At 42.8% G+C, this 114158-nt stretch overlaps 8 protein-coding genes and 1 long non-coding RNA gene across 23 annotated transcripts in view; 3 read left to right on the forward strand and 6 right to left on the reverse strand.

The window, feature by feature from the left end:
- The window catches only part of si:ch73-234b20.5 (uncharacterized protein LOC449923 homolog), a 26371-nt gene extending 25796 nt beyond the window's left edge, over positions 1–575 (forward strand). For 2 of the 3 annotated variants that reach the window (XM_062553415.1, XM_062553418.1), the window contains one exon: positions 1–304. This exon is cut by the window's left edge and continues 212 nt beyond it. The gene's annotated coding sequence lies outside the window, so the exon portion shown is untranslated. The other variant, XM_062553417.1, reaches the window with a different exon arrangement.
- Positions 444–5114, reverse strand: hnrnpd (heterogeneous nuclear ribonucleoprotein D). 8 transcript variants are annotated; one of them, XR_009941250.1, is made up of 9 exons: positions 4457–5114; positions 3693–3861; positions 3448–3609; positions 3135–3266; positions 2863–2962; positions 2539–2694; positions 2224–2319; positions 1745–1847; positions 444–905 (listed from the first exon to the last, which is right to left on the reverse strand). XR_009941250.1 is itself a non-coding variant. In XM_062553411.1 (8 exons), exons 1-7 carry the CDS (start codon positions 4618–4620, stop codon positions 2252–2254), a joined length of 951 nt encoding a protein of 316 aa, XP_062409395.1. In that variant the 5' UTR covers positions 4621–5114; the 3' UTR covers positions 444–1847; positions 2224–2251. The 8 variants fall into 8 exon arrangements, 4 of the variants coding, with proteins under 4 accessions (XP_062409395.1, XP_062409396.1, XP_062409398.1 ...); XR_009941252.1 differs by having other exon boundaries at positions 2438–2694; positions 4457–5113; XR_009941251.1 differs by having other exon boundaries at positions 444–1847; positions 2503–2694; positions 4457–5113.
- A 4154-nt stretch (positions 5115–9268) lies between these two features.
- Positions 9269–17042, reverse strand: si:ch211-243g18.2 (uncharacterized protein LOC559906 homolog). Its single transcript, XM_062553410.1, has 9 exons — positions 16725–17042; positions 15328–15710; positions 14278–14360; positions 13967–14123; positions 12644–12808; positions 11885–12010; positions 10655–10872; positions 10415–10443; positions 9269–9754 (listed from the first exon to the last, which is right to left on the reverse strand). The coding sequence occupies exons 2-9, from the start codon at positions 15700–15702 to the stop codon at positions 9639–9641; spliced, it is 1269 nt and encodes a 422-aa protein (XP_062409394.1). The 5' UTR covers positions 15703–15710; positions 16725–17042; the 3' UTR covers positions 9269–9638.
- Positions 17043–46178: 29136 nt separating this feature from the next.
- Positions 46179–49341, reverse strand: ndufa8 (NADH:ubiquinone oxidoreductase subunit A8). The gene is made up of 4 exons (XM_062554771.1): positions 49179–49341; positions 47911–48074; positions 46793–46958; positions 46179–46486 (listed from the first exon to the last, which is right to left on the reverse strand). Exons 1-4 carry the CDS (start codon positions 49227–49229, stop codon positions 46349–46351), a joined length of 519 nt encoding a protein of 172 aa, XP_062410755.1. The 5' UTR covers positions 49230–49341; the 3' UTR covers positions 46179–46348.
- Positions 49342–49587: 246 nt separating this feature from the next.
- Positions 49588–60642, forward strand: morn5 (MORN repeat containing 5). The gene is made up of 5 exons (XM_062554772.1): positions 49588–49673; positions 50115–50262; positions 50625–50736; positions 53434–53565; positions 59660–60642. Exons 1-5 carry the CDS (start codon positions 49591–49593, stop codon positions 59746–59748), a joined length of 564 nt encoding a protein of 187 aa, XP_062410756.1. The 5' UTR covers positions 49588–49590; the 3' UTR covers positions 59749–60642.
- A 1479-nt stretch (positions 60643–62121) lies between these two features.
- lhx6a (LIM homeobox 6a) lies at positions 62122–76647 on the reverse strand. Of its 4 annotated transcripts, none has more exons than XM_062554953.1 (9): positions 76605–76647; positions 75175–75246; positions 74628–74813; positions 73442–73563; positions 66370–66590; positions 65117–65217; positions 64366–64461; positions 63808–63982; positions 62122–63294 (listed from the first exon to the last, which is right to left on the reverse strand). In XM_062554953.1, exons 2-9 carry the CDS (start codon positions 75175–75177, stop codon positions 63215–63217), a joined length of 984 nt encoding a protein of 327 aa, XP_062410937.1. In that variant the 5' UTR covers positions 75178–75246; positions 76605–76647; the 3' UTR covers positions 62122–63214. The 4 variants fall into 4 exon arrangements, with proteins under 4 accessions (XP_062410937.1, XP_062410936.1, XP_062410935.1 ...); XM_062554952.1 differs by lacking the exon at positions 76605–76647 and adding an exon at positions 76056–76598 and having other exon boundaries at positions 66370–66587; XM_062554951.1 differs by lacking the exon at positions 76605–76647 and adding an exon at positions 76056–76598.
- A 1708-nt stretch (positions 76648–78355) lies between these two features.
- Positions 78356–94900, reverse strand: rbm18 (RNA binding motif protein 18). 2 transcript variants are annotated; one of them, XM_062555266.1, is made up of 6 exons: positions 94687–94900; positions 93882–93995; positions 87055–87181; positions 84942–85022; positions 82717–82805; positions 78356–79506 (listed from the first exon to the last, which is right to left on the reverse strand). In XM_062555266.1, exons 2-6 carry the CDS (start codon positions 93986–93988, stop codon positions 79344–79346), a joined length of 567 nt encoding a protein of 188 aa, XP_062411250.1. In that variant the 5' UTR covers positions 93989–93995; positions 94687–94900; the 3' UTR covers positions 78356–79343. The 2 variants fall into 2 exon arrangements, with proteins under 2 accessions (XP_062411250.1, XP_062411249.1); XM_062555265.1 differs by having other exon boundaries at positions 84936–85022.
- Positions 94490–107942, forward strand: mrrf (mitochondrial ribosome recycling factor). Of its 2 annotated transcripts, none has more exons than XM_062555264.1 (7): positions 94490–94570; positions 97470–97652; positions 97961–98113; positions 101074–101192; positions 104619–104710; positions 106486–106645; positions 107242–107942. In XM_062555264.1, exons 2-7 carry the CDS (start codon positions 97472–97474, stop codon positions 107317–107319), a joined length of 783 nt encoding a protein of 260 aa, XP_062411248.1. In that variant the 5' UTR covers positions 94490–94570; positions 97470–97471; the 3' UTR covers positions 107320–107942. The 2 variants fall into 2 exon arrangements, with proteins under 2 accessions (XP_062411248.1, XP_062411247.1); XM_062555263.1 differs by lacking the exon at positions 94490–94570 and adding an exon at positions 94907–95009.
- Positions 107463–113484, reverse strand: LOC134101534 (uncharacterized). The gene is made up of 4 exons (XR_009941393.1): positions 113337–113484; positions 113050–113154; positions 110595–110737; positions 107463–107598 (listed from the first exon to the last, which is right to left on the reverse strand). It is a non-coding gene; the product is annotated as an uncharacterized LOC134101534 (long non-coding RNA).
- Between the last annotated feature and the right edge of the window lie 674 nt (positions 113485–114158).

Genomic DNA, 114158 nt, shown 5'->3' on the forward strand with positions numbered 1-114158 from the left:
TAGAAATGTTTATTGAATATGTTTCATATCCTACTTCAATATTTTCAACTTGAATTTATTATACGTGGAAATGACTATAGAAATATGGCCCATGATGTGGCACTTAAGCATTTCTCAGGTATCATTCAATTGTTTTTAAATTGTAATTGTAATTGTTTAATTCTAATATAAACACCAACTCACTCCTATACGTCAATGTCAAAGCCAAAATTAATGGACAAAATCTAAATTAATAAATGACAATTAGTATGTGCAAATCAGTTCAATCAGTTTCCCATACTTGAATTGTTTATTTGTTGAGAAATGTAGAGGTGTGAAAAATGTTGAGAGTATAGGGGAATTCTGTCAAGTGGGCTGTGTGAACAACATGTACAGTTAAAAGCACTACAGTACATACCAAATCGTGTACCAGTGGAGCTAAATGCAATATAGAATGGAGATCGTTGAGTAATAACTGAAGTTTATTGTCTTTTGTTTCAAGATGTACATTATCCCATGATTTGCTTCTACTTGTGACAAACATCTGAAATGGAAAGAGTTTAACTGCACTAAAAGCTTTGGATAAATAAAAAACGGCTTGCCACAAATAATAAAAAACAGAATGTATTCATCATGATTGAGAGCAAAATTACAAACACAATATTTTAGTACATGATCTACTTAAGATTTGGAGACATCAAGAGGTTAATGTTAAAGGTAAGATAGTCTGCGATGTTATCGCAACAAAATGTAACAAAAAAACATGGTTTGTAACTTCTAGATCACAAGATAAACTGCTTAAGAGTTGAATGTTGGTGTTTCTAACAACTTTTCCTGCCATTTTTCATTAGTCCATGATTACACAACTCTGGACACATTGTCTCACTTCATCTCCTTTTGCTCTCCTGCCGTACCTTGTACTGGACCTGGAAAAGACAAAGCCAAAATGTTAGATATTCCTCTGAGAGCAAAGCAGCCAGTCCCTCAAATTATGTCAAAGGAATTCCATTGTTTACGATTCCATTATGGAGAAAAAATAAAGAAATATCAATGTACAATACTTTACAGTTAACAATTACATGGAATATGGAACAACAAGTAAGTCCATAAGCTATAAATCCTGAGGTGCAACAAATCGTAGAAGTAAGACAAAGCCCAAATACAAGAAAGGCAAGCCTTCAATTGGTCAAAAAATACACATTAAAAACATCATTACATGCAAATTTTCTGTCAACATTTGGTACTTTGGATTTATCAAAAGGTTAAAAAAAGAGAATTTTGTTAGATGAAATTGTTTAAAGAGAAGCTTTTCCACCGCTGTCAGTACAACACCACACAGTACAGATAAGAAAAAATAAAGCACTTCGTCGACACAGCGGCATCCAAGTATATACCAGGTTTTAGCTCATGGACTACTGGCTATTACAGCTACCAGAGCTATAAATAAGGAAAGGCAAGCATTACAGGTAAGATTAGGAATGCAATAATATTACAGAATGACATTGAAAAGTCCAGAGAAAGCCGTATCCTTTGAAAAGTAAGTAGTTATTCTTTCAGTATGATGTCGTATTTAACGATTACTTGAAGTGCCTGTAAAAAATGGCATTAAAATTACATAAATGTATTGTATCAAATCAAAATGGATTAAAAAAATTGAAAGAGGAAAAAAATAAGAAATGAAAGAGGATAAAGCTGGACGTATCCGCTTTATTATGTTTGTTTTGTTTTGTTCACTATTGGTATACAGGATGTTGGAAGACCATACCAAATGGGAAGCATTCGAGAGCGTACGCCTCTCGTACCCTGTCCGCATTGAGCGGGCCTGAGAGAATCGGGAAGTCAGCTCATGGCCTGCAAGGAAGTCCCCGCTGGCAGGTACAAACAAGGTATATGTCAGAGTTAGGAGACAACATTCTTCGTTCTTTTTCCCTTCTTTTTTTTCCTTTGCAAATCCTTTACTTCTGGTACCCACTTAGCAGTACTGTACCTGTTAACTTTTACAGTTACAACATGGCGAAGAAAAAAAGGAAAAAGACAGCAAGGCCGTCTGTTATGTTACTGCCCCCAAAAGATTGCCGTCTCTATGTTACCACTACTGTAAAGCACTCCAGGGTGCTGTAAAAAACTTTCAAGAAGGAAAAAATTAAGCAAGTAAATTACAAAGGTAAATATAGGCATATGCAACTCAACTTTAAAATTCTACTGAGGGAGAAGAAGTTTTTGATGAAATAGTTGTTAACATACCTCTGCACACTCTGTAGCGTTCATGCATTTAGTATGGCTTGTAGCTGTTCTGGTGACCTCCACGCCTAGGAGATTTACCATAGCCACCCTGTTGATCTGCGGTAAAAGTACAAATGGCACAAATAAAATGAACTGGCTACAACCTTCACTGAAACACAAACTTCAGTAAAAGTATGAATTCTCAAAGAGACAACAAAATGGCCGAAATACTGACAGCATACAGTAGCTCTGAATAACTTCAACTGTGTGTGGGAAGAAAAATAGAGGACAACTTCTCACGGGTCTGTATACGCTTCTGCAAATGGTATTACATACTGCTGTAGTCACCATATCCATAATAGTTGTTGTAACCAGAGTAATCGTAGCCCCCATATCCTCCATAGCCTTGATTGTTGTAGCCATAGTTTCCATAGTTGCCATAGCCCTGGTTCCAATAATTGCCATATCCTTGATTCCAATTTTGATTTGGGCCTGTAAAGTAACAGTTTTACAAATAATTTGCAAAATACAGAATGTTTTCAGCACTTCCTGTTAGGACAGTAAGTTAAGTATAGTAAGGGAAGTTCAAAAGGTCAAAAGCATACATTACCACTACAATACCATTCTTCAACAGAAGAAACAACTCTATAATGGACTCACCTCCGCCTCTTCCTCGAGACCGGACTGAATAACCTCCTCTGCCTCCCCACTGTTGCTGCTGTTGGTACTGCTCTTTCGACATGGCTACCTTTATTTCACACTAATAGGGGAACAAGTCGGGTAAAATTCACAATGTTCTAGCCAGGGGAGGGCAAAAGCTTGCATAGGAAATGTTACAAGAGATTGAAGGCTTACAACTCAACAGGTCAGATATGAACTTGAAAAACAGTTTACTTGATCAATCACAACATGAATCAATTTGAGCCATTTACCTTACTCAAACCTATATTATGGAATTTCTTTTCCATTATTTTCTTCACTGGTTCTTCTTCTTTGAAAGTAACAAAACAGAAGCCTCTCCTTTTGTTTGTCTTATTTTCCATTGGCAATTCAATAGATTCCACCTGACAAAGGCAAAACCAATTTGTTTCATTATTGTGTGTGTCAAATACAAATAAACAACTGGATTACCAACTAACTTCAAATACACAAAACACTAAGCATCCACTGGTTCCACTCAACAGAACTAAGAAGTTCCACTTAGTTTCAGACTTTATTGCCTATCTACAAGTAAGGGGCATTTACCTCACCAAATCCATCAAAGTATTCCTTTATCTTCTCCTCAGGAGTGTCTGGTGATAGTCCGCCAACAAATATCTTCTTTACAGGCTCTTTGCTTTTCATAGCCTTTGCCTTTTTGGGGTCGATCACTTTTCCATTTAATTTGTGCTCCTTTTGAGTAATTACCTAAAAATGAAAAATAAACTATATTACAGTCTTTGCAAGCAACAACATACTTCTTATGATTCGTCATAATGTAAAACACATACCTTTTCAACACCCTCAGCTTCTTTAAATAATACAAAGCCAAACCCCCTGGACCGGCCTGTCATGGGATCCAGCTTCAAAGTGCAATCAACGACCTCCCCAAACTTGCTGAAGTAGTCTTTCAAATCTTTCTTGGTGGTGTCCCAACTTAGTCCACCGACAAACATCTTCCTGCAGGTGAGCATGCAAAGAGTACAATTGGTCCCATTAACAACAGACGTGCATTCACAAGTCATCCCTTTGCAATATACCTTGAATGTGGTTCCTTATGGAAATCGCTGTGCAAGATCTACGAAATGTGTATGCAATATATGCAATTTGATTAACATTCTATATTTTTGTGAAAATCAATACAACCAAAGATGTTAGTATTATTGACGTATTCCCAAATATTCCTGATGATCACGATTGCTGACCCTCTGTACATTCCCCACGACGCCATATCTAACACATAAATTAAACCAAAAATGTGATGGCCATTGACAATTCCGTTAGCTCATCTACCTCATTTTGACAGGTGTATTACTTCCTGTTAAAAGGCACTGCGTTGTTAGCTCTCTGTCGTCACCTCTTATGAGGCACGTTTATGTTACGGTACGACTACCTGCACTTGCAGTGTAGGATACAAAATACAGGTCATCGTAATTATATTTAAGTAAGTATAGTAAGTAAAACTATTTCCACAAACATATTACCAGGCAGCAAAGCGTTGAACCTACGTTAGCTATTATGGCTAACTAGCAGGATATTTTGTTATTTTACTGACCCTTCATCTTCCTCGTTTTTGCTGGCATCAATCTTTGATCCTTCTGATTCTGCAGAACTACCCTGTGGTTCTCCACCTGTTAACACTTGATCGTCATTGTTCGCTTCGCTGTCTTCTTCCATATTCATCGAGGAATCCTCGGTTAAAAACTGTTCCTCAGACATTCTTGATGCCAGCTGGTTAATGTTGCTGTAGTCGAGTGCAAGCTAACGTTAAGGTTTACTGAGATAATGCTAGCTAGCTAGCACCCTGAGCTGTAACTACTGGACAGTTAACTATACGTACTGAAACTATTTTGCGTGTATCCCGAGGAAACGATTACAATTCAGTGACTGATCTTATACTGTTCATCTATTTTAATATTTATAACGGATAGTCATAAGGCTACTATCTTGCCTTGCAGTGTTGCTAGCCACTACGAAACTAATGGCGCTGCTTTCAAAATGGTGGACGGAAGTATACCAATCATAGCTGAATAATTATCAAAAAAATCATTGGATAAGAAATGCTACGCCATAGCCTCGGGCAAATTGTAGGCTTCCTTTTAGGTTAAAAGCATGCACATTTATATCCCTCAAGATAACTCATTGTGTTCTGTTGTTGGTAACAACTAAGCTGTTCAGTCCTCGTCTTCTCTGATAGATTTTTGTGCGCAGCGTAGGCTCCCAATAGCCATAACAATCTTTTCAGAGATCAGAGATAGGGCCTACAGGTGCACAATCCATTTAGGTCAGACAGTTCATACAGCATTACTTTGTTCCAGTTTAACGATTATTGTGATGACCAATCACTTTACAGTGTCAGTCTTGGCTCTTGGCAGAAATTGTGATGTTCAGACTAACCAGCATGTGGAGCCATATCGCTTAGCCTATAATAGCCAGATCATCCACAGCAAAAGTGATACACATCAGATAATGACTTTAGGGTAGCCTATACGGGCTCTTCACACCAAGGAGGAAGACAATAAATGTTTTGTTGCCAGATCTACACTAATCCCAGGTCTCATCCTCTGGTTGACCCCCATGGGTCTCTAGATGACTAGATTCACTCTGTTCATTTCCTCTGACTATAGTACTCAGAACCCTCCATGAACCAGCTGAAAGATCACAGTTTGCATGCCCACAGGCAGGGGCATTGCTAGAAAATTTGGAATTTGGGCTCTACGACAGACAATAACTGGGCCCCCTGATAACCCCCCAACCCCACCACCCCCCCTGGCCACAGATGTTCACGGCACGCCAGTCACCTGGCGCTGCATATTCTGCATCTACCGGCTCAAGACAGCTCACATCACAGGCTCGGTGCAGAGTTCCATGCCCATTTAGTGTACTGTAAGGTAACGATCAGCCTGGACATGCTTTGCCGCTTATAAAATAGCACTATGTTTTCATAAAAAATGGGAGCTTTTTCGCTTGGAGTTTAACTTTTTTCAGTGTGAGGCACTTAGGGCGAATCTGCAAAAACTTGAGGCACTCTGGGCATAAGCAGCACACAATAGACTGGTAATACGAAACAACATAGAAAAGACGCCCCTCACTGCAAAAACGTGTTCTGTCTGGTCTGGTATGACCCCTATCTCCTTTAAAAAGTGGACTTTCAAACCAACCAGCATGTGGAGCCATACAGCTTATGAATAAGCTGAATAGTCAAAAGCTGAAATCTTTGTCCTGTCTGATCGTTCCCAAAGTGTGCCGTCTCTCAGGGCTGGTATACCCTGTCTCTGTTTAAGGAGTGGACTTTCCCTTAACTTTCCCTTCTAATTTTCTTTCCTGTTCTCTGCCCCCTCTGCACGCTGTCTCTATGACCTTCACATACAGAGATAACAGTTTCTCATACACACTCATATTGCCTGGGTAGACAATATTTGTTCCTTATGACTCAGTGTGCTATGTGCTTGTTTTGCTTACGTACAGAATCAAGCACGGGCACCCGCAGTGGTGACCGTGAAGTCACAGAGACGTGATAACTCTGAGAGAAGAGAGTCCAATTTTAGCTTAACATTGTATGAATTATGAACTTGACTTGGGCCTTATTTTTTCTGTCAAAATACAACCATTGAATTATGTTCAAATTAAATATTTTGGTACTCACTCAACTCGAATGATTGCATCACCGTTTAATTAAAAAAAAAGTATTTTAGTTCTTACATCTATAATATAATGTCACTAATTGTCACTTATGGTACTACGGAGTCATGCCACTGGTGTAATTAGTGTATTTAGACAAGCAACACCAGTGACTGCGAGCCCACTGCTGTAACATCAATGACTGTAACTGACTTACCCAGTGACAGAAACCCAGCAACTGTAACCTGAGTGACAATATGGAGAAAAAACAATACCGCTGCATGGTCTGGGCACCTGTGATTTATTTTCAATTTCCAAGGGTCTAGCCACCAGCACTAAAATTAAACTTAAGTTGTCACATTAAACTACAACTGAAGTGTTTCAGAAGTACTGCAAGCACATTTTTAAACGCATTTGTTTATTCATTTTCAAAAGAAATACACATCTGTATCTTGACACCATTAGTGCAGCCATTCATTAAGTAGAAGTGTTTCAATGAGGCTCCTGTTGGTCATTACAAAACTTATTGAACCACAAAGAATTACTTTTTTGTCTTTTCAGCACCAAGGATAGACTTGGTTGACCAGATGTGTTGTTTTTGTCCATCTTGACCATCACATCCCATTAGACAGAGAGCCAGTCGAACATGTAAAGCAACTTTCTTACTTCACTAATAGCAGTCAATAACTGTCTGTCATCTCAGAAGTCTTTACAGACAGCACTCACAGACAGGTAGTCGCCACACTAGACACACTAACACTCAAGGACCGGAACTATCCCTTTTAGAACCTGGTATTGCGTTATTATTTTGTCTGCAGTAACCCCAGTACTGTGTAATATTCTCTATTACAGGGCTTTTGAGGAGATAAAAAAATAGGTTGCCTCTTCCTGCCAAAGTCATGCAACCCCCTAATCTAGCTATCCCATTGTCAGGGTGGGATTATGGGTGTGTCACACAGAGAAGGACTTACTACATCTGAACAACTGATGCTTTAGGTGTCCGTGTCAACAAAGTGGCAGGAGTGGAGCTTGAAAGAGAGAGAGAGAAAAGAGACTCTTTCAGTGACCTTATAGATGTAATCAATAGCTTAAAATAGTCCACTGAAACACAGTCAGCGGTCTTCTTGTTTTCGGCTGGTCTTGCAAAAAACATTTTGTTGCTGGTTCAGATAGTGGCCAGAGTAACCATTGTCTCGTGTGGTGGTCCTCAGGGCTGGAATAACAGGTCTAGCCATGCCTGAACTGGGAGCATATGTGGGTGTAGTAAATCAGAGACACAGACATGCACACATTGTTTGCATCTGAAAGAGGAGAAGTATGTCAGTCTCCATCACCACAATAACGGCGCAGGAGCTTGTTGAAGTAATTATCGTATAGGGGGCCTCTGCACTGGTGGTATACCTTTTCACTGAAACTCTGTGCAAGTTACTATATGCACTCTAAATGAGTCCGTTCATGGTCTCCAGTTTCACCGAGACTCACAAAGTGTAGTAGTATTTCAGTTTCAGCTGAGGCATGTGCATTTTGAGTAGATTAGATTCGATTCAACTTAAGTACAGAGAAAATGAAATGCAGTTTGCATCTAACCAGGAGCTAAAAAGCAGAAATGTGCAATGTGCTATACAGGCAGTTGGTTCATAAACAGTATAAGATAGTGTAGTGTAGTGTAGACAATGGTATACAGTTAAAAAAGTGAAATGGTTTATAGAATGGTTTATAGTCGGGGGGTGGGGGGTGGGGGGGCACCAGGATGCAGAGCTAGAGTTCAATAAGGTGACAGCCGCAGGGAAGAAGCTTCCTTTGAACCTGCTGGTTCGGAAGCAGAGAGACCTGTAATGCCTCCTGGAGGGGAGTGGGGTGAACAGTCTGTGGTTGGGGCGATAGCAGTGTTTGATGATGCTGTACGCCTTACACAAGCATCACTTGCCCTGGATGGTGTCGATGGAGGGGAGTGAGGAACTGGTGATGCGTTGGGCAGTTTTCACCACCCTCTGAAGTGCTTTACATTTGGAGGCAGAGCAGTTAGCCATACCATACTGTGACCCAGTTGGTGAGGATGCTGTCAATGGTGTAGTGGTAGAAGTTCGCCAGGATCTGAGGAGACAGGTGGACCTTCTTCAGTGTGTGTGTGTGGATCTGAGGAGACAGGTGGACCTTCTTCAGTGTCCTCAGGATGAAGAAACACTGCTGAGCCTTTCTGATCAGGGTTAAGGTGTTGAGGGTCCAAGAGAGGTCCTCAGAGATGTGGACACCCAGAAACTTGAAGCTGTGACAAGCCACCTCAGTCCCGTTGATGAAAATGGGGGTATGTGCGCTAGCTTTTGACCTCCTGAAGTCTACAATGAGCTCTTTGGTCTGAATATAAAAGGTAAATCGAGTTAAAATAGTTGGTTCAATAAGTTTAATTACAAAATGTAGACTATGTCGAGCATTCTTTATTCACATAGGATGATATGTGACTTAAGTTTGTGGAAATGAGTTTACTGGCATCAGCTTAACATGTAGCTTTCACCTACAATTCTTCACAACTTCCTCCAGAATCAGAATCAGTTTAATTGGCCAGGTTTGCGTTAACAAACAAGGAATAATGGTTAATAATAGGTTCATATTTCACTGTAAAATAAATATTCAGGTCATGTGGTGAGCTGCTCCAGCACCTGAAGTGGTATTCCCCTTTATTAAGGAGTACAATCATTAACTCGTCATCCAAGATGCAACAGAAATTAATGGACAAAACACATTTGTGTATAGTTTCTTTATTTAGTACAACAATAACAAATTGGGAGTGATATTGCAAGTACACTAAAAGCTTCCAAGACACAAATAAATACCTTAAGGTTATAAAACAAATCAATCACTGTGGGAAATAATGGACTGATTTATCTAACGTCTTAAAACCTACCTAGGACTATATTCTATGTCTACGATATATGATGCTACAGAACAGATATTAGCAAAGTTATAGACTACTGAAGTGTGTGTGTATGTGTATGTGTGTTTGTGTTTGTGTGTGCACGTACGCGTGTGGGCATGCATATGTGTCCAGTCTTGCAATTGGTCCCTATTATCTAAGGTGCAAGGGGGCAAAATCTTAGGTATGAGTAGTTGCTTTCTTCTCACTTCTTGGTTTCCTCGATCTGTTCAACTTCACTTGATTCATCGACCACTTTACCATTGATCATGGTCTGGGTGACCACCTTTACTATCTTCCTGGTTCTAACATCAGGCTCTTCTGTAAAGAGAAGGAGAGAGAGAAAGAGGGTAAAGTAGGGAGGAGGGTATTAGACAGAAGGGGACGGGAGACGGGGGGATGATGAATGACCCAGTTCATGGCAAAATTAAATGGCACTCAGTGCCCAAAATGTTAAAGAGTGGCCAAACATTTCTCTTTTAAAAATGTTTATAACTACAGGTTTTGTAGCTGTAGGAACTAACTTACAGTAAGAAACATTGGGCAATTAACATTTATTTATTGAGCTGAAAAAAGAAAAAATATTAAATGATTTCCAGATGTCATCAAAATCTCAGCCCTTTATCCTTGTGGGTTTATTTAACAATGGCAAGAGAAAGTCACTGCAAGAACCTTAGGAATCTTTGAGGGTTTCTGTTTACGAGGTTGTTATGGAAATAGTTCAAGCAGTGGAAGGTGGAGTTTAGGTGTGAGAAAGAGCTGCCAGATTAGGTGTGAACTCTCATAATGTTCTGACATCATATTGATAAGAGGGCATTTTCTGGTCAAGGGTGACCGCACAGTCAGAAAAATATAGTATGAGTGAGTCAGAGCACTTGAGGTAATGTTTTATGCTGTTTTGGATAGATCTCTCTCTCTCTCTCTCTCTCTCTCTCTCTCTGTGTGTGTGTGTGTGTGTGTGTGTGTGCGCCTGCCTCTTACTTTTTGGTGGAGGAGGGACCTCTTTCATCCTGCAAAAACAGACAAAAAATTCTATTGACTCATTGCTCTATTGATTATGCATTCTCAAATTTAGTTCAAAAGAAGTTCCCTCTAATCTCTCATTGCATCTATGAGATCAACATCAGAGCCTTTTCACTTAAAACATTTCATCTACAAGACTGGTATAAGCTGTCATCAAATGCCCATCAATTCTGAAGCGGAGCAAAATGCTCCACTCACCCTTCCTCTCCCTCGAGCAGCCTCCTGTAGGTGGCAATCTCCATCTCCAGGTTCTGCTTGATGCGCAACAACTGCTCGTAGTCGGTCTTGTTGCGCTGCATGTCCAGGCGCAGCTGTGACAGGTCTTCCTCCAGCTGTGTCAGTGTGGCCTGCAGACGGTCCATCTCCAGCGCATACTTCTGATTGGTCTCCCCCAGGTTACCCTCCAGAGTCGACACCTACACAGGCAGACGGCAAGAGACGGCAAGAGAGTGACATTCAACTCTGTGACCCATGCATTGCACACAGAGGAGCTGATATAGCATCCAAGGGTAGAGTTGCCATCTAATTGCAATACAACTCATGTGTACAGTGTGTGTTTCTGCCCTGGAGCAGCAGGGTTATGTAAAGTATCGTGGCCTTCCTGGTTCATTAGTGCTGCTTGTAATATTGTACCATGTGTGACATAGGAGCATCAGTGCTTGGAGTTACTAGAGTGGCAGGGTTTGCCACATGAGCACTGCTCCCCACCGTCGGCTGTCCCTTTCCCTGGGTCACACTCTCTCCATCAGCCACACTCTGTCTCTCTCTCTCTCTCTCTCTCTCTCTCTCTCTCTCTCTCTCTCTCTCTCTCACTCCCTCACACACTTGCTCTCTGTCTCACGCACACACATGCACACACACACACACACACACACATGCACAAACAAACAAGCAAAGCATAGCATGAATCCTTTCATTCCTCATCATCTTAAGCCAACTGTTTTGACTCGACAGTATAGTCTTCATTCCTGGCAAAGTTAGCCGTGGTCTACCACTGACACCACAACAAAACTGACCTATGTGTGACTGAACAGTGAGCTTTGAGTACACAGAAAGAATGTGTCTGCACTAAACAAAGATTATCAACTGTTTTGAGCCCCAGAGTGCAACCCCAGCTCCAGACTGCAGACACTTTGTTTTGCGTATCAACTGTCTAGATAATAATGGCAGGAATGCCCTCATACTCCATAAGTTCTCTGCTCAAAAGTGTTTTCTTGAATTTATCTACTCTGTTTTCTATTTGAAGAATGGTGGTTGGATTGGATACATTCATGAACAAGATCAGCGGATGCCAGTCTGGGTGACCTCACATTACCTCTCAGGGGACCCAATCTATGTTTCTATGCTGGCGCTGTTGCCAAGAGGAAGTGGTTTCCGTGTCATTTCCCTGCGGTGATGGGAGGATGGAAATGAAATGGATCGATATACCTGTTTGTGGAGGCTCTCCAGCTCCACCTCCAGGGTCTGCAGGAAGCGCTGTCTCTCGCTGAGCTCGTTCTGGGTGCTGCGCAGCGCCTCGTTGCTCTGCTTCACCTCCGTTTGAACTGTGTCCAGCTGAAATACACCAGAAAACACAGCGCGTCAATGTCACAGAACCCTATATAGGGTGACCACACGTCCCCGGTTTCAGGGGACAGTCCCGATTTTTGGTTGCCTGTCCCCGGGAAAATAAAGAAAAACTACCTATGTCCCCGTTTTTTGACAATAAAACTTCTATGTATTTCAATCAGAATGATGGTCTAACTGAAATGTCCCTGTTTTTTCCACATTTTTGAGATTATGTCCCCGGTTTTGGTCTCAGACATCTGGTCACCTTACAGAACCCATATCTGTCAGGTACAGTAAGAGAGGCGGGGACCTACATGACTGAATCATTTGATATGATGGGCCAATATGTACATAATGGAGACAACCATCAAACTTTACACAGCCCCATATTTAAGGAGTGTCCTTCAAATTCATTTAAGTAGGCTATAGTTGAAGGTCCTTCATTAGACCACTGAGGTCATTAAAGTCTCCCTTAAAAGGATTTTTTTTTATCAAAGCAAAGACGGAAATGCATGCACTTTACAGTTTTCCCAATGACATGTATATAGAAAATCACTACAAAGTGCTGATTTTCTTGTGAAACCTCATGTTCAGATCAAAACAAAGAGATCCAGGAGTCCTGGATCCTGGAATCCTGACCTTTTTGCGGTACCATAGCTCTGCCTGCTCCTTGTTCTTCCGGACGATGCCCTCATACTGGGACCTCAGATCTGACAGGACAGCACCCAACTCCGGCCCACGCGCTGCATCCACTTCCACGTTCACCTCCTCTAATGCAATGCGAGACCTCCATGTATCCATTTCCTAAATACCCGAACACACACAAACACGCATGCACACATACGCACACACACACACACACACACACACACACACACACACACACACACACATACACACACACACACACACACACACGTATGCACGTGCGCACACACACATACACACACACACACACACACACACGTATGCACGTGCGCACACACACATACACACACACACACAGAAAGACACACACAGTGAGACAGAACGCTTCTAATGGACAGCTCTAGATACAATACGACCACTGTTCACCCTGAAGGAAAGATGATACTGGTCAAAAGCCTCGCAGAGGTGCTGTCATGTCATCTAAGCAGATAAATGCATTTTGCTCATATTCTCTACATTTCACAGTGTGGTGGCATCCCCGGCCCGTGTGTGTGTTTATAGGGTCAAATCTATGGACATACAACCTGACAACCGAACACCACAAAGAAACAGAGGGTTGCTGGAGGTCCTTTTAATTATTCACCTCTCATATTCTAAATTCTTAATGAATGGTGTCTCCTATTCCCCATTGTGACAGAGCCATGCGTGCTGTGCACACACACACGTGGCATAGGTCTGGCACCGCACCCAACTTTCCAAACAGGCCTCCATGTGCACATTCGCCTATTACAGCTCACAGGAATACACAGTGTCTTGCATGATAACACACTTTGTAAAGGGCTTATCGGTCTGTTTCATAAATGGATCCATACACCACCTGGTCGCAGAAAATTGCACCCACCCACCACTACAGCTGCTAATAGGTTCGTGAATAGTGGCACGTAGAGTATAATTCCAAAGAATTTCTTATTCTGAACAAAATGTAGACATTTAACTCACTCAACTTCCTATACTTATCTATAGCCTATAATAGATGATCTTCAATTTTTAATTTCCAGTCTGAGATTATTGCTGTTTGCACTAGGTAAACATCTTTGAATTGCCCCATGAAGGGATCATTTGTTTGTTTTGCTATATAGTTTAACTAATCAAATCATTGTCTGATATAATTGCTGAATTATGCAGTATATAGTTTCAGATATTCTACATCAAGTGGATGTTATAAACCTGATATGGTGTTTTTCTCATAAGTTATGGCCAGTGATGATACAGACCTGCTGAGAACACAGTCCACCCAGCAAGAAGATCTCTCACCTCCTCATGATTCTTTTTCAGGAAGTAGAGTTCCTCCTTTAGACTGTCCAGGTCACCCCGCAAACTGGCATTGATCTGGTCATGGTCAGACTTGGCCTTCTTCAGGGCTATGCAGTCCCTCTCCACAGACTGGGTCATGGCACTTTCGGCCTCCCATCTGGAAACACACACACAAACACACACACACACACACACACACACACAATTATCATATCCTAGTATATTTAGGCACATTTCTTCATGGAACAGGCCTTTATGTGTATGTAATGCATATACTGTATAGTAGGATAGTACTCAAGGTAAACACTCACTTGATCCTAAAGTCATCAGCAGCCAGCTTGGCATTGTCAATCTCCAACATGAGTCGAGCATTTTCCAGTGTCTTCTTCCTCAACTGAAATACACAGGGCACAGTATGATGTAATGTTAGTGGGCTTTGTATGTGTATGTGTGCGTGTGTGTGTGTGTGTGTGTGTGTGTGTGTGTGTGTGTGCGTGTGTGTGCTGGCGTGCGTGTGTGCACAGGCCTATGTATACTAGTCACGGGTGACTTCCGCATTAAGCTGCCCTTGGAAATTCTTCTGCGAATTGAGTTCGCTGTTCTGGACCCATTAAAGAGTAACCGTTCAATTTAAGGAGAAACTAATGTTTAACCCACACTCTGGAGAGACATCAGGGTGTGTGGTTTAGTTAGAAAGCTTCCACACAATAAGCCACTCATGTCGTCTGTGATGTCTAGAGTTAGTCAACACAGAGACGCTGCCCGTGGATACCTTTGAAGGGCCAAACGTTTAATACCAGAGGATTGCTCAGGCATGTGCTACCAGACATGTTGTTTTAGTGACAGAAGATTAACGCATGTGCATGTGTAATTATATTAATTCCACAGGATTCATGTGGATTAACATTATCCCTAGTGTTGTCTATATCATTGCATGGCAAGTGGCAAGTGGCACGGTCAGTTAACTCAGAGGCATTCCAATAAAGGCTGTCCTTTATGTTGCGGGCCTAATTCACCTGGGCTGCCATATAGGACACTGAAGAAGAAGCAGCGGTAGAAGAGTATAAGTACAAATACATCTTGTAGTAGGGCGACCAGACGTCCCCGTATTCAGGAGACAGTCCCTGGCTGCCTGTCCCCGCCAAAATACAGAAAAACTACCTATGTCCCTGTTTTTGTATTTCAAACAGATTGATAGTCAACCTGAAAATGTCCCCGGTTTTGGTTTTGGACATCTGGTCACCTTATCTTGTAGGCCTACAAGTACAACTTTAATCCCGAGCATAAGTGGAGGGTGTGTCCAGGATGATTGGGATGGGATACTGATAATGGTGTGTGGTGAGACTGGGTTACAACATTACCTCCTGTTCCAGGGCGTGGGCCTGAGCCATCATGCTGTCAATGTCGTGGCCCTTGGGCACGCGCTCGATCATCATCTTCTTGATCTTCAGCTCCAGGTCGGCGTTGGAGCGCTCCAGCGTGCGCACCTTGTCCAGGTAGTTGGCCAGCCGGTTGTTGAGGCTCTGCATGGCCTCCTTCTCGTTGGTGCTGTTGCCCAGGCCGTTGTGCGACAGCACGTTGAGGTCGTGGCTGACCGAGGCCGAGCGCGTCAGCGGACTGGAGAAGGAGACGGCGGACGCCACCGAGCGCTTGCGCCCGCTGTCCCGCAGCGACAGGCTGGAGAAGGAGGGCTGGCGGCCCATGGAGAAGCTCCGCACAGAGTAGCTGGAAGCCATGAAGCCGTCTGTAGGCGTGGGGAGGGAGGGAGACAGGGAGATCATAGATTGTTATAGTTTTACCACAAGGGTCATGTTACATCCAGCAGCTCTGGGAGGAGGCTTCTGTTGTTGTATGTAATCTAAACTGATGCTATCCCCCATTTGATTGAATGGCTATTACATCAGTGTAGCGATGCAGCTCCAGGAAGATCTCCAAAAATGACAGCATACGTTTTCGTGAGGAGAATTCCAAATGTAATATTTCATATTTTATAGAGGAATTTGAAATAAATAAACAGTCAACTTTGTTCAGTGACTGTATCATATTTCAGAGAAATAAACACTGCCTCTCTTTGTTGATATTTAGTTTTGTGAAAGCCATCTTTTCACCAGGTTGCCTGTAACTGTACACCTGCTGTGCATCCGACACCTTGACTATGCTTTGTTGGTAAAACTGGAGAGCCACTGTGTAGCCCGCTTCCCACGAAACTGGCCATGGAGTCACAGCCTACTGGGGCTCGGTGGCTACTGAGAGACTTGACAGAGTTTGTACACGTAGGTGTCTGAAGTGAGATATGTAAATGTTTGAGAAAGATAATCTGTCTAGGGATGCAGCAACAGTGCACAATTGTAGCACGGGGAACAAAAAGTAATTTGAACATATGTAATTGAGAATAGATGACCTAATTCTTTCTCTAATTCCTTCTGGAATTATGAACATAATGTCCCTGCAAAAGAAAGACTGCAAAAAGATGTTCATTTGCATCAAAATGTATCATTTCACATCAGCTTTCATATTAAGCATGAAAGATGGCATACAAATGCTCAATGTAATATGAAGGACAATTAGATGCAAGTAGTCTCACACAAATAATAAAATGCATATCTTAAAGAGAATAAAAAATATAAACAACTTGTTTAAACATCATCTTTTTCATTATTCGGCAATCCATATAATCTATGAATACAATTATTTACATAGCGATATGTTAATTCTTTATCGAATTCATTAGGCAAGTGAGAGAAAGACTATTCCTTACCAGTATGTATGTTTCCCTTGGCACTGTGGGAGACCGCTTGGCTTGGCTGGAAGTGTTAGGTTGATACTGGTTCAGTGTCTATATACTGGCACTCGGGGGGGAGGGGTTAGCTCACCTGTAGCGCCTGGGAGAGGGTGGAGAGCCTGAGAAAGTGGACTCCGTTTTCGTCCACTACAGGAAGGCAATGTGAGACGTTGGCACAGGGAATGAAATATTCAACAATCTGCTGAAAGAAAACAAGCCAGAGGAGCCTTGTGTGCTGCTATATACAGCAATTTCAGTACAAAAAAAAAACTGTTTAAACATGGTCTGTCTCTGTTTACACTGAACAGGTCTCATGTCAGTGTGATTCTGCTTCCCTCTGTCTGTCTAACCTTCCTTAAATAGCCCCTATTACTCCCAGTCACTTATTCACCTACACACCCTCTCTCTCACTCACTCTCTCTCTTGCACACAGACACACACACACACACACACAAGCAAACAAACAGAGAGAGAGAGAGAGAGTATGCATGAGTCATCTACATGACATTTACCTTTATGATTGTGCTGAACATCATGTTAGCTCTATGTACATTGATGCACTTTATGGCTCAGCAAACATTGCTACAAATCATCCCATCGACCCCCGCACAGGTGTTGAGGCAAGAGGAGTCCAGACCTACAGAGACGCCCTGGAAAGCACCTGTAACTAAAACACAGAGGTGAGCTGGTCCAATGCCTGATGGAGGTATTATGTGCAAGTTATGTAGCACAGAGGCTACCTGACCTTTAGCCTGCTTTAATTTAAATTCTCTCCCTCTGCCTCAATGCTCACAAGAGGCTCTCTATGGGAGACTCCCGGTGGGAGCTCTGTGTGTCCACTGCCATTGCCCTGTTATCTTGTGTGAGTAGACGGCAGATAAACTCCCCTTTTTTTGCAAGTGACGCCAGACGCTTTGACGGGTGTATTATTCCCACTCAAATTGGACATCATTATGTCCGCAAGGTATGATGGGAGAGAGCCATTAGCCCGGAGTCGTCTCTCCTGTTTCCCTTGTCAGGACCGTGGGACACTCAGGGACACAGCTGAGATGTGTTCTGCCAATGTGTGACTTTGGATATAACAAGACGTCTTCAGAAGTGGATGAACTTTCCTCAGATTGTGGTTTAAGGCAATGAATCACTCGAGGGTTTATTGATTGTCGTGTGTGCATGTTTAGAGTGAGAGAGAGACATGGAGAAAGAGAGAGAGATGCTCTGGAACGCATCCCATGTCTCCATCTGTGATGGAAGTTGTGTGACAAGGACAGATCTGTGTTGCTCAGGCTGTCCAGCCAGTTTGTGAGTTGTCAGTGTGTCAGTTCGTGCTCCAGGTAGCAATCTACCTGAGAGGACTCTCCTGTTTCCCCCTCCAGACCTTAATTAAGAGCTGATTGAAAGGCCTTGTCCTACATAAACGAGACGCTTTCAAGAATGCATGTCCTGTCCATCTGCAATGCCAATGCCTTAGTTTGCCAACGGTAGCTGTTTTCCTTCCCTAGAAAGCTGTTCACATAGGCAAATGAGTGTGATCTGTATCCTGTTGTCAGTGGACTATACACCCTATTTGCACAGACAGGGGTGTCTCCTTGTGCTATATTTGAGTGGCTTTTCTTGTGTGTGTTGTTAATGCTACAACAAATGGCACTTGACATGTAGGATATTACTTAATTGTAAGACGGCATCAATATTCAAATGCAAAGGTGCATCAGTGTGCTAAAATTCATTTTACATTTCTTTATGATTACATGACAATTAGTATGTATTGTTGGAGTTTATGTTAAAATGGAAAAGCTCATTTCCATTGTGCAGAAAATACGGGTAATTTCACATGATACTGTATGTGGGGGGTGTCTGTCTACATGAGTAAGACATGTTAGTGATTGTATGTGTATATAATATATTCAGGTTTTTGCTGCAAATGCACCAATTTCTAAATGCTTGTGTGACTTGTTTTGTAAAGTAAGAAAAAAACATTTGGCAACATGGAATTCATATTGCATATTCTCATAGGCTGGAGTGGATGGCATTTGAAGGACAATTTTGGTTGTTACGTTTAGGGTTTCCCAGAAGCATGTTTCAGATGTTCAGATTGATTCTGGGCATGGTGTTATAGGAGATTTTTTGTGTTTTTTTTTTTACCTTTACTTCGCCCACTATGTATGTTAACATTCACTAAACCTTTTTCACATTGCATTTATGTCACAAAATGGCCTCTTTGCATAGTGTACTTTTGTTAATATGAGTTGTGGAAGTGGTTTATATTTCAAATGAAACACCAATAAAAATGACTGAAAGGTGCATTTTGTGTCAAGAAATGTTATTTTTACCATTCTTTTTTCCAGTTGTCAAGGTGCTCCCAAGTCTAGCCATTAATAATAACATATAATGTTGGAATATTATTAAATATTTTGGGGTACACAGGCCTGGCATGAAAACTGCCAGATTGTGAAACTACCTGTGTGTGCTTCAATTTGCATCCTTATCTTATTTATGCAAATATACAGAAACTAGAAAGTCAAGGGCTTAGTCTCACATGGAACCTTTTTCACAGGAACAAAATACACAAATGCATGATGTTTACTAAGAAAATACATTTACAGAGTATGAAAAAGGAAATGGGAAATATTTGCATATTATACCCCATGCATTTCTGTCTGATATGTCTCTCTCCTTACATCTCATTTTGCCTTTACTTTACACACTGCTTCCCCTCTCCTTCTCAGCCTCAGTCTATCAATCAATTTATCTTTAAGCTCCTCTCCTCTTACTCCACAACTTCCATTTTCTTTGTCAGTCTTATGAATTAAATAAAACTAATTAATAGATGAAAAAAATGGTATTTTCTCCATGTAGATCTAGTTATTTCATTGGTATTTTCTTTCAACTCGCCACCCTCTGGGTGTTTGCTAATGATAAATAGTAGTTTTAGTTGTATTTTTTTGACTGACATGTCAACCATTCTGTCTAACAGCCCATGACATTTTAGATCCACGTCGCCACCACCTGGCTGCTAAAGAAAATAATTCCTCAGAAATCATCTAATGGCCCTTTTAAGAAAATAAACTGCATCAACTAGTTTATCTTATTTATTTAGTTAATTTATTTATTTAGTTAAGTTATTTTTTTTCACAATGCAAATCTGATATAGATGATCCAAACATGTATTGAAAATAAATGAATTATATCTGGAAGATGCGTTGTTCGAAGTGAGGTTTTATGTCGTTCTTTTGTCCTGAAGAGGGCGCTAATGCTCTATAGTAAAAAAAATCCCTCTCAATCAACTCTCGATGGACTGCAAAAGTAATTTCAACCAGGTCAGTGTGTTTCTCATACGAAGTTACATCCTATCCTTCATGGTGAAACCAGTCAATTAATTTGAAATACAACGTTATAACACTACCTCTCTTAGAGAACTCAATACTGAAGCATCAGAAAGTGTTTTAAACAGAAAGACACTTCAACACAAACAAAGAACGGCGTTGTGGCTTCAGATGGTGTAATTTAAGTATACACGACCTTTTGGTTAGCTGAGACTTGCTGTCTACATTTCACGCTCCAGTCCTCTGAATGAATGAAACCCTGGCCTTGAAATCCACCTCCCCCTCCACACCCACTACCTGACTTACAGTGTCCATGTCATCACACACACACACACACACACACACACACACACACACACACACATACACACACACACACACACACACACACACACACACACACACACACACACACACACACACACACACACACACACACACACACACACTATATGCACATGCACATGCAGGCATACCCATTTCATGTGCATAAATAAATACACATTTACATACACAGACATAGAGCACCCCCCCCCCCCCCCCCCCACACACACACACACACATACAAACACAAACATGCATGCAGAAAAAAAAACAGTGTGAGAGAGGAGACGAATTACACAGCCTTTGGAACAGCATTTTAAATTATTCCTCATATAACTTATTATCCTTATATAAATGATTCCTCACTAAACAAGCAACCAAGCCTCTCTTTCCATGGCAATAATGATGTCATTCAGCCACTGCGACATCAGGATGCCGTCCGTGACCCCACTTGACCTCTACTGATCTCTGTCACGTCTGATTACTCAGAGACTCCCCCGAAGCACCCCACCCCACCATCACCACGCCACCTTCGGAGGAGAGGAGAGAAAGGAGAAAGAAAGAGAGATAGAGCGAGAGAGAGAGAGAGAGACATACGGACGTGGCTAGGCCGGGGTGCCTTGAGTTGCAATTAACTGACATACAATTTAGTTTGGGTAAAGACAAGCAAGTTGAGTTTATGAAAATACTGTTATGTAGGGTAAAATATAGCTGCAAGCAGCAATTATGGGGCCTAGAATACTAGAGCAACATTCAACTGATTTGGTACTCTGGGGACAACGTTACCCTAGAGATGGCTTTGGGCTTCCAATCTGACATGTATACACAGAGATAGAAGCAGATAGACCTGATAGAGCACTATTTTCACATTGGTCAAAGACTGGAGAATTGATTTGGACTTACTGTGTCAAACCTCTTACTCAACGCAGAATAGGAAACTGATTACTGTTTTGACTGCACACTTCAAATCAGCAACTCACTGCAAACCTGATCTCACCAGATTGGTAACATTTGAAGGAGGAAGTGAAATACTTCTTCCATACTGCTTTTCTATGCATCTTTGCCCTGTAACCAAGAAGAGAGACCATGTTACCCACATAATGTTATCATCATTACAGCAAACGGGTGGAATTGGTTTCTACAAATGAAACATATGGTGCAATATGACTGACTTTTATTCCTGTTGCACATGATCATTGACATGTTTTTGACAATGACATCAACAGACATGATCACCAATAAATGATAGATGATCATTGACAATAGGTCAAATGACATCACATTTCTGTGGGATATGTGCTATGATTTTGTTGTCATGCATAAAATCCATACAGTGGCCAACACTAAAAACATATCAGTGTCGTCAGAGAATGAGCCACACCTCTGCACCCATGTCAGTGTTAGCATGATAAATCTTTAGCGCAACTGAAGCTTTCTGGAAAATGCCAGGGAGCTTATGAACCAGATGAAGAGCATTTTAAAGGCAAACTCTGATCATGAGAGTTATATCTTCATTCAGGGAAATGTAACCTTTACTTCTTATGCTATTCTTTTACAGTTGATGTATATGAAGTCTATGAATGATTTTGAAATATATTTCGGGACATGTCTCAAAATCTGGACAATTATTTTAAGTATTAAATGACTACACTACACAGGATGTGGTACAAGAAAGAATGTTCAGTCTTGGCCAAACATAAAGGGAAAAAGAAATTATGCTTTGACAGAACGGTTCATTCCTGTACTCCATAGCAGATCCAATTCAATGTGGTTGTGTTCATGAAAGAAAAGGAAATAAGAAAAGACAAAGAGAAGGTGGGGAAGGAGGGAGTTAGAGTAGGGTGGCAGGTGAAAACCATAGTACAGGTACCTAACAGTATCAGCTCCCTCACAGCTTACCTACCAATTTGCACGACCAATTGAGGAGTGAAAATATTCATAAGCCTAATATGGCTTGATTAGGACACACTTAATATTTTTATAGCCAGGCAGGAATCTGTAATCATAAAACAGGGGCAGGGTGGAAACATATTTACTGTGTGTGTGTGTGTGTGTGTGTGTGTGTGTGTGTGTGTGTGTGTGTGTGAGCGTGTGTGTGTGTGTGTGTGAGCGTGTGTGTGTGTGTGTGTGTGTGTGAGCGTGTGTGTGTGTTTGTGTGTGTGAGCGTGTGTGTGTGTGTGAGCGTGTGTGTGTGTGTGTGCGTGTGTGTGTGAGAGAGAGAGAGAAACAAAGAGATAAAAAGGCAGAGACAATCAAAGCAAACAAGATAAAACAATAGAGAGAGCGAGAGGTATCAAGACCGAAAATCTTCAGACACAGTGGTCTGCACTGTAAAATTGGTTATTTGTTTGTTGCCATTCTCCTTGAGTCATTGCTTCCTCTTCCAGCAGCTGTACCGTGGGCAGGCTGCCCTTCCGCCGGGGGGCAGAGGGAGACAGATGCTGAAAGGGTGTTTACTGTTTGCCTTCCAAAAAATGCACAAAGTGACCACTTAGCGAAATTAGCTCGCCGATATCTATAGCAGATCTTGTCTTGTTGCAGGAACTGGAGGCAACAGCCTCACAAGGTCTGGTCTGGGGGAGCTCGGTGCAGCGGGCCTCCGTTGCCTTTGAATTCCTGCCAGCGGATCTGGCCAAAGAGGGCGGTCCGGGTCCGCAGCCTGACTTCATAGCGCAATCGAATCGATGATAAAGATCACTGGTGCTGAAATTACAAACAGATATGAGCAGATGTGTATGAGACCGGAGGTCAGCACCTGCAACGTGCCCCCCCCCCCCCCCCCCCCCCCCATTCAACCCCCCCCACAGCCACCCACTCCACCCTCCTTTGCCTTTCAATGGGAGAGTGTTCCTTTTAGTAACAGCACAGGTTGTTTTGTTGTTGTTTTTTTCCTACCAGTTTAGACAAGAAGCCGTTCCACACAAAGGTGTGCTGTGCCTTTTGCCTTTCCAGGACAGAGATTGCTATCAGTGCAACATAGTGTAAATTTTTTCCCCCTATGTAAAGTCTGCTTGTCAATGGCAAAAAGCTCTACCACCACCACCACCACCACCACTACTACTACTACTACTACTACTGCTAATAATAATACAAATTATGATAATACTAATAGTGATAATAATAATAGCAACAAAAATATATCCATCGTCAGGATGACAGTGTGACAAAAGATTTCATCTGTTTCTATTAAGATCAGTCTGAAGAAGAAACATATTCAGTTGATTATGAATGCACCTCTTTAGTCTCCAGCTGCTAGATTTTCTTAGCATTCTCTCTCCAGGAAATCTCAATTTAGTTGCTGAAGAATGAATCACTCACTCATAAGAGTAGAGAGCAGAGCTCATGGTTATGCTACACTCCAAAGAAAGGCAGAATGCAACAAAGACAACAAAATGAAAGTAAAGAAAATTACACAAAGAAATAAAAAAAGATTAACATTTAGGAAAAAGCATTCTGCCAAACAGAACCTCATTATTAATACATGGCATATTATTAATTGTTATTATTTATTAACTGTCAGAATAATTCCAATATCATAAAGGGGAAGATTAAAAAGAAAAAACTAAAACGTACATGACCACATCTACCACAATGTTTGCATACAACATATGGTTTATTATTCATTACTACACATTGCATTTCCTAAACTGCAAATACACATTTCTCATTCCTCTGTTAATGACAATCACAAGCATGACAAGGAATAAGAGGTTCAGCTCCAATGTGTTAAAAAGGAAGTGGATGTAAGTCTCTTTTGATTTTGTATTTTATATTGGGCGGCATGTGATTTGATGAAATATTAATTACTTAAATGACAAGAAATGTATGATGGGCACCATGACAAAATTGTTCAGTTTTTATGTTTCAATATTCCTCACGCCCTTCAGTCCTACAGAATGGCATTCAACAAATATTGAAGATGAAAAAAAACTAGGCTACAGCTGATAAATGGTCTCCTTCATTGTCATTATCAAACAAGGACTGATGTGTATAGCCTATCTTAGAATGCATAGTCTAGGCTATGAACAAACAAATCATATACAATTATATAGCCTACATTTATTTGACAATATACAGAACATATAGAAATAGGTTAAATAAGACAACATAAGAATTTTAATATTGTAGAGAATGAATTCACTAAATTTCCCCTCATTATTCAATTGCCACTGGTACAAATAATGAGTGGTCTGTTAATAGGTCTGAATTAAATTAAGGTAATAACAACCTATAAACAAAGCAAAACAACAGCGACTGACAAAAGAGAAAGGAGGAAAGAAAGTAATTTTTATCATTATTTGTTTCTGCGCCATGCACGTTTGCATAGCCTATCCATTGAGTTGTTTTCATTTATATTGAAAATCTAATTGTTCTGTTAAACAGTGACTTTAGGCCACATTGTCAACAAAGGATGGAGAACAATTCATTAAAACATTTTACATGTCAGTAAATGGGTAGCATTTCACATTTGAGGCTTTACATGAATTGGCTTGTTATAGCCTACATAAGCTTAATGGAAAAAAAAAGAAACAGGAAGCACAAACACAAAGGCTATTTTTCTTTTCATATTTCCAAGGAGGAAATACCACCTTAGACTTAAGAGAAACGAGAGGACTTCTAAAAAGTCTTCTTGGTGTAAACAGGAGCTCGAAGTTGTTGATCAATATGCAAAGCTGCGTGATGAATATGCATGAAGGGCCCCGGTAATTGCACGTCAGCGTGGCAGCATGGCAATTTACGGCTCGGGATCCTGCAATCAGCACTCTATTCATTAACACGGTAGCCATTTCATCTCCAGCCACTTGAGTCTGCCAATCTCCCCCGCAGACACATGACATTACAAAAGCGAAATGAAAAAGTTTCAATAACCAGTCAGACCCGCGCGTGGTGTAACAACTCTAAACACTATATTTATGCAGCTTTGTGCCATGAATGGCTGTTAACGCATTGTGAAAGAGAGGGGAGAGAAACTTAATGAAACAACATAATCTCATGCATTTATATCACCTTTTCCCTGGGCGTCGGTCTGAGGCGTGAACGCTCGCTTGTTAGCTGCCGTTTGTCTGGTGAGAACAACAATTACCTTATGGCACAATTGCGATAGGCAAAATGTCAACGCGGAAAGGCAGCGCTCATGCAGATGCGCTGTTTGTGGTCGGCGGTCGTTCCTCTACATCGTCTAGGAGGGAGCTCAAGGGCTAACATTTGATAGTGGTCATGATTTAAAAAGGAAAAAAAAAAAAGATAGGCTACAATGCAGCAACACTGCGCCCAGGAGTTGGGAAAAGGAGGCCTATTGAATATTGGGACAGGTATTTTCTGCTGTATGTGCTTGTTTATTCGTCAAAATAACTTAAGTTATACGTAATTTTGTACAGACAGTTCCCTTTAGATTAACACTTTCCAAAACGTCAACATTGGTCTGGCATTCACGTAGCCTACCTTCTCTATTGTGTTGCCCCTTTGTTCGTCTTCCAGCCCACTTCAGAAATGTTCCATAATACTCACAGTCAATATATAGCGTTACTATTCTAATCTTTATCTGGACTTGGCAGGAGATGGCCTATGATGACCTCAGTGAAGGTTTTTCTTCTTCTCAGATTTACAATGACCCTGAAGGCCAAACTGCGTTGTTGTGAAAAGGTGGCTTTCCTACCTAGGCTACTTAACAGAATAACAGTAACACATCCAACATAAATATACATCTTTGGGTCTGCTGGCCAAAACTACATTTCACCTCTTTTGTCATCTCTCCTTGATTTGAAAAGAATCTGACAAATCTGATTTTTGAAATTGCAGTAGATTTCTGAGGACCATAAAATCAAGCTGGTGACTTAAGCATTTTTGACGGTCTTATGTCAAACAAGGTCTTATACGCAATAGATTATGATGATTGGTTATCATGCAATTACAGTGTATGTTCCAAGTTTGGAAATGGGAGAGTACCAGAGTACACTGTGTAAGTTGGGAAAATGTGCAGCACCCTGTCATTTCACCTGGCTTGATACAAAACAGTCATTCTGCATTAATGTGAATTGATTTGTTTTGGTGTTGTTCCACCATAATTGCAGTGTAAACATAATATTAGGGTGGTACACTTAGCAGTGAAGCAGTGCGATTCCCTCTCTGCTCCAGTCTCAAAATGTGTGTTTGCTCTCTCTTGTCCCTCTATTTACTCCTCGCCAATAAGGGTGGCCCAGGGGAGCCAGGAGAAGTGTGTGTATACATAGTGTCTGTGTGTGTCTGTGTGCGTGTGTGCGTGCGTGTGGGTGTGTGTGTGTGTGTGTGTGAGTGAGCGTGCACATGTGCGCACCCGCCCACATATGTGTGTGTGTGTGTGTTAGCAAGCACGTGTGCACACCCACATGTGTTTGTGTTTGTGTGTGTGTGTGTGTGTGTGTGTGTGTGTGTGTGTGCGTGTGTGTATGGTGTCAGGGGGGCTGACACCACTTGTTGAGCACTGGCTGGATTTTGGTAAGGAATCCCTGCGCTCAGACACACCCACTGCAGTATGGCGCAGCCAGACCTGGCGTCAGATGAGCCTTTGTGTGGAGTGAACTTTGGCATCTGGCGACTGCCCAGCCCCCAATCCAATTAGAAGTGTGGCTTTCTGAAGCCGCACGTCACTTTCTTCTTGGGTGACATTTGTGGTCTTCTTCTTATGTCATTTTTGTGTTGTCTTCTGTCGGGAACTCTCCCCCCCCCCCCCGCATCTCCGCCCCCCCCCCCCCCCCCCCCTCCATCTCCGCCCACACTCACATCTACTTTCTTCCTCTCCCTTTTCCAACTCTCCCTTTCTCCTCCAGCTCTCTCTTGCTTCCCTCTCTTGTCCTCTCTGCCATCACTCCACCCCCCCCCCCCCCACCCCCCTCCAACTCTTTCTCTGTAAGGGGGCTATAGACTTGGATTTGCCAGCTCTGCAGGAAGGGAGTTCCCAACAGAAGGAAAAAGTTGTGCGAAGACCAAAAAAAAAAAAAAGACAGAGGCTGCCACACCGCAGCGTTGTGCCGAGGACACCGCCGTGACCACCGTGAATCCTCCATTGTTCCTTCTGACACCGGCCAGCGGTTTCCTATGCAATAAATCTGCCCCTACAGCCCCTGAACATTCCACTGTTGCCCCCCGTTCACACTTCCAAGCACCTCTAACCCCCCCACACGCCACCTATTGTCTCTCAGAGGAAGCCTACACATGGAGGAAGAGGCCGTGACGCGTCTTCAGGCTTTGACATGAGGCGAGGGCACGAAAGACATGAGAGAAGAGAAAAAGCACACACACACACACACACACACACACACACACACCTATACAGACATACACATGCACGTACACACTCACACACACACACCTACACACACACACACAAACACACACCTATACACACACACACACAAACACACACCTATACACACACACACACACACACATACACACACACCTATACAGACATACACATGCACGCACACACACACACACACACCTACACAGACACACACACACACACACTCACACACCTATACAGACATACACATGCATGCACACACACACACACACACACACAGTCACACACATACACACACACACACACACACACACACACACACACACACACACACACACACAGTCACACACACACACACACACACACACACACACACACACACACACACACACACACACACACACACACACACACACACACACACAGCTCATCTCATTCAGTCATCAGCAGGAAAGACAGGACTTGAGACGTGATGGCACATAAGAGGGGTTCCGCAGGCTGGAGGAGGAAGCGTGATGGATGCCATGCGACCAGATTACTACTTGCCCACCTATGATCAAGTTGTTCTCTCCAGTGCTGAGAAGTGCGAAGTGCGGGTGGGGAGTGCGTTGGTGGGTTTGGTGTGTGTGTGTGTGTGTGTGTGTGTGTGTGTGTGTGTGTGTGTGTGTGTGTGTGTGTGTGTGTGTGTGTGTGTGTGTGTGTGTGTGTGCGTGTGTGTATGTGCGTGTGTGTGTGTGTGTGTGTGTGTGTATAAACACATCTCCCGCTGGGTGTCTCTCTGAGTTGTGCTTCATGTATGAATAAACAGGCCTCGGTCGTGGTATCCATATCATCGCCAAACTCCCCCCTTTCACTCCTGCACGCAAACAGAGGGGGAAAACCACCACTTACACACACACAGGCTCATACACACTAACACTTAGAAGCATTCTCACATGCCCCAAAATATGTACACACACACATAGACACAAACAAACACACACACAAACATACACATAAATATACATACACACACACACACATAGACACAAACAAACACACACACAAACATACACATAAATATACATACACACACACACATACACACAGGCTCATACACACTAACACTTAGACGCATTCTCGTATACCCAAAAATATGTACACACACTCACATACACACATAGACACAAACAAACACACACATAAACATACACACACACACACACACACACACACACACACACACACACACGCTCACAGGGCCATGAAAAGGGCCAGCCTTGACACGATCCATTCATCACCCTTCTGCAGAGCTGGCTGGGGAGGCCTTCAGTCACCCCTCAGAATCCTGCTCTTGTTCCAGCGTCACTGTGTTGTAGCCGGGCCACTGAGCACAAAAACAAACAGCGTGCGAGCTGGCCACGCAGGCCTACAGTAGCAGCTCTGAGAGTGATTAATGGCTTCATGCTAAGATACGGTGCGACTAACACACCCCAAAACTCTTAAAAACAAAAACGGAAAAAGTATGCAAGGACGCCGAAGGGTTGTTATGTTTAGCATTTTTGGCTTCTTTTATTAACGATGGATGTTTATATTTACATTGACTCTTGAATGTATTGGAAAATAAAATACTGATGCAATACAATATTAGAATGGCAAACATTGCAGCACTTAGATATAATAATTGAAGAACGCAATATCCAGTATAATCTATCTATCAGAGTCCTCATATGATCACAGTCATTTAAGTATTATGAAATACTTCAATGTATACAATCATGTCCATCAAATGCAAGACAGTCTCACCTAGTTTTTGTTGATATGGGTGACTAGCACATGCTCTTTCTGTTATCAAACTGGCAACTCCCCTGTCCACACCAAAAGAAGGTGCAAGAAAAACAGAGAAAGAAAAAAAGAAGAAAAAGAGAAGTGGGTGGTGGAGAGGGAAAGAGGGTGGTGCTGGTGGTGCTGCTGCTGCCCACTCCCTCCACGCACCGAAAGTGGGAATTTATAACATTCATCTCTCCGTGAAACAACAACAAACGGCACGGAGGTGTGAACAGCTCGCCAGCACCGACACACTGCCTGCTCCTGAAAGGCAGGCTGTCGTCCGCGGCAACCCCACCACCACCACCACCACCACCACGGCCCTTTTCCCTGCGCTGCTGGCTGACACGTAGCTGTCAGTTCCACAGGCGTGGTGGGTGGCAGTGGAAAGGGATCATTTAATTTGACAGCAGCTATTTCACTAATCCAAAACAACAGCTGTAAGGTAAAAATGAGCCATGGTCAGGGCTTGAATATGGAGGGGGGGCGGGGTGGAGGGTGAGGTGGAGTGTGTGTCTGTATGTGTGTGTGCGTGTGTGTGTTTGGGGGTGGGGGTGGAGGGGTGGCGTGGGGTTACACACCAGAGAAAAAAAATTAAATCCGTATGTAACTTTAGCCCAATGGGACAGGAACCTAACACTGCTAAATAAAAAATGTTGAGAGGGGGAAAAAAAATAGTAGTGTAAAAAGGAAGAGGAGAGGGAAGCTGCTGCAAGCCTCTTGGACTGAACTAAAGCTTTGCGTGTTCTTGTGTGTGCCTGTGTATGTGTGTGTGTGTGTGTGTATGTGTGTTTGTGTTCTTGTGTGTGCTTGTGTGTGTGTTTGTTTGTCTGTATGTGCGTGTGTGTGTGTGTGTGTGTTCTTGTGTGTGTGTGTAGGTGTGTTCGTGTGCATGTGTGTGCATGTATGTGTGTGTGTGTGTGTGTGTGTGTGTGTGTGTGTGCACATGTGTGTGTGTGTGTGTGTGTGTGTCAGCGACTGGGCTGCTGCCCCCCGGTCCCGGCTGCCAGAGGGACGTGCAGCGCAGAGCTGAGCTGAGCTCAGGGTCAGGAGCCGTGCGGAAATGAGAGCTGAATTCTGGGCGAAGGCTGATAGGGTCTCGGTGGAGCCGCGGAGGTCTGTGGCGGCAGCAGCAGCGGTGTTGGGAGGGCGGGGTGGGGGGGGATGGGGTCACGTACATTAGCATCTACACGGCTGACTGTCACGGGGCAGGTGAAAATAATTACAGGAACCAGCGGAGGAGCTCATTACACATCTGGTGGAGTTTTCTCCCTCCCTTTCTCCTTCCTCGTTTCTGTACGGGGAGAGCCAACGCAGGGTGGTCCTCTTCTCTCCCAAAAACAAGACATCCCTGTTAGCACTCGGGGCCCTCTGTCCATCAACCGCCCAACAAAAGCATCTGTCAGTGAGTTTAGGGTGATGATGATGATGATGATGCACTGAGCTTGACAGAAAAGTGGAGGAAACAATTTAGTACGTCTTTGAATGCAGAATCCAGTGTCCGCAACATGGCGTTCAATTGACACCAGGGATCATCGGCCATCAGTTAAATTTTAAATGACTGAAAACTCTTTTTATGTGATAAAAATAGTTTTTTTTACATAGGCTAATTATTTTTGACACCCATCAGGTAATCATGGACTAGACGTTAGAGGAAGTGGATGCATGGCTGAAAAAGGGATGTAAACGCAAATGCTTTAGGGAGTTGAATGCTTTCCTTTACAGGTACATGTGTTATGTCAAAATATGCATCCCCTGCCAAACAATGACATTTTATATATCATTTCCTAAAAATGTGTCGGATGGCAGGTCTGGTTAAGGTGGATTCAGTGACTCAGGCCTGCATTCTGCAGTTTGGCCCACATGTTTCAATCCAAAATCATAATTTGGTCCATCCCTGGGGTAGATGGAGGTCTTTGTGGCAGGTTCCCCAACAAATACTTTTAAACAATAAGGGATGTGTTCTCGTGAGACTTGCGAGACTTGACGTAATTTGTCTGCCAAATATGAAGGAAGCCACTTGGCTGACTCTATGTTTAAGGAGATATATACACTCTTTGTTCTTCGAAGCTCCGTTTTCATTTGATCGATTTCATGGTTCGGTAATAAAATTATTCCTGTATTTCTATCATTTTGTCAGGCTATGAGTGATTCATGCGGTGCAGACATCCATATGGAAATCTATGCATGGCATATGGAAGAGGCCAATGCAATAAATTGTTGTCGTGTGTGTTTCTCCCCAAAATCGATTAAAAACAACCTTGCGTGACCTTGGCAAAGCAACAAAGTTCAAAGCTGCAGAGCATTCGTTGAATTGGGGTGTACACAGATATTCACCGCATGAGGCTACAGAGGAGAATAACTCCACATTGTGGCTTTCCAATGAAAGATATTCTACGCACCGCTGACGGTTTGACATTCTCGCCCATGACGTTATTGTGACTCATTATGTTGCGAGCACACTGAATCGAAGCACCTGTAGTCAGTCACGTCCCTTCAGTTGAGCTGCATGAGTTGCGCTGATATCAAAATAGAAGGGCATGGGAAAAGAAAAAAGAAAACAGAAAAGAAAGGGCATGAACAAAAGTGTCAATGGTGAGTGACCTCAGCATCCAGCTATGACTCCTCAGGAGACTGGCTCTCATGGAAAGCTCATATCCCACCTAGCCACATCTCTCTCGGCTCTTTCAGTCAGTCAATTCTGAGTGATTTCGTTACATTCTCAGCGCACAACCACAGACCAAGTCTGAATTTTTTACTTGGCTGTGAAGGCTGGCCTTTCTCAGGTTGAGGCCAAGGGAAGCATGCCCGGAAAGTTCTCCAGTTGTCTGGGTCTTTTCATCGTGGTATTCAAACTTCTGCTTTGTGTTCCTTCTGGTCTGCTGGACGTTTGGAGAAACTCAAGCCGTAAACTGTGCCGCAGATATGGTCTTTGTCCATATTAGGGAAGAAAGCAATAGCAAATACTGTCGTTTTATGAAATTTTCAGGGATATGTGCTATGTTTGGGAGACAAGTTGTCTAATTGATTGATGGCTGAAAAGACAGCCAGACTAGTTGTGCCCACATAGGCTTGGCGCTCAGGTTTCAGGAAATGTAGGTCATCACGTGAGGCCTTTGAAGATGCTGCCATTCAAATCTGATTGCAGGGGCTTGGTTACCACGGCAACCCACACAAAGTATAGAGCCCGCATCTCGGACATAAGTAGCAACAGATGCTGCACTGACCCCAGTCGCTTCCTGGAAATACAAATTTGTCAAAATACAAAAATAAAGCAGTTAGGGTTAATGTGGAGGGTCTCTCTCTCTCTTTCACTTCTGGAACATGCACACATCTCTGTGCTACGGCTTGACATGCACAAAACATTCTGATCAAGCAGTGTGGTGCAAAGGATAACGCTAACGTTAGAGACCCAAATGACAATAAGCAATGCAGTAAAACAGGAAAGCATGGTTGAACTGTTTTCCTATTAATGTGAAAAATAGCACGTAGAACGTACATAAGGCACATTTCATAAAGCGCAGTAGAGATGATGGATATATCATTTTGGGGATTTGGCCTAAGCACAGCCTACAGCACATTAATGAAATTCCACCTGTAATTTTATTCAAAAGCCAAAAACTCTTTTTTGGAATCTACTCAGGACCGCCGTAATGAACTGTGTTCATCATGAATCATGTGTCTGTTATAGTAATTGGCAAGAAAGAAAAAAAAAACACCCTACATTCCTTGATCCCACATCCTTAGTTCAAGAACTGTAAGAAAGAAAACAGCAGGCCTGTATTAAGACAACAGCGTGCGCTGGTGAAAACGGCGTAGCAGAAGGTAAACTCAGGCAAACTGAAGGCATCCGGTCAACATCTCAATCACTCTTACGTCTATCAAGATCAGACTCCCTCTGCCTCTGATAGGGGTGCAATTTTCCTAAGCCTTTACGACGGAACAGCTAGAGCTGCATGAGAGCCCGCGTCCAGGTGGCTGGTGTCCAAGGCGCGTTTGTGATAGTGATAATGCCTCCGCTTATGATGAGAGTGGCGGGGATAATTCCGTAATGCCTCTACTACCTCCGTCTCCGCCTGTCTGAGGCTGCGGCAGCGTCCAGCGGAAGCAATCACGGTATCAGAGGAACCGCAATGATATCACCTCCAGAAACGAGAGGAAACACGCACCAGAACTCCCCCCTCACATGCCATCAATTATTTCACACAAAAACTTGCACGCCGCGCGGCGTGGACTATTTTCTCTGGCCATTAGCTGTGCAAGTAGGGATCAGCGGGGTAATGGCGGCACCCAAAGTAAACACATTTGTGTAATAGGTCAATGGCAGGAAAGGAGGCTGGTGGATGTCACTTTCGGGGAGAGTCGCGCCTCTGGGGTGTGTGGGGGGGGGGGCGTGTGGCGGATCGGGGAGACTTCAAAGTGCCTCTGTTTTGGCCGCCCAGGGCAGAAGGTCTCCTCAGTAAGCTGCCCGACCTCTGACTCCTTCCACCAGACGAAACCGCACCGCGGCAGCTCGAGCCAGGCCAGGACACCGAAGGAGCAGGGCCTTCTCTTTTTTGTCGACTTCCGATGCATGGGACTTGCTTTTCGCGTTTGGCTCCTCAGGGCTCGGTGGCACAGATGGGGGAGCCGGTGGTGTCTGTGGTCTGTCCCTATCGTGTGACATGTCCCCCCCGGGCTCCTGAAGGGTCTCCGTCTGGCCGGGGCCCTGATCCTGATCGCGTCCCATCGTTCGTTCTGTTTATTCTTCATACAGAGCAGCCAGCCCCCCAAGCCCCGAGGAGGCCTGTTTCTCAGGCGAGAGCCAATTCTCCACTGAGTTAATATCAAAATAGTTTAAAAAGGGAATTGTCTGATAGTTCCCAGCAAGTGGAGCAGAGAAATGCTTCCAGATTCCCCAGCTATGAAAGTGTAAACAAAACGATGTTGGGGGCTGGGAGTGGGAAAGAAATGACAGAATGTCAACCTGCTACATTTATGTACCGTATAGCCTAGATAGGGAATATAACAGCATAAAGGACCAAACCTATTTAGTCAATGAAAACATTTGTTACCGAGCTCCTTTTCATTTAGAGTCAATTATTTCAAATGAGTTGTAAGTTATGCAAGCAAATGTCCAATGTGAATGAGCCAAGCTGACTGGCTCACTACCTCTAAGCTTCAGATACGGCAGTCATTAAAAGCATTTTGTATGAGGTCTACGATGCTAGGTTACATACATGAATTGTATTGCCACTGTGAATTTCATAATAGTTCATGTGTTATGTCTGCTGCATGTTCTTTATAACAAGGAGTCATAAAGTCTTAAAAACTGTAAGTAGACAGGCTCTTTAAGCCTATTTGATCCAAGTGTGTGTTAACCCTCCTGAGAAGAAACAAGATTGATCAATGTATGCTTTTTCCATCAGTTTCTGGGATCAACTAAGTTTAAATACAAAATAATGTCTGTGCCTTTTTCGGTTCAAGTCTGGATGTTTTAACACATCCATCCAAACTGAAATGTTTATTACAGTGTAATTCTAATCAATGACTTGTTTATGATCTGGATAAAATGGATTTTCAAGGCTGGCACCCCAGAAAGGCTTTGTGTTAAAAACTTGGCTCAGGAGAGGCATTACCACAAAGTGGAGTGATGGCTGTGAGCTGTAGGCCTACACAGCGGCAGAGCAGGGATGAGTCTAGTTAGGATGCATACAGTAGGACATCATCTTGTTAGAATGCAGGCAAAAAATGGCAAATACACAATTACAGATACAGCAAAACACTATAAACATTTATATGAGATATTTACTTTCTTGAAATGAGAACTGAGCACTTACTTTGAGGTTCTAATGCCCGCACACAGCCTTGATTTGAGGAAACATTCATGTACAAGGTGTATCCCTTCGTACATAAACAAAACAATTCCAAATACTTGGGCCTGGCCGTGAATATTCTGAGCCTCTGAGCAAATAATAAGAACGGGTGAACTCATGGAATTGGTATTTGGAATACCAATTCTATGAGTGAAAATGTTTTTACCTCATAGTTAGATGCATAGTTAGAATACAATTGTAAGTTCATTGGAATATATGGACGGTTCTAGCTTGCCAATGTATCACTGTGGGTCTGTCTACTGCAGCAGAGGGTGCGATGGACACAATGCAAAGTGTCCACAGCCACATGATCGTGACCGGAGCACAAGATGAAGGTCAGAGGTCAAAGTGCGAAGGGCAAGGGTCGAGGATAAGCTTTAGGAACTTTCCACCACTTCTGTCCCCCCACTTATTTATTTTTTCGTCTGTGTTGTTTTCTCAGTATTGCAATGCATCACTTGACATTACCCAAGCAAGTTTGAGCTGCAGAGCATCAGCTGAAAGCAATTTGGTGCCGAGCGCAGCTGCCAGGCGGATAAGACTTTCCTTCTTTCGTTTACTTTGAAATGCAGCTTTTTTTTTCGAACGTCCAAAATACACAAGGCAGCCAAATTGCTGACATGTGTGTGAGGGGCAGTGAAATCCTGCATTCTTTCATGCCCTACTATGCAAAACTCCCTATTGTTTATTTAAAGAACACAGAACACTTTAGCACTATTAAGAAACATGTCATATAGTAAACTAAAGGTTTCCTCCCAGGAAAAATCCCTGTCCGTTTGTTTTTCTTTGCAAAAAAGTTATTTTAGTTTCGACTCCGAAAAACTCGCCGCGTTTCACAATTAAAGCGGTGGCATCGTAATTGGGTTGTGTACGGTGGGACACTAACAGGCAAGGCAAACGTGGAAGTACTGTGATTATTTGTGTTCCGAGTCCTGGACAGCGAGGCTGGACTTCATCTCCCAGCGTCACGTCAGGGTGTCGTGCACAGCACAACACAGCCGCTCGAGTCTGACAAGGTGCAGCTTTGTGTGCAACACCCTGCTACTGTCTGCACCACTTGGAAATGAAAACGAGTCAACTAATACACAAAAAATCACGCCGAGGCAGGTGGTGGTGGGTTATAGTGTCGGCCAGTCCGACGCGTTTCCCACATTAGGTGGTAATGATGGCAGTTAACTGGGTTAACAGCTACACTATTAGGTGTTAACCTTCCAGTAGTCTTAAGGTGACCTCTAAAATGACATGCTGTCAGTACTTGTTGAACAAAAAGCTTGGTGCAAATATTCTGTCATTTTGGGGATATGCACTATGTTGTGATGAGGAATATGTCGTATACAGTTTAGTCCTGTAAAAATGTGACTGAAAATGTGATAATGACTTATGTATTGTATTCTTTATACAGCTCTCTTTGTTCTCTCCTTCTCAGGAAACCCCTAGTTGAAGCTTAGCTTGTGTAAGTAGTCGTTTTGTTTAGATGAAGTAGATAAGTATAGAAGTCGTAATTTGCTGGCCCAACACATTGAAATTTCCTTACAGTTGTTTTTGTATTGTGCTGATTTTACATTCTTTTCTTTAGTTGTCACTGCCCAGAGGCTGGAAAAACTAGCTACAAAAGAAGTCGCCGACCAGTAAACATGGATAAATATACGGTTCCACTGAATGGCTTCAGTACAAAGACGAACAAGAAGAAGCCGGGAGTGTCTGATCTCAAAGGCCTTCTTTTGCACTCAAATGACCGCGATCCGTTTGATTAAAAATAATTCCCATTCTTCACATAATGGAGTCCTGACTTCCGCATATCCTACTGTATGTGCAGTTTCCTAAATGATAAGTGATGTCATGAGGAAGTGAATTCTGCTGGGGAACACCTGAAGATGTTGAGGCATTTCCACACAATGTTGGAGAGGACAGTTCCTTTTGCATTCTTGCCAGAGGAGTGTTTCATTGTGCTCCAGCACCGACTGACTAAGATTCTGACTTCCCTCTTTCACAGATTTCCTTCAGCAGCTGTGCAAGCAGTATGTTCATGTAGTAAACAGGATTTCGATCACCCCACATTATTCCGTTGTACCTTGAGAAACCTTGCTTTTACACACTTACAGCGCACGTCTCCATGGATGACTCATTCGACTGGTCGAACTCAATCACATTGTCATTTACAGAGCATGCATATAGATAGTTATAGACACTAGGCTGGTCTCTCGGACATGGGTTCAGCCTAGACCTATACTTAAAGAAAACTTCAATGAAACTCTGCACTTAACAAGAGCTTTTAATCTAGGACTAATCTTAATGTCCACATACGGGAGACTGGTCCAGTCTGACTTACTGCTGCATTGCGGGCGTTTGTGTTGTGACTTCAGAAGACATCCACAGACAACAGGATCACATCACTCAGACGACCTCTCTATTAGAGCGAACTCGGTGATCACTCAGGGGAGAGCGCTGTTATTACCTAAGGGGCCTGAGGTCTGAGGTGTGTGGCCAGAGATGAGGAGAAAGAAAACACCACATGGGAAGAAAAAAAAGAGGGGAATCCTGAAGTGCTGTGATATGTGGAAGGCAGCCAGGGTTAAGGGGTGGGGGCTTGTAAGTGGGCGGGCGGGGGATGTAGGGTGTGTGTGTGTGTGTGTGTGTGTGAGGGGGGGGGGGGTGCTGGATGAGGTGGCCTGCGGTGACTGATAGCCCACCAAGGTCCAAGAAAGCCAAGTCGTGAGGGAAGTCTAACCTACCTTGACATGTGTAGGAAACCCAAACCCCAGTGTGGGAGGGAAACGCGCTCGATACGTACCACCAAAAGAGCTTGCCTGCTCCGCTCTGTTCTGCTCGCCGTCCCTTTTAACAAAATCTGTTTAGATGAGCACACCGGGGAAGAATGTCCACATACTGCGCCTTGCTCTCCATGCTGCTTCGAAACCAGGCCTAACTTGAGGGGGGCCCCCCATCCCAACCCTACCCCCCAACCAAAAAAACCACATGCATAAATGCATTTAAGACGCAGAGCCAAAAATGCATGGGAATTGAGGCTGCAACTGCCACCAGGAACTACCAGCCTGAAGATCTGACATAAGCTTTTATATATGTGTGTATGTGTGTGTGTGTGTGTGTGTGTGTGTGTGTGTGCGTTAGAGAGAGTGTGCATGTGTGCCTGTGTGAGTGTGTGTAAAACAGTGTGTGTTTGTGTGTGTGTGTGTGTGTGTGAGAGAGAGTGTGCATGTGTGTCTGTGTGAGTGTGTGTGAAACAGTGTGTATGTGTGTGTGTGTGTGTGTATGTGTGTGTGAGAGAGAGAGAGTGTGCATGTGTGTCTGTGTGAGTGTGTGTAAAACAGTGTGTGTGTGTGTGTGTGTGTGTGTGTGAGAGAGAGAGAGAGAGAGTGGGCATGTGTGTCTGTGTGAGTGTGTGTTAAACTGTGTGTGTGTGTGTGTGTGTGTGTGTGTGTGTGCGTGTTTCCCTGGGAACAACAACAAAGTTCATCAGGCTGCTTGAGGAAATTAGCTTTGAGACATGCACGAATCTTAGAACATGGAAAAAACATGAAAGAAAATGAGTCCAGGAACATTAGAAAAGCGTTAGAGTTGGATCGGGAAAAAAAACAGATTGTGAGAGTGGCTTATTGTAACATGGAGTTGAGGGAGAAGAGGAAGAAGATAGATAGGTAAGAGCTTGCGCCCAACATCTTGACTCAGAGTTGGCCGAGAATAGTAAAGGCGAACGCTTGGATAATTCTCCTCCATTGAGTGAAAAACGATGAATCAGGCCTGAAGTTTCAACAAACAATGCCGTACATGACACAGCTTCGCAGACAGCGGGAATGAGAGACGGGGGAGCTGGGACAAGTGGGGGGGGAAAAAAAGAGAAAAGGATTTCGGGCTCGCACGAACACCGCCGCCGAACGCTGTAAATAGTCTTGAAGGCTGTATCTCAGCAGGAGTAATGAGGGGCTGGTCTCAGGCCAACACAAACACACAGAGGGCCTGGCCCGGGGAGGATCTGCACGGCCTGGTCCTCCTTCCTCCTTTTCAAATGCAGACCCCTGTTCTCCTTCCCTCCCCTCCCCTGTTCTCCTTCCCTCCCCCCCCCCCCCCCCCCACACACACACACTCCTCTCTCGCTCTCTTTTTCCCCGCACTTCCCCGCCTCAGCATCTGTCAACAGCTGGGCTTATCACTCACCCAGACCTCCCGCTAATGACACGTCCATCACCACAGGCCCATGTTTGTCCTGTCTGTTTATTTATTTATTTCCTGTGTCCACTGGATGCAATTAAATACCATAACTTGCTCACCAGTGTTGACGAAACCTTCACGTACGCCGAACTCTTTGGAGCCACCGCCTTAGCGAGGCGGCGGCGGCGGCGGCGACCCTTGAACATTTTTTTTTTTTGTAAGTCAAAGCGTGGTTGGCTCGATGGCGAGTCTGGGCTTTTGACGTGGAGTCGAGTCAGAAGGCCTTGCGTTGGCAGACTGTAGTGTAGCCAGTTGCATGCTGCAGCAATTAGATAAATCGAAACACAAACATCGGGAGCAACTGTAATCTCCATGAGCCTTGCCAAAGGACAAGGGCCTATGCCCATTTTTATCGAAAGGTTGCCAAGGATGAAGAAGTAAAGCAAAAAGCTCTCTAATGTTGATGGTTTTATTCCACCTAATCAAATTAAATTCACTTCCCACCGCAACAGAGCCATTTCAGAAACATCTGACTGGCAGCATGTTTCTGTTTGGGTCATCTGAGAATTTATTCTCAAAAGTCCAAGCTCTGTTTAGGGTAAAGAATACTTAGAGCAATGTGTGTGAGGTAATCTATCAGTGTAGACAGGCAGTGGCAAGTATCCATTGAATAGCCACAATTTATCACTATTATGAAGGTCACTTTCAGCATTGTGTGAACTTGTTGGCAATTATGGTGAAACTACTCCCATGAAATTTGAAGTAGTCACTATATTTGTGTTGAATAGTCAATCGAGCAATGCAAGAACTGAATGGAACTGTCTGTCTTGCGACCTTTCAAGGGAGGTGTGTAACTAGAGTGCATTTAACATAATCCACAAAATAAAGAACATTAGGAAGTTGTTTCAGTAGGCCCCTAGCAACATCATGAATTGAAATCACCAATGTAACAACAGCACTTTTGAGTTGCCCATCAAGTTATTTGTACAGACTGGAACAGGGTATTAAAAAATATTCAATACTTACCAAGAAGTTATCCTTCTTTATTTCTATGACCAGGCTAATGCTAAGTGTTGTTAAGTGGCTGTTTTGGTATGCCCAGCTACACGGATGCTTGACATGAGCAAGGAGCAAGTGACAGGTAGTCTAGTCAACTGGAGGCCTACGCAGTTGCTGAGGGCAGATGTTTCTGCTCTGCGTTCTACAGTCAAATAAACTCCACATCAGATGTAAGCAATTACAAAAAAGACATCATGGAACAACACTAACCAACCAGTGATGGACGGGAGGAAACACATCTGTGAGGCACACGTTGCTTCTGCCCGCACAGAATAAACTTCATCCCCACCACTACAAAGATTTTTTTTGAAGAAAATTATGTTCTGTAAGCCTACATTGTTCATCTCAGACTGTGACATTATGGTTGATAACTCATTTGATGGTGTGTACATCTATAGCATCGTTTCCCAACTGTGGTGTCGGGACCCTATGTGGGGTCGCCTGAAATGGGGTAGGCTGAGATATTGGCATATCTTATACCAGTACATTACATAAAACATATGAAAACCCCCAGGATATCAAAGTTAAAGGGATATTCCGCCATTTTTGGAAATACGCTCATTTTCCACCTCCCCTCGAGCAAAACAATCGATATTTACCTTGTTCCCGTTCATCCAGCCATTCTGTGAGTCTGGCGATACAACTTTTAGCTTCAGCCTAGCATAGATCATTGAATCGGATTAGACCATTAGCTTCTCGCCTGCTAGCTTCATGTTTAAAAGTGACTAAGATTTCTGGTAATTTTCCCATTTAAAACGTGTCTCCTCTCAAGTTAGAAAGTGCAATAAGACCAACTGAAAATGAAACCTGGCGTTTTTCTAGGCTGATTTGACATGGAACTACACTCTCATCTGGCGTAATAATCAAGGCAACTTGCAAACGTACCATAGGCGCAGTGATATCGTACGCAGCATCTGAAAATAGTCCCCATAGACAACAAGCAGTAGTAGTGCCAGTAGCTGCAAGTTGCCTTGATTATTACGCCAGATGAGAGTGTAGTTCCATGTCAAATCAGCCTAGGAAAATGCTAGGTTTCATTTTCAGTTGGTCTTATTGCACTTTCTAACTTGAGAGGAGACACGTTTTAAATGGGAAAATTACCAGAAATCTTAGTCACTTTTAAACATGAAGCTAGCAGGCGAGAAGCTAATGGTCTAATCCGATTCAATGATCTATGCTAGGCTGAAGCTAAAAGTTGTATCGCCAGACTCTCAGAATGGCTGGATGAACGGGAACAAGGTAAATATCGATTGTTTTGCTCGAGGGAAGGTGGAAAATGAGCGTATTTCCAAAAATGGCGGAATATCCCTTTAAGTAGGCTCACTAATCGGATCCTTCATAACAATCTAGCTAAAGATAAACTTAGACAATAAGCATGAGCTCATGGGTAATAATGATTGACGTTCCAAACAAAGTAGCAAAACAACCAGGGGAGTTAGTCATACACACATACACACAAATTGGCTTGTTAAGGACATTTGGGGAAAATACCGCTCCGAGATGAGATGTGCTCTCTCTCTCTCTCAATCTCTCTCAATCTCTCTCTCTCTCTCACGAAATGTTGTGAATGATTGGGGTTGCCAACATTTTGTGACATCAAAATAGGATCAACTGCCAAAAAAAGGTTGGGAACCCCTGATCTATCCACAGCGACAACTGCCTCAGACAAGATTCAGAAAACGACCTAAGTAGGCCTGTGTTTTGGCCTACAAGCTCAGTGGAGGTCTAAATTTGGCCTATTTTGCGTGACTAACCAGGGATCCCCACTGGTCTGGCCACTATCTGACTGCATCTCTCCTCCGGATCTTGTTCTTTCTCTGCCATACAATGAAGACCACACTGTAGCACTTACAGCACGCATACAATACCAGGTGTTATTTTCTGTTTTGTTATTAAGGAGCAGGGGGATGAGATAAGGCCATCTGGGGTGCGCAGGAGCGAGTGCCGTCTTGCCTCCCGTCTCTCTCGGCATACGCTCAAAAGAAAACAGTCTGTTGCTAAATGTTAGCTTAAGCGCACCCTTAGTCGGGGAGTGGCGTGAACAGAAGAAAGCCTCCCATGAAGCGTGCCGTCAAGAATGCAAACAGCGATTCTTGTAGTAGCCGTCAGCTGTCAAATACTCAGAATTCCTGTGTCAGCGGAGCGTGCTATACAGAGCGGTATTAAGAGGCATGCTGACTGGAGGTCTGTGGGGTGCAACATCATAACATGGAATTGATGGAGATGTCATTCATGACTCCTGGTGAAACATCTATTGAAAACCAAAGAAATTATTTATCCCAGCAGTACCATGCCTCCACAGCCATTGAAAGACATGTCTGAGCTGAGCTGGCTGAGTTGAAAAGTCCATGGGAGGGCAAAACTCTTTTGGAGAAGAAAGTCAGTCTGTGGAGTTCAACCCGATCAGTCAAGGCAGAACCGCAGTAGGCCTAGGCGAGGTGTTAAAGGACCTACTCCATACGGCACCGCAGCTGGTCAGATGTAAAATAACTTCCATGATGGCACAGAATGGTGTTGATGGGGCACTTGAAACAGTTAATTCAAGCAGATTTCTGCTTTTATAACACCATCTAGATGTGTTATAACACAAAATCCATAAAAGGTAGATGATTTTGAGTGTTGAGCAATAACAGTAGGCCTACAACAGGACAAATCATGACTTACATATATATACTGTATATATATAACAACTCTACTTCCAGAAGATGGATGGTTCATGCAAAATGTAGGCCTTGTCAATTTGATATATCAAGACTTCAAAGACACGTCTTGAGATGTACAAGTTAAACTTAAGATGAAAGCACCACTCCAAACAGGAGATAACAGCAATGTGGACAACAAACAACCAAAGCCAAAACACTCCAGCTCCCACATGCTGGTACTATGATCCACTACTGAGTTCTATGACCAGGTTTCTTCACCAAAGAAGACACGGAGGCAAATGTATTAAATAAAATACACCATAGGCCCTAAAGAAAAAAATGTGCAGGTTCATGTCACAGTTCCTGCTGTGAAGCACCCTGCCATTTTGGGTGGTAAAGTGTTTTTCAGAAGCACTTGGCCCCTGATGACAGAGAGATAAAACGTGAGCTGGCTAACAACAGTGTTTATGCCCATCACGTCCCTCAAATATTTATTTTATCCTGTCAAAGTCTTGGGGAACAATGGGGAATATTGACAGTGTAAGGAGCGTGTATTAGTCGGTTTGTTTAAGTGTTTTAGCACCGCACACTCCCTGGCGGGCTGTTGCTTTGTGAAAGTCCTGTATTGTATTTCTTTCCGCTGCCAGACTGGGCTTCCTGAGCTGGGGCAGAGTCAACTGATGGTGACCCCCCCCGCTCGCCTCCCCTTTCCTGAGTTGGGGGTCTCAGCCAAGCCTGCCACGAGCCCCCCGGCCCTGCCTTGAGCTTGGGGCCCACCCCTCTTATACCCCTGCCTCAACTCACCACTCATCCATGCCCCCCCCTACTCACGTCTCCCTCCCAGTCCTGGTTACCAACGCACCCCCCCGTGCCCCGCTCAGCTGCCAGGTCAGAGCCACCGCTGTCAGACACTTCCTGCGCGAGCCAGCGTAGCAGACCACACCTCAGGGAATCCTGAGGGGATTTTTTTCTTTCTGTGTTTCTTTTTTTTCCTCCCCTCTTTTTCTTTTTTTCCCCTCCTCCCTCTCTCTCTCTCTCGGTTGGACAGAAATTGGCTTGCTGACAACACGGGTGGTTTTTACTCCTAGGAAAACAAGCCTGGAGACTCTGCAGGCACACAGGTACCACGTTTTCTTTCTCTTTTTTTTTTTGGAAGGACGGGAAACCACCATGTACACGCTAATGGCTATAAGTGAATGACAAATGAGCGGGGTGAATTTTGGCCTGCGTGAACTAAGACATCTAGTTTTTTGCGTAGTTATACAAATAATCTGTAAGACCACACGATCCTGTGACCATCTATCCAAAACACGGTCAGGTAATCATTTGGTGATAGAACTTATTTACATGAATGAAAAAAAACCCTATACAACTATACATTTTGTTGCAATTTCAGCGTGATGCGAAATATGACACACATGCAGAAAACGTTTGATTCTGATCCCTTTTTAGTGAGGCTAGGAGATTGTAAATTCAGTCCGTATAGAACATCCTCTGCACACTGCCTTGACTTGACTGGCCTCACATTTCCTTTTGGTCTAAATCTGATCTCATTTTCCCTGTGTCTGACTCAATCTGGGCCTCCAGCATTACATGTGATGCCAGCAGAGCGTATCTTTCAACCTATTAGTTACTAACGTCATCAGAGGGCCTAAATACGTAGGGGGACGCACTCATTCCACTACCTTTGCTGGAAAGCCTGGACGTCATTTGGACACAGGCCTGACGGGTAACCGGCGGTTTTCCTGACTGATGGTAATCATATTGTTTTGAGGAGGCCAACCAGAGATAGCAGACAGATGTTACACATTTCACAAAAAATAGTAGACCATCAACACTTCTGACTGATTACAAAAACAACACATGGTCAACTGCCTTTGATCTTTTTTAAGAAGGCTATTATTGAGATTTACTTTAATAAGTGTAAATGATTTATTAGAAAATAGTCATACTGACACTTTTTCCCTCAAAAGTGCCCATTTGTAAACAGATAGAACTGTATTCCATCTATGTGGCATAAATCTGATATTTTGCCCTGAGAAGCTCAGTGTGGAGCAGTAAGTAGTGTTTGATCTGATGCGCTCAACAGGCTTCAGTGCGGTAACTCCGTGCTGCTGGCACAAGCCTGGTCCTCTACACTCCTACCCCCCCCCCTTCTTTTACCACTCTTGCCAAGGAAACGTCACAAAAAATTCACCAAGGGGCCTCTCAGGCTGAAAGCTGACATCAGCTCGCCCTGGCACTTCAAAGGAAAAGGGTTTTTATGTGAAACGACACTCAAACTAGTATGAGGCAAGACCCACTTCAGGGCTCAGTCTGCCCACACACACAGAGAAAAAAAAAACTTAATTTGATTAAATTTCGCTAAGGGGAAACTCCTAGAATTGCTTTGCATCTCAAGACAGGAGGCAGAATTCCAGATGATTTTTCCCCCTTTACTAAAACGATGTCTTACATACCGCAACAACGTAATTATTTGCAGAGGCGTTTCACTACCGTCTTTGACAGAAACGCAGGCCGTCTACAACAGACTCGTTTATTTACTTTATACGTCTGTTAAAACAGGCCACGGGTCTGCTTCTGCCAGTGGGACCAGTTGACCTGAGCTGGTGGTCTGGATCTTAGCACTCACTGGACAGGAACTGAGAGGGCAAGGCTTTGAAAGAGAGTTCGGTTGCACACAGACTGTCCACCCTTCAGGGTCTGCAGCGGGAAGTGAAAGGGTTTGCGTGAGGGAAATTGGTCGAGACTCTTGGGGAGTGACCCCCTGACCCCCATAAGGACCCTGACAAAATGCAGCATGTTGTTTGGTTTGCATCTTCCCCAGGATGAAAAGCAAACAGTTGCTTGCACATGGCAAGCACTTATAAACAAAGACAAAGGGATATTTTAATTATATATCTACAATTTTTGAATTTGAGTAAACATGTCACCTGTACATGTCACCTCTAAAAAAACACATAATGCACACACGGTTTAAATTAATATCTTTTTTTATTTAACACTTTAAATTTAATCACTCTTTACAAGTCTACACATAGGGAGGGGGGGCACTCCACCTCGCACGCGCTGTCCATTGTGGTCTGATGGGGTGTGAGCTGGATTTTAACTGTAGGTATGGCAGGGTACCGTGATGGTTCATTCTTCACCAGTTCCAGAAAAACATTCGGCTGCCATACTTGGCTGGCACCAGTGGACCCTCAATAGGTGCGTTGGGCTCAGGCCTTTCCCGGGAGCAGTATGGGTTCTCAGGGATGGGTCGGCTAGTGGTTACTTTTGTGACCTGAACAGAGAAAAAGTATGTTTAGATGAAAGGTAAAAATGTTTACTCTTTTCTTAGAATTGACATATAACGGAGAGACACGTTGACACATAACCCGTCTGTATTACTGTATGTCTGTATTACTGTATTGTTGCTGCAAGAGACACCTTTGACCGGAACCACATTCCTTGTCTATGACAACACATTTGGCCAATAAAACCCAATTCTGATTCTGATGATAGGTTGAACTTGTAAACTGAAGGGAGTAGACACATCATGTTTGACAATGTTTATAGAAAAATAGGAGAGTAGCTCTGGATAGATCACCTTTGAGAGTTCCCCGAGGTCTGGTCTCTGCCAACCAAGTTTCTCCAGCACACAATTGTCAAACTCCGCCTGCTGTTTGCGGCAGCGGCGGAGTTCATGGAGGTTGGAGTAGTCCAAGCAAGTCCAGTAGTCAGTGAAGACCTCTGGACAGTTTCCCTTTATCTGCCTAGGGTGACAATGATAAAGAGGATCATTAAAATGAGGAACAGTGTGTTGATAAACATGTGTAAGTCTGAGAAAAACAGACTAGCATTTTCAAGCTATTAACAGAAACGATGCAAGACGTTACTTTGTATAGAAATACTATTTAAAGTCTTTTCTGTTTTCAGGTAGGCAATAAACATCTCAAGAGCCACATGCCATTCTGAGACTTCTCAAATGTGTGACTAAAAATATGTTCTTGCACAGCCACTTGGTGTGTTTAGGTTGTGGTAAAGGGTATTTATCTGTTCTGGCCTCCTAAATGGTAACCCTTCGTAATTCATGGCTTAAACACAGGCTCTGCCCAGGGATTTTGTTAAATGACAGACAGCAATCGGCAGCAGAGGCGTTACAATGGACCATTAGGGCAGAGTCGCACTGGTTAAACACCACTGTGGCCTACGAGGCTAAAATAAATCTGATGACAATCTCCCACATGAAATGGATGGTTAAAATGATTATCCCTGTACTTAATACCAACTCATGTGTGCCATATAGGAGGCAACGCAACAGACATTATATATGTAATCATCCATCTGCTCATTGTAGTAAAACTAAAGATGGTAGTTGAAGAATCTTTGGTAAAACATCAAGATGTTTCCATTTCAAAACCATTTTCAATTTTTTTCTGTGAAGATATACATGACTGACCCTCTTTCAAGTGGATGCATTCATTAAGAATTACACTGCTTCTGATACATTTCTGTTGCATGTGGATGACTCAGTATGTGTGTTATGCAGTTAAAAACATTATAAAGCAAAGCCCTAACAGTCCCACTGTACAAATGTAAAAGATTATATCAAAATATCATGCATATGATTGCTATGGTAAGCATAGCCAGAAAGTCATAGGCTGCATAAGCACAGATTTATAACCTGAATTCTAGTTCTCTGGCACGGCAGAGTATTGTATGTACCTGAAGAATTGAATGGCACACTCGTTGACCTTCCTTCCTTCATCCAGACACTTCCTGGGATCTTTCTCCTCCCACCGACACAACATGAACTCTTTGTTGGGTTTGTCACACTGGGACCCATAATGATGGGCGGCTGCCTTCAGCACTGCCGAGGACACATTTACCTGTTCCAGGACGGAAGACGAGGTATACAATGAGTTCTGTGAGATTATATGGGGAATGTCACCTCAGATGACATACACCGAAGGCTCTCCCAGGCAAGAACTAGAGGGTGCCATTTCACCAGTACATTCAAATAAATAACAGGCTTTTATTAGGTCTCCTTACAAAAGAAGCAGTGGTCTGGTCAAATTAATCTAACACTGCATATGGCAGAAGGAGGAAAAACGAAAAATCTTCTCTTCCAAAAAAGAGTGATATTAGTCATAATAAGCAACCTCTCCTTTGCACAAGGCAAAACGCCCTAGCTTATGAAAAACTAACATACAATAACATACATGCACGGTAACATAAAATACAATTACTAGTGAATAATGATTAACCATATAAACTTTTCAGGAGTTTACAAGACGATCCAACAATAGACCCTAACTCTATGGGATACAACTGTATTATCAGCAAAATAGAAGTTACCAATAAGGCTCGTTTGGTGACATTTCGGTATTGTGATAAACTGAAGATAGATTTCACATAATTAGGAACACAGCTAACTCCACACACGCAGCAAAAGATGACAGTTCGTAAACTGACATTTTAACATTAATGCTATGCGTGATCAGCCAACAGCTAGTCGCAACCTGCAAGGTGCCTGTCAACGCAAAGCTGCCCTACTACTCTTGTAAACAACCATACAGCTTTCGAGAATAAGAGAGGGTTAAGTTATAATATTAGGTACGGTGGCTAAAGAGTAAATCAGAAAGCTAATAGTCCCAAATGACTATCAAACATGACATACTGCAAGCTAACGTTAATGTTAGCTCATCTAGAATTTGTTTTTAAGTCGTTTAGTTTCATGTTGCATGTCACGTCTTCAATGGGTCGTTACCCCTTAAATCAAGCAACGACGTAAACCCGTTCGGCTGTACACATCTACTTCTTCAACTATTTAGGCGACTTACCAAGCACACAATCAAGTTTATTCACAGCCACTTCTAGCTACCAGATGCTGAGAAAGCTACCTATGTTAGGTAGCTAAGATAGCAAGCTAACCAACAGCCGGTTTGCTAGTAATTACTGTAACTATGATTATTCAAGTAAATTGAACTCACTTCTTCGACATTTAGGTCCTGCAATGACGGAAGATCAGCTGGACCGGGCATGGCACGATTTTTGACGCACCACAGACAGACAGATTGATCAAACAGCCAAGGCTGATGGCAAACTCAAGGTCCCGTCGTCTGAAAACGGACGCGGCTACAGGGAAGGTCAATGGTATACGCATGCGTTAGCTTTCAGTCGCTCTTAATTGACGTCATAGGTTGCGACAATTACATTATTTATAAAGTAAACTAACGTGTTCTTCTTAACCCTCATGTCAGTACACGATCCGACACATTACTTTTACTATATTAAAAAGCCCGTATGCTGTATATATAGTGAAATGTGAAACACTCATCTGTACACGTTTAGTATGAGCATAACATGCTTTTGCCCTCTTAAAGAGATTAAAGAGACGTTTCCATGGAAACTGGTGGGCATCAACAACTCAGGCAAAGTATGGAGTTGACAGGTAGCAGTTACAGTGGAGCTTACAAGAATGGCAGGTGTGTTTAAAACTTGTGTTCTCACTTCACATGGCGTGTATCCAAGTTACGTAAACAACGTGCTTTTTTAAAGATTTAAAGTTTCTGTTAAATACACTTTACTCAATCCATGGCGGGCAGCCAGCTGGCGAAAACACTGTTAGCAGACCTTAGCTAGGCTACCTGGGATAACAATGGATGGTTTTGTCAAGCTTAACACTAACTGACCATCCCCGAGGATGCATTGTGTACTTTATTGGAAATTGTCTTATGTGCTTATTATATGCATTATATTGAGTTCCAGCTATTGTAACTTGGCCAGGTGGGTTAATGAAGGCTATTTGCAGTCATAAGCTTGAAATGTGCAGACCAGGGATAACTTTCCCAGAATATATTTGGTGTCTGATTATGAACACTTGGTGGCTCTCAGACTTCAATGACTGTTTCCTTTTTCCTTTTCAGGATGGAGGGAGAAGGAGAGTATACTTTCCCCACTGAAACAAGATATGTTGGACAGATGAAAGATGGAATGTTCCATGGCAAAGGTGTGCTCTATTTTCCAAATGGAAGTAAATATGAGGGAACATGGGACAATGGACTGTCCAAGGAGGTATGTAGGCTACATAATTTGTTCATAATTGTGTGGATAAAATGTATTGACTTTTATTGCCTATATCGTTGGCAATATGTACAATACAGGCATGTTTACAAACATGGCAATACAGCACTTTGGTCAACTGTGGTTGTTTTTTAAATGTGCTATATAAATAAATTGACATTGACATTGACATATGTGATTCGACTAACTTCATGCAGTATGAAGATGTCATATAGTTAGCCTACCATATATAGCCACCTGTGATCATCCCAAATACTGTTTTAATTCAATGCAAAATAGTCTGTAATTTCCTGTTTATTTTAAATGCCATTTCTTTGAAAACATCATAAATGACAGTCATATTTTGCCATCAGGGAAAATATACTTTCTCGGACGGATTGGAGTATGAGGAGGATGACTGGGACTACTGTGATGGCTATGACAGACGCTTCTATACTGAGAGGTGCAATGGACTGAAACCTGCAGGTATGCTGCCATTAAGAAAAAGCCCTCTGCATCAGTGTATCTTTATAAAACAAGTGCCATGGATATTCACCATGTTAAAACCAAAGCCCATAATCCAATGTGTTTTATGATTTATTTGTGAAAATTTCAATGTAGAAAACATGTGTACAGTAATTTCCCGCATATAAGCCGCATTGTGTATAAGCCGCAGGACAGTGTTTTATGCAAGTTGAAAGAAACAAAACCATATTAAGACCATATTAACTGCCCCCCTGTATTAACCTCATAGGAGAAGACATTTTGCAAAATCAATGTATAGGCTGCGGCTAATAGTCGGGAAATTACGGGTAGGCTACATTAATAAAATAAAATGACCTTAACATTCCATGTAGCCTATTATATAATTAGGTATCGAGAAAGGTAAGTTTACAGTGATATAGTTTATGAAATACAATATTTACTTTGTAAAATCTCTAGGACCTTCTTAATGATGGGAAAATAATACTTTAAAATGCATTCTAGGACTTTAGTTTAAAAATGACAACTCTTCTTCGATGTAGCGCTTCATGTAAACACAGACTTTGAACACAGAATGCCAAAATCAAGTGTGGTTTCACATTGTTGCCGGTGCAGATTAGTAGATTTGAACTTGACTATGTCATTGTTAGTGATAAAAAGTGAATGGTGTAATGTAAGTGTAGGTTTTCTCAGATGCATGTCACTGAAACAGGGACTCACTTTTACATTGTCATTTGTCAGGCCAATTATTTGCGTGCTTATGATTAATACATTATGTCATTACCACCATCTGGATGGTGCATCTAGTGCATTATCAGTGCAGGACTGTTTTATGAAAACCTTTTTGAGTTGGGTGGTGCAATTAGGTCCAGAAGTAGGTCTACAGTATCTGCCAGGTTTTCCTAATCTAATCTAATATGTCCTAATCAAGCTGTATTTTGCACTTGTCCTTTTTATTACACCACACATATAGATCAACAAGGTATGACGACGGTGGTATGAGTCTGTGAGTGTATGTGTGTATGTTTGTGTTTATGTTTGTCTCTGTGTGTGTTTGTCTTACATTATCTACGATGTTTATCCACTCCGTTGCTTGTGTTTTTGCTGTAAATGAGTTCACTCTATTTGGACTCAAGTCATCTTCCCACCGAGCTGAAGTTTGCATAGATTTCAAACTATGTCAGCTTGAGAGGATGCCAGACACAGTGCTCATGTGCCTTTTCCTCGTGGACATGATACGTCTTAAGTCATAGGTTATGTAACTTTCCAAGTTGAAAACTAAATAATCATTTAACTTTTGACAATCATAAAAATAGGGGTTGGTGGAAAAATGTATCATACTGAATGCATAGCCTATTCTGGGCTCAGAAAGTCTTGGAATCCTGAGGTTGCCCTGTAGTGTTTTTGTTTAGTCTGTATCAGCAATAAATCTCAAAGTGACATGTTTTACACCGCTAATAAGCAGCTTCTCAAACTGTTACACCAGATGTTTCTTCTGCTTTTATCCACATCCCGCAGATTTATAGTAGCATAGCGACTCTGCTGGAGACCAGTCTAAAAAGTGCAGAAATGCAAAAGCATTGATATGCCAAAATTGTTAAAAAAAAAAAAAAAAAATGAAAAGATGCACATCCATGCTTAGTACAGGTGCAGGAGAGAAGAACAGGTAGACCAGAATATGGTGCTTAGACTTTGCTTGCTGTATGTAATGTGTCATGTCACGTCTTTCTGTGTCTATAGTGAAAGAGCAAGTCATTATGAGTAAGTCATTGCATCCCTCCCTCCACACTACCGGGCCAGCTGATTGGCTGGAATTGTTTATGGCTCAGTCCGAGCCTCTGCTGTATGTGTTTCCCGTTTACAGAGCCAGAAACTGGCTACGAATACAAGAGCTTTTTTGGGCATGCACACACACTCAGCGGAAAGCTAGAGAACTGTGTGAGGAGCGATTTGCTTGGTTGGACAGAAAGTGTGTTAGAATTGTTGATTGTGCGTAGCGTAGTGCGTTGTGTGTAAATAGCTTTGAAGGAGAGAGAACGGAAAAGCATGATGGGAAAAGATGACGGGATGTTACTTTTTTACAAGTCAATATTCTCTCAGCTAGTTAATTCAATGAATTTGATTTCTAGTCTCACTTCAATCACACCCTTTTCAATTTATTTTCAAGTCAGCCAACAAGAATAGTTCTGTTAAATAGTGATTTGTATGTTGTTGCGGAATGCAGAGAGGCTCTATATGCCAGGCTTACATATTGGCATGATTAAACTCTGAAACAGTGCTATTATCCTGGGGTATTTATACTTCTGTGTATAATTAGAGCGAGCAATCACCTCGCTAACAGGGCTCCACATGTGAAAACGTGACCTTTTGAGATTGCACTTTATATGATCATAACATGCAACCAAGAACTAATTGCTGCAAAGGGCTGCGTATTTTATGGGACCTATCATTTAATTTAATAACCTGAAAAAATACTAATCTAAGTATGTGTTGAGGCATTGAGAACTTGATTATATTTTTCAGAATGTTGGCAATATTTGAATAATGGAGATGGAGAGTTCTTCATTCATTAAAATCATGTGGGGTCAAATACTTTGAAGATATTCAACAGTGTATTATGTTACTGTATTGTATTATGTTTACTAGATATTTTTGCTTTGGCTTTGTGGTCCTGACTTCTGATGTGAACGCCTTTTACAGGAGAGTCCCAACTGACCAACCTGGTGCCCCCACAAGTGATCCCTGATGGCTGCTATGACTGTGGAGATGGTTTCTATGATCCCAAAAACAGAGTTGTGACAGACTATCACCATTATTTCCTCAGGAATGCAGGTGAGACAGAGCACACAAATAGTCCATTTTTTAGATCCGGCTGTTGTTAGGTATCAACATTTTTCTCATGCCCACATTGTTGTCTGCATGCAAGAAACATTGTTGTGTGCAGACAAAATGTTTAGGTGCAAATCAGAAATTATATATATATATATATATATATATATATATATATACAAAATTGCCCATGTCCCATTAGGGGCCCCCTTTACTAACACTAACACTAGTGCTTAAATAGATTTCTACGAAGTTGTGAATTGTTGCTTTTAGGTACTTTAGGTTTATTTTATTCTAGTGCTATAGCCTAGTTGTTGTTTTATGTCAAGGTAGACCCATTTTCATTTATTAAAAAAAAAAACATTACCGACTATTCTTGATATATAGTTCTAGCCAGAGTAATGGCTGCAGAGCACTGGAATTGGAACTTAAAAATAAAATTTCTGATCAAAACAAGCCAAAATTGAAAACATTTAGTTTTTTATCCGTGCAGTGAAGTGCCCATTTGACTGGTGTTTGGGGCTTGTCATTATGAAGGTCAAATTCATTGCTTCTGAAAGTAATGCTCTGTCTAAATTTGGAGCACATCTCTGGGTTTTTTGTGTGGAAAATTTAAGAGCGAAGAAAAGACGTTGCGGCCTAAATGCATCGTCGTAATACTTATACAGATAGCACTTAATTGGAGATTATGTCGAGACTTATGATGATACGATAACATTTTTGTAGGTCCTTTTTGCAGGCTTTTGCAGGCTTTCTCTCACACAGTCAACCAAGCCTCTCGGGCTGTAGCCATTTTAATTCTGATTATGAGGGAAAATACGAAACATATTTTCCTCCTATCCCCTGCATGCCGCAGTGTCTTTGATTTGAAGTGAATCGATTATGTCAGCCCTTCAGATGGGAATTTGGCTCTCAAAGCCAGCATTTCTTACGAGCACAAAATCAGACAAAATTGTACATGAAGAAAGGCTTGTGGTTGCAGCCTATGGTCTCTGTGTAGGGCTGGGTGCGAGGCAGCGCTCTCTCTTCTCTCTCTGTGTGTGTGTGTGTGTGTGTGTGTATGTGAGAGTATGTACGCACAGTATGCTCGTGGGGGTGTGGTTATTCATGCTCAGTTCATAAACCTCATGTTTTAACATGGTTTTGAAGACAAATGTTATCGTTACGCATTTTGTTTGAACGCACCACAAAGATACACAAAGGAAAGGAAAACATTCTCCAGTACTTGCAGAACGTCAAGTCAGTGTGTTTTTGAGTGAAATACACACACACACACACACACACACACACACACACACACACACACACACACACAAACACACACACACACACACATACACACACAGGCACACATACACACCCACACCCACACACACACACACACACACACACACACACAACCACTTGCCTCATGTCCAGGTGCACACATTTGGGTGGTATACTTCCCCCCCCCCCCTCATTCATACTCACTGGCAAGAGCCTGTGACTTTCCAGTGATTCAAAGCTCATAGTTTAGTAAACCCTGTCCAGAAGAACTACGTGCAACATGATACACATTACTAACTCCTCCAGTCATCGTAGTTCGATCCAAAGCGTGCAAATCTTATTCACATGTATGGATAGACAATAACTTGGGACGACATGCACATCCTCCACAGCTGCCCAAAAGGGCTTTTAGTGCAGCAGGTTTTCATTTGCTCGATGTTTTTGAATGTTGTATAGAAAAAGAAAAACAGTGTCAGAATGGACCAACTGTTTGCAAAACACTTGTGAAAAATAGCAGGAAAACAAAATGTGATTTTTACATCTTTAGTAGCTTCCTCAAGCGCAGGCCAGTGGTATGGCATAATGACACAAATTAGATATGAATCCCTTTCAATAGACTTTTGAAACAGCAATTAAAACATCTTGTGCAAGCAAATAAATGCAAGAAGGCATGTAAACCGCTGTTACAAAAACTTAGCGTAGTATGTTGCATATTAATGTTAAAATGAACAAATACTGCACTGTGTGGCAGTATGCACCACTGCCACAGAAAATACTTGTCCAGTCTTAAAACATTTACAATGACAGCTTAATGGTGAATTTAAACAATGAATCAGGATCTAGTGCCATCTGGTATAAAGTCACTAAGTGTCAGGTACAGTAAGTATAAAATTAGTGTGAATTAGACTTTTTTTTGCGGTTGAAATATTTCCTCTTTGTCTCAAGAGTGGCTTGAATGTTCCACCCAAGGGTTTGGGGTACTCTTTCATAGTGTTATCTGAAGTGAACTCAACACTGAGATGGGAGTTTAAGAGCTTGACTGACAGAGTAATGGCAAAATAAAGATCCTGTCCGTCCGCTGTTTTCCACCCTTCTGTTGGGCCACTATTGTTGCACAGGAAGCACTCGCTCTGAGTGTCAGTGGAGTGCATTTGTTTGAGCACGTGCCTGTGTTTGTGTGACCGTGCTTTGGGGAGATAGCGTCCTGAACAGTACCCATTATAGGATGGTTGCTCAAGCTGTTTAGCTTTTTAAAGTGATACACTCAACAATAACACATTTACTGTGTTAAGGTATGACCATAAAGGACAGCCAACCTGGAGCACTCGTCACGGCGAAGCAGACATCTTTGGTTTCCAGAGGACACAGTTCATCACGTAGGGCTGCATTGTGTCCCGAGAACTCTTGGCATGCCTCGTCGGGATTTATTTTTATCACTCGCGAGGTGAAGGTACATTTGTCAGAGTGGGTGTGAAGACAGAATTTATTGCCAATGGCATCTGTCCAGGACGGAGAAGTGCACAAGGGTAACAGACACTCGCTGGACAGTGGAGAGGAACTGGGACCCCCTGTGGGAGCACCTTTTCTGGGAGGGGAGGAAGAGTGTGGCCCGTAACTGCGAGGACCGAGAGGAGGGGGGGTGGATCAGGGTTGAAGGGGAAGAGAGGCAGGGATGGCCGAGGGGAGAGGGCCCAGGGAGCTGCCTCAGGGAGCGGGCAGGAAGAGCCGAGGAAATGCCCAGGCCCCGGGCCAGGAGCGAAATGCATGGCTAACTGAAAATAAAACGGGGCGAGGGGAGGACGATGGCCGCAGCCTGCCAAAGCGGGCTCTTTTTAGGGCCGCCAGAGCCGCGCAGGGTCACCTGACTAGACGCGCGGTTGAAGGGGTCGAAAGGAGAGGAGAGGTCAGGTATGGTCAGGAAGCTTGGCTGGCCATGAGGGGCCCATCACAAGGGGACAATCATGAAACAAAAACACTTATCTTACCTCTCAGGGTGACGCACAACACGTAGCATTTTTTTGTACCTGTGGTTTTTTTTTTTTTAAATCTGTGAATCTTAAAACTTATTTTTTTAACATGAAAAGCTGTTGTATTCAGTGAATTTAAACACAAAAGCCAAACTATTTTGATTAACTGATTTAACACTCTATAGGATTGCAGTTTTCTGGTCTTAATTTGGTTAGTGAAAGAGCATCCATGCTGCCTGTGGAGTACTAAGCACTCGTCACAGCTCTTGTTGACTGCCAAGGGTCATCGACAGGGCCACAGAGATGTCATGATCAGTCAGAGCAGTCTCGATCAGCTTCTCCATTTCTTACTAATTAACTCCATCCTCCTGCATCAAGCTATGAGTGCACTTCAGTTTTACACACTCTTCGATATATGTTCAGTTCAATTCATTTTGAAGATATATTATTCTCCAACTTAATAATTTATGTGAGTAGAGCTGTTGTACTGTGTAACTACAGTATATGGCTGTCTTGTTGATATGAATATTGGCTATAGTAATAATAATCATCTGAAGTCCACTTATCACTCATTTTACAATCAGTCTAGCTATTTTGAGACTTCTTCTGTATCTGAATTTGATTATGCGATCAATTATTCTACAGTTTAATACAGCCTAAATAATCAGAAGCACAGGAGCGGGGTCTCTCCAAGAGGCCAGTGAGAATTGAAGCTGTCGTTAACTGAGAACAGTCGTCGCCAAGCCCGTGTCATTATCCTGGATGTAGCCTCTGTAATAACCCCTGGGAGGGGGCTCGGCAGATTACTAATTCCAGGGACTTCAGAAGGCGTCTTGCATGGCAGAGAAACCACAGTGAGCCAAGGTGGCTGTGATCGACAGTGATTTTGTCCCTGCTCTTCCACACCTCCCACAGATTCACCATTTTTTATTTATTTATTGATTATTTATTTATTGAAAATTGTGTCCAGGAGAAGAGCGGATGTAACCTGATTGATAGAGGATGTGTTTCACACAGAAAGCGAATCACACACATTCAGATTCAGACCCACTGCTGAGGGGAATATGTAAATGTAACATTTCAAGAATTTCAGTGTTTAAATGGGTGGTGGTGGTGGTGGTGGTGGCGGTGGTGATTGGAGAGTTGCATAAAAAAAATGCCGACCAGCTCTGTGACTCAGTGCCTTGCTCAAAGTCATAACTACTGTCTGTTTTGCTCTGTCTGCCAGGCCTGCCATTGGTCAGAGGCCCTGTAGCCATATTGTTTGTTGTGGTTTCCTGTTTCTGGAATAATTGTGCCTTTGAAACTCGCAAAGGTTCCCATTCAAAATATCCCTTTGCCAAGGAAAGCAGCCTTATCTTGAGTCGCTGCCACTCCATTGTGAGATGAACTGAAGCCTGACAGAGATGGTATCAGTGATCTTAACAGAGACCTGCTCTGAAAGGTGTGTGTGTGTGTGTGTGTGTGTGTGTGTGGGGGGGGGGTGTAAATATGTCTATGCCTTGTTCATGGGTTGTATCTACATATCTGCTTGTTGAACTTACTGTAAGTTCTTTGTGATGTCATTAAAAAGCAGCAGTCCGCGTTGGTATGATCTCTGAGCCATTATCGCAGGCCCAGTTCTGTTTGGAAGGAAACACTTTTCCTTTTGAGTGTATTTTAGGGATTAAGATAAACACATTTAACAAGGTGCCATTACCGTTTCCCCTCATTCTCCCGTCGCTATAGAGCAAAGAACGCAGTTCGATACAGTAGGCCTAATACTCGTCAATAAAAATATAGAAAAATTCTGTGTATTTAACGCTTGCCTGACTTTGTTACGAGTGTGTTTTATTGTACGTTGTGGGACATGGGCCTATAATTTGTTATTCGCCTCTATGGTTATTCTAATGGCTGCAGCAACGCGTAGAAAAATATACAGGCGAAGCATTAAACGTCCAGAAGCCACAAATTGCATGTGAACCATAGAGCCACCTGTGCTTTTTAGTCAGGATTGCGTTAAGACTATGAATTTAGCAGATCCATGAGGAGCGACGATCAGTCTTGAGAGGGCAATTTACAGAAAATATGAAAATGCGAATTTATCCTAATTACCATGCGTGGCTTAAGGAAATGGCAATTGTCGTTAGACCCGCACCAGTGGCGATTGGTTGCGCGGTATTAATTGGTTTCAAATTGTGATGAAATGTTCCTCTCGAGAGTTGACCCCCTTTGTGGCGAGGAAGGGAGGTGTGATGCAGACAGAGAAAAAGGTGGGGATGACGTGTCGTTAGCATGCAGCTGCCACCATGCAAGCCCTGGTCTGAAGATTTTTTCAATTGCTGCATGCGTGAGCCAGGTAGAAGTGGCGAGAGGCGAGTAGAGAGGCCGTTTAGGGCCATTGCGTGCAATTACCGACAATCAGAGTGGAGTAGACGACCTGTTCCCTACAATGGGCACAGTTCGCCTTGTTCCCAGGGGTGAGCGCTCAAGTGCGTGCAGCTGCGTTATCCGATTCAGCACCATCAGAAAAGCCACCTCGCGTTCCGCAATTAACAGATCCCATTTTAAAACGCAGCGTATTACCCACTGTTGTTGGTCTCGGAGAGTTTTTTTTTTTTAATCATTCACGAAGTCGTTTTTCTTCTTGCCCCAAATTGCTTTTTAAACATATTTGCATTTCTCATTTGACAGTTTTTAAATGTCTAAATCTGATCAACTGGTGTAATGAGGAGATTTGTTCCCCGCCATTTCCCCCAGGGAAACGCTCTCTCGCGCGCGCTCTCTCTCTTTCACTGTCTGTGTCTTAAGCTTCTGTGTGTGTGTTAAAATCACACATCATTTTACACACAATTTACACATCTGTAAATTCACTCTTCTTGCAGATGACGAAGAACATGAGTGGATTGTGCGCACTTGTCGGAAGAGCTGGGATGAGAACGTTGGAGCGAAGAACTACACGTCTGATCTCTAATAAACAAGGGCTCTGACACTGATAAACGGACAACAAATATTTTATCTAATAAACTAAATTATTTGTCTTTTTTTAGATAGACCCTGAATCGGATTGGAGAATTTGGGAGATTTTTCAATTTTATACGTTTATACGCGAGATAAGTGGACGATTTCGATTTTTGGAAGTATAAATATTGACACATATTTAGAAAAGATAGACAAACAATAAATTAACCATGGGACAACTTGAAGACATTTTGCTCAATGTCATATTGCAGACAAACATGTAACTGTGTTTTTACAACCCCTTTGACTTATTGACTGATTGGTTTATTTTGCACTCCGGTCTATATTTTTAGGTCATTGGTCAGTGCAGTCAATTGCAGACAGAATCTTATTGTTTTTTTTAATGTCTTGATTGAAGACAATGTTGTATGAATCAAATGGTTTCTGTCAGAGCTTTTAGCCATGCCCATGTCCATCAATAGGAAAAAAAAAAAAATGAGGGAATATTTTTATGCTGAAAATGACTGCATAGGCACTATACTACCTTGCTGTATTTGTTCATTTTCTCAGTGCGATGTGTTGCGTGTATCTGTGTTAGTGTGCATATGTGTATTTGTGCAGCACATTATATGTGTGTGTGTGTGTGTGTGTGTACAATGCCGTGTACATATGGAGAGGAGAAATTCCGTTGCAGTGAGTATTCTTTGAAACAGAATCCGGGATGGGAGATCAGGTCAGTGATGCGGCCTGACAGTGACTTCCTGTATGTGATGGCAGTGGAATCAGTGCCGGGGCCATTACTACACACACTGACCCGTAAAGCGCCTGCCAGCTCAGCCATTGGCCTGTGATTGCTTCCTGTCCTCCATCAAGCATACATACACACACTCACACACACACACACACACACACACACACACACTATTGCATACACCAGCTAAAATCTGAGACATCTGAACGTACACCTGATCACACAGACACACACTGTCCCAATACACTTGTGCGCGCACGCGCACACACACACACACACAGGGATGAGTGCAGAAATTTGGAATTTTCCACAAAATGATGTAATTTGCCTCTCTTTTCAATCTAACCTGCCCGGTGGAATTTGTATTTCTAAAGCACAACAATAGAAAAAAATCTTTGCAATTGAAAGTATTTATTGCATTTATTACACAAAACATTTTTCATACACGTCTGTATTTTGATTTCTTCCACCTTCTACAATTTTTGCAGAATTTTACAGAGTTGCCGATTTCAGAGGGGGGGAAAAAGTGCTTGAAGATTTTTGCCTGCCTGAATAAATACAAGAACGTGAGGTCTCAATTCCACTCTGGAACACGGGATGATTCTGGCAGCCGAAAAAACAAAACAAAGTTCACAGTTCAGGTTCTGACTGGACCTCTTCGGCTGGTAAAGAGTCATATTTACAGCCCCAGTCTGGGAGGAATTGTACCATATTTTCCTTTCCCCTTTTGGGCAACACAAAGAGGGGCACACTTGCAGGTATTACTGCAGACACATGGACGCACATCCTGCTCATATTGGCAAAACAAAACTAAACAAAACAAAAAAAACAAATAATAATAACACCACGAAAATCATGAGATTACATGTTAATTTTACATGTAACTGTCTTTTTACACATACTTTTGAAAAACTCTTTTGCATTAAGGGACTTTTTTCCAAGAGGGTAGGTAGCTCTTTTTCTTGCACCCCCCCCTCTCTCCGTTTCGGAATTCTGCACAGTGTCCCACCACGTGCTTCTATTTTGTTCTCGTGACAGGGCATGGCATGTTCCCCTCTCAAAATCCTGGCAAAAGCCTTAACGATGCATTATATAATATATATATAATGAAGGAAATTATGCTCTCGCTTGTCCTGCTGAAAATAGAACCTTTTCTGCAATAAATACTGAATAACGGATTCACTCACTTTGACATAACTTGTGAAATAAAGTAAGTCGCACCAATGTCCCTGACTTAAGACTGTTGTAGTAGGAGTGAAATGTCTGAATAATCATTGCTGAAGAAGTGAAATATCTGAATAATCTTTGTGGACATAACTTCACATCTACAAATCCCACAGGTACAAACTAAATAGATAATGATATTACAAAAAAGACGAGACATGGCGGTCACTGTGTTTGTGTTCTTACAGACTGAGGGTTGTGTTTTTAATAAGCTCAATATTCTTTTTATTACACTCTATTGCGGTCTCACAATACTCTTTGCGGTACTTTTCAATATGACAAGTTGCTTCTTCTTTTATCGACACCCTTGATGCCACAGGATATTTCCCAAGATAACCCAGTAAGCAATTCAATTAAAGTCTCATCAGTCAAATAGAGAAAGAGACACAAAATGGAGGAGACAAACATAAGCACACTTAACCTCTGCCATATGTAAGGAGAGAGTACTTTGTGAGGAGGTTGTCACTTGTCCATCATGATAATTTGGAACAAAAAGTATGCATCATGCAATTATGAAATACGGAAGAAAACTGTATTTATTATGTTTTGGTAGCACTACCTTCTTTTTTTTAACCAATAAATATTTTTTTCTCGTTCACAACAAAACTGAACAGACAGTGGCATAGTTTTCTATTGATAATACAGGTGAATATCAGCAGTGGATGAACTGATACTGTCAAGTGCTGAGATGATAGCCAACCATGTCAAACCCTACACACATACAGTTCTGATCAATACACAATACTTTCAAAGGTTTTCATTTATTTTCTTTTCCAACTGGCCAAAAAGAGGACACATCTTACCTTCACAGCCTGACTTCTGTCCTCAAATAAAGTTAGCGATATTCCTTTCTCTGTCTTTTGTGTGCTTTCGTTGTTTTTTTTTTTTCACAGCAACATTTGGCGTCATGAGATGCACCACTACATTCCTTTGTTTTGATTTTGGCCAAAAACAGTTCTCCACATGAAAGGTCTCAAAGTGAAATGTGTGTGTGTTAGAGAGAAATGGGTGTGAGAGTGTGTGTGTGTATGTTTGTTAGAGAGAGAGGTGGGGTGGGGGAGCTCTGGCAGCAATGAGAAGAGTCATTATGTGGTACAGTGTGTGCTTGGGAATCAGTGAGGCTCGAGGCTCGGTAAGAGTCCAGTCCCTGGGGGCTTTCGGGGAAAGAAAGTCCTCTTTGCCTGAAATGCGTAGCGTTGGGTCTCCAGATTTTTTTTCTCCAACCAAGTCTGACCAGTCACGGTCGAGTCCGCACTGCGTCAATAACAAAACGAGGGAGGACGCATAGTCCCGCCGTGGGCAGTTCAGAGGTCACAAGCACGATAGGTTTTAGGTAGCCGTGGCGGTGGGTGGTCGTAGGTGAGATGGGACACATGAAGTGGGGGTAATGAGTCCTCGTCTCCCCAGGAGTGGCAGGCTCCTCGGGGTTGGAGCAAATAAACATCTGTGGCGTGGCGTAGAGTCGCACGGCGCGATGTGGCGCCGGTCGCTTCGTCAGACAGGGTTAGCGGCTGAGGGGGAGCTGAGGAAGTGCCATGGCCTGATGGGGGATACCTTGCGACGTCAGAACCGAGAACGGGTGACCTGAGGAAGTGGTTGGGGTGGAACAAGGACACGTGTCAGAGACCCATGACAGACAAGAATGATGGACATGCATCACACACATTTCCATTATGATGTTAGTATAAAAATGTGTTATGTCTTTGACTCTCAATCCAAAATGAAATTAAGATGGAGTCAGGCTCTATTTTGCAATTAGTCAAACAAGCCAAATATATCAAATAACTAGTATTTATATTTGTAAATGACACAAAGACTGAACTCACAGGAAAACACAATGACATCTGGTGTTAGGACTGGTATTAGAATCAGATAGCTCATATATTGCTGTTTTAACATTTCATCTTAAATACTAAGCACAAAATAAGCTTACGATTAGAACCTACAGTATTAAACCTTTAATCAACAGTGCCGTTAGTCCCCCCTCTCCCCACCAACCATGTTCCATGCATCAAAAAGATCTCCACCAAAAAAAAGCCAGATAGTGCCAATTGCAATCAACAGGAGAGACTGGTGTGTGAATGCTCCTTCACTCACTCTCTATGTATCCATGCAGGGCCACCATGCGCGCTCTCTCTGGGCTTCCGAAGGGGGAGTAATGAAGCTCGTCAGGCAGGGAGGGGGGCATCCGCGCCTGGGGGTGACCCTGGGGGGGCCCACTGTGCTGAGGGGTATGCTTTTTATGTCTTGCTCTGCAGTTTTGAAACCAAACCTATAAAAATGCAACATTACCACTGTCACATGACGTGTAATGCAAACTTCCTTGGAAGAAAGTAGGATGGAAGTGCAACTTAAGTACATTGTAGATGTATTTTTTTTAAGCATAATGTGTGTGTGTGTGTGTGTATGTATATACAGTATACATTTTCCCTAAGAGATATTTAAAAGTAATATAATAAACACACTCATGTTGTTCAGATGAGAGACAAAATGAACGAGATAATGACTAATTCAATAATTAATTCAAGAAATTCAGCACATGGCATAATCAAAGCCCACATGCATGTGTGTACATGCGTATATATTACTGCTCTAGACCTATGAGAGCACAAAGCTAGTTCAGTGGATGGTTGCGCTGGGGAGGAATCCCTTTACCTGTATGACGCGCCTACTCAGCCCCGTCATGTCTGCCAGCTTCTGTAAGGTCTGAGCGTCAGGGTTGTTATCCTGTGCAAACTGAGCCTGCATCACCTGGGAGAGGAGAGGGAACATTGTGGGCCATGTTACTAAAAACAATGGTGTGGGGTGTGCTTGTGTTTTGTGTGTGTGTGTGTGTGTGTATGGCAGGGGCGTAGTTTCCTATGGTACGTAATGGAGTATAGACATGACCCTATTAAAAAATGCAAACTAGTCACTGCCAGGTCAATTCCCATAACTAGCATGCTTTTACTGGTTGATGTTTTGCGTGTTTACTGGTTCAGATCTGTACGTTGACTTATCAACTTGATAAATTTGTTGATAAATGTTAGTAACATTGTTATTACACGCATAACCTTTTAATTCCTTATAGGTATCATTTTAATGATTAACTCATTGAGTGTCATATTAACAAAACACTACATGTTCAGAAGAGCCCTACATAGTGCCTTCTGCAATAACGGCGAAGAAGTATGGCCGTTTGGAGAGGGATTAAGCATCTGCTGGAAAACCCCAACTGTCTAACACTCCCACTGGCTGCACCACCGGCACAAGAGTGTTTGATGTGAGAACAAAGGCTAAAAGGCAGGCCGTGGTGCTGGGTTTGAATTTTTATGGATGGTGCGCGTGAGAGTTTTGATAACAGATGGAGTCGACCGCAACAATCGCAGGCAGTCATTTACTGCCCCGCCGCCCATGAGTGACGCACCTGAAGTTGCTCTGCCGTGAAAGAGGTACGCGCTCTTTTGGCTGGCTTTGGTTGGCTGTCCTGCTCGGATGGTACCGCCCCCTCCAGAGTGAGTCCGCTGCCTGAGAGAAAAAGAAAAAAAAAGAGAGAGAGAGATGGTTATGGATGTTAATGCACAATCTAAACGCAGGAGTTTAAATAGCATGTACTAAGAGAGTGTCTTACATTCATCACATTCCTTACACTAGGAGCACGCAAATAGAACTACAAGTGATATGAATCACGAGAGGATAATTTCATTTCAATGCTTACTTGTATATTCATTTCACCAGAACAGAGAATGATGTAGCACTTAAAGGGCCCCAACGTACATGACAGACAAACAGAGTGCAAAGTCTGAAGTCTATTTGAAGTTCATTTATTAAGGAGGCAAAATGTATTAGCTAATTTGTTGCTAATGCTAATTCAATACCATGAGCAAGATCAGTGGGTCAGCTCAGAATAAATGCCACACAATAACTCAATTACAGTATTTGCCCGTTGCTTGAACACATTTTGCAAAAATTCGCTCACTGTGCCAAAACTCTACACACAAGTAAACATAACGCAACACTAGGAAATATACCTTTCACATCCATGTCAAATTGAAACTCTACCATCAGTACCTAAACTCTGCTATCAACAATCCTTTGTCAAACAAATGAACACACTTGCATCATTAAGCATACACTTTCAGATCAGGAGGAACATACTAGTCTACTTTATATAAAACACCTTGCTTAAATACATTTCGCCAAACTTCGCTCATTGTGCCAAAACTCTACACACAAGTACAACATGACACAACACTGGGATATATACCATTCACATCACCATTTACAATGGCTAAACTGAGGGCTTTTTGAGATTTCATTTTTGAACGAAGTGTCATATGTATGACATAGAGAGTAGTATGCAAGAGTGTCACATAAAGTAAAGAGTAAGTGTGTTGCAGAATTGCAACTTTTGTTTAAGGTATAGGTACATGTGTTTGAGATATGGCAACAAAACTTCAAATTGTGTTACTTTAGTCTAAGCGTGGGTCTAGTGTTCAGGCAACGAGCAAAAACTGGCTAAGTCAAATTAAGTTAACTGACAGACTTTCCCAGTCATTTAAACTAGGGCCAAAACGGTCTCTCACTGAGTGTTACATGTTACAATCAGTGCTGACATCCACCTGAGACCTCCAGGGGATTTGCTATTAAACAGTGTGAGAGACAGGGCAGCTCCCTCACCGGTCTCGGCGGCGCGCTTGAGGTTTTCCACCATGGTGTCGTAGTGGATCCGACAGAGCACCTTCTCCTCCACCAGGCCAAATTCTTCGCCCGTGGACAGCTGCCTCTTGCAGGAGAAGCAGGCGAAGCAGGCCAGGTGGTAGGCATTGCCCCTGGCACGCCGCACCCAGTCGCTGGCGTAGATCTGCCGACCACACCGGGCACACTTCGTACCAAACCTACTGTGAGAGAAAGAAAGAGGCCACAGGGCATCAATGCTCAACTGCGGAGGAATATCCGCAACATACAGAAGAGAATTCTCTAGGCAGTATGCAAAACAGACAAGATATGGATCATATCTTTATACACGCACAATAGACTTTAAACAAATGTACTAAAATTATCATTTACATAGCTGAAATACATTATATTATAAGTAGTGCAATTACAACACATTTCATGAACAAAGTGCAATTTCAAATAAAATGAATTGTATACTACTACAAATTTGAGAGCATAATTATCTCTGAATGAAGTTATTTTTTCCCCCGGATATGCATGGCAGGCACTGAAAGCGTTCACCCTTTTCAGATTCAAAGCAAAGCTAGTCATCAGAGAATAATGCCGAACTTTAGACATAGCATGCAATATCCCTGTTCACTGCTTTACAGAGATGCTATAAATAGCCTTAGACCACCAATGTTTTTACAGGTGGGATGTGCATAATTCAGAAATTTCTCACAAACTGTGGAGCAATAACCACATGCCATCCTGACTATTCATCATTGATACTTTTTTTAAATTTATATCACTCTCATAACGATTCTGCCTTGTGCCCATGGCATGTTTATTTCCCTGTGTGGCTGAGACTGCTTCCAAGACACACCGGTTCTCTGAAACGGATAGTTTGGGGGAACAGCTTTTAGAGTGTATTTCACCATCAATAACACATCAGAGCCTTACACTTTACTTCATGCACCTTTCACTTAGCATATGGCCAAAAACATCCACAGTCTTTCCATAAATAAATCCAGTTATCTGAAATCCACAAGATATACAGGCTACTTTGTATGGCCTCAGTCAATTGCAAAGTAAATTGCAATGACTAAAAAGCAGGCTTAACAAATTATTTGTCTGAATATAAGGACTTTAATTGCAACAGATCAACATCCTTAGAATTGACAATAATGGCGTATATTAAGAGATATTTTAGGTTAGGCAGTATGCTGTTCTTGGTAACAAATATGTGACAGGGGTCTGATCTGAGGACTCCCCAGGATGCAATCAAGTTGAATTCATCAGGACACATGGGTTTTCCTTCATGCTGTTTCACTTATGCAAATCATATGCAGAGCAGACGTAATACAATTATGAGGAATTGTATTATTTTATGATTGCAACACATTCAACGCTTTGATTTAAGTAGTCAGATAGCTTATCTATCAAGTTGCACCTCATCGAAATAGCAACTGTGAACACCATCAAACCCTAGCGTTTTCAAAAAAACAGTAGAGACAGAGAATCTCACCAAGGCGATACACCCAGTGTGCTTTGCTTTTTTTTTTACAGTAGTTTAAAATCTCTATAAAAACTGCTTACAGCACAAAAAGCATGATAATACTATACACACTTAAATATCTTAACCATTATTCTGTCTTGTGTGCAGTGTGGAGTGCACAAAATCTCCATTAAGCTCCTGCAAACCATTGCGAAGCTCTCTGTGTACTCTGCTAATCACACTCTGACAAATGTCAGTCCAAAGCGGGAATACAGCATATGAGTAATGATGCATTTCAGAAGGATTGTTTAGAGAGAAACGTTGTGGAACAGCTCCGTAATCTTTTGCCGCAGCCTGTCTGCCACAAAATCCCAACCAGAGAGAGAGAGAGAGAGTGTGTGGGGGAAAACTCGACAGAAAAGGGGGATTTTTGTTTCTTCTTAAGGCTCGACTTCAGTGCGTGTCTGATTGTGCCCCCGTGCTCGAAAACCTGGTGTTTATTCTGGATTTACTTCTGTCCCACAGCCCTGCAATACTCCTGGGGGGGGGGGGGGGGGGGATATGTGTGTGTGTGCGCACGTTTGAGAGAGAGAGAGAGAGGGAGAGAGAGAGAGAGAGAGAGAGAGCCCGAGTGGGAGAGAGGGGTGGGGGTCCTGCCCACAAAGCGTTTCTCCAGTCCTGGGGTAATTCACCTACAGTCCAGAAGAATGGCTTTCAAGAAGTACATAATTTGCAGATTAATTTTGATATGCTCTGGGAATTCTGTAATCCCATGTAAATCTGTTCTGAGAGAGAGGCTGTTTGATCCGGGTATTTGTGTGGACTGTAGCGCACTGTACCGACAGAAGCTAGATGTGTAGGCCTATACAGACCAGCTGGGCAGGTAGCCTACTACTCAGATTGTCAGATTAAGCCACCTTAGCCATTTTTGAACCACAAGTCCGTTAGGATCTGATATCCATTTCCATGTGCACTATATGAACATGTAAGAGATAAATTCCCATGTAGTATCGCAAGGACCAATATATCAAATAACCCATATAAATTCAAACTCAGCTCCTTGAGAAATACTCATATATATATATTATACTGTATATTTAATTATGGAGCTATATAATAGGACTGTTTTGAATTCAATACATAAGCCTACACATAAATACACAAGCATTAATTTCAAAGACTAACATCCAAAAAACAAACAATAACAATTAAAAGTTTTCCAAGCCTTAGCAGACCTCTTTAAATAAATCAGCAACAACCAACCTTTGCAGCTGTACGCAAAATACAGAAAATAAGAAAGAAGAAAGAAGGCACGAGACAGAGATAGATAGATAGAAATGGAGAGAGAGAGAGGCCTAGTGAAAGCGAGAAGGGAAAAGAAGGAGAAGAACTGAACAAGCGAGAGAAAACCTCATCAGTGTGCCTCGGAGGCTTGATGAAAGAGTCTGGGTTACAGTGCTCATCATTTCCATCACCAACCCCCTCCTCTCTCTCTCTCTCTCTCTCTCTCTCTCTCTCTCTCTCTCTCTCTGTGTCTCCTTCCCTCTTATTCCCTCTCTCTCTCTCTCTCTCTCTTCTCTCTCTCTTCTCTCTCTCTCCTCTCTCTCTCCTCTGCCAGTCTGAGCACCATGCAAGTCCGCTCAGGTTACCGTGTCAGCATCCCAGGGTACCTCTGATTAGCAGTGCTTTGCAACTTCCTGTGTGGCCGGCCAGACTCTAGAATCCATAACCATTCCCCGCCCCCCCCCCCCTCTTCTCTTGCCTAACAAGGTTTTAGCTACAGCACTGACTCGTTTGCTTCAGGTGCCCCCCACAACCTCCTCCAACTCGCCAAAACAGAGTAAACTTGCTTTGATTTCCTGCAATTATGGCCCATTAGGTCAACTGTCAGTCTAAAGAGAGACGGGAGATTGACAGAAATGAGACTCTTTCTGTCCAAAGACACATACAGAATTCCATCCAGTGCACACATCGGTGGGTTAAAATGTCCTCTGGACTCCAATCTGTATTGCTGTATAAGCCAGATTTTCTATAGATGCTTATACGATGTTTCATACAACGTACATTAAAAAGAGGGTATCTTCTTAATATATGCATCTTTTTAAAAAAAATCTTTTTTCCTGATATAACACAAGCAACAGTGATAGTGGCTCAACAGTTTCGTATGCATGTATATGTTAGAACTTCTAATCGTATTCAGCCTGGTGGCGTATCTCCTGTTAATGATGTGCTGAGAAACTGCTTGCCATTCCAAACAATGTGAATAAATGTCATCATTTCTTAGGCATCATGATTCCACGAATTCAAACGTCACAAATGAGTACCTCTTAGATAACCTTTTTTCTTCTTTACACTTTGCTCTCTGATCAATCAGATGTGTAGAACTCGGCCCAATGTTACCATTTACTAAACATTAAATCCAGTCGCAACAACACAGACACTGACAATCTTCTGCCTTTACTATCTGCATTGTGGCTCTACACATAAAACGTGCATAAAACGTTAAATGAGATGTGCAAGCTGAGCATACCCTTAACATTTCTATTCTAATAAAAACATTACTCCATTGAAAATCATTTTTAAATTTCATCTAGTGTGGAAAGGCTGAAAGCAATATGGACCTCAAGATGGATGGAGATACAACCCAGTTTACTGACTTTCCCCATCTGACTCGGAGACTTGTGAACCTCAGCCTCAGTCATAATGAGAGCTGTGTTAATAAACAAGTGAGTCAATGCGATAAAAGGGGCCAGGAGTTTACAACCGGGAAGATGGAGAGAAAGAGAAAGAGAGAGAAGAGAGAGAGAGAGAGAGAGAGAGAGAGAGAGAGAGAGAGAGAGAGAGAGAGAGAGAGAGAGACGCCCCCATCCCTCCATCACACCCAGCAGAGTGCCCAAGCACCACAGGAGACTCGGCACACATGCAGCTTGCAGGCCATCCGCTCCCTCAGGCTGAAGACAACCGCGCTGAGAGACGGCGCTGACAACCCAGAATAACAATCAGCCTCGAACTGCGGACGCTTAGAAACCTCAGCCGCTGGACACTGCCTGAGCCATAGACAGACACCAAACTCGCCCTCCCTTTCTCTATACATCTCTCTCTCCCTCCCTTTCTCTCTCTACATCTCTCTCTCTCTCTCCCTCTCCCTTTCTCTTTCTACATCTTTCTCTCTCTATAAATCTCGTTCTCTCTCCTGACCTCAAGAGCAACACTGTCCTCCAGGCCTTAGGACCATCTTGTCTGGCTCGTGCTCTCTCCCTCTATCACACACACACACCACTCCTAGCAGCCAGCTCTTTGAGCTCTCCCCCGCATCCTGTTTTAAGGAGTGGGCAAAGAAGAGGAGAGTGAAGGGGAGCCGAGCTGGGCCACTCGCGTCTCTCTCCCTCCCTCTCTCCCCTCTGGTCTGGCCAGGGCTCAGGTGTTGCTTTCCCTTCCACAGGCTGCCGCAAAAGAGAGCGAGAGAGAGAGAGAGAGAGAGAGAGAGAGAGAGAGAGAGAGCGAGAGAGAGCGCCCTGGCTCGCTCTCAACCTTGAAGCTATTACAGCCCCCCTTTGCCCTTGTCTACATGAATGCATTACACAGTCAATCACAGTTTTGCCTATAGTACAGTTCCCATGATGGCACGAGACCCTACATTGGTCAAAAAAAATATTACAAGAGCTACACTGTATAAAGGCAGGTTTTAGAGGTTTTCTTAAAAAGCTCAGTGTTGCTGGAAATGTATTTCAAAATACGATGGAACCAGCAATTTGACTCACAGGGCAGTACTTTTTGGTGGAGAATTAGTTAAAAAAAAAAAAAAAATGGGGAAAAATAAAAAGAGCTTGCTTGGTTCTAAAAGTTGTCGAACATGAATACAATTTGGCGCAAAAATGTGTGTTTTTGAATTCATATATGGTGTCTATCTGTAGCTGTATGCTAGCAGAGGAAGGAACTATATTCCATAATTGTAAAAACACAAATTCTGGAGTAAAAAAAATGTATATCCTCTTATAAAAGTAATAATGAAGTTGTGGTACTAAGTACAACAAACATATTGTGTTTCTATAATCGGTTTTGTCATTTTTAAATAATGAAACTATACCTTAACTTACCACATGGGTATGCTTAATGAGGAAAACAACTGTAATATCTTACAATCAATAATTATATAATATATGATAAACTGAACTGTACACAAACCCTTTCAAAAACACTTCTGTAACTATATCTCCGAGTGCCCTGAGTGATCTAATTGAAGATATTGTAAATCAAAATCAATTCAATTTGATAGCAGCTGAGCCGTCAGAGTGCATCCCACAGCCACTTGCTGGTGTTCACACTCACGCCATGTCGACTATTTCAGCTGACACTTATTCTCCAAGGCTGCTTTGATCAATCTAATAAATGGATGTCTGGGACCAATGGGTAACGAGCTGATGTTACCATCCAAACAGTCTCGCTGTCCCTTTGAGAAGCTGGCCTTTGATAACACATCTTGTGAAGCATCACTTCAGCTTATTGGCCTAACACGGAAAACAAACGTTCTCCTAAAAATCAGAGTATTGACTTTAAAGAACCAGTCACTTCACATTGACAGGGCGAATGAACAGTGAAGGCTGGCCAATTCGCGAGCGATTCTATTCAGGGGCTGTGATGAGTGCTTTGCAATCATGAGCCACTGTAGCCCCCACATCCTGAATGAGATTTCACAGCTTTGCTGTCTCGTAGCAGTCCCACTCGCCACCCTCCACAGAACATAATGCCATGTGTAGGTTTGGCAGAAGCAAAATGTTTTTCTAAGGGGTTAGGTTTTATTGGGTTTCAATCAAATGTAGGCCATTCCTTGGTTATCTTTAACAAAATAATAATTTCAAAGTCAATTTACAGTGGTAGTGACAATTATGTTTCTTTGAAGTGTTCTATTTTTTAAATCATGATTGATGTTTTTGAAAGAATAGAAGACAATAGTAAAGTCTATTTGTTTTGTCCTGTTATCATTACTATCACCACCAGAGTTTGCATAACTTGCAAACTACACCGGAAAAGATATCACTGCTGCTTGGAGATTGCTTGGTCATTTTAAATGTCTTTGAAGGCGACCCTACAGAGGTGATTAGCCTACACATAAGGGTCCTTTATCGTAATGTTGTCTGAAAAATATCACTTAAATTTGCAGTGCAAAGTAATACAAAGTAGGCCAATTTAGTTTGAACCGAATTTTCCAAAAAATATTTTGGTGTTTACAATCAATTGAGAGTAAATCGCACATACAATATTATAGCTTAATATTGTTATGTTTTCATCATTTGTTCTTTCAAATAGCCTATGAAAGTGAAGCTTATTTGATTACAGACTCAAAGTTCTTCACATTATAAATGTAATGGGCCTGTAATAGATATTGGCTAAAAAAATATTCGATATTGCACATTTGTGTATTTGACTTGGGCACAAAAGACCACGTGCTGACGTTTGATATTTATGAAAATTAAGTTGGGAAATAAGGAAACTAGTATATATAGCGTAAAACATCGGTGATTCCGGGTGACATAAAAACAAGCGTTCACAGACACTGACCCCAATAATGAAAGCAAAGTGAAAAACTTACCCTACCTGAAATAATCCATTTTACAGAAGATTTCTTTGTTTTTGATGTAGCAGCTGCTGTGTTGACGCAATGACGTCCTGCAGACGGAACATTCCAGACACCTTACATGCCAAATTAAGTTATTCACCTGAAAAGAATAAAATTGTCACACAGGTATAAATTGATCGTATAAAATAAATAAATAATTCTATATATATATAAAACAAAAACCACCATAAAAGCCTACCCAAGCTACAACGTAAGATACCTTACTTAAAAGTATAACCACCCATAATAGGGCCGATAATAATTGATAAAAATCTAAAATTGCCATTAGAGAATTGGCTATACAGAATAATAGGTTATACAGTTAACTGACAACATTTTGCGCAAAACATTTTGGGCCTATCACATTGACAACGCAACGTAGCGCAGGCTACAGCACAGTCAATGCAGCACACATGTATTTTTTAACAGGTTATTCATCAACGTATCAGTTGACTTTATACTTTAATAAGAACACCCTCGCATGTCTTGACATAAAATATGGTTACGAGTATTTCCTGGAATATAGCACCCTGTGGACTGCAATAGTCTAAACAACAAACCCGTCAGCTTATTCGTTTAAACAAAAATATATTTGTGGTGTTTGTTTCAATGAGAGGTGTTCTAACAACAGCATCTTCAAAAAATGTATCGTTGTCAAACTTCAGTTGACTTTCTCCCATTTGACATGTCAAGGACAAAGTACTGCCCTGCATTTTCCCTTCAGAAAGACTGCGCAGAGCACAATTACTTTCCAGCTTTTAAACAGTCATTAATACAAAACAATGACTTCTTGCCGGATAGGGAGTCTCGACGTGTCATATTGTTGAGATAAGGTAGATCCCACATGTCTCGTGTGAGTTAGTTTCCCTCTTAGATAAACAAATAGCAAATAGATAGCGAACTCATAATCATCACCGTTAAGTAGCACACACTTCCTGCAAAACACACCCGCTTGTTTAACTTTTCAGCACGCGACTGCACGCGAGTCAGGAACTGGTGTAAATAGCAACATCTGAATAAACGGTATACAATGCCAAATTGTCTTACTTAGTAAATTCTATATTGTTACTGTTACAGACACGGCATTGAATTTTAGCGTGCGTAAAATGACTTTTTTTAGGCGAATGGATGATGCGTCGCGCGTCCGTTCCAACCTGCACTTACCTTGAGCAGATATCTGTCTAGAATCTCCAGCCCGCAGCTTGCGCACACGTTCTTCCCCGTGGACGGCACGGAGGAGGAGGAGGAGGATATGGGCGAGCAGACGGACGGTGTTGACGGAGGACTTGGAGATGAACGTGGGTCATCTTTTTCCATATTCGATCTGTGCGATTCTCCGTCGGAATGTGACTGCAATTTAAATATTGTGGCAATTCTTTACAGGTCAAATAGCCCCTCGATAACCTTGTACATCATAAATGTGTCCCTACCCGTCTGAATCTAAATTAAGATTATATTCTACTAACAAACACCAATGATCTGAGGAGACCTTGTGGACGACAAAAGGCCAATTGCTGTGACAATTCCGACTCATTTTAGACAATACACTAATCACAGTTTGTTTCCTAAAAGGCGAGCAGACGTGAAGCCTTTCCTCAAATACATGCAGTAGAGATGAAAATACTTGTAGGCCTATTAACGACTGCATAAACTAACGTACAACCGAATCAACATTTTTAAAAGTAACAACAAAGTTTTACAAACTACCTACCATTGTGTGTCCGTGTTTTGAGTCCACACAGCGTGTTGATCTCGGTGTAGTCTGTGAGTCTGGAGAAATCACCTACAAGACAGGATTCATCGGCAAAGTGTCAACACACAGCTCCATCGCAAGAAACATTAGCCTTCCAAACCCCTCCAGCATCATGGACTAGCCTATATAAGAGCCCAAAACAATGAAAACGGATTTAAACTGTGCATTTAAAACCTCGTAACAAAAGCCCCACTTCTAATGAAGCGATTTAAATTTGGATAGATTTTTCCTCACACTTAACCCGTGCCTCTTAAAGTAATCGTATTTTCCTCGCCATCCAGGCAGCTGAAAAAAAAAACTACCTGCAATTACAAATAGCTTGAAATGCTCACCATAAGAGGGATCCGGAGTGTCAATTTCAACTGTCAATCAGAAAAGGCAACGAGCCACCCAAAGAATTGCAAATTTGATTTTTAATGGCAGTAATTAAAATCTAATTTTTCTCTGCAGACTTGGCATGTGAAGAGGGTGGACTACAAATCACAGTATTCATAATAGCGACGTTTTACACGGCTTGCAGATGATCTTTGTACACAACTACTGTGATTCTCATGACATCACTTTAAAGACGAAAAACATGACAAGCTTCCAGCTCTGGAATCAGCATGAAGACAATGCGTTAGGTTAAAGTGAAACAACATCTAAAACGATGTGCATTTCTTAGCAATACCACAGCAGATAAACAATATATGACTGTTTTAGCACACTTTCAGGTTATGATTGTAGCAATGACTAGCTTACAGCTATGAATGCCTACGCGGTTGTGTTGAAAGTGGTAACCATACTCTATCGATATTTTTTCATGAAATAGCCTACCAATATCTACACATAATTGTTACCTGTTTAGTGGGAATTCCTTCGGATAGAAATTGATTTCCCTCTGATAGAGGGGCCAAAATCTCATTTTTCCAATACATGAAAAAGGCCCAGTAAAAACGATAGTCGCTTATGGTATGGTAGTTTATCAAACGCTGAAGTCGACTCCCTTTCACGCGACGCTACTGATTTACTCACGGAAACCACCATGCGTAATCCTCCGCACGAAGCATCTTTGTTTAGCTACGCGGTTATATTGTTTGGAACTCGAATCTCTCTTTCGTACTCTGTGTCAAGCACGGCAACCTCTCGATATTTAGGCTACTCGATGTAAAAAGTGAGATACTCCGCCATAAGCACCGCTAGACTTGTATGAGCAGAAGCGAAGACGGCCAAGTGTATGCTGTTCCTCGGGGCGCCTTATTTAGAACTGTTAGTCAAATTCTTCCTTCCACTTTTTTCCCTCTTTTGGGATGGAATTGCTGACTACAGGAAGTAGATGAAATTGAGGGGCTGGCAGGTCTGCTCCCAATCTGCTCATAGGAGCGTGAGTTGGTCAGGACGTTGCCTACCTTCCCTCTGCGCAACTGTAGTGAAAGTTCAGTCGCGCGCCCCGTGAATCAGGGGGAGGGCAAACTTATTGCACGAGGCACTGGCTTATGGTTACGACTTCAACAGCTAGAGTAAGGACTTCAATATGGAGGTGCGGCACACGGTATCTTGAGATATAATACAACTTTTCAGCGTAGACTTGCCCTTAATTCACTTGCGTTATAGTCTATATGCTAAGGAGTGCAATTACTGAACCTAGTCTACGGGGAGGGAGGGGAGACTGAAAAACGACGCTATATTTGGATTAATATGAAAGTAAGGAACATTTCCTACACAGGCTTAAATAAATCTTACAAAACGCAGTGGATTTTTTTGACAAACAGAAAATAATCTTGGGAAAGATATCGTGCGGGCCTATTATGCACAACACGTTTGGAAATAAGGGAATATAACCGAGTCTTTAACAAAACAAACAAAAAACACCCAATATCTTCTATGCAGACAGTCAGCTATGTCAGTTTGCATCAACTGGAAGCTGTACAATTTTGACATTGTCTGGATTATTGAGGCTAACAAACGTCAAAAATTTGGGCCGTATTAGGCCTAAACCCATACCTTCCTGTTTGTGTTGAAATACACATATCCAAAGTCCGTAGTGGCCTAAATAAATTCACGATTATTTTCCTGCTGATTAGCTATTGCCAAATGTTTTATAATTATGTTGCAATTAATTAATATGATTATTGTTTTCCATGCAATTAGCTTATGATAGGCTGCCTCTAGTTATTGTGCGTCAAGGCTTTGCATTACCATCGGTTTGCAGTCTACGGTATATTATTCAAACTCCCATTTTTTTCTAGATAGAACAAAAAAGAAAACACTTACTCTACACCATATGTGCATTAAATATTTAGCCTAACTAACGGTGATTAAGCCTAACATTAAGGTCAATCAGTTCAGTATTTATCTTTCGATTAACACACCAACATAGGGCCATGTGAGTGTATTACCCTATGGTCAATAGCAGACCATTTTAAACTCCGTTTAATCGCTGTAAACTCATGAAATCCCTGGTAAAGCGTAGACTATAAAGGCTTTTTTTCAGCGATGTTTATGTAGCCTATTTTAATCAACATTTCCCAAATACATTTTTTTAGTTTGTTATATTTTTAGCTAGGCCATTTGATTAAATGGCTTCAATTATTGTCGCTATGCTATAGGATACACACATTAGACAAGTGTAGCAATACTTAACGGTAGACAGCCCATAAATGAGACTCATGAAAACTCATTTTGAAGCAAAAATAATATTAGAGGTCTAAGGAAGGTTACTGAAAATGGCCAAATCAAATTGGTGGTTGATTCAATGTTAAAATCACTGCAGTTTTGCAGCCGAGAGCAGTTCATGGTTGGCTATTATCCCACGGAGCTTTATGGTAGCCTATTCTAGTCCTTATGGTCAGAACAGCATTTTCTCTCATTGTATCATTTTTAGGTGGTGATCCAAAACTGAGAAGAATTACTCTTGCAGACCACACTCACACAGGTAGGCTATCGACTCGAGTATTCTATTGAGGTGGCATGTCCATGAACCTGTACTGGGTGGAGCTTCCATCAGCGTCACATTAGTAAACCACACACTACAGGACCGTGCACTGCAAAAACCTTCGATAGCGACATCCTCTGCAAATATCTTTGGGCACAAACGGCGTGCCACCTCCCGATATTCTTCTTCAATAGGAAAATAAGAAGAAAAAAGCAGTCTAAGAAAGATCGTCAAAATTTTGTTTTATTGTTATTTTAGCCTATAAGAGCATTTGCCATAACGAAAAATGTATGTTCCTATAAAAAGTGTAGGTGTCAATTTTCCAGAAAAAAAACCAAACAAAAGCAAAAAAAAAAACAAAACAAATTGTGGTATGCAAGAATTGCAGACCCTTATCGAAGAGTGGCAACGCCATCAACAATCTCCAAACGGACTAGATTGTGTTTAAGCCCTTAAATCCAGCAGGTGAGTTTTGACGGAGGAAAGGTGTTTCGATTTCAAATCCGGATAGGAGAACCAACTATGTGCCCTGTAAGTAGACTAAGTTGTCTGGAGAAATTGTGCACAGTACTTGCTTACTTTAAATTCAGCCATATCCATATTGAGCAACATAAAGTAATTCTGTCTAGTCACTAATTCACAATTCAAATGTAATCTTATTAAGGCAAACATTAAAAAAGGCTATGCACCACATCTGGAGACAAAAAGGATGTACTTGAGTGTATACATGTATGTTTAACATAATAACATTGCTTAAAAATGAGCATACATTACAAAAACACCCTTAGATAAACATAAGAGCTACAAGAGATATATGCATTTAAAATCATTTAATTCAAACCCAAACCTAACTCTTAAAATTGAAAAAAAAAAAGAACACATGTATGCTACCTCGGTTAAGAACACACATATTTACAGCAGGACAGGAATACACTGCACAGCCTCCTCTTATAAAGATCACAGGATGTAAAAGAGCTCAAGACCTTTCCGCTACTAGGCTACTTAGACTACAGTCTGAATTGAAAACATCTCAGCATTGTGGAATACAGTGGTACCGTGTCAGTGTGTGTGTGTGTGTGTGTGTGTGTGTGTGTGCGTGTGTGTGTGAGTGAGTGAAGGGGTAGTCATCCTATCAGTAGCAGGTTGGGAAGAGCTGTGTGTGTATGTGTGTGTGTGTCTGTATCTGTATGTGTGTGTGCATTTTAGAGTTGGGTCATCTCTTGAATTTGCGGTGAGGTTTGTTGTAGGGCTGGTGCCGTTTATTATTCTCTGGAGGCTTGTTATAGAGGTACGGGGAGGGTCCTGCATACTCTTCATCGGGGTTCTCGTCCATCATCTGAAGCTTGGCCTCGATGGCCCGGATCTTTGCATTCAAGCTTTAAAAGATTATATTTTGTGTGTTACAATTCATGCACAGAACTATAAATACCAGACAAAATGGCACATTTTAACAGTGAATTTCAACACAATGTTTACTTAACATTCTCAAAAAATACATATAGTAGTTTCTTAAGTTTGACTACTGCTTTCAATTACTTTCCAATATAATATAATAATAATAATAATAATAATAATAACCATAACAAATCAATCTATTTTTTTTAAATACATTTTTGAGTCACATAGTGTTGTTTGTAAGAGCTCACTTTGTGCTTTATTTTTCTTTACAGTGAAACCATGACAATAACCAGCAGCTTCACCTGAACGGCTTGTTTCTATTTCACAGTAGATGGCCTGTCTCTGCCTCAACACGAGCACCTCAAACACTGTGCTTGCTAACTGCTGACTATCTGACTGACTGCATGTAGCAATCCGCTCATATTAGTCCGATGCTGTGGTCAGTGGTTACCCACTCATATTTCCCAATAACACATGATGAAAAGCTATTCCTCCCCTGCAGTCAGATTTTATTTTACTGTATTTATTTATTTATTTATTTATTTTGTTATAGATAGATAGATAGATACTTTATTGATCCCCAAGGGGAAATTCAAGAGTTACTTGTGGTGTGTTACTTGTGAAAGATTTGGGATGTGTCATATAAGCATGGAGGATTTGAGATTCGATCCAACACGTTTGAAGCCAAATTAACTGGAGACTTTTTAATGTCATTCTATTCAATTGCAGAGTGAAGAGACCTATAGACCCAGAACCAAGAAACCAAAGGCTACCAACCCGGATAAACAAGAGACAAGAATGACCTTTGTAAATGTCAACGTTATTTAAGTGTTCACAGACTAAACAGATGGGCTTTCATGTGAGAGCAGTACTGATGAAGTAGCTAATAACATACTGTTCCTTTTTACTTCTTTTACTAAGATCACTACGTTTGGACACAGGTTCCCCAAGCTAAATATGTCAACAATATTCGGCCTCTGATGTGTGAGTTTGAATAATCAACAGAAAACCTCTTTCCTTTCTCGAGCCAGCAAAGAGTTCAATTTGTTGTATAGTGGTATTGAACCCTCCTACCTATTTCCTTTCTCGTCATCAGCAACATTTGTATTGAACCATCCCACATGAATCATATTCATTTTTCTTTTCAATTGGCACAATGCACAAAGACCAACTCTGCAATTGCTAAATACTAGGTGAGGGATAACTGGCTTGTGTCGGCCAAGCATTCATATTGGCGTCAGTTTTAACCTACTGATAAGTTGTAGCAGGTATTGTTGTCAATTGCAGTCACAGTGTTAATAAGAAGCACTTGTCAAAATCTCTATTTGAAGCTAGAAATGAATTACTCATCAAAGAAAATACCTATCAAACAGATGTGTTGAGGCAGGTTTCCAGACAACCATATTGCAAAGAGGGCGGTAGTACTGAAGATGTTCGTGAGAGGTTCATTAACTAATCAGTCTTCACTTTGGGTGGGTCTTACAATGCCAGTCTCAGCCCATTTGATATGGATATGGACTGAGGAAAATGTTGGCCTTCACACATCTTTTCAGCTAGATTATTTTACAAATGCAGATATCTACCATGACGTGTGTATGCTTATTGTGCCATGTCAATATTGAACTGACATACATTGTTAATAAAGATGGGTTTGTATAGATTTTGATTTGCAACTTGTCAGTAGGCAGCTGAATAACGTCTGAGCTTCGCCAGTTTAATATATGCCTTCACAAATTCAAATTGTAAGGATTAACATACAACTCTTGTTTACTTCACTATTAACAGGTCTGACCCAATCACGTCATTCAGCCTGTGATGGCACAAATATACCAGTCAAGTCACATGTGATTCATATTTGAACTGATTAAGAGGACCTAGGATATTAATGCCATGTCCTTCTGGACACAAGTGACAATAGAATTTTAGCAGCATTAAGTTTTAAACCCGCATTCAGTGCCCGGGTTTAAGGTCTCAAAGATTCAAAGGTGGGATTCAGCAAAAGCTTTAAAAAAATAAAAAATAAAGTGACGGAGTCACAACATTTGGGCATCAAGCGGGTATCAAACCTGTGCCAACCATATCTTGGGCAGCGCTGTTACTGCTGTTCCACCACACCTTTGCCAACAACGAATTCGCCCTCAGGTGACGTCTGCATGTACTACCACTTCTGGGCACGATATGTGCTTCATATCAATATAACAGCTCTGGATACCACCATCCCAGGAGAAAAAAAGTATATAATCATACAGTCAGACCTACTGCCAAGAAAAGATCAGAAATACTCTCCTTTTTAAGCGTAACAAAGTAAGACAATACCACTGTTCTTGGCAGGCAAACAAAAAGGCTGAATTGGATACCTTTCCAAATTTAATCTGACTAACAACCTGATGCTCTCTTGAGGAACTGTAGGATATTTACGCAGTTAACACATCTGTGGTTTATTTATAAAATGGAACGCGCAGCTATGGTAATTGGAGGGGCCTGACACCATATCCTCAACTAATTACAATTCGTTTAGGCTAAATCTTTCAGTCTCTTTAATACAGCTCTTACCAATTTCAACATAGTGTCAAATTTGTCAACCATGTCTGCCGTTACCACTCTTAAAATAGAGAGAAATAGCAGGCTAGTGCAATTGAAAAATCTAATGTGAATTCTACATCTTTTGTTTCCCCCCCCCCTAGTCCATGATTTTGAGATTATCCAATATTGGGGAAAAATAAAAGGGAACATTCTGCTTAACATAACAACTAAAGCCAAATTGAATGGGAAACTGTATGTGAATTAGTTTAATAAAGTCACTCATAACCCTGCCTGAGTGTGGAAGGGGAATACAAAGTGACGGTGGAATTAAGAGGAAAAAGAAAACAACTGTCTACTGTAGCTCAGATTGATCCTAACTGTGTAGATTATATAGATTTCTTATTAGAAATGATTTCAACTAACAGGTAAAATATGTCATGGCTCCCAGTACTCTTACACACTGAGAGCGGTGTACTGTACTCACAGGTACAGGCTCATAGCATGATAATGTTAAAGCCTGAGGCCATGCCTGGACACAAATCTCAGCGGGCGCAAGTAACATGAGCGTCCCCCCTTTTGTCGGGTCAGTGACATGAGCACTGTAAACCGCGGATGCTTGTGAAATATACAATTAGGATGGTGTAAGTGGATGGGGTGAGACAAACCTCAGGTTGGTGGACACCTCCTCTGGGACGCTACACGATGGCTCCAGGCTCGCCGGCATGTTTTTATCTCCTCTGAAGGGCTCAAACCTCTGAAAACAAAAGCCATACAGACAAAACAGACAAACAAACAAACAAACAAACAAATGAAACAAAAATAAAAAGAAACGGAGAGAAGAAGAAAGAGGGGGAAACACAAGACAGACGTGAGGCACAACCTGAAGGGGACAGTCACATGGGCACACAACTGTAAAAAAGCACTGAACTCGAACTTCCTCCCATAACTCTGAGGCTGACCAGTTAAATGGTCACAGAGACCAGGAGGGAGGAATGGAGCTTTGTGTTTCTTTTTTCTTTCTTTTTTTTTTTTTTTGTCTGGTTGGTTGTTTTTCATCCAGCCATCTTACAGACGCAGGGCCAGAATAGAGGCACTGTGGGAAAAGGCTGAACGGCACAATAAATGGAGCTCTCTTTAAAACGGCCCCCACTGACACGCTCCAGTCCTCCCAACAGGGCAATGACACCGCCAGCGAGAACTCCTGAGAACCTGTGGAGAACAGAAGAAGGAACAACTCAGTTCTGCTGCTCAGAGGTGCCTGTGTGGAGACGGCCAGGGCGCCCTCTCAACTCACACCACAAGAGATACCCCAAACAAACATGTTCATAGACAGTGACACCCCCCCCCCCAACCCCTCCCCTCCTCTCCTCTCAGAAAGGGTTTATTTTAGAGTTCAACTACAAAGGCAGCGAATCTGTTCATTTATTGTTTTAAACATAACTGGATAGCTTTTGTATGAGGAGCTGCCTGATTGCACCTCATAACCCAACATGCCATTCAATTTGTGTTTAAAATAACACCGTATGCCGCTGCAATTGTGAGACCACCTCCACATCATAGGCTTCTATCTCCCAATGTGAAGCCCCATTCAGCCCTGCAGTGACTATTCAATGTAGAGAATAGCCAAGACATGTCAGGCACGTGTCATTTCATTGTTTCCTTTCCATGGGGATCTCCTCCACTGACAGTAACACTAAACATGCACTGAAAGAGGCAGCTCAGCAGTTTGTAATGAAAGATAATGAGAGTCTAGATAGTTATCAGTGTCGTTTGACTGCTACGCATGAGTGCACCGGCAGTTAGTATTCTCAGTTTCGGATGCTTAGATTTTCTTATCAGTGCGAAGCGAAAAAGAAAGAAAAAAAACAATACACATGGGAATATATGCTCCAAAACATTTACGCGAAGGTGCACACGTTCACAACAGTGTAACGTAACACCCACAGAACTGACCACCCGCTCTTGGCTGCGGACGCTATAAGTGCTCGTTCACCGTCCGCGTGTAGGGCCTCTAAACTCGTCTGCAGCTTGTTGTTGTCAACAAGTCTGCACTGTTAACCTTGACCTGAGGCCTGGCTGTCCCTTTCCCCTCAGACAGGGGGAGAGAGGGCGCAGAGGAGAGGGCGTGATTCGGGCCCATACAGGATTTCCTCGCTCGCAAACGGCAGCTGCCTATTGTTGGGGGGCCAGGGTCGCCGCAGCCTCACCTCCCATGCAAGCACCATCCTGCAGCTACTGTCATACTCCAGCTCCCCTCCACCCGCACTCTCCCCTCCACCCCTGCCCTTACGTATACACTAGAGCTTCACACTGAGGCAGGAGGGTGGAGGGTGGAGGGTGGAGGGTGGGGGGTGGGGTGGGTTGGAGGCGGTAGGTGGAAAGAGGTTTGACTTACTGTTTAAGGGGAATTCCAAGCAAAATAAACACGGGAGGAATAAAAAAAAAAATCCCAATAATTTCAAGAGCCGCCTCCAGATTAAGAAAACAAATTGGTCCAGTAACCAATAAAAAGTGTGAGGTGATAAGTCCTTCATTTTTTTACAGAAACGGTAACAAAACAAAACTTTCAGTGGCTTTTCTTTGCATGACGACAGCAGATCACTTATAGACATTCCTCCATAAAACTAGAATAACAGATTTGCGTATTGCTTTGATGTAGAGTAGTGAACTTAAAATGGTTTACTACATAAAACCCATTAACACAAGTACAGAAGTCATACCAAAAGTCATAATATCAGTCATAAACTGTATGTGACCCGCTGTATGGATTTGCAAGGGTTCTGCACTTAAACAAGAACACACTTGCACTGGCTTGGTAATGACGCAAAAGCAAAACCCTTGGATCCAGCAATTTGATGTGTCCTTTATGTTGCGTGATATTTACCTTTACCTGTGCGTGGGCCCAACGCACTACAAGCTTCTTGGAAAGAGCCAGCTTCCCGTTGAGACACTGAATGGCACGCTCAGCCTCCTGTGGCGGAGCAAAAGGGCAAAGGTCACCTCAACACTTCAGGCCCCCACCACCATCACACAGCATTGCGTGGATTCAAAGACTCTCAGCTTTGCTTGGTATCATACGCATATGTGATATATTGCTTGGAAGCATGTGAGCATATAGATACACACACACACTAGGGATGTCACGAGAACCGATACTTGCGATACCTCTCGATTCCAAAATTAAAAAACACCGGCGATGCCCATTTTTTCGAAGCACCGTAAGCACCGACGCCAGCATAAGCATCGGTGCTGCGACTCTTCCGGAACTGATGGGGGCAATACAGTGTTTCGCACACATAGACTAATTTGAGGCGATGCACCACAGATTCAGCACCGGCCGCCACATATGGTTTCGTTACTTTTTATTTTATTTATTTATCTATTTTTCAACGCTATTGAAAAACACGCAACATTCGTTAAGCTGCATTTCCTTTCCCTGCTCTCCCTCTCTGTCACTCACGCGTCTGTCTCTCATGCATACACACACACACACAGTCCCCTCCGTGCACACAGCGTCTGTCTCCATGAAAACCAACCAATCATTCCTGGAAGCGTGGTCGTACTGATGCACCTGACGCTGCCCGGGTGGATAGTTCTTCTTCCACATCGTTTGTAGACTATGCGTGCAACTTTACCAAACAGTAGAAGTAAACTCACTCTCCTTGGCCCGCTCTCGTGCGTGGTCAATGGACACCCGCCCACGACATGCACATTTAATCCAAATAAAACATTCACAATCGTGAACGCAATGACGCACAGAAGACGACTAGCTAAATTGCTGTTTAAAATCCGGTTAGCATCATTAGCAGGCTATGCCGCAGACATTTGATTAAAACTTCCATTCAAGTTGACTGACCATCTCAATACCAATGTTTTTCAACTCCAAGACTTAAAAGGGCCTGTCCCAAGGAGAAAAAGTAGCTTACCTTGAAACTTAAACACATGTGGGGAAACTGAACAGTCCAACCAGTAGAGTAGCCTATGATAAGATTAGCCTGCTACTTTGTTTACAATATTTTGAGGCTTCAACCAGACGGCTGAATTTAAGAGGTGGAGTTGTAATATGAATAGTTGGCTATAATCTGCATAAAGTTTGCTGTTATGAAGATCAGAAATTTCAGTATATAGAATGTATAAATAGTTACAGAATGTGTGTGTGTTTCAAATAAAGACTTTGCATCTTGTAAAAAAAATCATTCACATTATATGAAAGCAGAGCGATAAAAAGGCGATGCAAGTTGTTGGTTTTTATACAGTAGGCTACAATCCATTAGAAACGTGATTGAATTAATTATGTGTAAGCCTATGTGATATGCTTGCAATTGGATACTGTATTCTGTTATGCACTGTAGAAATTATATTTCAGTATTCTGCAAATATTTAAAGAAATTCAGTACATGGGATTTTAGAAAATCCTTTTTTTAAACGATAGTATCGAATTTGGCATCGAGAATCGTGTAATTTTGCTGGTATTGGCACCGACTACTGATTTTTTGGTATCGTGACACCCCTAACACACACACACACACACACTGTTAATACAGTTTGGTGTATGTGTGTATATATGTAGTATATATGGACACACACTGTAAATAGTAAATAGGCTACGTACATACCAGTGTCACTAAACACATTCATGATATTAACAGTAACAACTCTATGCTGAGACCTCTAGAGCTTCTTCAGCAAAGTCCTGGTCAACACCGGTGAAGTCTGGTACCAGTCCTCATTTCTATTATCTTCCAAGAAATATAAAGCTGACCGCAAATAATGACCTGACCTCATCTCCTATCTGTGTTTTCTTCATCTGCAATGTCCACTTATCAAACACATTCAACATTTCTTATCAGTATAACAGATGACCTGTTGATAACAACTCAAAATCTCATCCAACGATGGAAAATTGTTGGCAAATATTGTACTGCAGAGGTAGTTGTTGGGAAATTACAGTGCTGCGGTGACAATTATTGGGAAACATGATGCAGTGTAATGTAGCGACTTGCCTCTTTTGTGTGAAAGTTGACGAAGCAGTAACCCCGAGGCTGGCCCTCCATGGGCCCCGACTTGTGGAAGAGGAAATCAAACTGCTTCACCTTGCCAAACTTCTCCAGCAGCTTCACCAGGTGGTACCTGCACAGACACAAGCGCTCCTCATTAGACAAGACAAGAGCCATGTGCTACTGTATATGTCTTACACGGGCCATTCCTTTTGCCGAGCAGAAAAGTCTTCACAAACACTCAAACCGTCGTGTTCGACATGTGAAAGCCTTGTTCGTTTCCGCGTTTCAGACGAGAGCCATCTTGAAGCCGGCGAGAGGAAGTGTTCATTTACATCTGAGACACAATGAGATCATGAGCAATCTTTCAAAATATAAATCCCGACACTGGGCACTCCCTGGAGGTCATATTGTCTGATAATATCATTATCACGGTGGTCTGTCAGCTGACGGGTAATTAGAAGGACAGGTCTCTTTACACCTTTTTAGACGCAGTAAATCTTTTATTCACACAATGCAGAGGATACAGCGCGGGGACAATGAGAAAATAAAAAAGAGGAAGCAAGAATTTCCCCCAGAGCTTAATTCAAGAAAAGAACATTTACAACTGCACGAGCACCTCCACAGTTCAAACGAGAGCCACCGGTTAGCCAATGGGAGTCGTGGGAAATCGTGTGTACGCCGCCTTTCACCCAGCAGTCAAAGCTGTGGAAACCAGAAATGGGTGGTTTTTTTTTGGAGGGTCTAAGTTCATAAACATGTCTGGGACGGCAGCGTGCCTGCATGTACGTAAAATGTTTCTCCGGCACACAGCAGGGGAGCCTGTAGCACGGCACACACTGTTCAGATCTCTTCAGCAGCTTTTGCATTTGAATTAGTATCCATGTTTCCAACGACACACACACACCATATAATTTCGCCGTGGAACACCTTCCCTCAAATGTGAACTATATAGTTTTAAGCGCTGAGGAAGGCCACTGTGGACTGTGAGTGTTCGGCGGTAATCACCGGGGCTGCAAAGGGCTTGGGTATCAGGAGAAAAGGATAGCATTTATCAGCCACCGTGCCCAGTGGAGTGCAACAGCGCCGTGGAGTAGCAGTTACACTCCATAGAAGTGGGTGTGTAAAGCTAACCTGTCATCTAGGAGAGAGTCCTGATACTGTTAGAAATATGTGACATTTTTTTTGTCTGTCTGGGTGTGGGGGATCATTACTTGCCTCAACATAAGAATATTCAACCATTCTGAACACATCACACAATCTAGCGCAAAGATGTGCACTGTGTTAGGTCTATCCTGCACGCTAAAGATTTTTTTTTTTCAACAAAGAAAACAATTCTAAGACCTGCATCCGTACTATCAGTAGGCTTTTGTCACTGAAATTAAAACACAGTAAATCTATTGTCACATCAAGAGGCAGCATGCATCTTACAAACAAGTCTGATGTATTCTGCAGCCCCCCTCCCATCTGAAAATGGCGCATTGAATTCTGATTGCAAGGACAGTCTTCCCTTTCAAATGTTAATCTAATTATTTTCCTTTTGAATCATAAACTCCCTGGCTGGTGATTGCATTTTGCATACAGCCATGCCATGATCAGTGACTCATTAAACAGCTATTCTACCAATTTTTTTTTACTTACCAAGAACTTTTTTCTTATTTAATATGCACACATAGCATGGACCTAAAATGAACACATAGGCCTACATATGCATCCTGTGAACATATCATGAGATTCCTCCACTATGGTTAGGCCCACATGACTACATGTTTTACACAAATCCTGAAACTTGTATCAGCCTTGATAATGCATTCACCAGGGTCTGCACATTCATTAAATACAGCCTCATAGCCTTCTAGGACCTTACACACGGTCACGTCTTTCATTCAACAGAGAAGATTCACGCATCTGCAGCACTTAATGGGATGAGGTCAATGGCAAAGAATGTTTCTGTTCCTCCCTTCTCACATGCACCACCTCTCGCTCGCTCTCTCGCTCCTTCCTTCGCTCGTTTCTCTCGTGCCTCGGAGAGTGGGGGAACGGCCCCGAACATGAAGCGGCAGATGGAGCTGCAGAGGCCCGTGTCCGCGGCCGGCATTCGCGAGCAACCTAGCATGCAGCCGGTGCGTAGGAAGACGGAGCCCTCTCTCTCTCCGCTCCAGCAGCCGTCCAAGCCCTGCTCCTGCTTGTCCACCACAGCTCCGCTCCAAAGACACTAATGCACTAATAACTCACGAGCCTGGAACAGGCAGGTTAAGAAACGCAGCTTTAAACTGCCATGCCATCGACTCATCTTCATAATGCCAAGAAAAATAGTGACTCCCTTGCACTGACAGCGTCTGGCAAATCACCCATCGCTTTGACATTAGAGGAGTTGAGTATAACATGCAACAGCATTAAGAGCAGATCATCCGAAGCACAGTCCCTAGTGAAACGAGTGATTTGCGTCATACTCTGAGTTTGACAAATCGTTTGCACAAGCTCACTTGCAGGAAAACCTCAAAGAAATTAATTGAGATGTGTCTGCTGTTAAGCCCCAGGGCTGACGCGACAAATGTCGAAGCATGCATTTTTTTCCAATAATAATAATGATAATAATGATGATACTAATAATAATAAGGAGTTGCAGTTTTGCTCATTTTCAGTGAAACTGCTTTCCCATTGATTGAAAACACTCCACTGTTGTTTTGTTTCCATGCACTCACACACACACACCAAGACCTCTGTATATATGTGAGGCTCATGATAAATAAATAAATGAATAAACAACCAAACCAAATAAATAAATAACCTCTACAAATCCTGTTGAACTACGGTGTCTTTCTGATTGCTGTGTGTCTTGATGTGGTAATGAGTACTGTGAAAAATATGTAGAGTTAGTGATGTTGCATTTTGAAAATGGGCAATCATCTAAAATATGTCTGGAGCATTTGCTAATGCTGCAGTGCCAAACACAGTGCAAGATCAGAGGTCTTGCCAAGGCTGTGGTAAAACCCTGAAAAAGGGCCCATCTCCCACAACGCTCTCAGTTCTCACGGCGCTCTGCTCACCGTGCCATCACATTGTATATTTGCAATCTGAGATCGAGAAGATGTGTCAGTTTTAGAAAACTAATTGGCAATGCCGAACCACAGAATTCTAAACTAACAGTAAGCAATCGGCACTTTGCTTGCTTGACACAGCAGTGCCCATGTAAAATATCTTACTACACAATCAAAACATTTTTCTAGTTTTCTAGCTTATTTGGAGAAAGGTCACAGCATTGCTAAAATATCTTTCAATGACCACATGAATGAAATGCTTGAATGAAGCATTTGGCAATACCACCCCACCCCCCCCAAACACACACACACACACACACACACACACACACGGTGTAATAAAGCTTTTTAAAGTGAATGGAATATTTCAGGGTTGCCATTGGCAATGACAACCACTGACAAATTCACATCAGGAGAGACTAAATCTTTCCAATACTTTTATGGCTACTCCTAAAATGGAAAGGGCTTGACAATAGCATGGATTCCTTTTGTTTGTTTCACAGTGACTTGTGGCCCAGACCGTGAGTGAGTGTGTGTGTGTGTACGTGTGTGTGTGTGTGTGTGTGTGTGTGTGTGTGTGTGTGTGTGTGCGTGTGTGTGCGTGTGTGTGCGTGTGTGTGCGTGCGTGTGTGTAAGAGCGAGCAGGAGAGCGAGAGAGAAGCTGCAGGGATGCCTGGCATTGCTTTATTGTTTTGCACCGGTTAGGGGTTATTTTTAATTCGGGAAAAGGTTTGACCCGCTGCTAGAACTGGGGGTTCTCAATGCAGCATTAATGCCTTCCCCTCCTCTCCCTGGAGTCCCTGCTCCTCGGGAGCAGTTCTCTCTTTCCCAGCCTCCACCCTTTCTCTGGGCCCAGGCTCTGGGGTCTTCCTGAAACTGCAGCAGATTGAGGAATTGATAGTGCCTGATACAGAGAGAGGACAACTGCTGGCTTTAAACAGACCCCACAATGCACTTCTCCAGGGGACCATAAAGACTGCTACAGGCAGGAGGAGGAGGAGGAGGAGGAGGAGGAGGAGGAGGAGGAGGAGGAGGAGGAGGAGGAAGAGGGGGTGGTCTGAAAACAAGGAAAGAAAGATCTCTTTGGCTTCATGTGAATTTATAGGCTTGTTTCACGGCCAAGAAAAGACATATCGCTCAGGTCGCACGAGTACCACTGATGCACCTGCAGATGCTCTGCAAGACAGGCTTTTCACCAGGTATCGATTCCAGGGTATCGAACTCCGATCGCCACAAACTACAACAATTCACTGGATAGTCCACGCAAGCGAGATGGCATCCAGGCGTGTACGCCAAGTCAAACGGCACGCGGCCAAGCCACAGACGCATGCAACAGTGACACACACACACACACACACACAGCACGGGTCAGCGAGGGCAGGCGTCCAAAAAATGTCTTGGGTCTTTCCTTCTAGCACTACCTTTTCCCCCGGACGTGTCCTCCCATCCCTCCTCCACCTCCAGGGCCTGTTGTGAGCAGACAATGCTGTGTTGTGGCTCCATCCCTCCCTCCCCACCCCCCCTCCAGCTTGAGCACAAACAACCTGCCGGCACATGCTAGATTCATCACCGGCCCCGAATGGCCCCCAGGGGGCCCTGGACAGGTCAACGTGTCAGCCTGTTATTACGACAGCAGCAGCACCCTCTCCCCGTATTTCATAAGGGCTGGGTTGGGCTGGGCCGGGCCACCCCAGGCTGTAGTCGCAGGCTGTGCGTAGTCTGTGTGTGTGTGTGTGTGTGGGAACGCATCCATGGGAGAGGGATCATTTAATTGTTTCGAGTCTCCCTGAGGATGTCAGCAAGTTCAAGATGAACGGAAAAAAAAAGAGAAAAGAATCAACAAGCTGCTCACACTTGGGTGTCGACAGACACAGATATTTTGACAAAAAGAAAAAAAAGAAAACAAAACACCGAGCATGGAAAGAGGCATTGACCTTGACTTCAGGGATGGTGCACACTGGCACACCTGGATACGATGATGTCACTGACAGGGATGGTCAACAGCTCGAAGGTGAACTTTCCAGAGCTTGACTGACACGCGTCGGTATGGCTGGAAACAGGTGCCCACACCTGCACAGCATTAGAATATTGCCATTGGCACAGCGGGCCTTTCCTTTTTTAAACCACTGTTTGGAAACGGAGCAGAAACTCGCTCTGTGACGGCTCGATCCAGTGAAAGGCAGTATTGGAACACGGGGGAATAAAATGTCATTGGTTTGGAAGGATGACTCACTCTGGGAGGTATCTGTGCACTGTGCTGTGCTTTTTCACTATGCAATGACACACACACACACATCACACACTGCCCATACTGTAGATGCTGAGAAACTGGACGGAACATCTTGCATGGAAGAGGATGCCCAAAGTAGTCAAGTGTGATGAAGGAGAGCTGGAGAAACAACTTAATCAGTAAGGTGGATGAATTAATCCGCAAGGAGAAAAAGCTCCATTCTGAAAGAACCAAATAACACTAGACGGTGTTCATTACACTTCTGAGTAAAATTCATACCAGCAAGTCCACGCGATTTTAATACAATCTGCAGGTTTTCATACATCTGAACACAGCCCGCCAGCCCCCCAGCCCCCCACCCCTCCCCCCAGGGATATGGTGTTTCCAGCGGTTTGCTCCTTGGAAGAAAGCAATGATCCATTGCTGTCAATTCACAAGCCAGCAGTAACTCTCACCTCCATCCCATTCTCTTCTCCAGCACCATCAATCTCCCCACTGGCCAACCCCACAATTTTTTTTTACCGCACTGGAGAAATAACAAAAGCATTTCTACCTCGTGCAGCAGCAATTACCAGCTCTCAATTATTCACTTAATTGGAATTTTTTCGGAGGGAAAAAGACAAGAAAGGAAAAGAAAGAAATGTGGTGCCTGTAGGTGAATGCTGACCTCATTACCAAGAGAGTGTGTGCTGTGCTGTGCTGTGTGGAACTCGGTATGAGGAGGAGAGGGGTTACGGTGTGTGTGTGTGTGTGTGTGTGTGTGTGTGTGTGTGTGTGTGTGTGTGTGTGTGTGTGTGTGTGTGTGTGTGTGTGTGTGTGTGTGTGTGTGTGCGTGTGTGTGTGTGTATGTGTGTGTGTATGTGTGTGTGTGTGCATACTCTTGTGTGTGTGTGTGTGTGGGGGGGGGGACTCTGAAGAGGGAGCTGGCTACAACAAACACTCCCAACGTAAGAACTAATTAATCTTCCCAATCACCAGCCTGTGGGCATTCACCGCTGTTTTCGTTCGAGCAGGTTATTTAAAGAAAAACAGAGAGGCAGAGAGAGAGAGAGAGAGAAAGAGAGAGAGAGGGGAAGGAAACGCCTGTCTAGACGCCGGTGCAGGCAAGCTGTACATTTTCCAGAAGACCGCCAGCCACACAGGGTAATATCAACGTGTGCCATTTCTCTCTCTCGCCCTCTCTCTTTTTACCAACCCCCCATACACACACACACACGCACACAGTCAGTCACAGACACACAGACACAGTAACAGATCTCCCCCTCCTCTACCTTCAACTGCAGTTACAGGTTGAAAGAGTAAACAGACCAGGTGAGTGAGAAATGACGGCAGCCATTCGGCAGAACAGATCTCCACGCCTGACTGCCTCTCTTTCACACGCCCTCTAGTCGTCTGCTCATTCTCCAGCGAGTGGCGTGCACGCATCATCAATCATGCGGGCAGGTCCACACGCCTGACTGCCAGGGAGCAGCAGGGGGTTGGTAGCGTTAGGGACGCACACACAGAGATTGGAAGTTCTTTTTTTGAGGGGGGTTCCGCTAGCTGTGACAAACAAAACTCACTCTGTGATTTTGGGGTCGATATTTCCAATCCATAGACGGTGTCCCTCATGCGCTGCACTGTCTGACAGGATGGAGGCATTCTCCAGTGTCTCCGCTGATGCAGACATCTGGCACCTGGGGGAAGATAAAGAAGAAGAATCCAATTAGCATAGTCACATATTTAACTCTACATAATCCTTATGATGTTTTCATGTGATTTAGCAACACTGTGTGTACCCTGTGGGCGGTGGAGACCTAAGGGTTTTTGTTACACAATTATCTACAGGCAGCTTCTCAATAGTAAGTGTTGCTATTAAGGGGCATGGAAGAACACTTCACAATTCATACATGCACTTTACAAATATTTATAAAAATAAAAACAAAAATCAGGTCACTACTTCCCCATCAATATAAGCTAGTCCTTTCAATATTTTAAGACTTAAGTCTTTTAAGGCTCTGTTGATTATGTAGTATGACAACAAACCACTAAACATGGTCATTTCTAGATTTGGTATACTTGACTAGGACGCCAGCAACTAGGTAACCCCGCCCCACCTAGAAAATGGAACATAACCTGCAACAAAGTGACAGTTACATTTCCATACTGTCAGACATTCTTTTATCTCAGTAGCCACACCAGCTAACACGCTAATGTAAAGCTATCGTTTTGGATGATGTTTCTGCTACAAAGTCACTTTGACACATTTATGGTGAGGTTACCAATACTTAACTGTTGGTTAGGGAAACAATGGATACAACGGGGTTAGATTAACGTTTGTTTATTAGGTTAATGTTACTATCATTAGCTTGCTTGATACAAACTTACCAGCGGTGGTGGGACGTCGTTTACCGATGAAAAACAAACAGCGACAACCCGACTGATTAGATATACTACTATGCCGTTAACACATAATTACGGCATTCAAAATAGCTTGCCGGACGAATATTTCACTTGTTTCCAGCTGCTATCTTTATCAACTATTTTAGCATAGCAAGCACATCAACAAAGACGCTAACGGATGTCGTTTTCCTCATGTGTAAATGACGTCGTCAAAAAGACCGTCGGCTGAAGATGACGTTGGTATTCAAACCGAGTTTACATCATGCCATGCCTTGAACTTGAGCTGGTGTAGCAACAACAGCAATCGAGTAAGTACTATTAATAGTGATGTTTTAATGCCACACTGGTCTGCTTCAACGGCACAAAATGCGTTTAAGCAGGGAACAGAATGTCGCTCTTCTGTCATGTTATAGTGTGGTTAGCTATATCCTGACGTTAGCAGTTAGCTTGACAGGTTATAGCCCGACCTTTCCTGTGGCATGACAGGCAGTCTGAGTCTTAGGTATGTGGTTAACGTGTGTATAGCAGTTATTCTTGACAGTAAATTAACTTGTTTTCTACAAATTATTTCTTGGAGCAACCGTTCTATCTTCATAATGTTACATTCTAACGTGAATTTGCTGTTATTGAGACCAAGGATTTGTTATGGTATGCATATTAGCGTTAGCAGTGTTGTGGTGCATGGCAAATATTAATGCAATATTTAATGTACCATTACTGTCACTTTTAACTGTGTTGCCTTCAAAATGACCACATGCAAACCAAAAGAAAACTCCACCAAAGAGCCAAAGGAGGCTCTCTAGTGGTGCATGGGGGCCCGCCACCATACTTAGACCAAACTGGCCTTTTGAGAATTGATGACAGACTGCGATATAAAACACAATGTTTCCTAGTCTTTTCTGATAAGGATTTCTACGCTTTGAACCGCAAACAACGCTCTTTCACGAGGCCGTCGCACAATGTGGGTACAGCAGCTGGCCTCATTCATTGCATGACAGAATCAAAAAGCAGATACAGTATCACCATAGACCACCTGTGAAACGCCTCCCCCCCTGCCTTTTTGGATTTTTTCTCAAGAACATCATCATCTGCCCTGCCCCCATACCTGTGAGTCATCCTACACAGCATTAGAACATTAGAATATGTAGACAGGAGTCCTGGACTACCAGCTTACATTATAGCCTTTAATCACAACATTTCATCTGTCACCAAACCTGCATTATCTAGAGATAAATATCGCCGTTTTCATTTTGGTTAAATAAAATGAAGGCAACTCTGTTCTCTGTGGTTCAAGAAGTTGAAACACCACTGTGTAGCTTAGCAACTGTGAAAATAGAGGTGGTTGGATTGCTTTCATTCCCTCTCTTCCTGAAAACACAAAACAAGGTCATATTTTGACTAAGCTGATACCCCACACAGGTTTAAATGGGATTCTAGGTACGGTAGGGCAAAGTGTGTCCCTATGCACCAGCACCTACAGTATTACCCCTCTACTGTACATAGAGGACTTGTTTATCATTGAAGTGATTTGTATATCATTGCAGAGCACTTGAAAAAGCAAAACAGTACATGTTTACACAGTACCTACACATTTTAACAATAACGTTCAGAATTATTGAGAGAACCGTCTGCCTTATCACGTATGCCAGTGCCATTGTGTGTGCTGTGTGCATCTTATGTAGACACTTGTTGTGTTAAATTAATAGAAATGTAGCTGTTAATGTAGACTGTCAATTTGAGGCAATGAGCATGCTCACAGAGGCTGAACAACAGTTTATGTGTGTTGTATGATATTTGACGATGATACATTTTGGGGGCATGGGGCAATCAGTCTGTGGGGCTGCTCCTTCTGAATAAAATGTTCATAAGATTTTGATATCTTGGCAGTTGTGTATTCTACAGGTATTTTTCCTGTTGTTCCTTGTGGAAATGCTGCTGTGCTCAAATGAGTAGCTCCCTCTGCTGGACAGATTTGTAGAGCATCAGTTGATCCTCTCAATTCTGATGTCAGAGCAATTTCAATTTCATAGAACAATTTCGAAGTAGGCCTCTAATGGGGCAGTATTGTAATCAGGGCATTTAAAATGTCTATTATTCAATTTTGGCTAGACATTTTTTTCTTTTTTCTTTTCTTTCATTTACACAGAGCCAATCGGACACACACACACACACACACACACACACACACACACACACACACACACACATGCACGCATACACAGGCTGGAGACTTTCTGTTTGTCAGTGCCACCATCCCGGTGGCACCAAATTGCATGTGTGTTTTTTCCGCTCAGAGGCACCAGGGGTAAGCGAGACAGCAGTGATTCAACCCGAAATAAGTCAAATAACCATTCCAAATGATTCCGAAGCTGATTAGTTAAGGCAAATTAATCTAAAAAAAAGTTAATCTTTAATTAATAAAAAAATATATCAGATGTATAAATATTAACCCGCTTCATTTGGTAGATGCACCTATATGCGTATATGGGTATATACCCATATATTTTTTTGATAAAAAAGGAGAGGTATCGTAAAAGCAGATATGCAGTCTGTCTGATCAACTGACCTGGCCTGTTATAGATATCTGCCCAATCATGGTGTAGTCTAAATGGATGCCTTGAAATTATTATACCTGCATATCTGCAAAATTAGTGATAATTCAATAGAATAGATCATATTCATAGATAGATAATTCATAGAATAACTATTCAATTATTGCACTCTATTGCCTAATTCTATGGTGAAATCTGTTTCTCTCCCATGTGCAGGGATGGCGTTAAACACGATAGGCCTGCTACGGCCAGCACTGAGCCAGGCGTTGGCCACACAGCTGAGACCGCAGCTGGCCGCTAGTTCCCGCATCCCTCATCTACTCCAGAGTGGCTGCCTCAGGCAACCCAAAGTGTATACTCCACCGCAAGTGTGCTTCTATGCCACCAAGAAAAGCAAAGGTGAGTAGAGCACCTTTTGTCTGCTTTAGATCTTTAAAAAAAATGAAATAAATAAAAACCAAAGAGAAGTGTATTCTTTGGTGAAGCGCTGGTGGTTGTTCTCTCCCATGCTTTTGTGTGTTGTAGGTTGAATTAGAGGCACTGACCCAACCTCTTTGTTTGATAAAGTAAAAACACAAGGATGTGGGTATCACCTTTAATCTATCCAGTTTCTTTGATATGATTTCTTTATTCTTTTCTTTCTGTATCTTTCTTTTTTCGGTCTTTCTTTCTATCTCTCTTTCTTTTGTTGTATGTCTGTCTGCTAGCGAAAGCTAAAGGCCAGGCAGCGAAGGTGAACATAAACTCAGCTCTGGTAGAGGACATCATCAGTCTGGAAGAGGTGAAAGGGGACATGGAAAATGTCCTGGAGATCCTGAAGGATGATTTCAGCCGCAACCTTAACATTAGAACCTCCCCAGGTCAGTATTACACACACACACACACACACACACACACACACACACACACACACACACACACACACACACACACACACACACACACACACACACACGTAAACACACACACAAATAAGTGTCTACATCTCTACTTTAATTCAAATAGGCAGCATAAAAACCGAGTAAAGGAGAGGAAGCACTGGACTGATGGTGGTAGGAGAAGTCAGTCCAAATAGTGTGTTCCATTTCCTTTAGTACATCCAGGTTGCGACCCTTCACCTGAGTGGACCTGACCAATTTCAAGGGCAACTCTGGAGGTCATTTTGAGGAAGCGGTGGCAGCAGAATCCTTTCTATCATTAAACAGCATGGAACCACACACTCGTTCACCTCTTCACCTCTCCTCTTTCACCTCTTAGATCTCTCTCTCTTTCTCTCTTTCTTTCTTTCTTTCTCTCTGTCTCTCTCTCTCTCTCGCTCTCTTTCTCCAGTTCTCTCTTCTGTCCAGATGCAGAATTATCCATGGAAGCAGAAGGACTTAGACTTGTCAGGGCTTTCGGACTCGGAGAGAAGTTGGAATTAAATGACATCATTTTTTTCTCTCTCTCTCTCGGTGTAGTAATCGACTCATCTGGGTTCCATTACGCCATGTGTGTGTTTATTGTAGAGGGCAGCGGAAAGTCACCTTTGCAGAGAGGAAGGGGCGTCCGCATCGCTTGGATTACCGTGGTGACCCACAGTCTAGGCACGGAGAATAGGGGGATTATGGCTTGCCACTCTGGCAACCTCAGTGCTGTTGCCTTTCCTGTCTGACACTTTCTTTCTAGCTCTTCTTGCCAGAGAACTGTAACTGTAAAAAATCTGACCGGTTAGCTGGTGCAAGATGATGTTTATCTGCGGTTTATCAATTTCATATGTATTTTAGGGTGTCCTTACATTCCTCTCTGTCTCTACTTTTGTAGACAGGGCTTTGTGTTATGTTGAGATCGACGTGTGTTGGGGTGTCTCCTAAGTATGCTTTCTCTGCTGTTGTATATCCTTTTCCAGCAGAGTTAATGTGCACAAGGCCATAGGGATGCACAATTTTGATTGTGCATGGACCATCCGCACAAGTATAATTTCAAGTTGAAAGGGAAAAAAGTGTTTGGATGTAAGGCCGTTTTTATTCCCCTTGTCTGTGTAGATATGCTTTTGTAATCAACAATCAGCGAAAAAAAGATGTAGAATGTAGACGGAATGTAGAATTATGCTTTGTACCAGGCAGAGAGAGAGACATATGTCCTGAGTTGAATATATTTGCCCATGTGGCTTGCTTACCAGTTTGCTCTGTCCACATGTTAGCAATTCTTCTGCACAATGAGGTCCTAAAAGCCCTTATTGTGCTGGCTATTGTGTAGTGGGATGAGAGTCCATTGGAGGATATAATTTCCTCTAAAATTGCAGATGCGATTTGAATATATACACGGCCATATTTTATGGATTGAGTCTTGATTGAGCCTTTATCAGATGGGCAAGTTGAAAACCAAGAGTAGCGCATTTAGGATAATGGGCATTTTGATTACCTTTTTACTCTGATAGTGGAGACCACGTCCTCTTTTGGAAACGTAAGCAGATGTTAAAGACAAAAAGGATGTAGGTAGCATACAGTACAAGCTTAGCCGCAGCGTGCTCTTTCTAGACCTAGCAGGGGTAACGCACATCTTAGCCCCTTTTCGCTGTGGTTTGAGAGAGACTATGTGACTGCACCGCTCGCTCGCTAGCTACCTCCAGCATCTCTTCAGATTTCATTGCCATCGCTCTTCAAGTCTTCAAAGCCTGCTAAGAACGTTTTGTTCTTGATATTGTATGTGCAGACTCCATGCAACGATCAGGCTAGATCAGAGATCGATCACACCAAAAGCTTTAAAGCACAGACGTTGCCAAGAGTTGTATGTAGCCGTCTGTTTTGACTGCTGGCAGCCATCCACCTGCATGTGCACAAGAAGAAAAGGGGAGCAACAGAATAAGGGGAGAATGATTTCAACCCCCCGCACCACCACCACCACCACCACCACCACCACCAAGCCCATTTATTCTCTAGTAACATTAGTCTTTTAAATACAAAGATCAAAGCTCAGAAAGAGTGATGGGAGACTGTAGTACCCTCCCCTCCTTCCCCCTTCATCCCCCTCCATCCCCCTCTCTCACTTTCTCTCTCTTTCTTTCTCTCTCTCTTTCTCTCTTTTTCTCTTTCACACACACACACACACACACACACACACACACACATACATACACACACACACACTCTGGCAATGAGAGGGGGATGTAGAGAGTGATGTTAGGCAGAAGATGGAGGGCGGGAGGAAACAGCAGTGTGTGAGGTGAAGCAGACGAGGAGAGGAGACACACTGGTCGCTGGGCTCTGTTTCTCCGTCTGGTGGGTGAGGAAGAAAGGGATGAAGAGGAAAAAGAGGAGAGGAGAGAAAGAGGGCAGGGAGGGGGGGGTTATAGAGGAGTGTGAGGCTCCGGAGTGCCAGGGCTAGAGGAAAGCTAAACTGAACACACAGGCAGGGAGACTGAGCTGTTTATGTTTGCGCGTGAGTGACTTTGATATTTTGAAAGGCACACAGATGAAAGGAGGAAAAGGAGGAGGCAGCACAAATACTTCCCCCTGTTATCAAGCGTACACACGCATGCACACATGCACGCACACACACTCGCTCACACTCGCGCACACACACAGAGACACACATTCTTACGCGCATTTTTATGTTTGATGGAACAATGATGTGGAAATGAAGCTCATGATCTTTAATTAACTGTGCTAAATTTGTCATCGTGAAAAACACGATGACGGTGACGGATAAAAACTGAGAAACCGAAAGTCGTATTTTTAATTGATGAAAGCGACAAGCTGCTGCTTGTAATTATTGTAAAAACAAACGTGCTGCTTGTAATTATTGTTATTTTTATTTCTATTATTTATGATCCCTTTCTCAGGTGCTTTGGACCACATTACAGTCACAACCAAAGACGGCAAATTCCCTCTGAACCAGCTCGGCCAGATCTCCATGAAGTCCCCTCAGCTCATTGTGGTGAACATGACTGGCTTCCCTGAGGTAAGGCCCGGTCACCATGTCACCACGGTCACTGTGTGATGGGGGGGCCCTTGCTTCTCATAAGAGCCCCATATCCATCCATCTCTAACGCCCCTCAGTCGCCCACCTAAAAGGACAAATGATGGTCAAGTCTCCGTTGCGGTATGTTCCCAAACACATCTACGCTCGGGCGGCTGCAAGCCAAAGGGTTGTTTTTTTTTTTTTTTGGTGCTCTCTCCAGCTTGACTTCAGAGGAGTTGATCGATAGCCCCAAGAAGGCCCTCTGTTGTTGGGAGAGCGATTGAAACAAAGGCCAAAGAGTCCGCCGTGCGCTGTCAGGCACAGGAAGTGACCTCGCTGTGCCCCCCTGGAGCAGGAGGGCTTAGCTCATTCGGGGGCCATTTTCCTATCTGTCCCTCGTCCCCCCCCCCCAACCCCCGATCTGGTCTTTCTCTACGTCCATTTTTCATGGTCTCCATATCCCCCTTCTGCCGGCCCGAAATTTGTACACTCTTTAGCTGATCGCTTTATCCCAGGCGTATGCAGTTTGCACCAGAGCACACCAGAGCACCACTGCTGAGAGGACTTAGCTCGTGAAGGCCTGGTGGCTTTGCTCTCTGTAATTAGACAGAATTGTGCTTGTGTCTGTTTCTCTCTCTCTTTCCCTCTCTCTCTGTCTTCCTGCCTTCCTCCCTGTGTTTCTCTCTCTTTCTCTCTTCCTCCCTTCCTCCCTGTGTTTCTCTCGCTCTCCTTTCTCCTTTTCTTTTGCAGGCATCTTTTTTTTGTTGGTCCTCTCTCCCTCCTGAGAGTTATCTCACTCTGCTCTCTCTCTCCCTCTCTCTGTGTGGCTGTTAGGACCAAACTCTCCCTCACCCTCTCATCTCTCTCATCACCTTTATTAATAAGAGCAGCCCGCAGCCCCGTGCCCAGATCAGAGACTAAGAGAGATTAATGCTCTCTTCCCCCCTTGGCGCGTTCTCCTGGCCCCGCTGCAGGGTCCTGCTCCAGGACACGTAAACAAGTCTCTCCATCTAAGGCACCCGCGCGTCCAGAGCTCTTCAGTGGACTAACGATCACCAGAGCGAAATGCATCAGGACACAGCTGCTTCATCTAAGATATCGTATGATCCAGTGCCCTGCCAAAGTCTATGGTGCCTCTGGTGTTTCATAAGAATAGTGGGTTGATCTATCAAAATGAGTTTTAGACTTGGAGGATGTATGTGATGTAACACGATATCCTGGCCTGCATCACTCGCGTATTTTAATGTTCGAAACAGACAAACTGAAAAGTGGACAGTCAGTCACAGTGAAACCGAAAAGCACCTGCATTTAGTCACACACACACACATATGGCTTGAAAAAACACGTAGGTGACTGCAAAGCACCGAAAGTAAATAGCCTCGTAATTATTCTAATTCATTATTTGAAACGCTGAGGCAAAGCCATTGTTTTCGAGTCATTTGTTAAACGACCTTAGAGAAAGGTATGGCGCTACGCTACAAAAACCTGGTAACCGTAGCAAGACTCCTCAGAACGGTTCATTAAAATGTTCTTTTTTTTTTGTTTCTTTAAAAAAAAAAAAAAAAACGAGGAGCGGGTAGCATGCATGTGTGGTGTCGACATCATTAAGAAGGTGTTTTCTTAAGCTCTATTCCCTCTCTAGATGGCTTTGAACTCTCTACAGTGTTTAATCAAAAAAAGTCAGGAACTCCAGATCTTTTTTTTTCTTTTCTTTTTCTCCTTCTTCTCCCTCTTCTTTACCATATTAACCAGAACATGGTCTGGTGTTTACAAAGCTTAGCCGAGGATTCCAGCCACTTTCCGTAACCACTGGAGAAGTCGGGGAAAATAGTGATGAATTAAAGTCGGGGAGCTCTCAAACACACACACGGACCATATCTATCACTATGCTCAGGAGAGGAACCGCAGGCAGGAGGCTGCTTGTAGGATGCTTTTTTTGTGTGGGTGTGTGTGTTGTTGCTGTTCCAGCTCCTCGACTCACTCTTCCCCTCTTGCATTAGGCCTAGACGCAAATGACGGGGCTCCGTGCCAGGTTCTCAGAAGTTCAAAAGCGCGAGACAAAAACAAGGAAACAAACAAAAGAGCTGCACCTTAAAATGAGAACTACTTTGTTTGCTAGTTTTAGTTTGTTTTCTTCCATTTTTTTTCAGTTTTTTTACACAAACAAAAGGCAGGATTCTTAAATCATCTGGCAGTATTGCATTGTTGTAGTACGCCTAGAAGCATTTCTGTTTTTAGCAGGGTGAAAAAAAAAAGGCCAAGTCATTTTGAAATCGAGTGATGACAGCTCTACAGTATGTTTATTATTTCTGTGTGGGTCCAGTCCAGCATGCTCTTCCTCCGTGCACTCAACCCTGCCAAAGCACAGTTCCTCCTCTTGAGCTATTTCTCTTTCAAAGGGGGAAAAAAAAAAGACCCTCATGAGGTCCTATAGTGTCTCGGAGTTCATGTAGACGACAGACTCGACACCCGCTCTCCAGCCCTCCAACCCCCCCCACCCCACCCCACCCCTCCAGGCCCAGTCACCAGCAGTGCTGCTCTGGCGCAGCCTAGTGCATGCTGGGTAAGGCAGTCCGAGGCCCCAGGTGGAAGTCATCAGAGGTCGCCGCCCTGCGCTGCAACCCCTCAGCCTCGTCCCAGAGGAGCAGGCTCTGACAGCGCCCCCCGGGCACGTCCACACGGGTGTGTGATTCCCCCCGACACCCCCACCCACCCACTCTCCCACCCCGAAGACTCCCCTCCCTGAAACTTCCCCAGTTATCTCAAGCCCTTGCTCAGAGCAGAGGGATCCGACACGATCAACTGCTCCCCCAACCCCTGCAGTCACCTGGGTGGCAGACTCCATGCTGGGGCTGTCCATGCCTGACTTTATTCACTGGGTTTTTGCACAGTTAGTATCGCTAGCCTCTTAAGACTTTATTCTTTTGGGCAAGTTGAAAATAATAAGCATATTATTGAAAATCCCTATTCATGTAATTATATGAAAATCTGTATTCTTTTTAATTAAGGATGATGGCAATAAATGAAAACTGCAGGTGAAATGTTAGGGTCTGAACAATATTTTTACATGCACAAAACATGGGTATAAATATATGCATAAATTGAGAAGATAGAGAATTAATATACACCATTGGCAGGAAAATGTTGTCCTTGGCACCCACCTCACTAGGCTTCAAAAATGAGATTTAAATTCAGTTAGACTCCTTTTGCCCTTTAGATTGGTAGGCAATAGACTACCTGGATATGACCTTGTTATGTTGTGTCTGGGGGGGATGGGGGGGTGTATGGGTGGCGGCTCCGTGGATGTAACACTAAGGTCACTGTTGAGGCGTCCCACTGGACCCAATATTGGGGTGCTGCAGCAGGTAAGCAGCTGGCAGCCATTAACCTCCTGCTAACGTCTCTTCCTGATCTGTGCCCCCCCAGGCGACGGCGGCGGCCACTCAGGCCCTCCGAGAGAGCAGCATGAAACTCAACCCCGAGGTGGAGGGCGGTATCATCAGAGTGCCCATTCCCAAGTGAGTTGACCGAGCCCGGGGGGGGCACCGGTGGTGGCAGAGGGCGAGCCCTCGCTTCCTCTCTTTTTCTCTCTCCCTCTGTGAATCTCTCTATCACTCTCACTTTTACGCACGTCGCCACTCACATTTACTCACTTTCAGGCTGTGTCTCAAACCGCCTACCTGCACACTTCAATTACTTAGTTTAAGTATACAGTATAGTGCAGATATTGGGACAATACTAGCCATCAAGGAGTAGGCACAATGCACGTAAACAATCAGTGCACACTAGCAGTGTACTGATGGAAGTATGTGGTTAGAGACACACTATCAGTTTTTCATTTGCCCCTAAAATTTTTCCTGTCAGCCCAATAAGACCTGTTTTTATGTTTGTGTTTATATACTGTACATTTTTTAAATAGCTCAGTTGTCCGTCATTGTGCAGAGTTTTATGTAATCCTATTCACTGGTAGTGTGTGACGATGTGATGACAGGTGGTCAGAAGCCAACTCACTATGCAAGCCCTGGTCTATAATTCCTGTATGTTTTTTTTTAAACAGTACATCATACGTAAGAAATAGAAATTACAAGAAAGAAGGGGAAAAAATCTCTCCTGTGGTCTTGCTGACCAATAGCCGCCTCCGCTGCCAAACCAAATAGCTTCATGTGTCGCCTCCTCTTTTACTCCGCCACAAAAATGTTTGATTGTGAAGCCATGCAGACATAGCAGCAGGTGCTTGTCAAAGTGCTTTGGATGTGGACAGGAGGGGGTGGGGTTTATTTGGGAGTGCAATCAAGCAAAGCATGCAAAGATGCATTTGCATTGCCACGGAGAATGACCAGCTTGATTGGCTCGGAACAACTAATTATGGACATTGTTTGGAGTAAACAGACACTAGAGCGTGGACCGCTAACAAAAGATAGGCAGCAAATGGCAATTATGGAGGGGAAGAAACTTTTACACCTGTTTCAGAATTATAATTTTTTTCCAGTAGAGGTTTCTTTTCTACCCTGGCATAAATCGTTGTGTTGTTTTAAGGTGATATATACCAGGCTGGATGAAAATGGCAGAGGGATTAATTTTTTCCCAGTAATCAGAAGCGATAGGGCCATCAGTTCCAAAGAGCTGTCTGGGTGCTTTCTGTGAGCTATTGCTCACATGAGACATCTGGCACCTATATTGGAATATTTTGTTTAAAAAAAAATAAAAAATTAAAACGCTTTGTGAAGACGTTTTAGAGGCCCTTCCAAGTAAGGAAACATAATATTGCAATCTTGCTGATAACCAATATGCCAATATTTGAAATTCAATATACTCATTCTTACCAGTACACACTCTCTCTCTCTCTCTCTCTCTCTCTCTCTCTCTCACTCTCTCTCTCTCTCTCTCACACACATATATATATACACACACACACACACACACACACACATTTCTTTTTATTTCATTGAAGAAAACATCAAGTCTCATCTGTTGTAGTCTATCATAAAACATTTCCTTTGATTCCACCTTAAATGTATTCTTTAAAATATAATATGGAAACTAAGAAAATAATTTCAACTTGGACAAGGTGTAAACACACATTTGTTTTTTAAGTGAACATTTTCATTAAAATGCGATTTGCATCCTAATTGAGCCGGTTAGTATGATGCTTCTTCAATACAGTTTCGGCCAGGCACAGGCATATAAATTTTCATACCTGCCGATAATGAATTTCTTTTTTTTTTATGGTCATGCTGATATTCTCGTGCATCGTTAGCTTTCCTCACGGACGTGTTTGTTGTTTTCGGTGCAGGGTGACACGGGAGCACAGGGAGAACCTGAGCAAGCTGGCCAAGCAGTTTAGCAATAAATCCAAGGACTCTCTGAGGAGGGTGCGCGCCAACGCTGTCGGCCAGCTGAAGAAGTCCAAGGAAGGGGTCTCAGAAGACACTATACGGTTAATAGAAAAACAGGTACAGACAGAAACACCGCTGATACTCATTCATCTAAGATCCCCTAATCTTCAGATGTCACCAGATGTATTTTGGAAATGTGAAGTGCGTGGATAAGAAGCATTAACAATTCATGAAATTTTGAAACTAATCCAAATGTGTCGAAGGCAGGGTTCAAGTGGGATTTGAAAATCATTGACTAAAGAGTTCTGGAGAGAAAATTCATAGATCTTGTCAGATTTGACCATTATTGTTATGTTTCCAGTCCACCAATAGGACCAAGTGGTCTACAGCCTGTGAACATTTGGCTAGAAGTGTTAAATCTGACTCCCTGAAGTTGATATTCCCAATATTGTGGTCACATAAAGATTTTAAATATAAAGGAAACCGAATCTTTCATCAGGGTCCATTTATTTTAACGGGTATTTTGAAAACTTTCAACAAAAGGTTTCTAAAACAACAGACTTCAAATTCTTCCTTTGAGTATTACAGCCAAGGGGAGCAATGGAAAAAAAAGAAAAGAAAAAAAGATAATTCAGCTTACTGAAAGAAATTCTGCACCAAATGTAAGTCTGTATACTTGCTTTATTTCTCTGTTATTGTCATCTCTTAACCAGATCCAGCAAATGATGGACAGCTATGCCGCAGACATCGACAAACAGCTGGCTACCAAAACCAAGGAGCTGCTTGGGTGACGTGGCAGTGCGTCTGCTGTTGGTGCATTCTCAGCCCCGTCAGCCCACAGGTCATTGTCTGGGACACTACATGATACCACTGCGATAGGGGTGGGGGTGGGAGGAAAAACGCACGCACGCACACACACAAAAGACTCCGTGATTGCGATGATGGAGGAACGGGGAACTGGAAGGTGGCATTTGGCGCAGTCAAAAGTGTGCTTCTCCCATGCGTAAACAAATGTTGGCATGGCACGCCAGTGGCTGCCGGCCCCTCCGTCCGCAAAGTCTTCAAACAAACTGCGGAAGAGAAAAAAATGGACTTTTAATGGGATTCGGGGTCCTCCTCCTAATCACGGCATCACCACAAAGCGCTGTGTTTATGTAGAAGGCAATGCACTAGATGTAAACTGTGCGGCTTCTGCAGGGTTGGGGAGCGTCTCTTAGGATCGGGAGGAGAACAGATATTAACGCTCCTGCCAACATTTGTTTCAGATTCATATGTGTGTGTGTGTGTGTGTGTATACATGTGTGTGTGTTTGAGTGGTAGAGCCACTTGATGATTTGGGGTCACTGTTTCCATCAATTTGTGAGAATTAATTGTATAGCTACCATTGTAAACACAATAAATCCAACACATCATTCTTTTGGCGTCGAGGGCTGCTTTGTTTGCGGTTTCTTTCAAAATTTTTGAAGCTATTTACTTCAGAGTGGCCTTTTTTTTTTTTTTTTTTTTAAATCAAGTTTGCCTCGGAAATTAATGTTGCACGTCTCATTAATGTTGAATATCCCACGATCATTAGCAATCCCTTGCCACGTGCCTCCGCAAAGTGATGACCTGACTACTATTTTAATATTTCCTCTGTGACTTGCTTTGCCAATCTACTTCATCCCCATTACGCCATGTCACACGTGGCCTGAAGACTCTCTAAGCCTGTGTGTATCATTTGAAGGATCAGATCTCCAGTCCTCAATGCAAACCATTATGGCAGACCCAGTAATGTGTTAACGACAGCTCTGTCTGCCCCACAAAAGGCACAAACTTAAATGGACAAAACACCAGCGGGGTCAACAGAACAAACAAGGAGTTAGGAAAGGCAGTGAACGGCAAGGGGCGGGGCGGGGGAAACTGGAGTTAGGGGGGGTGGGGGGTGATGCGGTGGTTCCCGGGTCCATATGTCAGCAATTTGGGGGGCATTGTGTACCTTGGCCTGAAACAGAGGCACATGATAGATGGAAGGGTGAAAAATCCCGAGTTCCTTGGCTCCGCAACACTGCCCTGAAAATTGCTTTCAGCTGATAGCTCCATTTCACTTGACATTTATCAACTGGATTACTGTACGGCTCGCTGTTTACTACTACCATGATGGAGCGGATGGGGGGTGGCAGCGAGGAGACCAAATGTTTTTCCTTCTGCGCGGTTAAAAATATACAACCAGAAATTGACTCGGGTTAATGTTTAAATTGATAGTGTATTAATATGTGGAGTTCTGAGAGTGGGCACTTTTGTGCCCATGGACACTGGCACTGACCTTTAACAGTCATGCCTATTGTCATCACATGGTATGGCCACAGTTACCCTAGCATGGTGGTTATATAACACATAACACTGAACTTACCAGTAACTATGCTGTCTCTAAGACCTGGCCTATATGGTCCATACCAATGGTTTTCTTCCAAGTTTCCACATACACTAAAAGACACATCACACTGTTTCTCTGCATTTGTCCTGTGGCATATTATTCTGCAGATCTGCATTATTCATCGTTTCTGTCCTGTGACAATGGAGTAATACTGATATGGTTTGGTAAGTGCCACCACTTGACTGACAACTGGGGTCTCCTGCAAAGAAACAGTCTATTACACACGCCAGTCGGTTGATTACGCCCTGCATATGCACCGGACGTTCAGACAGTTGCGGGAAGCTCGAGAGCGCATTTAATCACTTCACGGGCACCGAATTGGCTCCCGAATGCCCGTCGGGTTCTCGCCTCTGAAGTGCACGAGCCACCCAACTGTCTCATCAAGAATCCAATCAGTTAAAACATGAAATGCTCTTCGTCTTAGATGGAAAGCTTTGTTCCTCTAGGATGTCTGCGCCATGAGGGCAGGCTCGCAGCATATGCAAATTGTGCCGAAAATTAACAGACTCGATGCTCTGAAAAACGTCTGTCGTTTCCAGGGATTGTAGGAGTGGCAAAAGGTGGAGAGCGCGCGCGCTCATACATAATGCATGACTCATCTTGTGGGTCAGTGAAAAGTCCATCTTGAGAAATTACAATGTGTATTTAGCATATCTTTTTTGTTGCTATTATTGCCCCTGACACATTGGGCATAATGCCGCGGGCTACTTGGGGCAGCCTTGTACAATTACAAGGAAATAAGCCACCTTGGGGATTAATATACCGTTTTGGTTATATTTTAATTTGATATTAATTTTAATTTCTTAAAGCATTACCAAAATGTTACACGACTCAATTAAGAAAAACACCAATTGCGGGTGATTGAAGTGAAGGCTTACTGGATGGGAAACAGGATAGGTCTGTGCTACACAGGTGAGGTACCCTAACCGGGGAGCAATAACATGGTAATCAGGTAAGGAGTCAAAGGTAGGGAAATAGTTTAGCGTGCGCATCCGGGACATAATGACCTTAGCCTGCATGTATTTCCAGCCCACAAAAATATGCGGTTATTAGGCTCGGTAATTCCTGGATGTGCACGTGCGCCGGCTCGCTCGCAATCTCCCTGAACAAGAGCGTCTTTGAGTTAAGAGTGGTTAAACTGTCTTTTCAAATCGTCTGGACATTATGATTACCGGCACGGGAGGAATTATATATTTAGCTATGTGTCCGGCAAAATTTCCTGCTCGAGTCTTGACGTTAAGTGACTAGGGGTGCGCAAGATATCCCCCATATCCGAATAGTAGCTCGCGCGTTCCTCTGGAACAATAGACGATGGTGGATGTAGGGAGAGAGGAGAGAGGTTAGGGGTGGGGTCAGGGTAGGGCTCGACGTGAATGGCGCACAGCCCAATACCGGATCTGGAAGGGAGACACCTGTTAAGTATAAAATTAAAGTTAGACTTTTGAGACCTTTGACGTGTGGCACACACGCGACCAGTTTATGAGATATCGCATAGCCTACTGTGTCTAAAGAGTTATAGATTTATTTGAAATTGTGGGACTTTTAACATAATATTACCGGAGTAGCCTATTTCAATTATTTAAGAAGTAGGCTATAGTGTCAGTATATACTATATTAGAATGAAAGAAATATATGCAACTTTGGAAAACATACCTCACCTACACTTTCATGGAGGTATGAAACAAAACATGAAGTGATAGATTTCTCTCCTCCTTAGATTTTTCTCCTCATTTGCAGTTTTCAAATCTGTAAGTTCTGTCCAAGATAGTGCAGCAGTCCTACTGCTTATGCAAAAGCTGTGAAAGAACAGGACATGTTTCAGAGGGTTGAAGGTGTTGGGATTTGACTTCTCGGTACTTCACATCATTCTTGAGGTGAAACCAAAGTGGGCTTAAACAGTCTCCGCTAACCTCCCATAACTCCCCAAAAAAGAAGAAAAAAATATTTGAGTATCATTGCAAAAGAAGGATGGCAGCGAGCCAGTCAGTAGGTCAGATGCTTCTTATTCTCATTGGTCTCAGATTGGCTATGGGGGCCATTTTAACCAGGACTTCTGCTCAAGGGAAAGAAGAAGAGTGGAGAAGTGGATGGAAAAAAAAGAGAGACTAATACATATGAACTAATACTTGATAACCCTCTATAACAAAAGAAACTATCATTTGGAAAGCAAATGTTGGGACTGGACAGGAAGTCTGCTAATCTGTAATCCGATGCGAGAGGAAGGAAGGGACTCAGGAACCAGCCTTCAGAGCTTTCACCAATCATATTCATCACAGGGCCCAGGCCCAGACTCATTAGGCGACCAGTGCTGCACTTAACTAAACATCTTTTCCATAAAATAAATGCTTCCAGGTTACCCCGAGCCCAGGTCGCGCACACAGCGCATCTGATCTCAATTACCTAGCTGCCGAGGCTCAAGCCCGAGCCGTCGCAGCAGCGGCAGCAGTGGCGGTGGTTGTGGCGGTGGCTGGTGATATCGGACCTCATCGTATTTGTGAGCTGACAGTGCCATGGCAACTAGGCAGGAGGTGAGCTACTCAGAACGTAGATACGCACACTGTCCATCACAAGGGGGCGGGTGGGGTGGGGGGGTGGGGGATGGGGGGTGCAAGAGGAATGGGGGAGGTGGAGTGGGGGTTATTGAATAATTGGTTCCTCATGTAGTTTCTTTCCTTCAGAATATTAATTACATGATGATTAAACCCCCTCCCTTGCTCTCTCTCTCTCCCCTTGCTCTCTTTCCTTGTGTGTGTGTGTGTGTGTGTGTGTGTGTGTGTGTGTGTGTGTTCACGTGTGTGTGTGTGTCAGACTAGAGGTCTTGAAGTTGATACTGAAGGAGGAAAGGAAGGCCGTATAAATATATCTAGGTGAGGTCTCATGGCTTGATGGGGTGAGCTGTCATTCATGTTTTAGAGGAGTACTTGAGATCAGGGGTAGGAAGTGACTTTCTTTGTAGCCTATGCAGGTCCAACTGTTTAGAGTATTAGGCCCCAGCACAGATCTTACATTTACTGGAGTTTTTAATCAATTGAATTTACGCTGGAAAAGAAAAGTGGAAAAGTAACAATTATCATGCATTTTTTTTCAAGGTTTTCCTTGCAATTTGCAATTCCAAAAATGCAGGTGGAACAAGCAATAGTAACCTTTACCTTATAATAAATATAGGTCAACTCTATCTTATTTATTTTTCTCCTTCTCACCCATTACATTTTTTCAGGAACCGAGACATCTCGAGAATAGCACTGACCAACACAAAATTTAGCCAATACTCCCCCAAGTGTCTGTTTGGGAAATAGCAAGCTGATAGCAAGACCATGATGAGTGCATAGTGCATCACTTGTAGCCACTCTGCACAAGGAGTTGTATCCATACATTCCAACACATTGTGTAGAGGAAGTCATTGGTCATAATGCCATTGAAGGAATCTGTGTCTTGTTATTCATGAAGCTGCCACATTTCCCCCGACCAAACACCCACTGATAGCATCTCTCTTTAAAAAAGGCTGCATATGTGACTGATTATGCTGGACTATACTTTATCCAGACATAATGCAAGAACTCCTGGCAAAGGCTCAGGGAGCTCAAGGCTCCTTCAGCTGTTGGGAGAGGAAGGGGAAAGACCCCACTCTCAGAATCCTCACTCCCCTCAGAGTGCTTCACTGTTCTAGAACCATCCACGCTCAAGCCTTGTATTCCGACAGAGACCAGCCATGGCGTCTCTCTTATGGCCACAATTTCCACAAGAGCGTTGACTGGAGATTTAAATAGAAATGAATGGTGCTGGGCTCTCCGGAGACGTTGGAAAGCCTACTAGTATTCCATCATGTCGGGGAAAAAAAGGCCAAATAACCTAGCAGTTGCTGGCAAGGCAGTACTGCTAGACCAGCCATTTAAAGGGCCACTCAAAGTCAGCACCTCTCATTTAGCAAAACTGTCCCCTTTGCAACTGCCATCTTACTGCTGGGAAAATCTCATTCAATGTCACCAGCAGAGGGAGCTGTTGAGTACCCATCAACTTCCTCCAAATATTTAGTAATAATAGTGGTTTTATGTGGATGACTGTTAGGCAGGTTTAAGGCAAAATAACTAAAAAAAATACATGATCTGACCTCAGTTTTGTATCGTTGGTTGTCTTTCCATTTAATTGTTAGATTAAATGAGAGTTCTCATTCTCTGAAATCATCCATGTGACAGATGTCTAGTATAGTTGAAATCTGCAAAGAAAAGAGAAATATGCAGAATTACTAATCTAGTAATGCTTGTCTAGGCCTACAATATAGGTAATACAATATAATGTATTTCTTAAACATATTAAGAAATACACTGAAAGGCACAAGAATGGGTACTTTACCCAAGTGACGCAAATAAAACTGGTAAAAAAAATACAACATTAAACCTGCGGTGAAGTTGCTGACATTATGTCTGGGTTTTGTTCACAGGATGATCAGTGGACCGTGCAATTTGCATGATAACATCATTATGAACACATAGTAAATGCAGTCCAAATAGGACAGCATGACACTGAATAATTTTTTCCTTCTGTTTGCTCAAAGGTATTGACTTCATCGCCCCTGCTTACCGTGATTGCATGTTGCCATAGAGACAGAGTGCTCCATACCGTCCACCTCACTCTTGCAGTCGTGCTCTTCCTTCTCCCTAACCATCCTCCCTGGCAAGCGTGTCCAGGCTGGGGCGAGATGGACCGTAACCTCCTGTCCTTCTTGCTCTTCGGGGCCCTGGTGTGGCTGGTGGTGGCCGTCTACCTGCTCATCTGCATCTACCTGCTCTGCTCCCTCTGCTGCGGAGGCCGTCGGAGGCAGGAGCCAGACCTGGAAAGTTCAGAGGTCACAGGCGCAGAGGTGGCCGATATCTTATGACGTGGCTCGCCTGTGATTCTTTTTTTTTTTTTTTCACAAAACTAACTCAGCTAAGGTTGGTAACTCATTCTCGTTAATATTTTGTGACTCTGACTCACTTTTTCATTACTAAAGTTGTTAACAGCATTATTTCAAAGGTGTTTAGCAAAGACTCCACCAGCTGTAAATGAAACACAAAATAATTGGAAGACTTCAACTTGGAAGTACAGATGATCAGTTTTTGCATTATAGCCCCATCTTGTGTGTTACTGTGTGTACTGAAACCTTTATTCACAACCTAGGAAATGTCTTGTTTAAAGCTACTGCAGGGGAGACCGGGTATGGTTGTAACACTTTTGTCT

This window comes from Sardina pilchardus, chromosome 14 (assembly GCF_963854185.1).
Source record: "Sardina pilchardus chromosome 14, fSarPil1.1, whole genome shotgun sequence".
Classification (NCBI taxonomy): domain Eukaryota; kingdom Metazoa; phylum Chordata; class Actinopteri; order Clupeiformes; family Clupeidae; genus Sardina; species Sardina pilchardus.

Bases quoted from the DNA above. Each gene is read 5' to 3' on its own strand.
- hnrnpd (XM_062553411.1), bottom strand. From the start codon at position 4,620: ATGTCTGAGGAACAGTTTTTAACCGAGGATTCCTCGATGAATATGGAA. The intron at 3,862-4,456 runs GTCAGTAAAATA...GCTCACCTGCAG, and splicing joins AAAAACGAGGAAGATGAAGG to GAAGATGTTTGTCGGTGGAC. The intron at 2,695-2,862 runs GTGAGTCCATTA...GTTACTTTACAG, and splicing joins GTCTCGAGGAAGAGGCGGAG to GCCCAAATCAAAATTGGAAT.
- si:ch211-243g18.2 (XM_062553410.1), bottom strand. From the start codon at position 15,702: ATGGCTTCCAGCTACTCTGTGCGGAGCTTCTCCATGGGCCGCCAGCCC. The intron at 12,809-13,966 runs GTGAGAGATCTT...TCGGGTATTTAG, and splicing joins TGAAAAAGAATCATGAGGAG to GAAATGGATACATGGAGGTC. The intron at 10,444-10,654 runs GTGAGTGGAGCA...CTGTTTTTGCAG, and splicing joins CTGCTCGAGGGAGAGGAAGG to GATGAAAGAGGTCCCTCCTC.
- ndufa8 (XM_062554771.1), bottom strand. From the start codon at position 49,229: ATGCCCGGTCCAGCTGATCTTCCGTCATTGCAGGACCTAAATGTCGAA. The intron at 46,959-47,910 runs GTACATACAATA...TTGTCACCCTAG, and splicing joins TGTGCCATTCAATTCTTCAG to GCAGATAAAGGGAAACTGTC. The intron at 46,487-46,792 runs GTGATCTATCCA...TTCTCTGTTCAG, and splicing joins ACCTCGGGGAACTCTCAAAG to GTCACAAAAGTAACCACTAG.
- morn5 (XM_062554772.1), top strand. From the start codon at position 49,591: ATGGAAACTGGTGGGCATCAACAACTCAGGCAAAGTATGGAGTTGACA. The intron at 49,674-50,114 runs GTGTGTTTAAAA...TTTCCTTTTCAG, and splicing joins GGAGCTTACAAGAATGGCAG to GATGGAGGGAGAAGGAGAGT. The intron at 50,737-53,433 runs GTATGCTGCCAT...CGCCTTTTACAG, and splicing joins CAATGGACTGAAACCTGCAG to GAGAGTCCCAACTGACCAAC.
- lhx6a (XM_062554951.1), bottom strand. From the start codon at position 76,133: ATGTATTGGAAAAATGAGATTTTGGCCCCTCTATCAGAGGGAAATCAA. The intron at 66,591-73,441 runs GTAGGGTAAGTT...TTTCTCTCACAG, and splicing joins TGTAAAATGGATTATTTCAG to TAGGTTTGGTACGAAGTGTG. The intron at 63,983-64,365 runs GTAAAGGGATTC...GCATTTTTATAG, and splicing joins TGAGTAGGCGCGTCATACAG to GTTTGGTTTCAAAACTGCAG.
- rbm18 (XM_062555265.1), bottom strand. From the start codon at position 93,988: ATGTCTGCATCAGCGGAGACACTGGAGAATGCCTCCATCCTGTCAGAC. The intron at 87,182-93,881 runs GTGAGTTTTGTT...GTGTCTGTGCAG, and splicing joins ATCGACCCCAAAATCACAGA to GTACCACCTGGTGAAGCTGC. The intron at 85,023-87,054 runs GCAAGTCGCTAC...GCTCCGCCACAG, and splicing joins TCAACTTTCACACAAAAGAG to GAGGCTGAGCGTGCCATTCA.
- mrrf (XM_062555264.1), top strand. From the start codon at position 97,472: ATGGCGTTAAACACGATAGGCCTGCTACGGCCAGCACTGAGCCAGGCG. The intron at 104,711-106,485 runs GTGAGTTGACCG...TTTTCGGTGCAG, and splicing joins ATCAGAGTGCCCATTCCCAA to GGTGACACGGGAGCACAGGG. The intron at 106,646-107,241 runs GTACAGACAGAA...TCTCTTAACCAG, and splicing joins TACGGTTAATAGAAAAACAG to ATCCAGCAAATGATGGACAG.